The following is a 144,179-nucleotide window of genomic DNA, read 5'->3' as shown; positions in this document are numbered from 1 at the left end:
CTCCCGGTGACAGAGCTAAGAGGGACACATGCGACAGAGTGACAATGTTTGACAGGCAGTTCGTGAAACACCGAAGGGGACGCACATTAACCACTTAACTCGGGGAAAAAGAGAAAAGGGGACTTCCATGTCGCCTTGCTCGTGTGAGCCTCCTTCACGGCACATTAGTAATGGGGGACAAAGAAGAGAACAAAAAAAAAGACAGAAAAGAGAGAGGAAAAAAAGCCTTGAAAAGGTCAAAATCTAGAATTACAGCAAGCAGGTACCTGAGGAAAACAGGGTGGGAGGGGGGACGAGGCACACCACTTGCTTAATGCATTACATTCACTCAAAAGGCAGATCCAGCCCCCTCCCCACCTCCACTCATCTATAAATAAGAATTGGGAGCTCCCTGTGAACTGTGCTGCTGTGGAGAGGCTGTCCCGGGGGCTCATTACCCCTGTGCAGGCTACCGGCGCCCTCTGTCATTCCGGGGGTGCAGTGAGGCGGAAGGGCAGCAGGCAGCAGAGCTTGGGGACAGAGAGGTCCAATGGAGGGGGGGGGGTTGGTGCGAGGAGGAGGGGGGGTTAGAGTAGGGGGCTTCCTATCAAGCTGTGGCGAGAGGAGACAGATAGCAGACGGTGCGAATGAGGCTGCTGGTTTAATTAACTAGTGTGGACTTGAGCGTCTCGTGGAAGTCACTGTGCGTCTCTCTCTCTCTCACACACACACACGCGCACGCACACACACATTCTCATGCCAAATAATCGTTTTACATTTGCTTCAAAACCATTCATTCAGTTTTTGGATCTATCTTATGTGATCCTCTTCCACACAATAAAACAAATGTTTGGCCTGATATGAGCAACAGCTGTTTACAGTAGCAGGATTTGAGACGCTCTTCTCACAGCAGAGTTCAAAGTGAACACACATTTAACCAGTCCTCTCAGGAGTAGAAATATGTTGTTTGTGTTCGGCTGAAACAGATGATTTATGCAAATAACAGCGTGAGTCAAAAGTCAATCCTCCTTGTCAGAAAAGCTAGAAAATGATAAGTTTTCAACTAGATATCAGAGAGCTTGGAAGAGTAATTGTATGGATTTGGTTGAAATAAAAGCAAGGGACTTTTTCCAGCGCTGAAACAGCTGGAAATGAGGAAAACAGGATGACAGGAAAAAAAGGCTAGATACATTTTTCCCCATGATACGGATGGGTAACATTTATCACAATGAAATTAAATAAACTCTCTAGAAGTCTGGCATTCTTTTGTGAAAAAAATGTGTGATTTTGTGATGAGCTGTCTGATTTACGGCTTTGTGTTTCTGCTCGTAGGAATTTCCGCAGAGAAAAGTCCTTTGGAAACTTACTGGGCTACACAGCACATATTCTTGTGCTTTCAACGCCTTCCACCACTCAAGTTTCCATATTTTCCTTCCATTGCCACATGAGGACAAACTCTAACGCTTTTCTTGCAGGGACAGCAATTTATTCCCATCTTCAAATAACACGCTCCTGCAGAGGTCATTCTGGAGTCATGAACCAATTGCTGAGCAGCATGAACAAAGCCTTATGGGAAATGGAGTCAGAAGCAACAAAGGAGGTCATTTGTCATCACAAGTGATCCTTTCCCTTGACTGCTCCTAATGCAATGCTTTTGAAGGAACTTCAAGTGACCCAGGACAAAAACAAATACTATCTTTCAGGCATGAACTGTCATCTTAGCAACGTGAAATATTTAAAGTTGCTACACCTAATCATATTAAAAAATTAAAGAACATTTAATCAAGCTCTGAAGAATGAAACGCTTGACGGGACTGTGAAAGGCACCGCTTCTTTTAGCAGAGCTCCCTGCTTCACATACCTGCAACCTGAGAGAATTCAAGAACTCTCTGCTGGATGAATTCCACATGGAACAACATTCCTCCCCAAATGGGATTTGGCCTAAACTAACCGCTTTTTGATTGATTTTCAGAACAGGGGGTTAAAATGGCTCGAAATGAAGAGGGAGACTGTACTTAAAGACACACACAAGCCCTTGCTCCCCGGCCAGCTCTCGCAGAGGCAGCAAGTATCCGTCTGAATCCGGCGTCAGTAAGTCAGTCAAGCCCACTTTCCTCTTACCAGAGTGCAGGGAATGAATGCAGAAATAAAGCCCATATTAGGAGGGGGGTTCAAAGGCCGGCCACTCAGCGATACAGGAGAGCCATTCAAGACCACTTCAGAAGGGCTTTTTACATTCCTATATGTCACTGAGGAAAATAAAGACACTTTAAAAAACCTTGAGAAGGGAAAAAAAGCAAAGACTGAGGTCTGGGGAATTGACCTCTCTCTGTGAACAAAGCTGCAGCATTAAAAAAAATGAAGGGAGTGATTTAAAATATGTCCAGCAACAGCACTGCTGCTTGACCTCCGATCCCAAACTACAAAAGAAGCTCTCACCGCAATGGAGGACGTCCTGCTGCTGTGACCTTCTGACCCCCCGGGGTCACCCGCTCTTCACTCCAACCCCACTGTAATTCTGAAGTGCGATCCACACGACTCGTTTTTGATCGAAAACCCCAAAAGCGTATCACTGGCTCAAGGTCCAGACAACGGCGATGACTCTCGCCCCGCTGTGTCCTTTGGCGGGACGCGCGAGATGGGGAACTGGAACGGGAACAGGCCAGGCCTCTCTATCGGCCCTGGCAGCACCGAGCAATCCGAAACACAAACCCCACCGGCCACTTCTGACTCGCTCTGGGCGGCGATCCAGGCCTAACCCTAAGTCAATAAACACAGGTCTGCGAGAGAAACAATAAAAATCCTGCCTTTATTTAAGTTGGATTTAAGCTCATGAAGCTGCGCTGGTTATAGGAACAGTTAGAAATATTTGTTTTTAATTAGGGACAGTCAAACAAGGTCCAGATGGCATTTAAAACCCACAAGAATTACACATTCCTGCCGGCTGCCTTTTCCCCTCCGCGTTTTACTCGCGCCCCAACACGCCCCCCCCCTCCCAACACCCTACACTTCGCTGGCCCCGGCTTTCCTTATCTTCTCGAAGGCCAGAGTTTAAGAATAAAGCTCTCCACATTTTAATTGTGCTGGAATGCTATGCAGAACCAGCACCCTCTTCACAGCTGCACGCTCTCTCTAATCTCAAGCCCAGCAGCCGAGTCAGCTTCACTCCCTCACTGCGGAGCAATGGCTGTTTATAGAAAATACTCCATGTGTGAATATGCACAAAAATATTTGTTTTTCTCAAGTGCGCGTACATGGTTATCGCACACATACATGGGCAAACGTTTCCACTGACATTCCCAAAAATAATACAAAAATACGCATGTATTCTACGTATGTCTATATACATATATAAGACAAGTAAACAGACAGACAGAGAGATGTACATTCCTATCTACATTCATACATAAATACAGATGGAGATATTTAAATGTGAATTCTGACCAATCAAATGCCAACGGCTCAAGACGACAGCTCTTGTAACCACACAAGGCATTAAAAGGAAAAGATGTTTTCAAGACGAACTCACCAGTAAGAAACGTCCAGTGGCTGGAAGAATTTCCTGGCGATGAGACCAGCGAAGAACTCTTCCGTTTCTCGGCACGCTGTCCCATTACCAATCGCAATCTTCTGACAGCTTCACGTGCCGTAGGGAAAAAAAAAAAGACCAGAAATTATTAATGATGAATCTTTCAACCAGATACTATGATATACTCATAAATATTCATAAAATATTTATTTAAAAGTTCATAAAAGACATTATCTTAATACAAAGGTCCCCATTTCCTGATTTTTCTTACCATAATACATCATTTGAATATTTGTTCATATATTTCTGTTAAATTCAATATATAACCATGCCAAACTACTGCCACTGATCTGACTGATTACAAAAGTGCTGTGACTGGTAAGGAAGGCAGATTAAGTATAGTACGAAATTCTATTTCCTGGCCTTCTCTGGTATTTTTCTGAATTTGTCAATCAAAAGTGGAGGTAGCAGTCCATACACAGGAGAAACAATGAATCGCATCTCCCTGTAATAACCTACTGAAAAACTAACATTCAAAGGTCCAACTGAATTACTGCTAACCAGTCCCATGAGTCCCAAAAATGAGATTTAAAAAAATTACAAACATTTACTGCATTGCCTGTCCTTGATAAAACACAAAACATGCTTTACAAATGACAGATACTACAAAACAAGTCAGCTAACGCTTTATAGAGGTAATTGATTTTCAGTGAGCCTTAAGAATGATTTAAAACCAGGTTTGGGAGGATTCTATTTTTATATTTTCAAATTTTACATTTTATATCAGTACTTGTTTTCCTTCAAAATCCAACAATTACGAACATTTATTTACATGATGTTACACAGCCACATATCATTGATCTGGGGAAAAAGGCATATAAGACCCAGCTTTGGAGACCAACCAGAAAAGGACAATTATAACAAACAGCAGGCTTTTCTTGAATGAAAACTGTAAGTGGCAGCCCCATCAAAAAAATTAGTGTTAATAACATAAAGAATGTATTAAGATCCATTAAGAACACAAAGTATTCCCATACGTTATTTTAGTTAAAGCCGCATCATTTTATTGTAAATCTATCCTCATTTCTCAATGTGTAGATGTTGTGTTAATGCACAGTGCAAACCCCACATTAGCGGTCAGCCTGTACTACCTGTACTTAATCATAAGATGGTGCAGTTTGTCGGCCTCCCTGGCCCCGCCCCCCTGGTGCAGGTACACTACGTCTGTGTGCAGGATCTGACCTAAGGAACACAGGAGAACGCCCATCAAAGGAAGGGAGAGGGGGAGAGAGAAAGAGAGAGAGGGGCACTCTTCAGCCCCTCTTTCACACCTCCGCATGTCAGCAGGAGGGCCCACCGGCCGCGCCACTTCCTCTCCAGCTGAGGGATCGGGGAAACCGGATTGGACAGTTCCGGCAGGAGGTCATGTGGTCTGAGGTCTGCAAACCTGTCACCGCCACGGAGTGCCCGTCTTGCGCACGGCACGAGGCACGGGAGGGGTGTTCGACGTGCTGCCTGACGAGGGGCGCGGTGAGGGGACGGCGCTCGCCGCGGCCCGGCGGGTGTCCCTGCGTGTACCGCAGCTGGCCGATCAGCTGCCCGCGAGGGGACCAGTCCCGCACAGAGAGGCCATGCTGGGAACAGGCATCCGTCATTGCTGGGCGTGACGGGGGCAGCGGGGAGGAGGGCCGGCCTTCGTGGCCCTGTCCCCCCTGCCGAGTTTTACAGCTGGGGATTTCAACTCAAATCTATCTATCTATTTGTCAAAACCCACCACTGCTGTGCACCACTTTCATTTCTACACGCAATCAGCTTTTCTCCAAGTACAGAAAAGGAGACAGACATCATATGTTCATCCAGGTTCTTGGTAAAAATGTTAGAATGCAGTAAAACATACCGCAGTCTGACATGATATACTGTAACTGTGAGCAACAGTTACCATGTTGTAACTGTAACATGCTTCGCTGAACCATGTGCAACTTCCCCACTGACATATCAGATGCCGTAGGTTACTCTTCCTAGAACAGAATGAGGTTTGTGGTTAGTGCTTGTGTGAGGCGTGGCTCTCAGGACTGCAGTGACCAGGAGGGGGGGGCGGTGTGGGCTCCTACCGGTGGGTGAGAGGATGGCAAGCTTGCAGCCGTGCCGGTAGCCCGGGTCCACGCCCATGATGGTGCAGCCACGAACCGGGCACACGAGCAGGCGCTGTCGCAGGTTCCTCACGAACATGGCGATCGACTCCTTCTCCGCACTGGCTGTCAGAGAGGTCCTGGGACATATGAGGGGGGGTCAGGGACCAAATGCAAAGGCAGAGACAGGGGGATGAAGACAGAAGAGAGAGTGTGCGCGCGCGCACATACACACACACACACACACACATGAACACACACTCGCACACACACACACACAGAGCACACACACACACACATACTCACACACACACACAAACACTGAATTCCATGGGTACACACCTGTACGCTCTGCACAGCAGGGGAAGAATGAGCCTTTTGTAAGAATCCTCCACAGCGTCGCGCAGTATCTTCATAAACTCCTCTCGCGCGTAGCCCTTCGGCCTCCACCTGCACCCGACACAGCCAACCACACAGAAGAATTAGATTAGCACCACAATGACATGTGTTACATCAGGAAATTCTTCTAAATCAGAACACCGTGATACCAAATCTTTGCACTCATTTTTGAAGCAGAGGTGAAATTTTTACTTAACCAAGTTAAGGGTGAAAAAGGGGAAAATATGCTCGGACAATGTGCTGTCCTGCTCCAGGGTGAGTTTATGTCCACCTCAGAGGAGACAGCGGCTCATGTTTCGCATTCCTCAGCACGCAGCCAGAAAGCACTGATTCGTGCGGCTGCCATTTAAAACCATGTGCAAGGTTCTGCATTTTCATGGAAGAGAACTGATTCAGAACGTTTCTGAACATGTCAATATGGATACCCAGAATTATGCCAGGAAACAAAATATCAAATTCAAAATTTTTTGGTGTTTGGATTACACTTTTGGCTTTTTCTCTCACTATTAAATGGGTGTTGTGGAAACCTCATTCCCAAAAAAAAACATTTTTATGGGTTACTCTGCAACCAAAATTGTCAACTGGTTCACAGATGATAGAACCATCATGTAGATTTATGTTTTTAAGACAACTGCAAATATATTTAGAGTTTTGTGAGTATCTGGGGAAAGTCAGATACAGTACACTTTTGCTTCGTAAAAAACGCATACCAGACATTAACAAATTTCACAACAAACATTAATACAGGACAAAATATTACGCTAAAATTGAGAATCGCCAGACTAAAAATATTTCCAGAACAAATACAACCTCAAATGCGTTGCACATGGGCCTAATCGTGCAAGATGAAAGGTTTCTATAAAAACTTTATATGAAAAAGAAAAAACTTGTCTCTGGGTTATCAAAAAGCGGTTTGTTTGCCTGATTTCTTTTGAAGTAGGGAGACATGGAAGAGGCTGACTTATTTTTGTGTACATGACTGGTTTTAAATTATTTTGATGCAAAACTATTGGACAAACTTACTGATAATCATTCAGCCGATGCGGTATACTTCAGCAGCACTGTGTACAACAGTTTACCCCATAAATGCATAGAAGTGGTCGCAAAAGGAAAAACATACTTTTTTGTTGACAGCTAAAGCTGTTTCCATAGAGATTACCTCAGTGTGAGACGGGCACGGAGGTACTGACAGAGAAAGAGAGGGGGTGGAAAGAGGACTACGGGTGACGGTCAGCGGCCGCTTCAGCGAGAGGATGACAGAGAGACGGACACAGAGCGAAAGAGAGAGAGAGGGGCTATTTGGGTGGCCGGCGCGGGAGCGGGGACGCAAAGTGACAGGAGGAGAAGCGGAGTTTGGGTTTGCGGGTGGCGGGGGAGGACACGAGGAGCGAGGGAGCCCGACGTGTCATCAGCTCAGTGCCGACCCCCCGCCGCCCCGGCTGTCCGTCACTCTCCGGACACCCGCGCCGACGGAGCGCGTGGGTGGACCCGGGTCTGAAAGCGCCACAAACAGGTCCTCAGACAAACAAACGGCGGGCACACCACGGCCACACTCAAAATGATAACCGCAAATAAAAAAAATTCAAGATCTGCTCATATGTATGGAGATGATCATATCACTAACATAGCTCAAAAAAATTATCTCAAATGCTAACAACAGACATTGCTGGGATGACTTTTAGCACTTTTATAGTGTTTTAATGATAAAACTGCAACATAATCAGTTCCATTTTGACTAATGAAGCAAAGGCCATGATAGAGAGATGATAGAGTGCTTGAACAGAACTGACCGATAGGTGTGTTGAACGGAAAAACATTTGCACCTTACAGGTTCAGGGATTTGACAATATCACAGACAAATCCTTCCGGATACCTTGATATGATTTTGAAGGCTTCAATGCTTGTTGTGGTGTGTTAAGGTGTGAGTTCAAGTGAATATAGGCACACGCTTGAGTCTGTGAGTTCTGTGAGTCTGAGTTGCATTCTATAGAGCACTTATATCCTAACACTTAAATAAGGAATCAATTGCATGGACTCGTCCAAATGTAGGGTCATATTTCTCTCAGATGCACTGATATGACCCAACTGCACAAGTCGTCTTTGTCATACAGTAATATATCCACAGCACAGAGAGGTCCTTACAGGAACACAGTGCAGGGACCACATTACATACAGGTCCTTACAGGTGCAGCTGACGTGAGTCTCTTACACATCCTTACTGAGGGCTGACCTGCTAAATTTCTGTATAAAATAATGTCATCAAAAGGAATGCATCCAGATGAAATTTAAAACCATTATTATTTGGAAGAAATGAAAAGGATTTGCTGAAATATAAATGATAAATGTGTTTCATTTAATACAGCTGAGTTTTCTGCATTTACTCTCTCCCAGTGTACCTGCTAACACGGATACGTAAGCTTTATTAACTGATTTGATTTATTCGTATGAATTTATGAACTTTTATTTACAAAATCTGTATTCAATTTATTACAGCCAAATATGATATTAAATCAATTTTGAATATTGTCATACTTACAATATACAAAATAAATACACAGATGTTCAAACGTAACTAAACAAATTAACATTAATTTTAACATTAATTAGTTAAAAATGTTCCATTTGGTTTAATTTTATCTAAAGAACCTAACAAAAAATACATTTCTAATGATTCATTTCTAATGAAAAAAATCCAATACATGAACAACATGAAGTCTTGAGAGCCATTATTTTTGTAGAATTATTAAACATTTTACAATAAAATACATATCTTATTATATTAAAATTATCCTATTCATTAAATGTGACATGAAAACTGAAAATGTAGAATTGGTCACGTGGTTTAAATATACATACTACTAAACATTTTTGTATCTCATCATCACTCTTTCTTTATATATTATTCATTTACAGTATAAATGTGTATATGTGTATGTATAAAAAGAAACCACAGAATTATAAAGTAAACCTAAAAAAAATAAAAGCACGAATTTGAAAATATTTTTTATAATGGTAATGCATTTTATTTCTCTATTCTTGAATGTCAACATGAATTCCCTTTTGTACTTGCAGTTTCATGTGGGTACATAGGAGTTTGTATTGAACGGTATCTAAGAGGTGGGGAACATATCCAAAAATAATTGAAAGAAATCAGGAGTGTATGAAATCTCTTAATATGGCAATAACAGCTTTGTGCAGGTGTTTTCTTGTAAATACTCAAAAACACACATTTATAGTTACACTCCTGTCTAATGTTGATTTAGATCTTTTTTTTGCAAACCCAAGAACAAACACATTTTTTACAGATCCTAAAATAAATATATTTTAATATATACTCAATGATCTCTAAAAAATTTGAAAGAAAAATGAGCCTGTAAAAAAACTTAGACAACAAAATGAATAATTTTGTTACAGACATGTAGCCACAAATGGGTCTTTATTTCACAAGTTTTACATTCTACATTCAGGCTTACTTGCCCATTTTACTGAATTAAATTTTATTTGAGTGTTTCATGGATAATTGTTCTCAAAAAAAGCCTCAAGTTTGTGGATCTGGTTTTACAAACCATTAAGTGCTATTGACGGCAGACTCTTTGTACAGCTGCCTAATGAATTCCTAATGTAAAAGGGCGATGCACCAGAGCAGCACTACAGGCTGGACAGTTATGCGGAGCAGTGTACAGACTCCTCCTGATACACCTGTCGACATGGTCCACATGGAAAAATATCAGGTAAGTACCTCATAATAAGGGTGTCTATGAATAAAAGTCTGCACATATTTAAGATGGCAACATGCAAGCTGAGAAATGCTGGCCTCGGTTTCACTTGCACTTGGCCCTCGTATCCCGGGATCGCACCTAAGAGTGTGACAGCTTGCAGTCTGGCTGGCACAGAGATGAGGTGGAGAGACGGAGACAGAGACAGAGATAGAGGAGGAGGTGGAGGAGGAGGAGGAGGGGGGTCATACGGACCTGACGTTGACACACCACCTACAAAACTCGCTCTTCACCCTGTCGGGGACGTTGACCTTCACTGTCAGAATCTTCAGATTTTCCCCTCGGTTAATGGCCAGGATCTGAAAGGCAAACATAACCTGCTGAGACAGATGACACACGGCAAGGCGCGGCAAGCGTACCAGCCCCCCCTTTCCAAAAGCGTGGCCTTCCCCTCCCTCCCCCCCCGCCCCGCGTCCTGTGGAAAAGCTCCCTGCTCCGTTCTCTCTCCTCTCGTTCTTCCTCTAAGGAAAAGTGACGTGCTGCTAAGCAAATACTGCTAAGTGTCTGACCTTTTCTGAAAGAACCTTTTGAGAGGAAAAGAAGGGGTCGGGGGGTTGGGGGGGGCAGCCAAGAAAAGATGACGACATGTCAATCTGGACTCGAAGCGGAAGAGCGGAGATGACAAATGTCATCCCACTCCGTCCCGCTCGGCATCTAAACGTAGCTAATTTGTTGAGTTTTATTTAAATTAATGCGGGAAGAATTATGATGAAAATTATATTTCATTCTTTTGGCATCTCCCACCCTCTCCCCTGGGTTAGTGTTTGCATGCGTTTTCACACTCGATATTCATCAAATCTGAAGTTTTCATGCCACCAACAAGCCTAACTTTTTCCCCATTTCATCCTCAACCTCACCGTCGCAACAAAGTCACCGAGCAGATCTTTGAAGGCAAAATGTGTAAAAAAGTGCCTCAAATATTGTTCACTGTTCATGAACGTATTGAAGTCGGCTCACTTTTTGGCTACCCTTTCAACATACTGGACTGGTATAGTGAGTGTTCACGGCGATCTTCATGCTTGTGAGTCACTTTCCCCATCCAAAGCGTCTGTATACACAAATAAAGTCTCCCGAGAGACAAGTGACAGCCACCTGAACGGGAGCCAAGCATGGGCGCATAGCATCTCCCCCTCTGCTCGAGGGACGCGGTATACCTTTCCCTCCCAGCGCGCGATACTATCAGCACCAACATGGGAATGCACGCGTAGCAGGTACTTACTCAGAGACACGCGAGAGATACCACTGCCAGAACATCACACAGGCAGTGGCACATACACACACACACACACACCGGTGACAAGCTCAGGCCGAATTACCCCTCAGGACAGCCCACCCGCCGCAGTGGGCCGCCGGCCCAGAGGTGTCCCATTGATGGATATTGATAGAGAGGGAAGGAGGGGGTGTGGTGTTGTGTGTGGGGGGGGGGGGGGGGGGAGACGCAGTCTGACACGGACGTGTTCGTTTGCCAGAAACGATCAGCGTTAATGAGCCCGCGGCCGACACGCAGGTACGACGCGCCCCTTTCCCCACGCTCTCAGCGCCTCGCCCGCCAACTCCACAGCAGCGGGAGACAAGGCCCCTGTCACTGACTGAGAGGCTTTTAACGTTGTTCCACAAGTTAATACGCAGTAGAGTGGCCCACATTGATTACATCTGATTCCATCTGACAGCCCCGCCATACACAGCACACGCTGTATTTTTACACAGATGCATTGAAATGTATTTGGCAGGTATGTTGCACTTCTGACAAACATAATCGCTCCATCTTTTCCTCTTTTCGGACATGGAATTCAAATATTTGTTGTATTAATTCATTACAAAATGAAAAAACTCAACAGATCATGTTCTCCATAAACAATGAAATCATAATTATAAAAATATGAGGAATGTAAGCTACATTAATGGCTATTATTGTAAAGATCTGCAATTCCTTTTTAATATTTGCTTTCCAAACAAGCCTTAGACATAACTTCAGCAAGAAACATTGAACGATATGATATGCTGGCAGTAATACAAGCAAGATAACAGGCTGAACTTCTATCTTTATTTTCATACACATTTAAGCAAATAAACAGAGGGGCCTGGAAATACTGAACCCAAAGAGGACCAATAAAAAATTCCTGTTTTACAGAAAAAAAAACATAGAATTCAAATGCTTCTTACATCTTTAAATAAATGCACTAGTAATTTGATTTAGAAATACTGTTTGATATTTTTGTTGTGTGTCACATTTTGTTTCATTTTTTAATCAATAACAAATACAATCATAAAAGCATCACGAAATTATTAGAGTCAAAACCGTTCCACTACAGAAGACATATACAGAATTACACCCATACTTGTTTATATGCATAAAAAAAATCATAAGAAACTGAAAGGAAAAAAAAAAAAACTTTTTTTCAATAAGATATTTTCTAGTTTACATTTTCTATTTTTAATAAAAAGATTGAAGTCTGATTAAACCAATATGTGGAAACTCAATCAACGTCCACAAGCATTACAGAGGCACTGACACACACTTTACTGCCAAAGATGCAGAGGTCCTTATTGAATGGAATTAATTCAATTAAAAAAAACTGACAAATCAGTGCTGAGAGGGGGAGGAAAAGGTTTCAGACACAAATTAAATTACAGCTCCTAATTTGACGTTAGGAACATTTGAAAAGGCACACTCCAACATAAGCAGGAGGTTCATGGTGAAACCTGCAGGTGTTTCCGTTCTGATCTGATTCTTGTTATTGTTCGACCCGAATTCAAATTAAGTCTGTAGTGATGTCACGTCCTTTATGATGAACATTTGACTGCAGTGCACAAATAATCAAAATGTAATCTTCAAGGAACTAAAAGCAATGGATATCGATAAAAAAATTTATGGCTCTATGGTAGCAAAAAAAGCAATAGCAATTAATTAGTATAGTATTTGTGCATTACGGTAACATAATTACAACAAGGTAAATAAATCTAACACATTCGCAGTAACTCACATATAAATACTACTTTCCCTCTGCCTACCACGTCATTCTCTGATTCTCAATTTAACTGAACAACTGTGTAATGGAGTTGACAAAAAGAACACTTCGCGTTTCCATATGGACTGACTCCAAATTGACCATGAACGCCCTTCCTCTAATGAAAACCACAACACCCCGGCCGTGCGGCCCTGACCGTCTAAAGATCACGGCTGAGGGAGAGCTCTCGGAGGCGGAAACAGGTAAACAATCAATCAGGGGCGCGGGTCACCTGACACTGGCTCTGTCGCAACGCATCCGTCACCCCTGGCGCTAGTGCGAGACCGCGCCCACCCAGAGAGCACGCTCGCGCGTCAGCTTTCAACTGTCACACCTGTCACTCTGTCCATCTATATTACCTCCACACATACAGTGTATATCCATGTATCCTAACCCCTGTATATGTTCAAAATGTGTTTGTATATGAAGTAACTACACAAAGGTTGCTCCTGTTGAATTATTAACCACTGCAAAAAATAGATTCCCTGTTCTGACCCTCCTAAGCCTCAGTAATCAATGTGTCCCGTCATGGTTTAATTTTGTTGGCTGTGTGGCTGTCTGGAAGAAAAAGAAAAAAAAATACACTGGATGGAGAAAAATACTGGAGGGCAGGGTCACAGAGCAGAGGCTTTAATTAAAAGAAATCCAGATGCTGCACTGGACAAGCACCAGGTCACTACTATCGACTGCCAGATCCACTTCAGGCGTCATTGAAATACATCACATTCGCGATACCTCCCGTGCAAATTAAGCACGCTTACGCTGCTGAAAATCGAATCGCCAGTGACTCCGCTGCCCTGAACAGAGGGGGGTCAGCGGCAGGCATCACAGCGCTGTTCCAGAATGTGCGGACTGGCGAAGGCCAACAGGCAGCAGAAAGCGGAGCTGTTCGCTTTCACTTTATTTCGTGTGAGCTGGAGTAATGCGATGCCTTCCACTTTCTGAACGAAGACGTTCCTATGCCGCATTCTGAGAACGGCTTATTCCCTTTGCTGCTCGAATGACTTCTCCTGTAAACACGGGAAATTTGTTTACAGTCTTGCTTCAATGCACAATTGTCTTGTGGAAGAGCAAGTTTTTCTTCAATCCTCATTTGTTTAGAGTAGGCCCGGGCTGAAGTCGGAAACTGTGAGTAAGCTGTATAAATCTGATTGACAAGGCATGACTAAACGTATTATTTGTAATGAAAAGTATGAGCGTTGCCTACTTTGCATTTTGTATCATTGCCGGAAAAATAAACACTTTCGTCAACCAATAAACTAAATTTAAGTTTAAAAGTTCCTAAAAGCAACAATTTGTGCTCACCAACTTCCCTTTCCATTAAATCAAATGTGTGTCACCTTAGGAAATATCTGCCACTTTTCAAATTTTCTCCATAATAAACTTTCAAAAATCGGTCAGGTTGCCTAAAACACAATGGGCTGTCCCTAGTCAAGGCTTTCTGAGTCTAAAAATCAGACTACATTATTATAAAAGAAAGAGATTGGCATTGTCCTCTACTCTCCTGGTGTGAAATATCTACTCGTTGGCACAGGTGCCATTGTCCCGTCATTGTTCATTGTTCGTTGCAGAAAAGATTGCTTCAAGAAGTGTTTTATTTCAGCTGTTATAATCCTCCTGAATAAAGTATCACCTGGCTTCCATGCCATTTGTTCTGTACATTTCTATACTTCTTTTTCTGTGTAGCAGGCGTATAACAAGCTCAGTTTTTTTTTTTTTTCCTCTCTCAAAAAACATTTTACACCCACAAGTGTGTATTGATGCTGTGCCTTCGCCAAAGTGACATTATGATGTCTAATTTTATACTCAGTCAATGAATCATTTGGCATGCAGAGCCAGAAACAAGCGGAGCCCTAGCTGGTTTTGTACAGTAAGGGAAAAAAGGAGCCTTAGAACAGAGAAGAACAGAAGACAACATGAAATACAGTATAATGCAGAAGTTAACATTCAGTTTCTTTCATGAATATTAAGTGTAGTATTATTTACATATGTACTGTGTAGAGCTGGTGTAAGTAACTGACCACACTGTAAATCAATGGTGTCTTCCTTTTCATTTGTGCAGTCATTCACACAGTTTAACCAGAGACACTAATGCATAATGATAAATCAGTATTCTAGTTGCTACAACATATTTGTCCCTTCATTACAATATATTTCACAGTGAAGTCTGTAGACATTAAATAATAATCAAACGATTATTCACACAGACTTCCCAGAGGCCTGGCTTCATTCCTTGCTTGACTAATAACCTTAATTATTTACACTGTTGGTTTCTGTAATTTCCTGCAATAACAGAAACTAAGATATTACTAAAATGTAATTAACCGACCCACCCACCCACAAAAAACCACTTCCTGAAATATGCTAATCAAAGAAAACTGTAAAGGGAGCACTTTGGATAATCCTCTAAAGTTTCTGATTATAATAATAATAATAATAACAGCAATAATAATAATAGTAACAATATTGCCTATACCAATACTAAACTATATTATAAACGTAATTCAACGATAATAGAGGTATATAATGTTTAATATAATAAGAACAGTTACGAGGTAAAAATAAATAATCTAATGTGCTTAAACATGTTTCATTCTCTGTTGATTCTCTAGTTATTTTTCAATGCCGTTCTCACCTGAGGTTCTAACCCCGAAACCCTCAGGTCCAAAGAGGAGTGCCCTCACCACTACTCCACACTGCTGCCCTTTAGAAACTGGCTGAAGTAACGTGTTAAATTAAACATGTGTGTTTTTGCTTGCACACATGCCTTCTGTCAAAACACATACACCACTTCCCCCCTTGTTTGCGTGACGGGAACAAAAGGTTCATTTTTGCCCAAGTCCGACAGCCAGCAGGTCACGGCAAAATTAACTCCCAGTGACAATCCGCGTAACGAAAATTAACGACATTGCGGGCCTTCCTGACGGACGCTCCAGCGAGCTCCGAAAGGGAGGCAGCGGCCGCAACTCGCCCGGGCCTGTCTGCAGCCGCCACGAGCAGCTGTCACCGCGGAGAAACGCCTGTCAATCTCAGCGCTTAATCCAATCACGGCGCGGCGGGGACATGTCACATATGTTAAGAGGAGCGGCTGGGGAATGACTCGGGGACACGTCCCTGACGAGTGCTCGGTGGCGCCACGCGAGGCTGACAGACCCGCTGTGACATGTGGCCCTGCACCAACTCTGAGTAACCAAGCTGCCGCGCGGCCGGGGTGAGGGGGCAGGGGGCAGGTACCAGCAGCCCCCGACAGCCCCCTGCCCACCGGACAGGGCACCACTAACCCTGCCTGACAGGACCGCTTACAGGAGCTCGCAGAAATGCCACGCGGGGCTCTGTGTGTGTGTGTGTGTGTGTGTGTGCGTGTGTGTTCATCCTCTGTCTTCAGCGCTTTTTGCGTTATGAAGCAGGGGACTCGACACTGCAAACAGCCATCTGACACCATGAGTCTGCTCTTGGACACCCAGACGACAGTGGAACAGAACCGACCTATGACCCCCCCCCCCCCCCCCCCCCGCAAGACTCATGCACCACAGCGCAGCTGCTCAAAGCTGAGTTACACAGCACATGTACCTGGCTCCAAAATGGGAGGCAGCATGGGGGGGCATTTTACACTAACCAAAACAGGAGGACCGCAGAGGAGGACTGAGCAACCTTTGAACAGCAAAGAGTGAACATCTGTCGATTTTAAATTGCCGCACAACTGACAATTACTTAAATGATATCAGCATACAGAACAATGACTTGGCTTGTACCTGCACTCAGGTGTGTGCAATACATTTTGACCTCAGTCCAGACCCCCTTAAAAAATGCTGAGGTCTAAACCTGCAAACATCTGAGTTCAGTTACATGGCCAGTCACAGCTAAGAAATCGTTAGCTTTGCAACAATCATAAAATCAATAAGCATTCACTATTTGCAATTTTATTGGTAGTATTTGAGGTGCAAAATGTTGTTCCTTTCTATTTTTGATACTTATTTTGAGAACACTTTGTGTTTTCCAGCACCTGTTAGTTTTCTTTTTGTGTTAAAAAAAAAGAAGCATTCAGGTGGATTTCATTAAGGAAAATAATACAAGCTAACTTTATCTGGTTCTGTTTCGCAGCATAGCGCCAATAAGCCAAACACGGTCTGAGCACAAAACGGGACACTTTACGTTGGCAAGGTATGCCTGGCATTACGGCGGAATTCTTCTCCCGTGACATCATTCCTTCGGGGAGATGCGGGGTGCAGGCGTACAGTGCCATGTCACAGCTGGTCACACGGTCGCAAGGGACTAATGGACATGAGGCTTATTTGCTGGTCAGGTTCAGGTCTTTGAACGAGATCACAAGACACCCACTGCACTAGGCTGGCTGCCTTCGGCTTACACTGCAGACTTGCTTGCCCGCTTGTAGGGTGAGGGTGCTGTGAGAGGACCAGACCTCACTGACAGGCAGAGTATATAAAAACATTCCGACTGTTGTTATGACACTTATCTCAGGAAGGTTACCTGGGGCTGTCCACACAGAAAATAGAGAAACGACCAGTTATAGATGTGAAGTGGTGAAGTTTCTACCAGTAGATCTCTGTGACTGGAACTGGACCCAGGGGAAGGTGATGAGAGGGTTAAACTCACCTGGTGGTGCTGAATGCGCTGGATGTTACAGGTGAAGTCGCTGTACAGTCGGAACTTGTCGATGTCTTTGGGCTTTGCCGACTTGTCCGCCTTCTGCTGCTGCTGGGCCTGCTCCTTCAAGGCCGCCTTGGACACGGCGGAGTGCAGCGTCACGCCGCTCCGATCACACCTGGCGCACAGAGCCAGAACGACACAGACAGACGGACTCAGGAGCCGGAACAGGGACACTAAACCTGACCTGCTGGGAACACACACACACACACACACACACACACAAACACACACACACACACGCGCGCACACACACACGCGCGCGCACACACGCGCGCACACACACACACGCACACAAACACACACACACACACACACGCACACGCACACGCACACGCACACGCACACAAACACACACACACGCACACAAACACACACAAACACACACACACTCAAACTCAAACAAGGAAACGACTTCTGGCCTCAGTACTACTGCTGGGCCCAAAACACACACACATACGCACACAGTGCAATTCTACTCATGACTCTGTAGCATGCAGCCTCTAAAACAGCTGTCAGGCAATCCTGATACAATCAGGGAGAGACGGCCCGTCCGAGCAGAAAACGCACGGTGGTGAAAGGAGGAGAAGGAGGAGTGACACAGGAGCTCGGCAGTAGCAGGAAGAGACTCACAACGACCGCACAAACGTCAGGGTCTCCTTGTCCTTGGCAATCGTGTCAGCCAGAATTTGCTCCACACCTGTGGCCACTTCTTCTAGTGTTGACACACCTACAGAAATGCAAAGATTGACTTTCATGACACGAATGTGAGAGGCAATTTATTCTTTTCATTTATGATCCAACCATTTAAATGGGTATTGATTTGTATGTTCCCCTGTTAGTGAGAGTACTTCAGGAGAGCACCCTCTGGTGAAACATTTAGTCCCCGCACCATCTCTTTGTGTTATTACAGTAACTGACTGACCCAATTACAAATCAAACCATTTTCATCTGAAATATCTGAGGGGTGGGGGAAGGGAGGTTCTACAGACACACTTAATGGCTACAATCTAGTCATCGCCAAGGCATGCCATTCAAGGTACTCTGCTGCCCTCTAGTGTTCCTTATTTTAAATATGCCCAAACTGACACTCGCGCACACTCACAGGAGACAGCTCTTTATGCACACAGACATACTGGGTCTAGGAGACAGCTGGTGGAATGCAAAGTAGTATGAACAGAAATGTGGATATGGATGAATGGATGACCTAACACCAGCCTGACAAAGAGCATTTGAAAACAGAAGAGGCAGCTGTGTAGCACACAAAGCGGTGAAGCAGAGCACAGTTTCGCTACGACTAGTTTAAGTGCTGGGCTTTTGGAGGAGGGGCACATACCTTCAGTGCTCGGGCTGACCCAGGACCGCAGGTCCAGGGCTTGGGGATCCTGCAGCAGGCCGAGGGCGGCGGGCTCCAAACCCAGCTGCTTGGCTCGCCGCGCCTTGGACAGCTTGCTTCCCTTCTTGTAGGGGGCATACTGAGTGAACACACAGGCAAATGTTATATTACATAAGACATCAAAAATCAACACTGAAGCAATTCAGATCCGGGTAAAAAAAATTCTTACGTCACATGTGGTGACCACAACTACTACTTATAACAGCAAGAGCCCTCCATTAATTTTAGAAACCCTGTCAGTGCTTGGAAATAACAGAAATAACAGTTAATATCATTAATCATTAATCAAAACCTTGTCTTGATGAACAAGCTTTCATTCTTTGGCTGGGTGGGCCACAGTATTTTAGGGTAAGTATTTCTACACATATGTGCAAATGTCAGACAAGCAAATGACTAGCTGTTTTCCTCCCTAGAAGCTGTTCCTGCTGCAGTTTAAAAAATCCTGAGGGGGGGGGGGGTGTCTGTTACTCTCTGACTAAATGGAAACAAACAAAATAATAAGAAAACTTTCACTGGGAGAATCTGAGGTATGAAAAAACGTTGATCTGGTGGTTTCCAGGAACGAAACAAGTAATTACGGATTTATAGTCTCCGGAGCAAAATGTGCAAAATGCTCATTTACGCCAGCAGGAAGACTGGGAATTCTTCTGTACAACACAATGCAAACCATTTAAGCCTTAGCCTGTATCGCTCGCTTTCATACTCAAAATGTCACTTTGTATCTGACAGCTTAAAATGGACAGTCAGGAGGCTCCTGTGTGGCTTGGTTGTTTAAGGCATTTGTTCTGCGTGTGGGCTGAGACCTACAGCCCAGACCTGTGCTTGGGTCTGAGCTGTGTCATTGCTAACACTGATTCCCCTGGTAGGGCACAACTGGCTTTATTCCACCGGAGTAGGGAGGGGTTCAACCGCCAGGGTCTCCTCACCCCTTGCTCTGGGTAGTGAGGTCACTTGAATGATGTAAATGGAGATGTGCCGACCTCTCCAGTCAGGGTTTTCTCTGCTGTGGTGCACTGTGGGACTGCTGTGGGAAGAAAAAGCCACTGGTTGCACGCGAATGTGTATTGCACTGGCCTCGTTACAGTGCTCCTGCATGAGCATAGAGGGTCTTGTGGAGAACTGAGCTTAATGTAGTACAGATAGTAATCCAAAAAGGAGCAAAAAAAGAGTCCGTGGACTGCCACAGAAAAGCACAATGGCTCCATCTACTGGCAAAACAATAGATAGCAACAGGAGCAGAAAAAAATCATTCTGTACTTGAAGACAATAACACTAATACGACTCTGTGTTCTTGTCAATGTCAACAGCGACAAAGCCCTGGGCTTGCCATCAGTGCCACTCCAGAGGCATTTTAGCAAGGAACAGCAGTGTAGTGTGGGGCAAGGCCTACTGCTGGCTGGAGAGAAAATTTTCACTCAGCAGCCTTCAGGCATTCATGCATTATCCAGCTTTCTCACACACAAAGCACTGTTTATGAGCCAACTACCAAATCACCCCCAAACACGTCTATTTAAAAAGATCCAGTCCAGTGACCTTCAAGAGGAAGGTCTTCAAGAGGAGACCCAACATGTCCTGATTTCTGACATGATTTAATGGATTCCAACGCAAAAAGGTTCCAAGAGCAGAGCATTTAAAACACTAATAATGTATGCTTTACTGCCTTTCTACCCTGGCTTTGGAATCATCTTACATTAGGCCTGCCTCAGGACAACATCCACTGCACTCACTCGCTCACACAGGAGCCCTGGAGCACAACAAACACTTGGAACAAGCGCCTTAACTGGCAGCCACTAGGGACACAGAGGACACTTGTAACACAGCAGGGATGCAAAGCTAACCCATTTTTAAAGTGTGCCAAAGAGGAATCCAAGATCCCTGACAGAGACAAGTCAGAATGAATGCTAAGTGTCGGTACAGAGGCTGAGTGTAACGTGCGGATTGAGTACGGTTCCGGTCGGGGTCCAGAGCCGTCTCACCACATCCTCCAGCTCGTCTGTGTTTCTGCAGTTCTTCAGGGCTCCCTCCAGCTCGGCTGTCAGAACCCCCTCCTTCTTCAGCGTCTGGCGAATGGACTGGCTTTTCTTTGATACCGTGCTGCGCAGACCCACACACACACACACACACCACACACACACACACACACAAAAACAAACAAACACATCATCAAGGGCATTACTCTCCCCTGTCAGTAGGCGTCAGACCGAAACAGAGTGTGTTTGAACACTGAGACACAGTTTTTTCAGCTGTTACTCCTCAGCAGTGCTGACACCGCCATTCCTGTTGGTTCTGCTGGCTGCCAAGAGCTCTATCATTTATCTGATTAACAGACCGTTGGCTCATTACTGACACGTTGACCTCCTCTGTGTTTAGGTAGAGACAGTTCTCAAGTGTGGTAGGAATGTCTTGGTATTTGGTTTGCCATTCATGTTAATGCTTAACAGCTTAAGTTGCAACGGACATTTTAAAAAGACAAATGTACACTCGATGACAGGAGATCTCACCAGAGCTCCTCTAGAGCCAGCTGGACCTCCCTCACTGCATCTGCATCCATGTGGTTGATGAGCTCCTTTCTGTAGCGGACTATGAAAGGGATCGTGTTCTCCTCCTGGAAGAGCTGCACAATATTCGCACATACCCAGTGCTCCACTTGTGTCATCTCAGAGAGAACCTGCAGGGGGAGCCAAAGAGCAGGGTCAGGGATTCCACCCACCTCAAAGTCAGACTCTGGCACAATTAGGAGGAGTCAAAGTTCTGCATAGCCTCTGCATGGCCCAACCAGAGGAGACCAGAGGATAATCTCATTGGATATCAGAAGAGTGGCTTTACTATCTTCATGGTTTAGAAATCTCCCACAGTACTAAGCTCAACAGCAAGACCTGACAAAATCCAGACTCCCAAGTACTGTAGTGCAGGCCCATTTTCTGCAGTAGTTCACGTAATTCCATCTATAAGGCATACTGTAAAACTGTGGTCAGTATCACTATAATTCAGACTGCCACAAGGGAGGACCACATTCCCATAGTTAACTTTCATTTCCTTCTATAATTTAATGAATGCTGTAATACCACAATAGCTACTTATGCTTCAGAAACAGGAAGGGACACACATTTCTACTGAATAACTATCAACGTCAGTGCTTAAATTTCACAAAACAATATACATCAGCTATATTTAGAATCACTCCGTTGCACCCTTGCACAGATCTGACATCAGAACAATGATCTGCAAGTGAGCGCTCAGTAAGGCCTGCAGAGTACTAATTGGAGATCAGCCGAAATCTAAAGAGTAGGCGCAGGATGGATGGTTCGGGCCAGTTCTGGACGAGACCCCAGTTCATCGCAACATTGTACCTGGACTAATGCACCATTTCGCTACCTCTATTGGATTCCAGTTCATCTGCAGGTCGTAGTGCAGGTCCCTCCCTGCCTTCGGCTGCCTCACAGCTTTCCCCTGCGGGGCGTCGCTGGTCTTCAGCTTCTTGGTGACTGGCTCATCAAAGGTGAAGTCATCTTCAGGCTCCTCCTTCTTGACCAGCTTTGGCTGCTGAGCAGAGAAAGGATTCTGGGACGGCCCACCTCCTGTCTCACCAACGTCATTGTGGTTTCCACCGAACGGCACGCCGAAGGACAGCCTCTGAAACAGAGAAAACTGCGGTGAGAGCTGGACAGTGCGGCATTGGATACTGTATTCTGACAAAAGAGGGATCTCCATTCAAAAAATGGCCACTCTTTTGCCTCTACATAAAGAGCCTTTCATTGATGAATCTCAGAACACTTTGCATCAGATGTTCCACCTTACCTCATCCGCCACCACTGTAAAGCAACCATCAGGATTATGCTCAGACGACCTTTTACTTCAGAACTCTTACAACATTTTAGTTGTGGTGGAGAGACACAGACCTCATTTGGCAGTGCCGATTCCACTGAAGGACAAGAGAGTGAAAAATAACCTGCATAATTTAAAGATATATGTATCAATCATTCATCGTGATCAAAAATATTGGAACAGAATGATTCCTGTATCAACCCTGTTCACATACTCCTGCTGCAACATAATAAGAATCACGCTGGGAACGCTCACATATAAAGACATACTCAATTAAAGTGCAATGCTGCATAACAATCACTGCACCATCAACCTGCGCCCTCTACATAGGAAACTCTATGTAAAACCCCACGATAACGGACAATATCAGGCAATGTGAGCCACACAGTCCCGCAAACACAGGAGTATTGTATATTTGGCTCGTCCCACCATAACAACCTCTGCACTCACATAACAGCGCTGGGGGTAGAAAATGCAATCCTGTGAAATACTCACACACCTGTAGCTACTCACATTACAGTTCCACAGTGCACCATGATAAAGCAAACTGGGGGACATTCTCCTCATCTGCTGTTATCTGAGCAGCTCATAAGCAATAAGAGTCACAGGTTGCCAGTTCTTGTTGCCTGATGTCACAGCTGGGTTCTGGGCTGCAGGGCTCAACCTACACTATGCCACAGCCATTTTGTGTCATCTGTAACAAACCTCAGTTATCTACCCTCTACCACTGCATGGTGTATCCATTCTACTGTGTGCAAGTGGTGTAGTGACCCTCTTCGGTCGTATGATATAGTGCATGGCAGCTATACTGCATGCTTTTTGTAAGTCTCACCTCCTCCTTGACCTTCAGTGCCATCTCTGTGGCTGCTGTGTCAGTAGCACACCCCTCTCTTTCCTCTGTTCCTTCGGTGACCTTCGCTGGCACAGACGGCTCCTTCTTCTTAGCTCTGGGAGCCCTGGGCTTCTTCTCCGTCGGCTTTCGGGGGGCTCTGGGCTTTGGCTCCTTCAGCTGTTTTGCATCAGTTGTAACAAACCTCAGTTATCTACAATGTCAGTTATAATGTCTCATTTACCCTCTACCACCGTACAGTGTATTCATTGTATTGTGTGCAGGTCCTGCAGGACCCTACCTCAGTCATAGTAAGTCATACAGTATAGTGGATGGCAGCTATATTGCGTGCCAGTTTGTAAGTCTTACCACCTCCTTGACCTTCGGTGCCACCTCTGTGGCCGCTGTGTCAGCAGTGCAGCCTCCTCCTTCCTCTGCTCCTCCAATGATCTCTGCTGGGACAGACGGCTCCATCTTCTTACTTCTGGGAGCCCTGGGCTTCTTCTCCGTCGGCTTTTGGGTGGCCTTGGGCTTTGGCTCCTTCGGTTTGGCGGGCTTCTTCACTGTTGTTTTCTTCTCAGCCGGTTCCTTTGCTGTGCCACTGGCTTTCCGCTGCCTCTTTGGGGCTGCGGGCTTGGGCTCCCATTCCTCCTCCTCCTCCTTGCTCTCTTGCTCTTGTGACCTAATGAAAACACAAAGACTTCTGGGAGGAAGATCTCTATCTCTGCTAAATCTCAGAGTGAAAAACTGAGTGAGAGATTTTCTAAAACTAAACATTTCGTACTATGTAGCTAGCACAAGCATCACTCATGTAATGTGTACTTACTGCTCATCAGAGTCTTCATCATCTGTTGTCTTCTCTTTGTAACACGTTTTGGTTCGGGCTCGTCTTATCATCTGAAGGCAGCAGACACAGCCTCATTACAGCCTAATTATCGAAATTATTTTGTGACCCGACTAATACGCATTGAAAAACCACGAGAAGTTCTACGTTATTTCTTTGATTTGACAACCCTCATACTAATTTTTCTGTTTTGTTTTGGTTTTTTCCGTTATGGAGGGCGCAAAAGTCTGTCTTATTTTAGCACCGAAACGTCATTGTTTTGGCGGTTTTAACTGACAGATGACATCACGAAGGCGGGTATTTTGGATTCAACACGGCAATCGTGGTAGTGGGTAGCATGTAATACCATTGAACAGTAGCTCTTTCTAACCTTATGTATGGAATAACAGCTGCTAGCTAGTTTTGCGGTAGTAGCTTTTAAAAGTAGTATGAAACAGAACTAGAATAACATAATGTTAGCTAAATAATTATAGCCGGCTGGCTAACTTTGTGCATGCTTGCTTACATTGAATTAAAGATCTCTTGACTCGCTACCCAGTATTAATCTCTGGCTAACGATATGTAAATTTTGTAGAAGACGACCATTTTCATGGTATGAAAGATGTCCCGAAGCTACAGACACCTAACTATAGAACAGTCTGCCTACGTCGTAATATCGCAATGGCATTAGCTTGTCATCCTAGCCACTATCGTTACTATATTCCTATAGTTAGCTGGAAAGAGATAATTTTACCGATAATAACGTTAGGTGGGATGCGGCTGGGATGGTATGTTGCAGGATGGGTTGGTAGGGTAGGGTGTGAGATGCGTTACCTGAAAATTTGTATTGACTCATATGGAATGCCACCTACTTTAGCTACTTATGGTTACTGCATATGGTGTAGCAAGTTACTACAAGGCTGATGTGCTGCCTTTTTCGATAGTAAGATGAGTTGTGTGAGCTACTTCATTTAAATTTAGCGCGTTTTATCTGGTCAGTATCGAAAAAACTGCTAGGCTAGTTAGCTAGCCACCCGCGCATATACGTGCCTAACCTAAGCGAACTGTTTTCATATTTAGATGCACACATGTCCACACAATGTACTGGTACTGCTACTTACTCCACTTGTTTGCTGCACTGTAGGAAGATGCAAAGATGTTCATTGACTACTCAGCTAGCTGGTGCTCGTTGCAACGTGCAAGCACATTCAATAGCAGCGAAGCCAGATTAATTTCCGCAAACGAAACACTGTTGCCAGGTTGGTAAAATATCCCCATTCATGTTTAATTTTGAAGTCTGCTTGAGGTAGGGTGCTTTAGAGGCTTATGAGTGTACATAATTACGAAGTAGGATATTCACCTCATAAATGAGTGAAAGTGGAGTGATTTTAAAACAGACAATGTGGTCACCTAAATAAATTCTGATAGGCTACATCCTTCTCCAAGAGGCAATTGCGAAGGCTGTGTATTTTATGTATGCTCATATGATTCAGAAATATGCATATTTTCTTTAATAAACCAAAAGGTGTGGCATTTACAAATCATATTTAGAGAAGTTTTCTTTCTTCCAAACACTGACGTTTGTGGTAAGACTTGCGAGTAATATTTAGAGTATCTCGCTCTATTAACACTTCTGACTGGATGCCAGCTAAAGAGGAAACCCTGGAAAGCCATCACAACATCAAAGCTGAAAACGCACTCATAATTACTGTTCTATTAAGATATAAGGTGTTATTTTGTAGAAAATGCAGAACGCTGTTTTGTCGTTTGGAACTCTTATTGATTAGGTAGTAGATATGTATTCAGTGGAAGATAAAATAATTTACATTTAATTTCAATGCAGCAATAAATTCTAAGTTACTCTGGGGTCGGGGAGGGCGGCTTTGGAAGAAATCTCAAACAGCTTCAATTGATGTTTCTCCTCGAGAATCCAAGCAGTAACTGTATCTGGCAACCCTAAAATGAAAATGGGTTTTACCAAAAAGGCGTTATATCCTGTCTTTGAAGTCATCCACCTTTGTTCTAAATCCAGTGTAAATCTTACCTGAATTCGTATAGTTTTATTAAGACGAAATAAATTAGTGCTGAAAGTATTCCGTTTCACTTAGAACTAAGAAATGTATATAAACACAAAACTTTCGAGTGGTACATTCCAAAGCTGGCGCCAATTTAAAGGGCTACTTCTTCTGAAATTGTTCGTTTTTTGTTGTTCTTCTTAACGAGGATGGATTGTGTATATTCTTTAGTCACCTTTACCCCGTCAGTCCGCATAGTTTATATTTTTATTTACGCATAATTCATTCATTCATCTGGATATTTGCTGAAGCAATTCAGATGACAAAGTTGCTCGAAGTTTATGTGACCTTCAGCAGGATTTCCAATGGCTTTCCCTCAACCAAGAGTGAGACGATCAAAATTGGCTTGCTACAGGTGTTTACATATGTCATATTACGTCATTTTTCCATATCGTCCTCCCGGAGAAGGATAAGAGATTACTGCATTTGTTTTTCTTTTTTTTTAATGTAGGGCTAATCGTTTTTGTTATCAATTGTTTCTTATCTTTGGGACGATCAGAACCCTCATGGTTCGTTTCAGACACATGTGACGTAAGTAAATAGGACTGCTTTAGCCAAGAGACCACAATGGGAATTTCCCTTGACGGCAGCTCCCAAGGGTAGGAAATGAATTATAGTAAGATCCAAATTGTATTATTTATTTATTTACTTAATTTATTTACATTCTTTATTTAAAAAATAAATACAAATATGATGTAAACTGTGAATTGGAATTTGTACATGATTTCAAATAAATGTTAATTTTATGTTGTTAATTTTATTTTTTTTCATTTATTATACATTGATTTCCTTTACTATGTTCACTTTTAAACAAAAAGAGTGAATTAAAATTGGCTTATTTTATAGCTCTTACATTTTATGCTCGTCCAGTACTTGTACTGTAAAAAATACTGAATGGTAAAGGCTTGTAAAGAAATCATGGTGAAAAAGTAAAGATAATCAGATAATAGCAAAAATTAGGGTTGTAGGGCCAGACAGGCAAACATACAATAATAGTAATGTTATAACAAATGAATACATTTCCATTAAAACACAATTACAACATCACAGGGTTATGTAACAGCTTTAATTAGTCCGGTGGGGTAGGGGTAGTACAATGTAGATTTATTTATTGAGCCAACATGAGTTTAGTCTGTGAGATGCAGTCTGAAGCAATGCAGTGCCCATCTCCTCCTGAAGGACTGATCCACTACTGTCTACAGGTAGCAAACCAAAGGAGCTCCCTCCTGAAGAGGATGAATCTTCTGAAGAACTCTTCCTACGCCAGCCAGCAGCTGCTCCAGAGTCCAGGGCTTTTCCATGTTTCACAGTTACACCAGGCCACATGTTTCTGAGCGTGCAGAGGGCAGCTGCCATTAATCCTTCCCCTGAAACAGGCAGTAAGCTGGGGGTGCAGACTATGTTGTATTGTGTGGGTGGGGTTTGTGTTCTCTCAGCTCTCTGTCATGCAGGTGTATGTAGGGTCTTTTTCATTCCAGCATGCAGTTCAGTAAACCAGCATCTATCCAGCAGTATCAACATGACTGTCTTGCACTGACCCTTTTAGTAGGCTGGATTCCATACAGGAAAAAGTTTTTTCAAGCTTGTTAAAAAAAAAAAAAATGCAATTCCACGGAACATGTGTGAGACAGCAGGTAAGTGGATTAAAAAAAACAGGCCATTAGTGATTGGCAAATTGCTGTATCATGAGTTGGAGTCCCAAAGGCATGTGAATGATATAGTAGCATATGATTTTTTTTTGCTGTTGACAGGTAAATATCAATAAGCAACTACTGTATGACTGCAGCCAATTGTCCACACCAACCACACCGACCATTCCAGTGAATTGTCATGTAAGGTACCCATGTTTCCCTTCCCATTCCAAAATGCACACAGTATCTGTGTGACCATGACCTCGTGGGCAATGCATTTCATTTGGAAGTGTAATGTTCATTAACCAGTTTGAATAAAACCCTCTCTCTCAGATCACATGTGGTTACCTGTGTAATTAATATAGAGTCTCTGCATGTTCTCAGTGTTTCACATGTGTATATATGTGTGTGTAGTGAATCCTTACACTAGTGTCATAAATGTAAAGTACTGTCATATCATATGTATTATGAGCCAATGTACCTTTGTGAAGGAGAAAGTCCAGTCAGTGGAAATAAAGTTCTGTTAAGTATTATTCTGCACAAAATCAAAATAAAGTTTATTCAGATTCAATTTTGTATTGTGAACACAGCAAAGATACAATCTGTCAATTTTTATACAATTATGTAATTATATAGCAGTTCTTATTTTAGTTTATTTTTGCTTTGTTAAATACAGTTAAAATTGTTTGTTTTTCAAATTATATGCTCGATGGAGACCATGTAAGTCGAGCACTAGCGGACATCTTTCATGTCCAATAAAATACATGAGAACAGAGTGCTTCTGTAGGGTCAATTAGCATGACTTCCGTGGAGCGAACAGCTCGGCGTGTGATGGGGTTGTGCAATTCCTTACGGAAGAGGAATTCCACCCACACGATGGCGCTCTACCACAATAAAAATCTTCTTTCTCTCATAGCACCGCAGGGGTGAAAGTGGTGCACCGTGCAAAGCAAACCAGCAAGCGTATGAGATAGGGTATTTCCCTCTAAACCGCGACGTTGGTTTTAACCGTTGCAGGCAATGCAAGAGAAAAACACAGCCCATCTCAGAGAAGAATGTCAATGCGCCTTTATCTTCTGTAGCTTCTTGCATCAATTGCAGATGAGTACATTCCGTCAAGTTGATAGTTTATCGTTTTTATCTCAATGAACCTAGCAAAGTGTCTCATTACATTTCCACTCTCCTTATAGGTTTATACGATTCTGCCAGTTTAAAAGGTTGCACCAATATTACTTGCGTAGTGTTTCTTATTAACATAAATTATCCTTAGAGAATATATCTGGCAACTGTTCATCACTGAGGCAACAATAAATCCACTGCAGGACTCTTAAAAGTTGCGATCAGCGGTTAAGAATAGTACGTGATCATGTCGTGCCTGACGTCATTTCCGTTGCTCATTATTATCATTATTAGGCTATTATTATTGATAATGATAATAACTTTGACTAGTGCTGGCTTTGAGAATACAACCAGGGAGAGTGCAGCTAGAATACACGAAGACAAGTCTCACGTTAGTCGTTTTTTCCCCACCACGAGGTACATTTGTGACAGTAAATCTTACATGCAAATATTTCGTGAATTTTGTCTCAATATGACCGTTTATTTTCTTATGTATTGATTTCTTGAAAATCAACAGACCCATGACGTTTCACTTAAGAAAACATTTAATAAAGTGCGATTTACTGTAAGGAGTGAGTTACAATGGGAGTTTCCTATGAGGAAAAACAATGAAAATGAACTAAAAAAAAATCTTGCAGTGCAGCTTAAAATTTATAGGCTACGGGAATAAGTGACGAATGTTATTGTGGGCTTCTAGCAATCAGGCTACATAGGATTGTTTGTGTAGCGCTATAATGAAATTATTGCCTACACACTAAGTCTGCAAATAATAATTTCCTACAGCTACCACAGAGGGCTGTGTGGAGCTTCACTCTAAGGTAAATGATGCTAATTGTTGAGTGGAAATCGAAAGGTTTGTTGTAGCCTGCGTGCTCCGCCTGAGTATACCATGCACTGCAGCAGTCTTATATAACTATTTACAATTTTTGTATAATGCAGGCAACTTAGTAACATTTGGTCTCCAGTACTTTGTGACGAGTTATTCTCCAGATTAGACTGACTGCAGCGGAGTATGAAGCCAAATACTTTTCACCGCTTCATCTCAAAACCTGTTCTAGCAACTCCGGTGGACAGTGGAATTCTCGTATGTTGACACACTGTATTGCGCTTCACTTGTGCCTACCTTCATTTCAGTACGGACCCCTGCCCGGAGCTAAACAGTGTTTTGTCTGTTACTTCCGAGGGATACAACAGAGAAAATACCTCGTGGGCTGATTATTTCTATTTCCGGCAATGTATTGTTTTTAATGTATCAGACATGTTGTTTCATCTGCTATCCATCCCAAAACACAATTTCTTTATCACTGCAACGCGTCAGTTGTACTAGTTAAGGTTGTTTAAAAGGCGTTATGGGAAAACAAAACAATTGGAGTTGACATGTTTGGGTACGAAGACAGTCAATAATCAATATACAGGAGAACTAACAGAGAAACCAAGGAAAATAGAATCGGGGCTGCAGTTTTAACCAAAACGTGTCTTCATCACCATGGTCATCTTCATAATAGTAGCAGGCTAGTAGCAATAGATACGAAAACATCGACGAAACAGTTTTCTCATCTCACAGAATACTTGATAGGCTAAAAGATGCGCCACAGACGAAATTAAAGGAAATGTGTCCCATGATAGATTTGGAAAGTAATAGCACCATGAGACACAGTCTATTTACTTGCACTACAGCGCACAGCAGAGAGCGTCACCGCTCCCCCCTGTCTGAGAGATGAAAGCGGATAATATGTGTACTTCGCTACACCACATCCCGGATCTATCAGGAAGCTCTTGGGGATGCGCCTCTGTCCTCACAGCCTCGCTCGCTAGCACTGCCCTGTTCGCTTGCTCCGCGCTCCCCCATCTGGTACAGAAGAGACGCGGCGCGGCTCAGAGAAACTGACGTATTTTGCGCATTTCCTGCGCTAGCGTTACACGGAGAGGGAGGAAAAAAAGAGGTAGGCTGCAGGAAACCGAGAGGAGCAACAGCGAGAGGGCAGCTTGGAAGCTGCAGGAACGAAAACCACAGCCCAGACCTACAACAATCCATATTTTTATGCAAGTCTCCGTCCGTGTAAAAGAGAAGTGTCCCAAATGAACGGTGGGCAGGCTGGAATCGCTCCCTCTTCTTGCGACCCGAGGAAGAAGAGTACTTTAGAAGCCGAGCGGTGTTAAGGAGTACAGCTTTGGTTTATTTTCCTTTAACGGGCGGTGGAAGAGGACTGGGTGGTGTTTTTGCTGCATGGTAATATTTTCTGTTGCGTGTTTACCCTCTACACTTACACAAACAGTTCTTCTTTTGAGAGGAGAGGAATCGTGAGCCTAATTACCAAATGTGTGTTTTCATCACGAAACCAAAACGGACAGTAAACAAAAGCAAGACCATTTACTCTCCCAGGACCGTTTTGGAAAGGCTGTTTTGCATCCGATTTGTATGTGTGTGACAGAGTCAAACGGGACTGCTATTTTTCCGTTATATGCAAGGGAGGAATCATACATATTCACTGGGTGTCGCAAGAGCGAAGGGAAAAAGCCCCTGCATTCAATTTTTTTGTCTTCTGTGGAGGAAACTAACACTAGAATATTCAGCGTGATTTACTACTCATTGGATTGGTTGAGATTGAGGATTGTTGTATCAACAACATTTTAATTCTACATACATAGGCGGACGATTACATCACCATCATGGTGGTTTTTAATGGGGTATTGAAAATAAAGATTTGCGAAGCGTTGGACCTGAAGCCCACTGCTTGGTCTCTGAGGCACGCGGTTGGACCCAAGACCCAAACCTTCCTGTTGGACACCTACATCGCTCTGAACGTGGACGACTCTCGCGTGGGCCAGACCTCCACAAAGCAGAAAACCAACAGCCCTGCTTGGAACGATGAGTTTGTCACAGAGGTGCACGACGGAAGGAAAATCGAACTGTCGGTGTTTCATGACGCCCCGATTGGATACGATGATTTCGTGGCCAACTGCATCATTCAGTTTGAGGACCTTCTGCAGAATGGCAGCAGACACTTCGAGGACTGGGTATGTCCCTCTCTCTCATTTAATTGAGATACTTGTCGTAAAATTATATTTATGCTGTGGTATCCGACAGCCTTACACATATGCCTCGTGAGTTTCCACGAGTTCTCACAAGGTGATGACCGAAGAATGGGCTTTTCGAAAATATGTTAAATCACACTAATAGTATTCACGTCTCTGTCAATAGAGCTCCATATTGGAAGACTGGGAAGCACTTTTATATGAACGATCAGGGTTAGGATGATAGTGATGATCATATCTTCCCTTCGTTTTGGAGTAGTTATGGTTTCTTTGATCTCACACTTTAGGCCACCTGTATCATTCAGTATCATGTGTGATGATAGCGGTCAGACAGTCGATGCTCTGCTTATCACCTAGGCCGACATCTGTTCTCCCCTCATACTGATGCTGCCCTTGAGGTGGATGTTCGGCCACTACCTGCATTTGTCATGTGACCAGAGTCAGACGGTGACCGTTTCAGCGACCAGCTGCCAGTAGATCCTAACTACACACTGCTAGGAACGTGCGCCCCGCGTTTTTCCCCTAAGCGCTCTATGAAAAGCCCCCCCCCCCCCCCCCCCCCCCAATAACGACACTCGGTGCATGCCCGCACAATTTTACTAATACAAAGAATAATATAAATAATGTATTTTCTATTTTATGCAAGGTCCATATACACTCATTCATTCATCGATGAGAAATAATCAGTGTCTTTTCTCTAAATAAGAGATTTGACGATTAATAGGCGTTCAGTTGCAGAACGAGATAATCAATTAGTGATCTGTTGGTTAATTATTGGATATCCACCCATCGTAGTGTGCTTACGTCCTTTACTGTCATAGCTGACTTAAGGTCAAATGAGTTGAAAACAACTGCAAATACTCAATTTCTGTTGAGCAAGTACAACGGTACTGATCGGATCAGTGAGTATGCGCAAGCCATGTTTGCTCAAATATTTGTGGCATGGTGGTAAGGAGCAGTGCTTATAGCCAGAAGGGTGCTAGTTCCATTCCCACCTGGGACACTGCTTTTGTGTGCTTGGGTAAAGTACTGTAGCAGTATAAACATCATAAGTGATGCAACTTGCTCTAGATAAGAGTTCTGCTAAGCAAACATGATGTAATATGTGTGGATTGTGTTTTTTGAAAATGTAGCTTTAGCCTATAGGTGCAGATGTTTAGATTTCATTCAGGCCTATTTTTTCATCAACCTTCCTGTTACTATATGACAAAAACAACAAATTCAAGGTATGCTCAAGGGGGCCGTGCTAGTGCAATCTGCATTCAAAAAGAAATACGAATCTTACTGGGTTTTAACTGTGCACATTCACAACTGGCACGGCTGTATGATACACAGAAGTCACGCTGATGAGGTGCAAAAAATTATTTCTTTATGACTTTATTACCCGTTGCAAAGCCTGTAACAATATTACTCACTTGATTCTGGGTTTGAAACATTTAATAAATTCATAAGAAAACCTTTTTACATTCATGTCTGTGTGTTTTTTGTATACAAAACAGATAACATACAGGCACGCAGAGCACAGTGCAATACCAAGGACTTTGATATTCGATTTAAGGTGGATTCTTATAAAATCCATTGGCATTTGGCCCCAAGCTTTTTCGTAGAGTATCTGTAAAGTCATAAACTAAGGTTGTTTGATACAGGAGACTACACAATCTGCACTCCTGACTGGTTTAGCTAGGGAGTTCCAGCTGCTGTTTCTATCACTAAGGAGTTCCATTTTAAAGAATTGTGGTCATGGAATATTCACTAATGGCAGGGACAGAGTTTACACAAAATCTTATATCTTGTTTTTATAGAACGTCTTTGATTTAGTGTTAAATATTACAGCATGTTACTATTGTTTCTGCTGCTTTCAACCACCTTGACATTTCATTTAGTCTAGATTTGATATGAGACAAATGATTTCTTGAAATACATGTAGCTATGGAATGGACTCAGACCGGCAGGAGTGGTATTTATATGTATGCTGTATTAAGCCTTTAGTCTATTTCAACTTAAAGATTACAGATTTTCAGTACTAAAATGAGGTCAGAATTATTTTCTTATTATTGATATCAGGAAATAACATTACTCAGGAAGAATAAAGGTCCAAGACCAACTTAAGACACAGATTTAAGAAATTTTGATAAAAAAGTAAAACGTTTCCTATCAAAATTGCCTTAGCACCATGGCTGAACTCTGCAGTTGTAATTTGTAACTGATAACATATACCCGGGGACGCAGTATCAAGTAGAATGTAATATGAACCCGGTTCATTTAACACAGAAATGTGGGAGAAGTGGTTAAGGTACCATGGTGTTGAATCAAAATCGAATACATTACAGGGGAATCTATTCGTAGTGCTTCCTCAGACCTGAGCTGAGAAGAAATACCATGAAGCAGTACCATGCAGTGTATACTGAAAACCTGATGAGGAATGAAAATGTCTGCAGTCCAACTTGGTGAAGAGCCAGGCAGATGTAGGTTTTTCCATTCTCCAGAGGGAAGGGTTTCAATGTAACACTGTGCCAGACAGAAAGTGTGGTGCTCCATCGAAGCAATATTGGCTTTGTTTACACAAATCACGAGCTGCATCTCGATGGCACTCACCTCCCTTTGAAACGCAGATATGGTGATGGGAGATGGATCTGAGAGAAACAAGGTGTGAAAGTTCACAATGTAATTGGATTTCACCAAGCACATGTCGATACATTTCCATGGCGGAATATTGACAGCCAGCTTCGAAAAATGTGTCAGGCAGGAAACAAGGCGAGAGCCAATCTCAGTTCCCTGTGCCCGTCTATCAGTCATATAGACCCATCCACAGAATGACATAACTGACAGCCATTTCATGGTCTAAGTTTCCTCTGCATGTGTCTCCATTGGTTTTGCCAAACTTACAGCCACAGTGCAAGCTTCAGAAATGTTTCACATGCTGTAACCAGGATATTACGATAAACCCTTTTTCCACTCCTGGACTGTGAAACACTGGGGTTTTCTTGAGGTCAGCAGAGTGGAAGCATGGCTGTGTGTGTGTGAGAGAGAGAGTGTATGTGTGTGTGTGCGTGCGTGCATGTGTGAGAGAGAGAGTGTATGTGTGTGTGTGCGCATGGGCCTACCAGACAGAATGAGAGTGTGTCTGTGTGTGTCTGTGTGTGTGCATGCGTGCATGTGTGAGAGAGAGAGTGTATGTGTGAGTGTGCATGGGCCTACCAGACGGAATGAGAGTGTGTGGCCCTGAGTGTGTTCTGGCTGTGCCTGTGCCAGGGGATGGGGCCTGGCCTGAGTGTGGTGTGCAGAATGTGGCGGCAGAGTTGCTTAGCAGAGAGCTCAGCCATGTGGTGGTGTTTCAGACAGTCTGCTGTGTTATGGTGGAGTCCTGGGGCTTTACCCCTCCTGTGTATGAAAAGCCCAGTACCCACACATTGAGCCTAGAGAACCAGGGTGCAGAAAGAGCCTTGCCTTGTCTGTCCCAACACATGAAAATCCCCAACCTTTTCCTGTCTCCTCCTCAGCCTTATCTTAGAACAGAGATTCACGTGTTCAACTGCAACTCAGAAACAACCCTCTTATGAATTTTTCTCACTTCATATTAATTATAACTAGGGCCTGGACTTAAAACAACCTGGCTTCATTTAATTGTTTGGGTTTTGTATCTGTAATCAATAACTATCCAGGTTAGATAAACATGCACTACAGATTTCAGTTCCAAAATACACATCAAGTCACATATTCATTTGGAAAGCTTCTGGTTTCACTTTTGTTTGCATGTGCAAACATCTACTGTGCAGATGGATGTAGTCGACAGTATGTGTAAAAACCCTCTTCACTACCACGTCTTGACTCAACTCAAAGGGGTCAAAGTTCAGGGCTGCCCAATGATGTGGCTGCCTGCCTTGGGGTGGCCCCGCCCACCATGGTTGGAGCCCAGCTCCTGTCAGGCAGTGTAGTGCTAGAGGTGGAGGAGACAGATGTTCAGCTGGAGCTTCTACCTCACACAGATCCTGGATAAATTGGATTTCCCCTTACCTTGTTGTTAACAATGACTGCGTATGACAACTGTGATCTTGTTTGTAGTTGCGTTTTTATTGTGACGGTTCTCCACGTCGTAAGTAGTAATTAGTGTTTTGCCAGTCCAGTTAGCATTGCTACGCAACACATGTGAAACCATACAAATTGTGCGTGCACAAGACTTGGCTAGCAAGGTTGAACAAAATGCCAAACTCAACAGACTTTGTGTCTTGTTTTGTGTTCATTCAGTTTGTATAGTTCATGCCAAAGTTAGAATGTTAAATTTGAATGACATTTGTCACACACAGTGCATTTGTTTTTATTGTTAAACCAAAAATAGACATTTTGTAGTCACTGTAAATTTCTTGGAAATATATTTGGATTCTATTCACTTTGGATTCACTCTGTAATGCTGAATGTAGTAATCTTTAATAATCACAAAAGATACAACCCTTAGAAACCACAAAACTGCAGACTAAGCCCTAGTTATAACATTGTCACCACACCATAATGGTGTCTCTCTAAAACTTCTCATTCTGCAACAGATAAATGCTCTAATTACCCGTTGTTATTACCTCAGCCAGGAAACTCATTATGCAACACATAGGGTCATTTTCTGAATATGTTAACCTCTAAGAAAGCTTGCCAAACTCATCAGGCTGGCTCATAGAACGAAGGTTGGTTTAATATCATCACCCTGGCTGATCATGATTTTCCTTCGCTCCCGAACAAAAGGGTTCGCGTGCTGGGACGGTGACCCCAGTGTGGTGATATCAGACATGCACCAGACTTGGGGGCTGTGGAGGCAGCCTTTTTCTTTGTTGTCGGAGGCATAGGGGGTTGAATAATTGATGCGCATCCATCAGGTGCATTATGGAGCCGTGAATGCTGTGTGCGGTCAGTGGGAACGGCCCCGGCTCTCGCTGCCGGGCTCTCATTACCATCAGAAAGCTGTTTGAAGACCGAGCCCCATTATCATTTGAAAGCAGCCCGAGAGGGACCGAGCGTTCGTCCGCACGTGCCTCTCGTCCAGTAAGCGTGTGCGCGGCGGGGAGGAGAGGGGCGCAGCCGTGGGTGTGGCCGTCCTGGCACTGTCTCTCAGTGCACGTGCCCCATTTTCTTTTTTTCCTCGTTTGTTCTGTTTTCCTTTAGTCATCTTCCTCTTTCCAGTTGATTTCTGTGTGTTTTCTTTTGATCTGCGCTTTCCGTTCACTGTTCCCGAGCTCCGTTTGCACCAGTTATCCTCTCTCTCACCCACCAAGGGGATGAGAATATGCTCACTTGGCTCGTGACTTTGGAAGGTTTAGAGTTTTGCCGACCTGTAGTGGATATTTCTTCGGATTCACATTTTGCGGAAAAATGCAAAAGGTTTCTGTTTTTTCTTGAAGCAGCAGGGGTTGATAGCTTGGTCCATTTGGAGGAGTCTTCAGGACATGGTGCAGGTTCAAAGCGAGGACAGGGCCCAGGTTTAAACTCCTTCAGCTAGAAACTTCAGGAAAAGCTTAATAAACAGGCTTCATGAACAGGCTGTGGACACAATAACAAGTGGTGTAACTGTTCAATCATCCTAAGAAGAGGTGTCCGCAGCGGAAGGATGCGGTGACAAATCATAACTGCCATATGTTACTGTGATTTGTTCGTTTCCCTTCCCTGGGCAGTGACATTATTGCAGTTCTCATGAACCCGGGTGTACCTTGGGCCGGCCTAGGTTTTCGCGCTGGACGTGCTCTTTGTTTATGTCCTGTCACAATGCCTGCTACATACAGGACACCCTCTCTCCCTCACCTGGAAGAAGAACCTCGCCAAAAAGAAAGTAGCCCCTCCTCCCCAAAACCATCATTAAGTCTGATAACTCCTTGAAGTGGAAAAAAACTCTGCAAGGCTATGTGTAATTTGCATTTCTGTAGTGTAGACAACAGATAACAGATAAATATAACAACAGTGTCAGCCATGAGTAAGCAACACGCAGGCAAGACAAGACAAGCTGAAGATCAAAATCAAAGGCTTGATTATATTTCCTGAAGCAAACTGAACAAAGTACGCTCGCCGCTGACTGTGGACTGAGCTGCCAGCAGTGTTCACTGTGGAGTTGTGGCCAAGGCAACTGGACCCAGCACCACAGGATGGGTTCAGATTCCAGATGGGACATTGCTGTCTTAGCATTTAGCAAGGTAATGCATTTTAAAAGGCGACTACATTTGGATGGTCCTTTGAACAAAAGCGCACCCCCCAGGGAAGGTGTTTGCTTGGACATACCCAGCGTTTTCACAGTCTAAGGGCCATAGGCTTGATCTCTGCTTTGAATGTTGAAGTCAGCACTAACTTTCCAAATACGTACTGTTTCCTTACCCAGAAAATGTCAGACAGGTTCTAAGTTCTAATTTGATATATGTGTTTAATGAAAATTTTATAGTAAACCAGCTCAAATGCCCTTGCTGCCTTTTGAAGTGTGTGAGGTGTGTAACATAAGCACTACGCTGGATTGGTCCTGGGAATAGGTCTTGTGAAATGGGCTGAGCCGGGCATGCTCAGTAGGTCACTAACACTGTCTCTGTGTGAGAGACAAGCAAGGCGTGTACGTGGGAACTAGCGTGACTCAGGAAAGGTTTGTCTGGGCTTGTACATTGGTCTGGCATGTATAAGCATTCTAAACAAGCATGCACGTGCACACACACACACACACACACACACACACACACACACACACACACACACACACACACACACACACACATGCACGTACACACTTGCAGGAACATACATGTACATGCACGTGAACATGCGCCTCAGATGCACAGTTCAGATGTAAACATTCACACACACCCGCCAGCCCTCTGTTCTCCGAGAGGAGTCCTTTCAGGAATGTTCCCTGGTGACACGCCCCTCTGACACGCCCACTTGAGAGGGCTCTGTGCATTTTTTCCACAGGGAGGATTTCCCAACTTTCCTTCCTGGGAATTACACTCTGTGGTTTGGGTATGGGCAGATTGGACTGTGAGATCAAGCTCAGTGTGAGAGAAGATAATCCCAAACACTTACAGATGGTACATCCTGCCTGCCGTATCCTTAAACCGGCAGCAACTTTATGAGGAGGTCTCTGAGATGTGTGTGCGTGTGTGTATGTGTGTGTGTGTGTGTGTGTGTGTGTGTGTGTCTGTGTGCTGTGCATCAGATTTGCAAAGCAGTCAACTTTGATCACGGAGAGAGTCGATATCGGCTCGCTCTCTAAATCTGTGTGTGAGAAAATGTGTTTTCAGTGTGAGAGATCTCTCAGCGGGCGGCGCACGCTATACTATGTGCATTTGCATTTGCTTTCAATTAAAAAAACAACAGTTGACTGTAGGAAACAGAGAGCGTGAGATCGCCCGGCTGTGTAAACTTCGGAGGGATCGCAGGCTGGGTGTACGGCAGGGGGGCAGGGAGGGGAGGAGCTGGGAGAGTGCTGAGTTGAGAGGGTGGGACAGGGCCAGGCCTCCCACCCTGCCTGTGCTGAGAGAAGCCCCACTGCTGCAGCTTCTCTCCCCTCCTGTTTCTACTCTACCCCCAGGCTTCGCAGCCCCCCCTCCTCACAGGCCTCGGTTTCTCTGAAGCCAGCACGGTCTGTCTGATTGTTGCAGCAGGTGCCTGTAAGTCTGGGGGGGGAACTGGTTAAGGCGTGGAGGCTCTGTGTCATGGTTTCAGTTTTAAAAGACATTGATTCATAACGGAAGTATGTGATTATGGAGGAATTGTCATGTCTGCTCCACCCGTTTTTTCTGAGGAAGGTGTTCCCCCCCACTCTCTCTCCCTCTCTCTCCCTCTCTCGCTCGCTCTCTGCCCCTTTCTCATTGATGTTGTGATGGCCTGACCTCAGCAAAAAAAACCAATTAGTGGAGGGTCTCCCTGAGCCATACAGAAGCTTCAGACTGCTTCTCAATGACAGAAGTGCTGTGGCAGGCGCTGTTCTGTTTCTGTGCCTTCATTCAGGCATGCCTTCTCCTCAACAATCTGCCCAGCGATGCTATCTCAGGGGAGCTAACTAGCCAAACGCCCTCTCCCTGGCATGTCTGGAGCCATGATGTCATCCTGACTGAGGAAGAAAAAGAAAATATGAAGTAAAATGTTCAAGCCACACTTCAATCTACCTCACAAGTGATGTCCATAAGACAGACCCACAGACTCATCTTAACAGAGACTCCTTGGGTCCTCAAGCTTTCAGTAAGTTCGCAAAATGAAGAAGGAAACATGTGGCACCTGGTCCAGGCCTGAGAACAAGAGCTTCATTGTGAGAGCACAGCTCTTCATTTTATCTCCACTGTATGGTAGTGTTCACTGTACTCAGCGCAGTTCAAAGCCATGTGCCCTTCCCAGGTCATGTGGGGTTTAATGTGACCTCAGCCACTCTAGCCCTCACAGTCTCCTCAGTTTCAGAACCAAAGCTGTGTAGCGCATGTGTGTGTGGCTATGTATGTGTATATGTGTATGTATATGTATTTATATGTGTATGTATATGTGTATATAAAGACAGATATCTGTGTGTGTGTGTGTGTGTGTGTGCTTGAATGTTTATCTGTGTATGTGCCTTTGTCTTTAAGCAAGTTTCTGCATGTGTATATGCACTCGTACTGTCTTTTTATGTGTGCTTGTGTATGTGTGTGCATGTGCACCCGTATCTTTGCATATGCAATTCTATTTGTGTGCAGGTACAAATGTGTCTGTTTGACTGTCTATCTATGTACATGTTCTTGTCTTTGTGAAAATGTCTGTATGTATGTGTGAACTTGTACATCTCTGTTTATATGTGCTTATATATGTATGTTTGTGTACAAGTGTGTGTTTGTGTGTGTGCATACATGCTCTGCTCTGTGTGTTTGCAGAACTCTGTGTAAAGGAGCCTCTGCACCCCACCTCTCCTCTGCTGCAGTGGTCTGGGTCGTGTGGGTGGGAGACAGAAACCATCTCTAACCGCCAGATCACTGTCGGCGTGGAAGAGCGCAGACGCGCTAACCGCAGCGCCATCCACTGCGTCATGGCGTCTGCGCTCTGCTCGGCTGGACGCAGGGGCCTCACGCTCACCGCTGCGGTTTTCCTTGCGAGACTTTCACGTTCACGTCTGCAGACGTTTCCCAAGACCTGATCAAGTTTTACCAACGTGTGAAATGTGTTGCTTAACTTGAGTTCCTGCTTATGCGTGTCTGTCCCCTGTTTGTCTGATACATGAAGACTGCAAAAGAATGTGGCGTATTTGGTGAATGGCACAGCAGAGGGTCATGGGAAATTTTGATCTGCTGTGCCAAAGCCCGTCAGGAGATGCAAAAATTGTCTGGTGTTGACCTAATAGTGTCCATTACTCTGGTGATGTTATTGAATTAGAGTCCCTCAGAGTTTGTGGACTAACTTAACTTACATAAGAAATTATCTGCAGGTTGTGAGGCAGTTACCATGTTATGTAGTATACATGTTTACATGATTAATTAAATTACCCATAAACTATTCCTCCTTCTTAGTTTGTGTGCTACTAGTGTATTATGATACTGATACTCTTCAACTCAGTCTAACCACAGTGCTTTGTCTTAGACTTTGAATAACAAATTTAAACAAGTGTCAGTTATTTCTACATTATACACAACAATGTCGGGTCAGCTTTCACTGAAAATGAAGAAAAATTTTGTGGAAGACACAAAAAAATGTTACACCTACTTAAATTCGTTAGCAGAAATTAAGCTTGAAGCACAACGACGTTTGATGGAATAGATGACTCTTAACAGAGTCAACTTTAGGACCCTGAAGGGCTTTTGTGGCTTTGCGTTTTTCTGTCTGTGTTATAAAGCTTTTTTGGCATTACATCTGTCTCTCAGTGTGCCAGACCTTGTTTGGCATTGTGTCTCTTGTTGCTCTGAGTCATGAGGCTAGCTTGGCATTGTGTTCCTGTATCTTTGTGCCACTGTGTGCAGGGGGAAGCTTTAGACATGTGCACAGAGGGTGTATGTGTGGACTAGTAGGCAATGTAGACATTCTCACAGTGCTGTTATGTGGAGGGTGGTAGGGAAGGTTTAGATATGAGCACAGAGGCACTGTGTCCAGCGTAGCGGGGAAGGTTTGGACCAGTGCACAGAGTCAGAGGGGCTTGTTTAGTGTAGCGTAGCTCTCTCTGCGTCTCGGGCCTGTTTGACTGGAGCCTGTCTCCCCATGAACCTCCAAGCTTTTCATTTGCTCATTGATGTAGAGAAAAGAAATCTGTTTGAGCGTTTCAAGCTGTGGCGCTTATTTCACTTTACATGTAAGTTACAGTATCTCTCAGTGAAAGACAGGCTGAAATAAACCTACTGTCTTCCATTTGTTTGCCTACAACAAGAAGACAAAAAGTGCACTCTGCTCATAAGAAATACTGATTATAATGGTCAACTTCATATAGTGATCAAAAACACTTGGATTGTATTGTTCCTATACTAACGCTACTAAATTTGTATTTAGTTGCTTGGCAGGTGCTCTTAGCCAGACTGACTTATACAGGTACAAATTCTTACATGTTATCCTTTCATATAGCTGGCTATTAATTGAGGAAATTCTGGGATAACTGCCTTGCCAAGGGTGCAACAGCAGTCCCCCAGAGGGGAATCAAAGCGGCAATCTTTGGGTCATGAGCCCTGCTCCTTACCACTACACCACACTGCTGCCTGTGTTATGAACTTTGTAAGAAACAATTTGTGCTTACGTGCGACATGCAGTGCGGTTCGGTTCAGTGGTTTTTAATTAAAACAAATTAGAACCTAAATACTGCATCTTGTGTCTTGTGCTACGTATCGAAGCATCTAACACAAAAAGTATTTTCAGAAAAAAGTTCAAGAAACTGGGCATTCCATAGGCTGCACTAAGAAATGCACTAAGAGCTGCATCTAAGAATCAGCGGAGAAATAAGGAGTTGAAAATGAAATCAAACAGAAAAGGCGACAGGCCCAATGATCATAGAGACGCTCAAAAGCAATTAAGGTGAGTCAAGTGATTACTCTGTGTTTTCAGTAAGGAACGGAGATTGACTGCACGATGGCATTGTGGCTGCAACAGTGAGCACAGCTATTGACATGGTGATGTGGGATTAAGTAGTCTGAGTTGTTTTTATTTTATTTAGTGAAGCACTGTATAAAAATCCTCATTGCTTGAAATTTTGTTCCATGTTTAAAGAACTTTGCTAAGCACATTTCTCAATGAGTAAAGAGAAATATAGCTTTCCATTCACCCCTTCGCTTGAAACTCTGCTGTTAATAATCAACCACGTACAAGAATCATACGTGTAATGGGAACTTCTGTAGGAAAAAGTACATTTCATTAAGGAAGGATCAGCAAAGAACCTAAACTAGCAAGACAACTGGAGGCCTTCTTTAGGTGGTTTGTGGTAACCATCCTATTATCACTAGATGCAGCAGTCAAAAGTCGTTTGGGTTGGGTTAACCTTGAGAAAGACAATGGTCTAGCGGGGAAACCAGTCGAATGATATCTTTGTTTTTCTCAGAGCGGGTTGTCTGAGATTAATGTCATTTGCATGGGTTTGTTGAGTTGCGCTGTTGCCGCCGGAGATAAGGGGTTGCCGGGGGAGACACGGGTGATGTCAGCGCCGAGCAGGCTCGTGTTTGATGTGCGCTGCCTTGTCAGGCTCCTGTACGCAGAACGATAGCGTTGACAGTCTGAATGAAAGGAGAGCTGAGATCTTCCCTAGAGCTGAGTATCAGAAAATTGTTTTCAGAGGAATGTGGATACTTAGAACAGGTACGGACTTGCTGTCACATTAGGGATGGTTAATGGCACGACCAGCATTGTTGTACGAGTAATACAGGTGTGCGCGACCAATGTGGGTGTTGAAGCAGTCACAGGAGATCTAACAGTCATTTGACGGTGAGAACACATCATCGTTAGACGGGTAATAACACGTCTTAAGTAAACACAGGGAGCAGAAGATAATGTGAGGACAGGGGGATCAGAGGAGACCCTCAGGCAAGTGTTAGATGGAACTGTGGTGGAGATAGCTCACAGTATTAAAGGGGCGGTAGAGACAGGCGTAGTGGAGGCAGAATTACGCACAAATAACAATAATGCCCCATAATGCCCCTGAAGTTACATTAGTGCACTGGGGGCTTTCCCACACAGAATCACCCTTAGGCACAACAGCTCACCTGTATACAAAGGTGGGGACTCTGAACACATGTATCCAGACTACAGTCCTGTACCTAAGTAAGAGAGTAAGTGCTCACCTGTACCAGTATCAGAAGAACTTAATAGCGGCACCCTGGTGTGGATGCTATGTTTGTTTTCTCAGGGAGAGAAATTGCATACCTGCTCTCATATATAGAGAAAGTGCACATTTCTGATCAGGTAGGGAAAAAACAAAAGTACACTTGTAGCCAGATTGTGATATATCTGTTTTTGTCATTGGTATAAAACGAGAATGTTGAATCCCACGCCCATAGTGAAAGAACAGGCTTAGCAAATAAATGGGCAGTCTCTTTTAGTGAATTTTCTTCTCTCTCTCTCTCTCTCTCTCTCTCTCTCTCTCCCTCCCTCCCTCCCTCCCTCTCTCTCTCTCTCTCTCTCTCTCCCTCCCTCCCTCCCTCTCTCTCTCTCTCTCTCTCTCTCTCTCTCTCTCTCTCTCTCTCTCTCTCTCTCTCTCTCTCTCTCCCCCACAGTTAAGTGCACAGCCAGGCCAGAGCTGTCTCAAGTGCAGACAAAATGAGTTCCTCTAATTGTTTCTGATTTGTGCTGTCTGTTGTACCTGCTGTGTGTGTAGTTTTACAGCATTGTGATGACAGTAAAACAGCTCTTGTTTTGATCTGAATTAATCCCTGAAATATGTCAAAGCTCCACTCCTCTCTGAGCCACTGTGTGCAGCGTAGTGGGGAAGGTTTAGACATGCGCACAGAAAGGCTGTGTGCAGTGTAGTGGGGAAGGTTTAGACATGCGCACAGAAAGGCTGTGTGCAGTGTAGTGGGGAAGGTTTAGACATGCGCACAGAAAGGCTGTGTGCAGTGTAGTGGGGAAGGCTTAGACATGCGCACAGAGAGACTAGGTGCAACATAGAGGGGAAGATTTAAACATGCACGCAGAGGGGATGAGTTTTACACAGAGGGGAAGGTTTAGACATGCGCACAGAAGGGCTGTGCGTAGTGGGGAAGATTTAGACATGCACACAGAGGGAAGGGGTTTTACACAGAGGTGAAGGTTTAGACGTGTGCAGAGAGGTGCTGTGTGCAGTGTAGCGAGAAGGTGGACCCGGTTAATAATTGACAGTACCTGGTAAACTGTTACTCTTAAAAAATAAGTGTCTCAAGACACAGCCATTCTGAGTCAAACTTTGAGCCAATTACACTTGTGTGATTTGTAATTACAGCGATCAGCAGAACAACGTCCGGTCGCATGTTCGGAATCTTACCGGAACAGCATACATTTCACGGATTAACGGTTTTGATTAACAATGATTCCCACTGCAGTGTTCAAATTACTGCAGAGAGTTATGCTAAATGCTGTTATATGTAATTAAATTCCACACACCTGCTGCTGCAACTCCCTGGGCTTTGGGAGAATTTTAGGGGGGGAACTCTGACACCAGCCTGACAGCCCTGGGGTAGTTCTGCAGGGATAAAAGACTGGATGAAAGGACTCCATTTATGCGTCCGCTTTCGTCTGCCGCTGTTCTCCTCTCTCCCTCTCTTTGCCCCTCACTCTCTCTGTCTGTCTCTCTCCCTCACATGAAACCCTCATTTTCTCTTGTTTTCCATTATGAAACAAGTGCTTTAGTGCCGCTGTAGATGTACTCACTGGTTCCCTTTGTGGACAGTAAGGTCTGTAAGGTGCAAATTAGAATTTTGTTGTCAGAGGTAACAAAATTCAGGCACGTGCATGTGCACATGCCATACTGGGAAACAGCAACTAAATATTGCTTTTTTTAGTCATATTATCTGTATGTATTATGTGTATGATCTGTCTGTAACAGATCACTGAGGCAATGGATGGTATAGAAGACCTCAGCTGTGCTAACTCCATCCCCGTGAGTCCCATTGGGACTCAGTCCACAGCACCCTCAGCTAATATGGGGTTCAGTTCTCAGCACGCTTGGTGACATTAGAGTGTGTTATTGGAGTGGAGTGGAACTCGAAAATCATTGTTCTGATTTGTGTCACGATTTGGAAATGCTTTGGAGACAAAATGGTGGAACTGTTGTAATTTAGGACACAACTAGATGAGGTAAATAATACTGTCCATTTGCAGAACGTGAAACCAGGTATGTGTAGGCTGTACCCCTTTCCAACAGCAGTTAAATACTCTTCATGCCACCGCCAACATGGAATGGGCAGTGCCCGTGCACACTGCGCTGTGCTGCACACATCATACAGCGGTTCTGTGCAGGTCACAGGCTTTGTTGCTAATTGTGCAGAGATTGATGAATTGTGATGCTGCCGCAGGTGAAGGATCCCAGTGTTCAGATGGTGTGAAAAGGGCCTTTGTGCAGTGTGTATTGGGGAACCTGCGGCCTTGGGCTCATCTAAATGAGCGCGCCTTTCTCCGCTGCGGTGTTCTCTCCCGCAGAGACAGCAGAACCCCCCACTGATCTGACCGCCCACTCCTCCCACACCGCCACTCTCCTAATCTCCCCTAATCTCTCTCCCTCTCACTGTCCCTTGTCTCACCACTTCTCCTATTGTCTCTCTCTCTCTCTCTGTTCTCCGCCCTCTTTGTCTCTTTCTCTCTGTCCCTCTGTTCCACTGTTCCGTCCCTCCCGTCCCTGATGCTCACCCCCCAGGTTTAGGTAAATTGATGCAGTGGTGTATTAGTGGAAACCCTGATGTCAGCAGGCGGTGGATTATATTAACATACACAATAGAAGCTCTGTGAGCACTGACCAATCAGAGAGTCTTGGTGAGTGGGCTCTCAGTGGTGTGGGTCCATCCATCCCATCATGTTCTCTAAAGTAGGGTGCTTCTTGTTTGTGTGTGCATCTGTGTGTGTGCGTGTGTGTGCAGGAGTTAAAGCAGGTGATAAGGAAATGGGCACACACATGCGCACACACACGTGCACACACACACACACTTGCAATAATTGACAGATCTGTGAAAGTACTTGTGTACCAATGTAGCCACAAGTCCATCCATACAGGACATGCGCCCCCCCCAAACTCAGTTTGGGTAATGGTTCAGTGCATGTTGCCAGGTCGGTGTATTCAGATACATACTCTGTACTTTACTCTGTAACTTTCGAATCAATCAGAGCTAGGCCATATACCTCGGTTTAGACAATTTAAATGCTGCTTGTCATGTGGCTCTGCCTTTTCACTGTGACTGCAGCCATGTCAGAGAGAGTTCTAATGCTCACAGGGAGATGAGTCTGGATTTCAGATGTGCTTTTTTTTGTGCTTCATTTCTCTAAAATGTTTGGTTTTGTTGTCTGATTCCAAGTACCCATGAGACAGACTCTAACAACCCAGCTTTGAATGACTTTTTGTTCATCATTGTAGATTGTTGGTCTATTTTTTCAAGCTTTTAAGAGAGTCATTTCAGGGGTATATGTATGGCATGTTATGTGTTTGTATGCATGCTCTGTGTGTGAGAGCATGTCAGCTTTTGAGTGTGGTTTTAGGGAGGTCCATTTGTCTGCCCTTGTGTAAGTGTGATCATGTGTATCCGTGCGCGACCGGTCGCTTTTGGGCCACGGTGCTGGCTGATCTGGGTCAGGCACCTTAATCTGCAGCTGAAAGGCGTGGGGCGGGTGGGCGGCCGATGCTCGGGGTATTCGGGGCAGCGGCGAGCGCGGCGTATCGCTTTCCACCGCGGCGTATCAAACGCTTCACCTGGAGGTTCTGACGTACATTCCCAGCGAAAGTGAACAATGAGGCCGACATCTGAGAGCCTGGCTGGCGTTCCGTGAACCATGTGACGAGAGTGAGGGGGAGAGAGGGAGAGGAGAAAGAGAAAGGGAGGAAAGGGGAAGTGGAAGGGAAGGAGGGGGGAGAGGGAGACAGATGGATAGATGAGGTTAGAGGAGGAGTGAGAGGGGGAGAGATAAAGAAAAGGAAAGAGAAGAGAGAAGGAAAGAAAGCGTGGGCTGCAGAGAGAGAGAGAGAGAGGGATAAGTGAAAGAGAGGGAGAGGGATAGAGAGTGCAGATGGAGATATAGAGTGTGGAGAAACGATGGTGTTATAGTCTTCTAATGCTGACCCACTTAGAGAAATGCACTGGCCTCCTGTGGAGATTGGCGAGGGTCTTTAAATAGCCCCGCGTTCCACACCACCGTGGCTGACTCTGATAGTCAGGAAAAACAATGGAACGCAGAGCAAGTCTGTTATCTTCTCAGTTTCAGACATCACAAGCCAGCGCGACACACTGAACAGAGGCTGACCTTGTGTTTGTTTACTCAGGCGGCTTTAGCAACGCAAAACAACAGGACGCATTTAGCTTTGTGCACTGTGCAATAAATATTTCTCCAGCGTAAAAAGGGCAAAGAATCTGGCCACCCCCTCGCCACCTGAAAGAGCGGGAGAAGGCTGCAGTTTTCCCGCTGCCGTGGTCGCTCCAGCGGGCGGGATGGGCTGGAGTGACAGGACCCTTTCTCAGCCTGACCTGGTTTCCCGGTGGGGCGATGGAGCGGGCGGACCGCACTATCCTTAGAGGAAACCAGCCACGGGCCATCTAAAAATACCAGCGGTGTGTTTGAGCGAAAAGGGGCAGTCACACGGTGGGCTCCGCTTCCTGTTTTCACTGGCCGAGTTTATCTTCCAGTGAGGGGGAGAGAGAGTGAAACCCCCACTCAGCCCGTCCACCTCTCTCCCTGTCCTCCCCCTGTCTATGGTCACTCCTTGCTCTTCCCCATCCGACCCTGTGCCCTTTGCCCAGTTCCACCACAGAACCAATACTGGGCCATTCTGGCTGGAGACACAGCTAGCTGAACTGCCACAGCCCATTTCCATAGCATTACTCCTAACAGCACATGGCATCTCCCTGAATGTTGCCATAGACTCCATATTAGTAATATGTTACACATTGATGTTTTGTGAAGGGTAATGAGTAATCCAGCACAGACTCCATGTTACTCCATCTGCCTTTTGTTTGTTTGCTGTGGCTCTTTCTTTTTTTGTTCATCTGAGGAGGCTGGTGGGCATCCACACTCCGCCTGCAGCTTGCTTGTGAGGAGGCCAGCACCAGTAAAGCTAGCAGACTGAGTTGATGCTTGTCAGCCTGCCAAAAAAAAAAAACAGCAGTGTGACGTCTGTGCTCTGAGCACTTTCACACACCTGTGGCCACCACGTCTGGTGGCCTGGCTGTGCCTGTGCGCAGCTCTTTCAGTGTATGACAGGTAGCGGGGCGATGAGGGCCATACCACCAGCCGACAAGGTGTATCCCTTTGTCCTCTTTTTTCTGTAATCAGAATTAAGTCAGCAAGTCAGGTTTAAGAGTAGACAGAATGAAACGAAACAGAACTCAGTTTTACTTCCCCGTACTTACTACATTTGGGAAGCAGAATCATTTTTTTAATTGCATTCTGCGTTATGACATCATTTATGACTGGACATTCCTTAGAGGATCATGTGGAAAACGCTGACCCGGTTAAGAGCGGCATGAGTAACTGCTGTTGATCAGGGCCGTGTGTTTTCTCACTGAAACACTGAAAATAAAAACCCTTGGAGCCATTACTGGGTGTGGAGGGAGAATTGCCTCCCTCGAGCACGCTAGTCCGAGAGAACAAGAGAATGGAAGGCCTTGTGTGTGGGTGTTTGTGTGTGTGTGTGTGTGTGTGTGTGTGGAATGGAATGTAGAGTGGAATACTGTATGTCAGCTGTAAGTGGTCGCGCCCACTTCAACACCCTGCGCAACAGAAGGAATCAGTCTGGTTTGGAGCTGCCAGATTTCCCGTGAGACCCTCCGTCGGAGCCGCTCTGTTTGAGAATGTGGAGTGACTTAAGATGCTGTTGGCCCAACATTAAACGGCAAGGACTGAGAATCTGACCCCAGGAGTCAGCGTTCGACCTTTGCCCTTTGGCATCTGACCCCACAGTAGCCCTGTCTTTTGATGTGGGGTGGGTTTTCAACGCTCGTCCAAAACGTGTCGGGGTCATGGCTGAACAGGCGCATCTGTGAATCCCAGGGTGCTCGGCCCGGCTCTGAGCTATTCCAGTCTGTGCTGCAGGCACGGCCGGTGTCCGGTTGCTTCTCATGCACACAGCTCTATGAAGACGCTGAATCCCCTTTCATCTGGGGTCTCACTTCTCTGCAGAACCCCTTACGGTGCACATCCTCCAGGCACGTCATCATATTTACACCCCCAGGTTCTGGAAAACAAAGTGCCGTGCGCTACACACCTTCGCAAACAGGAAGTTGTGGAAAACATTCTATGGCTTCCTTTGCAGGAAGTTGGGGGGGGGGAAACGCTCTACATCTTCACTGACAGGAGGCTGAGGAAAACATTCTACACCTTCACAAACAGGAAGTTATGGAAAACATGGTCTCTGTGGAGGAGGGTCAGCTTGTCCTGTCCTGATAGAGACATTAGCCAGTCTGCCCTGACTGGCCTGTCAGTAGGCATGATGTCAGCGGTGATGTGGACAAGGGCGGTGCTTGAGTCTACAGTGGCCTGTGAATGGCAGATGGAGCAGAATGATTTTGGAGGAGGATGGTTGAACGGAGGGGTGGGCGGTGTTGGCTGCAGAACTTTGAGTAGGAGAAGCAGTTGTCTCTTGGAGCATATGACTCCAGTTTGCGCCTGGCTCATGTGATCGCTGGTCCAAAAAGCCCCTTGAAATGCCAGTTGTTTAAAAAAAAAAAATACGCAATGCTCTTTTCTCTCTCTGCCCCTCTCACTCACACTCATGCACAAACACACAAACTCAGACATGAAACACTCCACTCCATTGAGAAATAATTAGTTGCATGAGAAAAATTATCCACCCCCTCCTAGAGAGGGAGAGGGAGAGGGAGAGAAAGAGCTTTTTGTGTATGTGTGTGTGTGCCTAAGTGTGTATGTGTGTGTAACTAGATGCGGGAATATTTTTCATTGTTAAGCCCATATGAAGACTAATTGTTCTAGTACTGCGTTTACAGTTTCTATTGCAGAGAATCATTCAAGGAAAGTGCAGAAGAAGAAGAATATTCACATGAGATATATACAAATCAAACACATATACAAACACACTATCTCCCACAGATATATTTCTCACACACACACTCTCTCTTTCTATTTCACACACACACACACACACACACACACACACGCACGCACACACACACACACACACACACACACACCACACACACACACACACACACACACACACACTCACACACTCACACACACACACACACAAAGCACTTCAGAAAGATTACCTGTATTTCAGTCCTTCAGTGATGACAGAAGTTGCCCTGCTCTGACACACTGAAACCAAACAGAATGGACTCCTAATTGAATTTTCCTGGAATGCAGGAGTGAAAGCTTTGGGTTTTTCAGTTCTTGTTCCCTTGGGCATTTTTGCTTATTACATTTTTAGAAAAAGGAACTGATGGTGTAAGACTGTATATGTATATATGTGTATATATATATATATATATATATATATATATATATATATATATATATATATATATATATATATGTACATATGTCATTGTTTCCTTGTGCCTTTAATGAACTCTCTTGATTTTAAATTTAACTGCCAGTGAAGCTATATCTATTCAGTGAGCCTATTACATAGTCAGCCTTTGTGTGTCAGCCAGCTGTGTGTATATAAAGAGATTCAGTACCTCTGTCTGACATGACTATGTCTGCCTGTCTGTCTGTCTGTGTGGAATTTGTAATGGGTGGAAGCTGGCCAAGGTGTTCCTGTGTTACATTCCAAGGGTGATGTCACCAGGTAAAACAAAAAAATGCATTGGATGACCTCATGTGAGGTTTATAAGTACTGTGGGGAAGTAGGCCAATCCCTGTTTAACATCCTGTTAGGCAATAAAGCATTGAACGGTTAAGGTAACTTTAATTACAGAATTCATTGCAAGCAAAATGGTGCTGCATTAAAAATGTTTGTCAAATGGCTGTCCTTTACCTTTATTAAATTATGGAACAGCGGATTGTCTCCACCAGCTGTCATTTGAAAGGTGTCATTCAGCGCTTTGGTCTGTTTTTCAGGGCTCTTGGTTTTTTTACATTCACACTGCGTTTCTTTTTTTTTTGTCAGGTTAGGTTCTGTTGTTTGCCAACCTAAACTCTCAAAGCTCCACAGGGACGGGTATTTATTCAAAAGGAATTCCAATCGGACTTCAAAGGAGCCCTTGTTAGTTGTTTATGTTAAATTATGCGCAATTAGCTCCCGTGTACTGTTTTATTTATTAATTTATTTTGCAGGGAAAGACACGCTCATGGTGACAGAAATGAAAGGAGAAAAAAAGGCGTTAAGGCTGACAGATCTCGCCCTTAGCCCCCTGCCAACGTCAGCCTCTCCCTCAGCTCCCCGCAGACAGGCTAGGAGAGTGAGGCATGCTGGGAACCACGCAGGGAATGCTGGGAGTTTACATCTGTGTGCTCCAGTTTGCATCCTTGCTGTGATGGGAGAGTGGAAAAGCAGGGGTGGACGAGCACAGGATCCAACTAGGAGGGGCGGGGAGGTGGTTTGGATAAGGCCCCAGGCATGTGATGGTGTCTTGGATGTGCGGAGAGTAGGGGAGTGTGGGCGTCGCCCTCGGGATAAGAGTCCTGACGACTGAGGGGAGAAATTGGAGTTGAACCCCCTTGCTGTAACCCTCTGAAGGAGTGATTTTTCTCTTACTCATGACATTAGCAATGGCTGGAACTAAGTGTGCTTCCTGTGCAGTATTTGAACATACCACTCGATTTTTCATAATGAAAGGCAAGATTTTAAACATGAGATTTGGCCACGGTTGCATGACTTTCAGGGCTTTTTCACACTTTCTTAGATTCACAGGAATTCGTCTCAGAGGCACAGACCATTTGTTGGGATCAAATGTGATTGGAACGAATGGCCCCCAATGCCCAGCTCAATCTGTGTGGTTTAGCACACACCTGCAATGAGGACCAGAGCTCAGAGTAATGAACAGAGATGTGTGTGTGTGTGTGCGCGCATGCACGGTATGCGCGTGTCTGTGTGCCTGGGCGGGATGCGCGCGCATGTGTGTCTACCAAGGATAGAGAAAGTGTGTGCATGTACAGGCATGTGTACAAGAGAGTTTGTTTGACTGTTCTTGTATATGTGAGCATGCTTGAGTATGGTATGTGTTAGAGAGAGAGGAAGAGAGTGTGTGTGTGTGTGTATGTGTGTGTGTGTGTGTGTAGGAGTGAGCGCGTGTGTGTATTGGGGAACGGGCAGGCTGTTCTGCAGGCAGATGGACGTGGGAGGCGTGTTGATAAGCTCAGACAACTTTCACAGTAAGAGAGCGAGCGGGCGAGGGAGGGAAGGAAAGAGACAGAGAGCCAGCCTTGCGTGGGTTTTTTTTTTTTTTTCCTTAAAACAGAAAGAATATTGAGAGACAGGACAGGACTATCCTTGTGCTTTAAAAAGATGTGTGTGGGAATGGGCAGGTTAGATCAGATTTAGAAATCAGACATTTGCTTTCACCGTCTGTGTGTTTTTTATTTCCAGAATGCCTCCAGTGACAGCACAGAGGGTTTATATATAAACTGCTCTGCTCTGCTGAGTCTCTCACACACTGTTCAGGTTCGTTCTGCTCTCTGCAGATATCGCTGTCCAAATTCACCAGAAGCCCGCTGCCACACAAGACACCCTGCACTCACCGGGCAGCGCTTAATGAGCAGAACTTCTAATATAAAGGCTGCCTGTTCAATTCCCAGGATGGCCTTTGCTGTTGTGCCCTTGGGCAAAGGTACTTAACCTGAATTGCCTTAGCAGATATCCAGCTGTGTTAAAATGTAAAAATTGTAAACTATGCAGTTCACTTTGGATTAGAGTGTCTGCTAAGCAAATGTAATGGAATTTAATGACACTCCCACGCAAGTCGTGTTCTCACTGGCCAACCTTCCACACCAAGGGGTGGGTTTTTACCGGCTTTTAAAACAATTCTCACTGGAACACACTCAGTAGTGACCTGGAAGTAAAAGAAAAGACAAGAGTCAGCCCACTTGTCAACAAGGTTAGAGGCAAAGTGAATAACCACTTCAACTCCAAATCAATGCAGCGCCAACATTACCTACAAATGTAATCTAAATTGTGAACATTTGCTATGTTGCCCTCTAATAAGGAAGTGAAGAAATACTGTTGTCGCTGCCAGAGGAAGCACTCCGCTGCTGGGTACACAGGTCTTGCCGTGTTAGAGGTCACTTGGAGGCCACAGGAGTTAACCTGTTCGTGCTGACCTTGCGGGGGCTGCAACAGACATAGGCGAGACATATGCTAATTGCCTGTTCTCCATCTCGTAGTGCATCTTTGCCGATTAATTAGTCAGTGATATTGGGTTCACGCACACGTTCTTGAAGAAGGGTTCTTAGGGTCGTCTTCTTACCATCCCTCCTCCTCCTCCTCCACCTCCCCCCCCCTGTCTTGGGACCTCTTTTCTATCTGTGAGAATTAATGTTTTTTTTGTGTTGTTTTGGCTGAATGATACAATCTTGATGCGTGTGACCGGCTTTATGCTTGTCCGTGTTGTTGCGTGTGTTCCTGTGCACTCGTGCATGCGTTTGTGTTTACGTGCAGACCGTAGCCTGTAGTGAGCTTACTTGTCTGTGAATGGTTTTAGTGTCTCTCTGTCTCACTCTCTCTGCCCCCCCCTCTCTAGGAGACATCTAGATACTCTCCCCGCTGACAAATCAGCAGCCTAATTGGACTAACAACTTAATGGAGAGAACTAGTTTATTTCTGCCCCTCCCCCCTTTCAAATAAAGCTGCTGCTGCTTTGAGAGACCCAGTGTGGTCATGACGGGCCCTCCCTGCAGATACAGGGTAACTATAAAAGCTTACAGGCTGTCCTGTCATTTTATAATGCATTAGCATATGTACAGGCTCATTTCACATTTTGCGTTCTTTGATACCACTGTGATACCACTTTTTCAGCACTTAGACATGAGATATAGTACCTTATTTTTTCCTTTGCTGTTCCTTACACAATTATACAATTACAAATACAGATGCAATTTCTTCTGAAGAGCATTATGTACAAATTCCACAGTCTTCTACACATGCCAGGGCCTACCGCACGGGTCACATTTGATTGAGAATATTTTCCTAGAAAGTGGCTGCCATGGGAACTTTCATGTTCTCACACTTTTACCTTCCTCTTTGAAACAAGAAGTGAATCCTTTCTTTGTAGCTTTTTCAGCAAATGACATCTCAGGATGTATTTTTTTTTTTGAGAGTCTTCATGACTTCAAGCTGTAACTGTCACAGTCATCTGCATATAACCTTCGCTTGGTTAGATACCTATGGCATTGCCACTCATCTGTCTCTCTTAGAGGGTAAATGTTTCTGTTGGGGTTGGGAGGATGCTGCAGGCACGTCAGGTGTCAAGAGTCTTACTAGCCTAGATCAAAGTAACTACACAAACTGTTTGTAAGCTTTTGTTATTTTACTGTATACTTAAGCGTTTCATGTGATGGCGTGTGCCTTATGTGTTGCACGCAGTTTGTTTGTTGTGTGTCCCTGTGCGTGGGAGATGCTTATGTGTGTAGCCAGATGTGCCTTTGGTTGTTGGTCGCGGGGGGGGGGGGGGGGGGGGGGGGTTGTTCGGCCTGGTGATCACCGGAACCGAAGCACTCACTGTTAAAAGCGTTCCAGGAACAGATCATGCGGTCTGGAGGTAGAGGCTCTCTTTGTTTGTTGAGCTTCACTAAGCCGGGTCAAAAACAGCGCAGAGTCGCGGTCCGAGTCCAGCGGAGCCCACGGTCTCTTCTGCGGGATTTAATTCCACGTGATTATTTCTGAGAGATCCATTTCTCTGGGATTTGCTTTTGTGTGGTGGATATGTGTTCGTATGGTGTGTGTGTGTGTATGTGTGTGTGTATGTGGGTATGTGTGTATGTGGAAGGGGGGGGTTGCTGTGATCAAGTCTGGCCTGTTGAGTGGGATGGGTCAGGATGGTGTCAGTACAGGGTGGGCTGCGGTGATGGTGGGAGGCAGGGATGAACGGGGGGGGGGGGGGGGGGGGGGGCTCGTGAAGCAGCACGGCGAGCGAGCGGCGCATTGTGGCCTAAGAGGATCTGCTGTCGTTCTGCAGCTTATCCCGGGATTTAAGTCCCTCTCCCTCTCTCTTTCTCTCTCTCTCCCTCTGAGGCTCATTATGTAACCGCGTGTGATTTAAAGGACGAGGGCCATACTGGTCCTCACAAAGTCTCCCTTCCTCTCCCCGAACACCTCTCCAGTTGAGTGGCTGCTGCCCAATCATTAATCCTTACTCTGACCTCTGTCACTGAATTGTGTCCTGCTGAACCATTGTTAAAATCAGCATCACTCCCGGGAATTAACACATGGCGTGGATTTCTGCTCTCTCATGGAGGGAAAGAGGCTCAGGAAAAACTGTTTGGTGTAAGCACCATAATTTGGATATTCATGTTGACTGACCAATGAAGCTGTAGGCCTTAGAGTGAGTAATTAGGTGTGGTCATTATCCTCTTTCTTAGAATGGACTGGGTCTTTTAACGATGTAGGCTTTGCCTTTTGGAGAGTATGTTCAGGTTTGTGTCCCAGTAGCCTTTGACTGTGTTTCCTGTCCAAAGAGCTAGGATGGTGTACCTGATAGGAAGAAGTCAAAAGGAGCCTCACTTTGAAGGAAACTGTTAAACACTGTGTTCCTGCTTGACAGCCTTATCTTTTTATATCTGAATGAAGATTCCATTAGTTCAGGTATACCCCCACTTGAGTTAATGCACTATCTACCTCTACCTTTACTGGTCTCTCCTCCTATCTTTTGTCCATCATACAGACCAGATAACAATAGTTTAGCCTTTTAACTACATGGGTCCACCTGGATGTGTGAATATCCTTTTCTTGTGGGTTGTAGTGTTTTAATGTGACAGCTGATGATTAAGCCTCCATACTGTAGTAAAGTGAACCATACAGTTCACAGGCTCTGTCTGTTACCCGAGCTGCTCCTGTTAAAGTTTCACCCTTCAGTATTTAGCAGAGACAAATTACCATGGGATCCACATGGCTGGCATTCAGACAGTCCCACAGGAGAGCTGTGCTGACAGTTCAGCCAATCAGATGAACCTGTGACCTTAAACTGAGAACATCTGATCCCTTGCAACTGCGTTTTTTAAAGCCTTTGCACTGAGTCACTGAGATAGCAAAAAAAACAAAAAATCAACCTCTCTAAACACTCAGACACAAAATAAATCCAAACAGGCGAGTCTCGGCAGTGTAAATTGTGGTGTAATTAGCCTGATTGTGCTGGTTCTGCCAGTGAGAAGAGGAGGTCTATAATTGTCACCCGGCAGCATCTATGGTAACTAACTCCCCAGTCTGTTCTCTGAGTGAGTGCTGTTCATCTGCTGGGAATAAAGGAGCAGATGAAAGGACTCCATTATGTGTCCACTTGTGTCTGAGAGGACATCCCAGAGTCTCGCCTCAGTTCTCCTCTCTGCCTCCTTCTTCCCCCCGTGCTCTCTCTCGCTCTCTCTCTCTCTCTCTTGCTCTCTCTCACCCTCTCGTTCTCCATCCCTTTCTGCTGCTCTCTTTTTGCCCCATCCCTCTCTCGCTGTCTCTGTCTGTTTCTCCTTCTCTCTCTAAATCAGATGCATTTTATGAGAAGCACCGTGAAAAATACAGCATCAGCAAAAGCAATGGATTTAAAATTCATACAAGCACCACCAACAGCTATATAGAACAATACACATTTTAAGATAAAAAAGAACAATGAACAATAAAGAGAAACCTTCTGTCACTGTCTGTATACAGGAGCCGCGTTGAGGCAGACTGTCTGCCCGCTACCCCTAAGATCGTGGCTGGCAGACTGATACCTGGTTGCTGTGCTTGTGGTCTGTTCCTGTTCTTCTGGTAGGCTTTTCTGCCAGGCTGGGAGGACAGTCATATGGTGTTCTTTCTCTATCTCTGAAAATGGGAGTACAAATTGACATAATCCTTTTGGCCTGTCCTTTGTAGGTCACATATGGGTCATTTTTATAAGGGGCTTCTGTCGTCCTCAGTTAATGCTCAGCTGTCCTTCGGGCCCGTTGCTAGACAGGTACTGCGTGCCCACCGCTGCCCTGGCTATTTTAAGGCACTGCTGTCAGATAATTCTCTCAGGGTTGCGTGGGCTCGGCATTGCCTTGGTGTGATCTTAGACCCGCTGTCACCATGACACCCAGTTTGAAAATGCAGTTCCATCGGCTCACACTAAGAATTCATGGTCTGAGGCAAGGCCACGGTAAGCATTTGTCAGCGAATCGGGAAGGGACCCTGCTGGGTGACATCATATCACCAGGCCGAGATGAAGGTGTTGTCGGAGCTCCTGAGACAGAATTCTGTAAGGTCCCTTCGATAGGAATGATTAATTTATATTGAGATTTGGGCTATGCTGTCTGATTCACATTTCCTGGGAAAAGGCAGTTTGTACTTGTCAGGATGGTGCCGTCTCTGTACATCTGGTCAGAGTCGTCCGTACAAGGCTGTGAGATCAGGCCTCTGAGATGCCTGTGAAATGGTGAAAACATTTTGTTTTTCCCCTCCTCCTCCCTTCTCCTCTCCTCGTAGAGAAAGCACCATGCGTTTCCCCTCCTCTGTTTCGGGCTGGAGGGGAGAGGGCAGATTAGAATCACATTCCTGAATTTCCCAGGGTGTGGGAATTCCCAGAGCCAGGGGTGGAGCAGTCGGTGTAGCCTGGCTGCCTCCCTCACTCCCTCCCCTGGCTCAAATCTCCTTAGCCACACTGCTTAGTTGTGATATGAGGACTGCGAGGGCTTCAGAGCAGGAGTTGATGCTCAGAGCAGGACCTGGAGCTCAGAGCAAGACCTGGAGTTCAGAGCAGGACCTGGAGCTCAGGACCTTGACCTTAGAACACATCAAGATCAGCTATTACAGCTGACCACAGACACCATCATATGACCTGGACCTCCTCATGCTGGTACTGGGAGTGTGGCCATTCCATCTTTCTGTCTGTGTCCTACAGTACATCCTTTCCCCCAATGAAGACTAGGTCTTACAGGCCCATGGCTCGGCTTAGCGTGGAGCTGGCTTGCCGCATCCCAGACTTGTGTGGCAGAAACCCTCTAAAAATCTTTTCTCTCTCTCGCTCCCTCTCCTCCTCTTTCACTCTCTTTTCCCTCCTCCCTGCCTCCTTCATTAATCGCGGAGAAGCCATTTCATTAATTAGTCATGTTGTTTTCTGCTTGTGCGCGTGGGGCCTGCATTCTGCGGCCCCCATCAGCGCCGGTGCACGTCTCGGCGCCTCATGCTGGTGTTCGGGTCTGTCCGGCCACGCGGCGCGGCCACAGCGGCAGGCCCCGGGACAGCCTGGTCAGTGTCACTCCTGTGGAACACACGGCCGGCGGGCGTTTCACATTGCCACGGCTGCCGGTGATAAAACACCATGCGCTCTGTGTTCTCCCGGTGCGGTTCTAACCTCTCTGTCTTTCTATCGCTCGCTCCCTCTCTCTCTCTCTCTCTCTCTCTCTGTATACGACAGAGATAAACATTCGCTCCCTGTGCTGGGAGCAAAGGGGAGGGAGAGGGACGTTCAGGCAAACACGCTGCTTTCAAGGACCCTTCGGATTGTCCCAGTGTTTCTGTATGAACTGGTGACTGATGGGTAGGGCTGCGTTTGGGGTGGTCATGTCTGCACGCTCGCCTTCTCTTTCCCTCCGCTCGTTCCTGGTGCTTTCCTTAGGCCCAGCTTCTCTGCCTGCCTGAGTTGTTTGCTGGGCCACCGTCTCTGCATCCCTCCAACAGGCTATAGAAATAAGGGGAGGGGTCTCCTCACTGCAGATAAATGAAAGTAGTGTTCTGATCACTGCTGCGGTCACCTCTCTTTCCCTGCATCTGCTCTCTCCCTTCTCTCCTGACTGTCCAGGCTGGGCAGATCACCCTGGGCCTGGCGTGTGTGACAGGCCTCGAACAGGCCAGGCGGCATGCTGGGCGCCTGCGTCGCGCTGATGGCGTTGACTAGCTGCCAGAGATCCGAGGGAAGCGGCTTTCCTGTGCAAAGCACAGGAGCACAGGACACAAACAGCGTCCCTCCGGCGGGCTGGCTTCGTCATGTGCTTTCAGTTTAGCAGCAATGAAAGAAGCCACACCGGCGAGACTCGTAAATGACATCAGACAAACTCGATTACAGGATGCACTGAGAGCGCAAGCGGTTCTTTGCCCTCTTCAAACGCATGCATTTCGAAGGAGCCTTTGGATGTGATATGCAGATATAGTCATAAACCTTTTTAATTCTTCACCTAATTTAGATAAAAGGTACAGTTAACAGGCGGGGCTATGGGGCGGGGGGGGGGGGAATTGTGAGGTCACTGGAGGCTTGTCTCTCAGCAGGGGTGCAGAGGTGCACTGGGGGGAGGACGCCTCATCATCAGAGTGATGGGAATTATCATCCTCACCTGAACGGCGACGCCGGCCGGGACGGATGAGGCAGAGGTGATGGAATTGAATTAAACGAATCAATTTAATTTCCCTCCTGTGTTTGCACGTGGAAAGTGGGGGGTGGTGTAAGGGGGCAGGGAGGAATGTGTATGTGTTGACAGCGCAGTGACCATCTTCAGCAGAGCATTACAGCATGGCCTTCACGCATATGACCTGACCTCACAGCCTGAGGGTGCATGTGGATTGACTCTGGCGGCATGCCCCGGCAGAGACTCTCCCCACCATCTGCTGGGTAACAGCGATGGGTTTTTAGCGCCTCGCATCCAGCCTGCTGATCACGCCGCAGCGAAGGAAGAGACCAGCTTGCCCTCGGGGGGGGGAGGGGCAGTTAAGAGGGGTTTCTGGGAATCTGATGGGAGTGTTATGTAACTGTACACTCTGTGTTTTTGATATCTGGCACACTTGACCTAAAGTAGCACCTTGGTTTTAGAAGAAGCTACAGAATGAGGATGTTTTCAGCTATGATGCTGTAACATGTGGATGGCAACTGCTACTGAGGTTTAAATGGCAATACAGGTGTGCACACCACTCTGTAGCGCTAACCCACCCAAACCCCCATGCAGCATCTAGTTTACATTGCATTACTGCCATTTAGCAAGATGCTTTTATCCAGAGCAACTTACATAGGTTACCATTTTACATGTTATGCATTTCTACAGCTGGATATTTTCTGAGGCAGTTGTGGGATAAGTACCGTGCGCAAGGGTACAGCAGAAGTGTCCCAGCGGGGAATCAAACCGGCAACCTTTCGGTTACGGGCGCTGCTCCTTAACCACTGTCCTAAATGGCCGTCTCTGTTAAGTATAACAGGATAATTGTGCTGTAATATTTGATCTCCCACCCATACACACACTCTCATTGTCACACACATTCAGTCACATGTACAAAGCGCGCATAAAGATGAGGACAGCCGGCCTCGGCCTCCCAGGTCCTCACAGCTTCTCCTCGGCTATCACTGTGCTGCCACTGTTTGGCTGAATTTATCGAGATTTTTTGTGTTGTGAAGACTTTTTGGACTGCACACAAAAGGTATTCTGTCATCGCAGGGAGCAAGAGAAGGAGAGGGAACAGAGAGTTCTCTGAAATGTGTGCTGTATTTAATCTGTCAGTATGTATAAATCACGACAGGGAGAGAAGGAGAGCGAGGGGTCTGTGGCAGGTTGATAAACAGCCCCTTGCTGTAAGTGGACCCAGCTCTTGGTTTGCCTCTGCAGGCTGTCAGAGCAGTCAGCCAGACCTCTCCTTACTAATGGAGTGCTGGGGTGGGGGTACGGGGGGCGCGTGGTGGTCTGCAGAACATCAGACACCAGGAAGAGAGACCATCCCCCCCACCCCCAGAAGCTCCAACACAGGCGCGAACTGAGCGATCGGTTGCGATCGTTGCCGCGTCCCCTCCCCTGTCAATGTCCCCTGCATCGTGGGGTCCATCCCATAATTTCACCCCGGTAGCTGCTGCTCCTGCCGTTGGCCATGCCTGCCTGTCCCTCTGTCTGTTTCAGGCGGTCCCAGTGTACACCGACCACTCTCACCCTGTTGAGTTACACTTTGAATAGCTGTCGTTCTTCTGCCTAGATTGTTTATACACACATTGCATTGTCTGTACATTTATTCAACTGTAAGTTTGGCTGCTTGTATAATACCTGCATATACCTTTGATGTTGTTTTTTTCTAGGACAAATGTTAACTGAAAATGTTTTGGTATTAAAGTATACAAAAGAGTGAGTACTTCACTCAGCTGAGGCAGACAGTAGTTTATACATGGTTATACAGTGTAAGGACACAGTTTACAGCATTCTGAGTCAGTAAAGACTGTCTGGCTGTTATACGTTCAGGCAACCACTTTGAAAAAGGAACAGCTCAGAGTCTTGTGGGTATACTGTGTGCAGGGAGTGTGCAGTGTTTTGGTGATTTCCTGTCTAATATTTAAACACATATAACACTCACATTCATCTGTCAGTCTATATATCTGTCTATTCATCTGTTGCTCTAATGGGACTATAATATACACACTCTGCATGTGTCAGTCTCTCACAATAACTCCCTAACTTATAGGGATGTAGAGTTGTCAGGTCACTCCCCCAGAAGTGGGCTGTTGTTCCGTGTCGCAGGTTGGGGGAGTGGGGGCGTTCTGAAACGCACCACATCCTCACGTATCAGCGGAGAAACAGCAAAGAGCTTCCATCAGCACTGTTTACACTGCACGGGTGTATCGTACACACTGCCTCTCTCGCTCATGCTCACAGATACATGTGCTGGCTCTCGCACGCAAACGCGCCCCACGCTGCACGCGCTCGCTCCCACTCTGATGTATGCAGATGCACGCACAAACACCCTCGCGCGCACACACACACACACACACACACACACATACTGACGCAACCTTGTTCACGTATGCGCATGCGCACTCTCACATGTGTGTGCACACGCCGTGAAATTCCCACGGGCGTGCAAGTGTGAGGATGTATATGTGCATATGAGAGTGTGTTAGTATGTGTGGAAAGTGTATGTGCACACTCTCATTGTCGTATCCACACAAATACACTCTCACACATGCATGCACACAGTCTCACACTCCCACAGGCGCACACACACACACACACGCACACAGAAGCCTTTCCTTCCTTCAGCTGTGTGCTATATTTAGTGACCACGGCACCTGCAAGACTGAGTTTGTAGCGCTTGAATGGGACCTTGTGACATGGCAGGAAAGACAGGCCGGGGGGTGCAGGGGGGGTGGGGGCTAGGGTCATGCGGTAGGATAACAAATATATCACCACTCAGTCAGCCTTCCAGATGACATCATCACCCAAGGTTGTTGGGGTGTGTGGGGATTGGGGGGATGGGTCAGAGGACAGCCTTCCTGCAACGGGGCCAAGAGCTGTGGCCAGTCGGGACTCTTCATTTCGGAGGCTTCTGATTCATGGTGCGCACCCCCCGCCTCCCACGAGATTAAGTGTGCACGCTCTGATTTACACCTCAGCCACAGATCCACAGATCCTGACGTATCTACTGAGGTGAACACCTCTCATTTTCCCCACTTTATCACCTTGCATCTACTCTATAATCCATTATTACAGCTGCTTTTATAAACAGCTACAAACTTCAACACCTCTCTCAAGAGTACTGTGATGCTGAGCTGCGGGTAGGGAAATGAACTAGCCAGCTGTTGGTCTAAACCAGCCTCAGCTGCAACACTGTTGTCGCGGTTTTAAGCAAGTTACTTTAACTTGAAGCGCCTGAATTGGCTCTATGTGTATTTTTTTGGTACAAGTAATGTTATGACCCATAGCTTTCAGGGTCACACTAAATAAGGTGGACTGCTTAACAAATAAATTACATATGCAACACACAGCAGCCTAATGCAGATATATTTGAGCCCTTGACCTCTGGGCCTGACTAACATCTTCACTGTCTCTCATTACACGCGGGCTCTCCCTGGGTTCCCCTGAATTTTGCTTCCGTGACTTTCAAACCATGAGAACTTGCAGCGTGTCTGAGCGTTTTTTTTTTTTTGCCTAAACCGGAGCTTGCTGAAACTCTCGAGCTGTGGGGTGGACAGTTTGCCTCAGCAGACAGATTCTCATCGCGCTCCGCAGGAAATGGCGATGTGACTCACAGATACTCCTCAGTGCCGCGGAGAGCAGTTAATGCTCGCGCTCCCACAGCCGCGACAAGGGCGGCCTCCGTGTTAATGACAATGAATCATTGTTCAGAGGGCACAGACTCATTTTGGAAATGGCGTGCGCTGATTAGGAGCGGTTTGCCTTTGACAAAATCTGGTAAATGCGATTAATCCTCGCCGCTGTCACCTTTGGGGTGAGGCACACAGGTGAGCCCAGGACAGGACACTCCCCTGCACTTTCTCTGTTCCTGCCACGACCCCTCACCTCATGTTAGCCCCTCCCCTTTCACACCTCCACCTCCCCTGACCACATCCCTCTGTATGAACCTTCTCCTTCACATTGGGTGTTTGTGATAATTCTGCTAAAGGTCAATGCCTGTAACAAATGAGTAATGGGTTATCCCTTTCCGAATAGACTGTGGCTATTTTCCAGGTTAGTATACTTGTTTTCTTGTTTCATGTGCCGCGGATATCTTTTTCATTTGGTACGGTTTCAGACCGTAGCCAAAAACACCTTTACTTGGCCATGAGGGGAAGCAAGTACACATGAGAATCTTCCAGCCCGGTAGACGCTCTGGTGGGAGAACCTGCTGATGGGACAGGGTGTGACATATGGGACAAAGGACACACCTGAGAAGGTTCTGGCGGGACTCCGTTAGTCTCTCCCTCACTCCGCTCTGCCAGTCCTTCCTTCCTGCCCCGCTCATGCCAACCCTCCACTCCAGAACATTCGCCCACCTTCCCTCTCCTGCTGGTCCCCTGTTCCTGTGCCAGCCTCCCTCGCTGGGCTCGGGTTGTCATTCCTTCCCTGGCAGGAAGAGTCCCTCTGCCAGAGGGAGAAGGGGCTGCCGCGGACCCTGGGGGGAGGGGGGGGCAAACGGAGATGCCATATTGGCAGCCAGATCCTGCCTAGCAACAAGGCTGAAGTACGATACCAGTAGATCTGGTCATTCCCCCTCTGCTGCTGCTGCCGGGGGAGGTTTATAATGGGGGAAAATGTGCCGAGCGACAGAGGAATATACAACCTGCACGAGGATGAGCTTGACTGTTGTTCAAGTCGTCTGGCACGGCGAGGGTTCTGAGAAAGCCTCCCTCTCTTACCCCCCCTGCCCCACAGCCTCTGTTCTCTTGTGTGTTTACTCTTGAAGTCTTCCAGCTGACTACACTGGCACTCTCAACTTTTCCACTGGTTGCCAGGGAGGTAGGGAAGGAGGTTGTTGAGCAACAGACACCTCACATGTGCTCTCCATCTTTGCACAGGTTTTTTTTTTCCTCCCCCCGAACACCACCCCCCCCCGCCCCGTTCAGTGTCCACGTCCTCCTGTGACAAGCTGTTGGCCAGCAGGGATGGTCTCACATGATCAGAGCAGGCTTTTAGAGTAAGTGATGTGATAAACGAAGGTTAGGTGGAAGTCGAGGCCCAGTGCCTTTATTGCTGAGAAGCTCTCGGTGGATGTCAGGCTGACAATGACCACGCACCGGGGGAACAGTAAACAGCACCGCAAAGCCTATCACTCTGATCGCAGGTACACTCGGAGGTGAACAGCTGAATCCACTGCCATAGATGTTGGCAGGTTGGGGAACGTGGTGCCTTTTTGTTTAATGTTTAATGTGAATTTCATTGTGCCCTTTTCTGACTGTCAATTAATGGGATGTAAAGTTATGCTGTTAGCACTTCACTGTTCTTGATGTGTCTGCAAACCAGCTTAGACATCAGCAGTGGATAAAGAGCCCTTTGCTACTGTGCTTTACTGACAATTTGTTTATTTGGTTTTAAAGGTTATGACTCAGAGCCACTTACAGCTTCTCCCAATGGTACCTGCCTTTGAATTTCAGCACACTCATATTGTCTCAGTATGTTGTTGGTGGAGAGCTGTGTGCATTTGCTTGCCCTGACTGTAATACTCAAAGCGGGGCGTGAGTCTGCCAGGCCAGTGGGGGGCGACGGTGTTAGAAACTGGCACAGACTGTCTGACAGCAGGCCTTCTCTAATAAAGATACAAGCACTTGAGCGCCAGGTCCACAACTCTGCTGACACCAGGAGGAACCATGCCGTCTTCACTGCTGGAGCCAAATTCACAAATTCAGTTTGATTATTGTCACTGTCGCTGTCTCTGTAAGATAGCATCTGATATTGGGAAGGGCAGTCCTAGCGTTAAAGGAGCCCTCTCAACTACACTGCAGCCTACATAGGCAGACTACTTCTACAGCCTCCACACCTTCCACAGTTCAGGGAACCTTAGGGTAGAATTGAATGGAGGGAAGCAGCAAGGAGGTACAGGTTAGGCTCTGGACCACAGGGTTGTTGGATCAAAGCCCAGATGGTTACTGCTGTACCCTTGAACAAGATACATCTGGTGGATTACTCCAGAAAAAAAGCCCAGATGACAACAGGGTCTGGATTTTGTCAAATATTAGAGCTGCTAGTCGTATTGTGTAAGGGTGTCCCTTGAGCCTTATTGACCACAAATGACTTGGGATTTACAACATCTGTGGTGCTCATGCCTCCAGAGGGTCGTGGCCAGATGTGGGTGTGTTGTTTTTCCTTGACCTGTTTCAGTTTACCAAGGAGAGTGCTTGTGCAGGGTTGCCACTGGGCTTCAGTGTGGCTCCCCACTCCCTCCCCTCCCTCCCTCTCTCACTCTCCCTCTCCCCCACTCCTTCCCCCTCCCCATCCACTCTCTGGCCCTTCATGGTGTGACTCGTGTTTGTGTAAATCGCCTCTCTCCCTGACGACGGCCAGCGGAGCCACGCAAGGAGCGGAGGCTGTGCTCGGCTCTCCGTCCCTGCAGCCGAGCGCTGGAAACCCCAGGGCCTGACTCACAGCGTCAGCCGCCACTGTTGGATGAGGAGGCCTGACACAGGGCCCTCCCAGGCCCGGCCATGCCCCCAGCCCCCCCTCCCCACCTGCGTCTCCTAATGCAAGGAGCGCATTGATCAACCCCGAGTGCCTGAGGACCTCATCTGCCATTTCCTGTTTAATAATGCATGCAGAAATGTGCAGAAAATCATCGCCAACCCCCTCTTCGACATTTTGTTTCAGGAGCTTTTTCAAGCCCACCCCCTCCCCCCAAGTTTCTAATGTGATTACCCAGCTCCCTGAAGTGCCGCAGTGAGGACGAAGGGGTACCCAGCCAAACGCCGTATTGTTCCACGGCCCAGATGCACTCTGGGATCAGCGTAGCCTCAGTGGGTGGCCGCTCCTATCGGGAGTTCCATGGGCTTCCGTGGACGTGCCTACCCACTCTCTACGAGTGGATGGGGGTGGGCATCCAATTGTGTGCTATCAGCCCCCCCAGGGACGGCTCTAACAGCCGGTCCCTCTGGCAGGGGATCAATCAGCACGGGCCCTGGCAGAGCGCGGAGCAAGCCCACGATCGCCCGCCTGCCCGTTTTTTGGGAAGTGTGAAGGAGCGAGAGCGCCGCACCCGTGGGGTCTTTGGCTGCTGCTGCTTCACACCGGTGGAGCTCCTGCCCTTAAACTCCGCCACGTGCGGAGACCCTGATAGGCCCCGGCTCCTCAGACCCGGGGGGCTCACCAAATGCCCTCTGTCTGTGTCAAAAGCGTGGCTGCCTTCCTCAGCAGACGCATCTCCTAGCCATTTCCTCCTGTAATCTATTTTTAATAGACCAGCCATTAAGTTTTCATTAACTTCTGAAAGCAGCACTGAATGCCATCCATTACTTCAGCATCAGCCCTCTCTGCTGCCGAAATCAATACCTCTAAGAGAGAACTGATACTGCGTTTGTTGCGTGTAATTTGTTTGGGAAAGTGTACAGGTTACTGCTGACATGGTGCGAGTGTTTGGCATGTGCTTAACATGCGGAAAGAAACACTACAGAGTTAATTTTCAACTGGATCTTTTAGGCATTTCCAGCTTCATATAAGTGAAATCTGCCAAACTCAGGCTATGTTGAGCTATTCCATTCTGCAATATCTGCAACGACTCTACAGGACTGAACACGGTAAATCTGAAGCACATGAAGGAGACTCTTTAATTGTCTCTCTCTGTTGCACCCACAGATCGACCTCGAGCCGGAGGGGAAGGTGTACGTCATCATTGATCTGTCGGGGTCATCCAGTGAAGGTAAGATCAGGTGTGCAGGTCTGCCGGGGCATCTGCAGAACGCGAATGCGCATCACTGCTGAGTTCTCACCTGCCGTTGGGGCGTCCTGTGTCATCAGCGTTGCGATGGGGTCTGCCAGTGCAGTCTTGAGGTGGTCAAGTGTGTTTGTGTTAAAGTGTTTTACTTGTGCATTTGGGCATTTATTTGCAAATCACACTCATGACCCTTTCACACAGTGACAGTCTGGGCAACGCACTGTGATCGGTGCTCTGGTGAACCACTTCCTTCTGTGTTTTTGTGATGACACAGGCATAAGAGTTTCTGAAAGTGCAGTACGTGGGCTCCAATAAATCACTGTCAACCATCGTGTTCAGTCATGGTCAATGGTTTGTAAGTCTTCTTTTCAAGCTCCCGGTTGAATGAATAAATTCAGCACTACTGGGCTGTAGATCAAATATATTTCATGACCAGAACATTTCCATTCTTTGTGGTCGTGAATTTAAAGTAAGGAATACTGTTATGCAGTTCTGTGCATGATGTCACTTTATGGTGTTGCCTCAATTTGGAAAACCCCAGTAAAGTGGTGAGTTCGATTAAGTCTTGTGCGAACTGTGACTTTAGGTTGCATTTTCACGTTTGATTGTAGGCATTGTGTTAGTTTGGCTTGCAATCTTGAACAACGAGGCAGTGTTGTTTCCAGGACTAGAAGGCGCCATATTTAAGGCTTGGTACAAAATGGTTGGTAGTTTGCTTTGACCCTGAAAATGAAATCTGAACCAAAGACCTAAATACCAAACATAAGGAAAGCATGTGATTGCTCATGTCTAGTTAGGTAAGGCGAATGAAGAAAGCAGAAATAAAAAGAAATTGTTGGATTAGAAAAGTAATAAATTTTTCTAACATTCTGATGCGTCTGCTTGGTCCACCATGGTCCCAGGCTCTGAACACCTTATCACCAGCTGCCTCTGCCATGGCTCCTAATTTAGCTCAAGGTAAAAATGGGTCACATTGCCCTACTTACAGTACGCCCCAGATTTCTCCGTCACCCGTAATAGTGAGAGCCAATCAGGATGGAGTTGGTGAGGGGCATGAATTCATGGTCTCCATGTAATGCCCCAGTAGCTTCCCGGTTGGTGAGACCCCTTGTCTCTGCATCCCCGCCCTGGATCTCCCATTGGCCTGATGCACTCCTTCCTCAGCCTCCATTGGCCTAAACATTAATTATGGCACATATAAAAGAACTGGCTGTGGCCACTGGTGGGATGAAGAGTGTGGGTCAGAGAGGTTTCTTCCTATGTCAGTTTGTTCTCAGTGGGACTGGGATGTCACCTCTGCTTCTCATATTGTTTTCCTCAGAGAGTTTCCATCCACCCCACCTCCTCCAACCTGGCCCCTCTTTCACCCTCTCACTCACTTCCATTCTTTCCCTCTTTCTCTCTTTTGTTCTTCCTGTCTTTTACTCGCAAGTAGTGTTTTCCTGTCACTCGTTCTTTCACTCATTCAGTCTTTCTCATTCCCTTTCATGCTCCCATTCCTTCTCCTGTTGACTTACTTATTCTTTAATTCTTTCTCTCCCTTTTCGTCTTCTTCCTCTTTCTCTCTCTCTCTTTTTTGCATTAATAGAGGAAAAAACGGTCTGGCACATTTACTGTTTTTTTTGCTGTCTACAACGGGAAATGGACTTTTAGCTTTTCCTGTGACTGAGAGTTGGATGACTCATTGAAAATTGATTGAGAAAGAGAAAGTGCCCAGCAAACAGTGAAGGAATCCCGGCAATATGCTCCCGATTTAGCTGTATTCATAGGACATACCTCCCTCTTTCTCTTGTTAAAAATCGCCTGCCCCTCAATTAAGGCTACACACTTTCCATATGTGTTTCTGTCAGGCAGTCAGCCTGTCTATCTGGATTTTGGGGGCCTGGGGGAGTATTTGGGGGCTACAGGAAATTTTGGGGAACGGGTGGGTGTCTGGCTGGGACACTAAAGCTTTCAAAAGCCCCCCCCCTTCGTGACACATGTGCCGGGACCTTGGCACAGTCAGCAGCGGAGCACTGGCAGGCAGTAACCAACTCTAAATATTAGTGCTTCACCGTCCTCTGTTTACAGAGAGCGGGAGATTTCCTCCCTCTCTCTCCAGAGAGAGAGAGAGAGATGTACTGTGCTGTACGGGAAGATGGACGACTTATTTTTGAAAGTCAGATCAATTGAAGATCAGAGAAAAGGAGGTTCTGTGATGATTCTTTTGAGCCCTGCAGTCATATCTTAGGCTGTTCAGTAGCACGTATGGAACATGGTGAGGAACGGCACTAGTCACAACCTAATTTTCCATTTGTTCCAGATTGAGACAACTCTGTGGAATACACACCCTAGCTGCTAGAATCTAGGTTTCACACCTCGGTACCTACATACGGGGGACTGAAGCAATTATTTTGTTCACTTTTTGTTTTGTGGAAAAAGCATTCATAATACTCCATTGATCTGTAAAACAGCTCTCAAAAAAGGAGGGGAACAGTGGGGGCATCTAGTTGTCAGCTTGTGGTGATCAACAGCACAGATGACGTCTATTACAGTTCTAGAAGCTCCCGGTGAAGAAGAACAAGGGTTTCCTGATTAGACCAGGGCATTCTCAGCAACAGAGAAAATTAACAATTGCTGACACAACCAGCAAAAGAAGCACGTCTTTGTGGCTGACTCAAGTCCCATTAGATCTCTCCAGAGTTCACAAGCGGGCTGCAAGAGACATCCTGCTTTTGCCATGCTGAAAGACACTACAGGAGGCATGGATGAGCTGTACGCTAATTGCTTTTGCTTTCGCAGCTGTCCTCTGTCTGAGGGCGAACCATTCACCACTCAATTTGTAAATGCGAAAGGGGAACAGACTGGGCATGAAAAAGGAGAGAGGGCCCGGGGTGAGAGGAAAGGGGTGAAGGAGAGGGCGTCGGGTGCAATCGGAGGGGAGTGGCCGTGCGAGCAGAGAGCCATGTGCCCGTCTGTGTGCGTGAGGAGAACGGAGCTTCTCTCTCTGCGTGTGTCACAGGCGTGAGGTGGTTCATGTGATCACACATCACCCCGGCGCGTCAAACCGGGAGCCGCCATCGCACCGCGGGACTCCTCCTCACCCCTCCTGCAGATGCTAATTAATTTGTGGAGCTCTGCTTCACTGAGGCCCCAAAGACCATGAAACCGCTCCTGGCACAGAGCATTACCATGTCTGAACAGCCTCTGTGTGTACACAGTCTGATTGTGATCATACGCCATGCGACATGATGCAGTTTGTATTTCAGAAATTGGGGTTGGTCCTGTTAGGTTACCCTGAAATTTACGCTTACTGTATCTTACTATCTTACTATCTATCTTACTATATAAAGTAAAAAATGTAAAGCCTGCGGTTTTTTTCCCAGAATTCCCATATGAGGCAGGCCATGTGACCTGGTTGCATGGCATTCTTTAGGGTTTTGCCCCATTGTTTGCAAACTTTTCACTGTTTTTGTTCACAAACACTTTACACGGTCCCAGAGGGGCAGGCGTCTGCCTCCATTGGAGAAATCTTTTTCACCACTGTTATTGTTGCATTGATGACCTGTTTACAAGCCTGCATTTGGTAGTTGTCCAAAAGAGGGGAGGGGGGGGGGTTCTGTGTGTGAAGTGAGAAAGAGCAGGTGCAAGAGAAAGAGAAAAGTAGAGACTCAGCAGCGGAGACACATGGTCTGTCAGACGTCTGGAGCGTGTGCACAGCGAAAGGCCTGGGGGGAAAAACAAAGACCCGAAGCAGATCTCCAAGGGAGGAGCGGGAGCCGGGTCTTTTGAGTCTGTGGGAATCTGCACCCGCTGCTTGTCCCACGTCAGTCCTGTTCAACATCACCAGGCCTCTCGGACCGAGGGGGAGACGTACAAGAGGGGAAAACCCGTTAGGCGGGGGCCGTGTGACACAGGAGACACAGGCTGGCGACGAGGTGCAGAGGAAAGAAGCAAGTAGTGAGGCAGGTGGGAGAGAGCACTTGCTGCAGGACACTGCAGAGACGGTCAGTTTGCGCAAAAGGGCTCCCGTTGTCCTGGTGTGCCTCCGCTCTGTGTACAGTGGAGAGGGATACCAGAACGCTCACTGGGTCTGGAGTGCTGTTGGCTCCTCATTCTCTGAGAGGTAACCAGCGGGTGATGTGAGGGGGCGGCAGGAACACCCCGCACATGCTCGCATGCAACACGTCCTGCCGCGGCCTGTTTGATGGCGAAACGGCGCCGCCCACCACCACAGGGAGAGGAAGGCATGCCACCTGTTGGATCATCCTCCTGGGACCTCTCGCATAATTGTGTTTACTATGTCTTCTCATTAATCATTCCAATTCAGTTTTCCTAGGGTGAAAAATCTGTTTTCATTCACTATAAGAAAAAAAAAACATGAATACAATCATTATCATGTTTTTGTATTATTGTTTTCCACAGTGGGGAATATAGTTAATTCCCCGTATTGCTCCACTGCTGTGGAAACGTTCTTCCCATTCCAAATGGTGTGTGACTTTAAATAAAGTTAGTTGCAGTTATACAGAGTTCGTTAAGTATTAACGCCTGCTTTGGTCTCAGAGGTCTGAGAGATGAATTTTCCAGTGTGGAAACACTGCTTGAATTGTCTTTTAAATTGGCACCAGGCTGCAGGGAGACATTATAGGACAATCGCCCACAAAGTGCTGCAGTCGGGGACTGTTAACTGAATGTGTGATGTGGAGGGATAGAGTGAGTTTGCTCATTACCATACATGGAGCGAAGCCAAGCTCTGGCTAATGCACTGTGTCCAGAACAGAGCCAACTCACAGAACTCCAACTCCCAGCATGCTCCTGGTCACTTATGCCCATTACTCCTCTGAAGTGCACAGTAAGCAAAAGACTCCACAGTAGTGCATGGGGTGAAACTGGACCCATGCTTTAGACAGTGTCAGCTGGAATCAAAAGGCTAGACGTGCAGCTCCTTAAAAGCCTGTCAATTGAGTTTAGAGAGTTTAGACTATGTTGTAATGGTGGGTCAAGTTGTATCAAATGGCCAGTCAGGCGCCGGATAGCTGCCTGTCTTTGTGCTGGTCATTCTCTGGAAAGCAGTGAGCCGGAGATTGTGTCCGGAGCTCTGCGAAAGCGCAAGAGTGGAGATAAATGGATTAGGAAAGTGGATATGTGAAAAGTGAGCTGTTACACCATTACAAGATACAGAGAGAGAGAGAGAGAGGAAGGAAGGAGGCAGGGGGCAGGAGGAGAGAGTGAGAGAGAAATCCTCATCCTCCGCAAGGAAGAGAAAACGGAATGGGTACCAGTAGCAGTTTACAGTACTGCCTGTCACAACTGGAAGGACAGTAGGGGACACATACACCAAGCAAAACCATTATTTTGGGGTTTTATGAGGTGATTCTTTTTAATAGTTTTTTTTTTATTCACTATCATTTCTTATGTTTTTATGTGTTCATTTTCAGATATTTTAATGTTGTAATTTACTAATTTTTTTATTTAGCAACACAAATATTTCATTCCAATAACGCCGCTTGAATTTAAGGTGAAATAATGACACAGCGAGAATGAAAGAAGAGGAGGGAGGAGAGAGAATGAGGAATATCGGAGGGCAGAGGAAGAGAGAGAAGGGAAAAGGAGAAAATAACAGAAAAGGAAGGAAAGAGACAGAGGGAGAGAAAGAGGGAGGGAGGAGTAGAGACAAAAGAAGCGGAGACAAAGAGTATTGCCTAGGCAGACAGGAAGGGCTTTGCAGTGTGGCGACGACTGTCTGTCTGGTGCAGTTAGGTCTGTCTGTCTTTCTGAATGGACAAAGGACATTAGAGGGACAGCCCCCCCCCCCCCCCCAGAATGGAGGAGCTGGAAATGATTCGGCATGTTTTAGTGATTCAGGACAAGGTCACAGTGGCATTGTTGTAACAGTGCATTTGGATTTGTTTTGGATCTAACTGACTCAATCACTCACGCCTCTCACCACTGTAAAAGCCACCTCGGGTCAGAGGGAAATGCCCTCCACCAGCTTCCAGTGGTTGACCATATCCCAGAATCACCTCAGTGCCAGCAAAAGAGGCTTAAACCTGCACACCCCGACCCCGAATAAAACTCTGTCCAAATGTAACCCCGAGCAGGAGGGGGTTTTGGCAGATCAAAACAAACTGTTCTTCATGGAAACCCTGAATAAGACATTTCTGTGTGGTTAATGTTCTGCGTAAGAGCTGGACAGTGCTGTTCCCTTGCATGCATGGGCAGTTCATGTGCTCTGTTTCTAAAGGAAAGGGTACGTCTTGCTGTGTTATTTTACACGGCAGTTCGCTGACTCGTTCTCCTTCAGAGGTGTCCGTGCAGTGCCGGAGTAACACGGGGTGTGTTTGTGGGCCGGGGTATACCCGCCAGCTGGACAGTTTCTTTTTTCATTAATGAATGCGTCGGTAGCCGCCCCTCTGTGAGTCCTGCAGCAGTTGTTTTGAGTTGATTTTCCACCGTGGCGTGCCAGATGTGTAGAGCTGTGTGTGTGTGTGTCTGTCTGTCTGTCTGTCATGTGTGTGTGTCTGTATGTAACTGTCAGTCTGTTTGTGTGTGTGTTTAATGGAGTGTGTTTGTATGTCCTTGTGTGTGTTTCTTTGCAGAGATTATGGAAAAAACGACAGAGAAATATCCATGTTGTTCGTGTCACAGGGTGCCCTTTAGTTCTGTCAAAGTTAACTAAAAGTGGCACCCATGAGAGAATGGTGTCTGAGCCATACCATATATCACAGATGGCCAGACCTCATAAAGAATTATGTTCACTCACAACAAAGTTTTGATACAGGCAAATATTTCAGCTTCTGCACATATCAGTTTAGCATTTTATTTCAATTAATTCTGAACAGAAAGTGGAGCCAGTGTGGCTGTTGTTGCGTTGGAAAGGCTTGGCACCATTCACCAATGATGATCTTTTCTTCTGAGGGTATCACAATTGGGCGTTTTAGTCAACCCGTACAAATGGGGAATTGCATGACAATCACAAGGACACAGCTGTCCTTGGCTACCCTGGAACATCTTCAGGATGGTCACAGGGACTGTTAATGACATCTTGTTGTGGCTGACACTGTAAGCACAATGCATCCCCCCACGTGGGTTGTATCCCCTGTCAGCGTAGATCCCATGTTTTCTGCAGGCTGTCTCTCTGTGCCGGAGTCCTGGTGTTTTTCCATAGTATTCTCTGTCAAGGCGAGTGAGCACTAACCGTGTCAGCTCCCTGTTACACGTACTTGCATGTTGGCTCCTGTGTAGTGCTGTCCTTGTAGCAACTGGGTAAGGGGGCAGTGAAACCCTTCCTTTTTTCAAGGGTTTGTTGTTGTCCTTTCTGGCAAACAGGCAGTTGATACCTGAACCTGTAGATGACTGTGCTAACTTTACATTTGTCATAGTAAGCATTAACCTGCACAACTCTAACAAGGATTAATAGAACTCACTTTTATGTTTGTTGTTGAGATGAAAGCTGCGCACCTCTGCAAACGATTGAGCATGTCTGTCACTCTGTTCAAATCTGTGTTACATATTGAATTTTTTGCCCTGATTTATGTCCCATCTTTGGAATTGCCAGTTGCACACATTAAGCTCACCTTACAATGTGACATCTTCTGCACTTGTGCAGGAGTGCCAAACAGCAATGAAACAAAACTTCCACCACACTCACTTATAGCCAGTGGTTATTTTTCACACTACACGTCCCAGAGCGCACCACAGGAGGGCAAACACCTGGCAGAGCTCACACTGACTTCATTAGAGAAACTCACAGGCCCCTGACAGGGAGCTAGAGAGTGCTGTTGCACTGTGGGACAAGGGGACCCTGGTCAATGTAACCCACCCTACACTGCCAGAGCAGAGCCAATTACATTCTGCTGCTATGGACTTTCCATCATTGTCAGCTAATGACACAACGTGGATTTGAACTTGCAGTGTCTTTGGCTGTAGGATTCAGCCTCTGCTGAGGTCAAGTATCATTATGGACATAGTGGCTCCGCAGTGGAAGACCAGCCAAGCCTTAGTTCCTGCATAGCTTGGCCCAGCGCTGATCCTTTGGTAGGAAAGGGGTGCAGTAAAAATCCCCTGGCTAACCACCCTCTCTCTCTCTGTCTGCTCCCTAAACTCTCCTCATGGTGTATCGTCTCTATTTCTCCTCTCCAGGTGTATCCCCAGTGCCCCATATCCCAGTTGAACTTTGCCCCCGCCCCCTTTTGTGTTGCCTCTTGTCACTGGTGCTGGTGGCTCCTTGTCCCCACCACGCTGTCCCGGTCGCATACTGTCCCCGGTGCTCTATAAATAGACTTCCCTCTGCGCAGTCGTCCGGTGTGTCTGCCTGTGGGGATTGTGAGAGCAGACAGGACCTTGAGCAGCGCTGCGTTTAAACAGGAAGGGAGGGTTAAAGGCCTTTTGTCATGATGAGGCCAAAATAGCCCATTGTTGTGTAAAATAGACAACAACACAGAGATAGACAGAGAAGGAGAGAGAGCAAGAGGGAGAGAGCGAGAGAGAGAGAGAGAGAGTGAGAAAGAGAGAGAGAGAGAGAGAACGCCCAACCTGCCAGGAGGGGCATCGATGCTCGCTGCAGGGATTGGCTGGGCAGTCGGACAGAGTAGGGCGGATGGAGGGCCGTGTCGTGTCCACATCGCATTGTGCACACAGTGTCTGGTACTGGACATCCTCTGAGAGGAGAGCAAGGCTCAAACATACCTTCACATATCGAGCAAACACAGGTTGCTCCGCTTTGAAAGTGCAGGGCAACTTCTACAAAAGCTGGAAAAGCTGAGGCTCTGCCAACCACACGCATTCAGTCAGGTCTCTGTACCTCTTTGTTGCCCCGCTTTAAATGGTTTGTCACTTAGCTAAGCTAACAACTTGGCCGCGTCCAAGCTCTCCGCCATGTATTTGGTGGCTGATTCTGTGTTTGTAAGGGAACGGGCACTGAAGTGTTTCAGGGGGTGCAGGGCACCGATGTGGCTATTAAGGGTTTTCCACTCGCTCTGGGCTCTGGATGCCAAAGCAATGCTTGGCCCACCTCCAGCGCTTTGCATTCACACCCCGGCGTTGAAACGCCGGCCCAGACAGTGGGGCAATTATCGAATCGGCTCCACAAACAGACAGCGCGAGTGGCTGGAGGGCGGCTGCAAAACAGCCCCCCGAAACAACAGAGCGCAATTGTTGTCTGGTGACCGTCGCCGTGGTAATGAGGAGGATGCGGCCCTCGAAACCCCCCGCCGTGTCCCGTCAGCGGCTCTGCCGTCTGCCTCGCTCCAGAGCTAATTTCTGTTGTCTCCTCATCTGTACAAACAGCCAATTACTGGATGCGTGCGGGCCTTGTGTCTCCCAGCATGCAACCCTGTGCTTGTGTGTCAACTGTGTGCCCCCTACAGATGGAGAAAGGGAATCACCCCCCCTACTTCTGTCCAAGCGACAAGCACAAACTGGACAAATGAACTGTTGACAGGGGAGCTGGCCCTTGAAGACAGATAAAGTACTGAAAAGGAAAGAGGCAAAATGCTTAGAAACTCAGAGATTAGATTGGTTGTTACGTTTAGAATGAGCTAATTGAAGCAACCTGATTGTGAGCTGTCAGAGGAAGGGCGCCCTTGCCGTGCGCTCTCAGAGATTGAGTTAATCAAGGCACTCCAGTTGGATGTTGTCTGGAATGATGAGTGAATCTGAGCAGTCTGATTGGATGCTTCATGAGCGCTTGGCAAATCAGGCACTCTGAATGGCTGATACCGGTGGCAGTGATTGAGCAGGGAGCACTGGTTGCCTGTTGCCAGGAGCATCGTGCATCTGCTGGCCCTGTGGTCAGATTTGACTCTCGCTTGTCGGAGTGAAAGTTTAGCACGAAAAAGAGTGCATCTGCGTGTTTGTGTGTGAGAGCTGTAGCGGTCCCTCACTCAGGTCTGTGGCCACAGGAGCAGGAGGCTTAGCGTTATCATAATGCATTTTACTCATCAGAAAGGGCCGTTAGTCTGTGACAGTGACAGCCCTGGATCCCCCAGCAAATCCAATCCTTAATCTGGGATAATTCCCAGAGTGCTTTGCTGATTACAATGCACTTTTAATATCAGACTCTTTATCTTATGTAGGCTGCGTGCGTGTGTCTGTGTGTGTGTGTGTGTGTGTGTGTGTGTGTGTGAACATGTGGCAGCATTTGTTAACCCACCTCGAGTGTTTATTCAAGTGCATTCTTTCTCTCTTTCTTTCCCTCCCTCTCTCTGTCTTTTGTCTCCCTCCCCTTTTCTTTATTTCTCTACATCTCTCTCCCTCCCTTTTTCTTTCTCCCTTTGTTCTTCCTCTCTGTCACACACACACACAAACACTGTATACAAATGCCCACATTTTCTACATGGGTAAGTGTATGCCAGGCGTGTGTGATTGGAGGTGTCTGTGCTTGCGATCTGTGAGCGCTGCTCTTCAGAGAGTGGGAAGGGCCTGCCAAAAGCGCGCATACACTCAGGCTGCTGCAGGAAGTCATCCCAAAAAAGACAGTGGAAAAGATGGCTTCTGGAATGCGAAGCAGCTTGCTTTAACCCTCTCATGCCCACGTTATTAAAGAAGGCCCGAAAAGTCAATCTCTCGTTGATGAGGCTAAAAGAAGGCTAAGGCCAGCCTGTCCACACACAAATGTGGGCACAACTCGCAAGAGGGATAAAATGCGGTATTACAGCATCCTTGGATTATTATATTTCACTCCCAAACAGTGGGAACCTAAAGGCAAAACAGCGGCACAGGAAGTGCCTCTTCTGGCCACAGGGCGGGAGGACTGCCCCCCAGCCTGGCCTGAGGGGTCACATGACCAGCAAAAGCTTTGTCTTCCGCTGGATGCTGCTTCCTGCCTCCTGCTGCTGGCTGACGGTCAAACCAGCTGCGGCTGAGAAGACACTCACACCACGGGGTCAGCTGCGCGTCCAGCAGACAGTCTCCATGTTTTTCTTACTGTTTTATTTTCTGAGAGACTGTGCAACCCAGGGAAAGTGTTTAGTTGTACGTCACCACATACAGGCTGTTGGCTGAATATGTAGTTGGTCCAAATATGTGTCCAAATATGTCCAAATAAATATTTTCCCTTTTGCAAAAAGCAAATTCTTTTTGGTTTTCGAAATATTCACCGAACTATGAATTATTTCACGCTCCAAATAGAAAAGCATGGTAAAAATAATAATAAATGTGCTCCTCATTATACTCCTGGTAAGAGTTCTAGGTGCCTTTTTAGGGGGGTTTTTGATAGCATAACCGTACTGGTAGCGCTAAACCTAGTGTAACCATTTACAAAATAGCCCTTCCTCAGGTCCAGTGCTAACCGCTAAACGGAAGGAAGGCTCAGCCCCAAAGATGTTTTCATCCTGTACGAAGCAGTTGCCCTGGACAGACTGCCAAATAACTCAGTGAGGGAATAAGGGATCTGCTGTGGTATTTATCTGTGAAATCTCTCAATTATAGGTCAATTGTACTGTTATCCAGGTGTTAATCTCCTAGTTGCTCTAAACTCCAAACCCCTCGTGGATGTAAAGATCCCTTATGGGAAACGTAATAGCGTTTAATGCAATCCTTTAACAGTAATTAGTCTGGTGCTTATTTGAAATGCAAATTTATGCAATAGTGTGAAACAATGCTTACAAATGCTGGGTATGGCTGTATGTTTAGTATGTAAAGTATCCAATGATAAAAGTATTTAGTAAATACTAAATATTCAACTAACATCGTAGAAATTGAAAGAAATACTGCAGTGTGTGTAAAAAAGGATAATTGCGTACAAGACAGTGGTAAGACATACAGTGTGAAATTCAGTTCCTTTTACAGTAGAACACATGCGGCTGACTTTTCAACCCTCTCCCTCTCTCATCCCTTCTCACTCCAGCTAGCTCCTCCTCCACCCTCATCGGTCACTGGAGCTCTCTCCTTCCCCTCTCAGCAATCTCTGCTGTCCCCCAGCTACAACCTCTCTGCTTTCTTATCACTACAAAATTCTCTACTGCAACTTTGATTGTGTACATGTAAATAATAATAATATATTTAAACAATAATAATAATAGTTGTAATTTGTTTCTACATGAGTTAATGAGTGTGTGAAAGTATTACACAGTGAGGCCATGAGGAACTGTCTCACTGTGAAGAACTGTTAGGAACTGACAGTGTGAGGGACTGTTAACAACTGACACTGAGGAAGTGTTAGAAACTGACACTGTGAGGGACTGTTACATATTGAGGCTATGAGAGACTGTTACATAGTGAGGCTATCAGGGACTGTTACACACTGACACTGTGAGAGACTTTTACAGAGTGATGCTGTGAGTTTGTATGCTGTGACTGTTGAAGTGGGGGAATGAGCAGCTCTCCACAGGCCTTGTCACCACTCTGTCAGTGCCCAGCTGAGAGGAACAGGAGTGGAACCTGGACAGGGCTTGAGTCCTAAAGCAAGTGCTGGGAGTAGTGAATCTCCTGGGTCAAAGGGCTTTCTAGCAGGGATGTTATATTCTACACCTTTCTACAAATCTTTAGCTTAGTACAGGACGACAGCTTGCTTTAAAAGCCCTCATGATGTGTTTTTTTGGTCTGGACTCAACCGAATGCTTAGATTCAACCAAAAGTGTTTCCCAATAGATATCAAACTCACCATGAACACTAAATCCTTTCTAAGATTTATTCATTGCATTTTTGTAAAATGTTGGCATCCATATTTGGCCAAAGTCATGACTGTTCCATTTAGCTGTAATCACTCTTCTGAGTAAGTTATTATCACTCCACCTAACATCTTGATTGCACAACTGAATCAAAGTACAGGTTTGGGTATGTTTTGATGCAGCCTGGTACAGTGTTGAATTTTTGGAAAGTAGTAGCAGAGCAGTACTCATTTCAAGGTGGATGTTCTATATTCTAGGAATGAATGCATTAGCTGCTTCCAAGTTAACGAAGCCTGTGATGGTGTTCACCAAACTGTGAAAACAGAGCCACAGTAATTTATAAATAGTTTTTTTAAAGAAACGTATCTTCAATCTATTCACGTAGCTCAAGACACTTAATTTATGGTGGCACCGATTGGTTTAGCATTTGAGGCCTGGTCCCAAAAAAATCTTCTGTTGCAATTTTTTTCACTTCTGGTTTGATGGAAAATGCCAAATCACCACTCGGCCTGACATAAGCATTGTTCCTGTGATTCTGTGAAGCATTTGTTTAAACAGTAAAATTCAATGACTGGTTTGGGCTTTTGTGTTTAACAGCAGGGAGTGCTGCTCTTTCTCTGTACCAATGGTGGTTTTGAAGAGCTCTGTTTTAGAATTAGCTAAATTCAAACAGAGTTGTCTCATGCACCATTTTACCCTCCCTTTTTGCCCTACCACTGGTCCTATGGAAATGGTCAGGTGTTCTTAACAGTCAGGGTCATTCCTGTAGCTGTGAATGAGACTGTCCTGTGGTTGTAGTGAGGATATTAATAAATTTTATATCCGTCTATAAATGTACTGCTTTTTATAAAGTCTGTACAGTGCTTTATAAAGTCAATACAATGAGTGTCCTGGCAACCTCTTTATTAAGTGTCGAGCCCCTGCTGTTATAATCTTTTGAGTCTACAGCTTTGTACACATGAGCTTGGTGCTGGTTTTTCAGTATGAAATTTTCCATACAGGCCCAAGCCTAATGTTATCGACCCCTGCCTGTTGCCCTCGGGGTGGGCATGCTCCTCGTTTATGCTTTTTGACTTGGGTTCACGTGGGTCCCACCAGCAGTCCAACCCCATTAGTTATTGAGCGAGAGGCCAACATGACACCCATGAAAAAGGGGAGACACTGTTGCACTGTGATGGCTTTTATCTCACTCCAAACATGACACATCGTCACGCTCACAACACCCTCAGAGCTCCGAAACTCTGAGCACAAGAAGCCAACATGGAAAGGCATCCTTACCATCTGAACCCTGAAACCATGGCAACACCCTGATGAGTTAGAGAGATCTGCCGGCACACCCCGAATCGTGAAACCATGGCAACACACCCAGCCTATGATAAATGTACATTCATACCCCTGACCCCTAAACCATAGTAACACACCCTGAGCAGTGAGAAATGTCGTCAAAAACCCCCAACTCAGGAACTGTGGCAACACACCCAGGCCAATTATAAATGCACCATATCAACTCCAACCCTGAAACTGTGGCAACACACCCTGACCAAGATAAACCCGTCATCATACCCCTGTCGCTGAAGCCATGGCAACGTGTGCACCGCAGCCCGAGAATGCTGAAGGTGTGGAGCGTGAGGGGAGGAGGATGAAGCCTGCCCCTGTTTCCACAGAGAGGGGTGATCAATCTCCCAGTGTCTGCGGCGTGGCCCGAAATAGGCGGAGGCGGAGAGAGAGCGGGGAGAGAGGAGCTCCTGTGCTTGGAGAGAGCAAGGCTATTTTCAGCGCCGCCTCTGGCTGCTAGCTCTGGAACAGAGCACGGACTGCAGAGCGCACCCCGCTCCGGCCTGCTCCATCCCGGCCGCTCTGCTGGTGGGGCTGCAGGCTCTGAACCAGAGGAGGACACCGGCGGGTGGCTGGGTGTCCACTAGCCGACATGTCACCGCAGGTGTCCTTTCTTGCACAAGGTTCTGTCTGTCTCCATTAGGATTTACCCTACCTCACCTCCCAAAAACCTCCTGGCGAGCCTCCTGTTTGTCCTGCAGGTCCCATTGTCGTATTGCCTGCCATATGGGCTAGGTGTTGTGCTGGGCAATACAACAACAGCCACAATGTTTGTGTGATCAGTCATACTGTGTGCACCCAGGACGAAGACCATGTTCAGATAAAAAGTGTAGCATCTCTGAATTTAACATGAAAGTCGTGTCTCTTTTGTCCATTAAAATATATACATCACATCGCTGTCTGGACATGCCGCTCCTCTGACGTTCTGATAACCCCTCCCTCTAACACCCCTTGGTTATGGTTGTGCTCTTCCAATGTAGTTGATCGCGGTCATAGTCATTCTGGTGAGGTTACTGTGGGTCGTTAGGCTGCAAAAGAGAACTTGGGGATAGTGGTGGCGAGGCAAATTTTATTCACCTAATTCATTAAGATCTACATGTCAATTTTTTATCATATTATACATCCCAAATTCCAGAACCAGTCCCTACTTCCCTCAGCAAGTTTTGAATTTACCGATAAGAGGAAACCTATATTTGATGCATGAATTTAATGCCTTTCGATGCTGTGACTGTAGCATTTGGCCTCAGTGTGTTTGTTTCCTCCATTCTTGTCACTGAGGTACTTCCGTCGGTTTCAGAAAAATGTATGTTGGTATATTATATGACTAAGGGCACATGGTAAAATAAGTCTGGGCTCCGCTGTTTTTGGAAATAGGAGAGCATGTTGTTGCTGTCAGACTGAATGGGCCTGAAATTATACCTACCAGGTGGGTGGGAGCGTTACATTTGCCACAGTGCCAGAGTCACGTTGATGCCAGACAGGAGTGTGCGAGTTGACATTCATTTCCAAATGGTTGTAAATATAATCATTTGTCATGCCTCAAAAGGTGCTGTTAACATCTTCCTGAAGCTGCCAATGCAAAGCCTGACATTAAAATAACATGCCAGTTCCAAACACAGTTCTCTGTCGGCCATTTTCCTTCTTTTATTTGTTCATTGGTGTGCAGTGCAGCTATAATGCATAGGGGTGGGGCTGAGATTTTCGCCTCTCAGTCTGCTCTGAGACATTGATCCCAGTGTGTAAAAGTGCCCTTATTGTTTGGAAGCAATGGCTGGCGTCTGTGGCTGGGAGAGAACGGCTGGGAGAAGTTTCCCAGCTCACGGCAGACATGAAGGCAGCCAGGCGTGATGATGGACACCAGATCTGTCCAATCGGGGCCGTGCGTGAGGCGCTGTGTCCAGTGGGAGCCGCCAGTGCAGAGCTGGGGGCGTGCCCGGGAGCGCTCCGTCCGGTAGGAGCGGAGGGGAGTGGCGAAGCTGGGTGAAAGCGGAGAGGCCCCTCGCCTGAGGCCTGGAAAGCCAGGGCCGGTGATGTTATGGTGATGTCAGCGGCATGTTCGTAAAGCGCTGCTTCGTCTGCCTGTCCCCCGGCTTAGCATGCTGCCAGCTGGGTCACGTCATCGCCGCTGCCCCACAGGTCGTCTGCTCGAGTTTTCGGGTGCCTTCCTACCCTGCTTTCCCGGTGCTGCTGGGAGGGAGTTTCCTCACGCAAAGTGAAACTGATGTAAGCACCCCAGAGAGCCCTATTGTAATTTTGGCTCATTTGGTTTTGGAACAAGAGCGCCTTCTGAGAGGGTACAGGGCAGGTGTGCAGGTCTGCATGCGTGCGTGAGTGAGTGCATGCATGGTCATAGGTCATATTCTCTCCAGCTGTAGTGTGTTCTTTTATTAATGATGTAATTTTATTGTGTATTAATATGGTGAGAGCTGTCTGCCCCACAGGTTTGTCTCAGGTGGGTCGGGATTGGCGTTTTAGGGGTGCGCCGTGGCTTCACGCCACCCGTCCCCGTTCCTGTCAGAGGCCAAAAATAGCAGGTGGATCAGGGGTGGATTACCCTGCCCTCGCTGCGGCGCACTCAGGCATGGGCGCACCAGCTGACTCACACAGGACCAATCACAGGCCCCCCAGAGTGACACATACGCCTCACACAGAGCAGCACTCCTCCTCCGCCACAGCTAGTTACATCTGCGGCAGCCCCTCTGTGGCTCTCTGGTGAGGGGCTGGTCTATCCTGACACTCAGCCTCTATGGCTTAGGTCCCTCACTCATTCAGACATACCAGTTCTTTTTTTACCCTCCTCACTGCTCCTCTTCTCCTGCTCATCAGTCAGCCTTTAACCCCCTGACAAGGGACTGGCCTCTGGTTGAGGGGGCCGTCGTTGACGGCCACAGATCTGGGGATAAGCTCCAGCCCTGTGAGCCATGAAGCTCAGCAATGAAGTACACCGCGTCTGCAGTTCAGCTCTGTTTATTCAAACGAGCATTTGTGCATTCAGGTGTACTCCTCCCACCTGCCTTTCGTACAGACGACACGGCTCCGTGTCCCTCTGGAAAATACTTGATCATCGGAAAAAGGGCGCTCTCTCAGTAATTGGTCATTCGTTTTTGTTGGGTAACGGCTTGACGCATCAGGTGAGGCGTTTTGAACTAAGCACACCCCATAATGCTGCTGTGTCAACGGTCTTTTTCAAACACACGTTCTCTCTCTCTCTCTCTCTCGCTCTCTCTCTCTCTCTCTCTCTCTCTCTCTCTCTCTGCGCACTCTGGTTTCCCCCCACCGCTCGCCCTCCCCCCTGAACCCTCTCACAAGTTCATCTCCCGCCAGAGAGCTGAGGAAACCGCAGTGCATTCGGACTTGCTATGCAAATGTATTCATGTGAGTGAATGAGTGGCGTAGTGGCAGTGGAGGAAGGTGGTATTTTTAGGTTTTCTGCTTTTTCCTCCCCGATTTGCAGAATGCCATCTGTTCTCTGCCTGTGCCCCTCCATCCCTCCATCCAGCTGCCCCCCTCCCTCAGTGCTGTTCACTGTATACCCTACTTACAGCGCCCACTCTCAGTGCTCATCCCTGACTCTCCCTGCTCTCCCTCCTCTCCCTCTTCTCCCTCGCTCCCTTTGCTTCTCTCCTCCTCTCCCTCCAGCTCCCACTCTCCGCAGAGGGTGTTGGCCAGCATGCTCCGGCAGACACCCCCCTTCGCCCCCTCTCCGGAATCCCTCCCTACACCGTCAGCCCCTCCAACTGCACCCAGCGCCCCCCATGTATAGACTTTATAGGAACATTTTGTCCATAGGAAGCGATGCTGGATCAGAATCAAGTTTTTTACATTAAACGGTCAGTCTGAGGATTGGTGGGGGTGGGCGGGCTGATCTCACATCTGTCGTCAAGGGCAGCGCGTACCCGGGGCTGCCAGTGTGCCGCTTGCAGGGCCGGCCTGCCCTTTCCAACGCCTCCCCTCTCCCCTCCCCGGACTCTTGTGTCACAGACGCACACTTTCACTTCCAGCTGCTTCATCATCTCGCAGAGACGAAAAAAAAAAACTCACCACAGTGTTATTCTACATGGCCGGGTTGCCATGGTGACCGGCCGGCGACCGGTGACCTCACGTCTTCCGCGGGATGTCGGTCCGAGGAGGAGAGAGGGATGAGAGGGAGAGGCGTTGCCAGAGGGAGAGAAGGAGAGAGAGGGGTTGAAGGAGGAAGGGCGGAGGGAGGGGGGACGGCCGTCCTGGGCCAGACTTGTGAGTTTAGTGGTAGGTGGGTGCGAGTGCTGTCGTCTCGTGAAAGCGCGCAGCAGGAAGGGGTCTCCCCCTCGTAATCAGCCTGTGTTCTCCCTTATTGATGTTGTGTTCTGCAAATTCCGAGACAAGCCTCTCCTTTGTAAGGGAGAAGAGAGAGCGGAGAGACGCGCCAACAGATGGACTGCGAATAAAAGAAAGAAACTGAGAGAGGGAAGTAAAGGGGAGGCCAAGCGGTCAAACGGACTGAAAGAGAAAGAACGGGAAGCAGACGGATGAAGTTCTGTTCATTCACCGAGCCATTTGGCTGCGGATTTTACCGAACAGACTGCCGTCCTTTAACCTTAAAACAGGATATTTTAATACAGTCTTTGTAAGGCCTTGACAGACTGAAAACACAACGTTTGTTTTGCAGGAACAGAATGTGTTGTTGGCATCAGTTGTATTAAAGCCATCTCTCTTTTCCTCTTTCCTTCTCTCTCTCCCTCCCCCTCTGTCACCGCTTTACTCTTTCCAGAGACAACAGCACCCTGCGCTAATAGCTCTGTACCAGATGGCTAGTTAGATAACTCAGCCTGCCTGCTGTTTCCCCAGAATACGATCCTCATGATATCGCTCCCCTACGTGACGGCCAAGCTCGCTGCGAACGGCTACACTCACGGGCTCCGTCTGAAACAGGAAGCCAATGATCTCGCACAGACGTGACGTGGCGACGGAGTCGTTTTTCTACCGAGTACGCCGGGGGGATTTTTCTTGTGGAGCGGGAGTAGCTTGTGAATAGGAGGGCTAAATCAGGGGGCGCTACACCCACACATGTGCGGCATCTTTCAGCCCTAGCTTTGGGGGGGGGGGGGGGGGGGTGTAGAGCGGTGACCAGGGCCAACGGCAGCTCCTTCCTATCCATGAAGGATCTGTGTGTCCCCTGTAGTTACACAGACTCGTGATTTAAGTATCATCCTGTTAGCTCTGTGCAGCGGGTCATCGATCATCTGGTGATTAGGGCAGCAGTGAAACCAGACATGCATACACCCATGCATACACACACACACACACAAGCACACACATACACACATACTCCTTTTGTCCCCTTAGCCGTCATCTTCCTCAGCTGAAAGGTTTCCCCTCCAGGCAGGCACTAGTGACTGAGCTGCCTGGATGAATTCACAGAGCAGAAGGAGTCTGCCCCACATTCTCTCCAGCACAGCCCCTTATGAGCTGGATAGTTCCCTTTTGTTGCTGGCGCTATGGAGCATAGCTCTCCCTACCCATCATCCTCCTCTCTCTTTTTGCACATCTCAGCAGCCCCTCCTCCCAGTCTTGTTGCTCTCTGCTCTGTGTTTGGCTTTGCTTAACCCCCACAGGCGGACTCTGAGGCTTGCTACCCTTTAACTCCGTATTTGGCCCCCTCGCGGGTCGGCAGTCAATGATTTGTTAAAGCAGGAACGGGCGCAAAAGGCGCTCCAAGGTTCGCTTCCTGCCTGCTTCCACTCTGAGGGGTCGTGGAGTCGATCCTTGATGGCGGGGGTTGCTGCGTGCCTGGTCAGAAGGGTCAGCGCATAAGTCTGCGGCCATGGGGAGTGGTTCCCGTTTGCTCAGAGCAGGGAACCTTGCGGGTCAGGCTCACGGTCACACCCTCAGGGTCACCGCGGCGTATTGTTTGGTGTCCCGTCAACACTTTCCTGATACAGAGCCGTCAGGAAGCAAACCTGAGCTGGTGCAGAGGGTTGGATGACAACTAATACACGGCGCTCTAGCGCTGTGAGAGAGACATCGCCGTGGTCGATCAGGTTCGATCTGTGTTTGATCAGGTTGTTCTCTGCCAAGATTTAGCGGGAGCTGGATCACAGAGCTTTGGTTATTGTCGGCTCATGTCATGAAATAGGGCGAAGGCTGAATTTGAAAATGAACAGAATGAATGATTACAAAAAATGCTGCACAACCAAGAGGATAATCTTGGCAAGGCTGGAAGATGTCGTTGTTAAGTGTAGTGGTTGTTGTGGAGTTGGGGGGGGGCTTCATGAGTGTTAAGGGCGAGATGGAGATTGGAGTGTTTGAGCGGGGGATGTGTAGCCATGGAAGCCCCCCCCCCCTTTACAATCCTATGATAGGGGAGCCGTGACTTCCGTGACGAGCGCTGTTGTCTGCAGGCTGGGTCAGGCCTCCGTGAGCCTTATAATTGCACGGCGCGGTTAATGCTCTTTTAATTGGGCTCTGCCTCTCATGTCTGTTCTGGCCGGTCTGAAGAGCGCCGCTCGATGGCTCTTCACGGCCTGCCGGCCAATCCGTCGTGGAGTGGCGCGGAGCGTGGGCGCTGAAGTGCCCCGCCAGCCGCCACAGGCTTCCGCTGGGTGCCTCTCGCCGTCCTCCCCCCCTCCCCCTGACCCCGGCGCTCGTCTCCCTGTCGGGCTGTGGGCGGCGGCGGGCGAGAGGGTCCCCCCACTCGTTACCCGATCCCCGCGTTAGTCATTGTCTGCCGCGTTCAAGTGGATCCTATCATCGTCGCTGCTGGCTGGGGAGAGAGACTGAACCGCCGGAGTGGCGGTCTCCGATAGCTAGCGTGCTCTTGCTCGCTCCTGCACGTGGCACTGTGGCACAGGTGTGTGTGTGTGTGTGTGTGTGAGTGCGCACGTCTGTGTGCGTGCTTACGTGTAATGTGGGGGCAGAATGTATTGTCCCCCGGAAGAGAGGATTCTTTGGCGCTGTGGGAACCACAGGGGGAGCAGCCGTGGAGCCTTCCTCTGAGCTTAACAATGACAGAGCGCACGCTGTTAGTCAGTGTTTGGAGCTTGCTCCTGTGTGATTATCTCATTACGGTGATGTCACCTCCTACGGTCGGCGGGAGTTGTCGCTGGCTCTCACGCTGGGTCTTCTGAGCGAGACGGTGTGCTTTCCTGCAGCACTGGCGGCTTTCAGATCTGTGTCCCAGCAGGGATAGACTACGCTGGCTGGCTGCACCCACTTTCACTTAAATGGAGGGGTGAAAGGTCAGAGGTCAGGGTGGGGTGAGCATGACACCTCTCAGAGTGGCGTTAGAGGCTACAGCACGGATATCCTTCTTCCGCTCCCCGGTGTAGCCGCAGTCAGAGGGCGGCTGGTGATGATGTCACCGATGTTACCGTTTTTTCCCCTCAGCAGAGCAGGCCGAGCCACCTGACTGATGATGTCACCCTGTGTGATGTCACTCTCTGCGATCCTGCAGGGCGAGGTGGCTCTCATTGACTGGAGTGAATTTGCCTCCTCCAGAGGTGCGGGTTACGGCTGTTGCTAGGCAGCGGCAGCCGGTTGCCTGGAGATTGCGGTGGCGTATCGCCGGAGGGGTAAGAGTGAGGACACGGGCTGCGTCAGCGAGGAAGCACCTGCGTGTTGCAGGCCCCTCCGGGTCCCGCGGTGGGGGACATCGATCTGCTTGCTGTTCCATCGGTCGGGTTTATTGACCGGTTGATTTATCGATGGGCCCAATTCCCTCATTCCTGAGCTTGTTTCGGTGTTCGCTCGGCTCTCTGGGGTTTTATCTTTCGTCTCCTTGCATCGCGGGGCCGTGTCGTTCCCTTGCACCTCTCTTAGCCCCAAACAAGAGATTTGTAAGGCTCTGTGTGCACCCTGTCCCCCTCCACAAGTCGGAGCTTCCACTGTCCCCTCACCCCTGACTGGGACATGAATTGCACCTAAATGCAAATCAAAGAGTATCAGTGATAAATGAGAGGGAACATTAGTGTAACCATAGTTTCTCCATCCTGCATTCTCCTGTCCTACAGCTGTAGGTATCTCACAATGCAGTGGTCCACTTGTCTGCAGAGGACTGCTTGGATTCACATTTGTTACTTTGTTGACCTCTCTACCCCTCACGTTAGAGAATATTTGTGTTGACTCAGAGCTTGTAGATGACACCAGCAATTTTCATTGCTGGGGTGGTAGAGGAATGAGTTTCAATCCTGCAAAAGATGGCGGCAGCGTTCAGCCCAGCAGGGATGTACGTTAATGAGTTTTCTCCCCTTTCTCCCCCTCATTACCCAGGATGCACAGCTTTTTGGAATGTGGAAGCTAACGGTCCTTACTCATCTGTGAGTGGGGACATCCAAGTCACGGTCCTTTGTTGAGCAACGGGGTATCGTCTCCGTGTGCTTCTTATTGTGTCAGTTATATACAGCACAGGAAGATAGAGCCTGCAGCCGGGGCTCCTGAATCCTGCTTGTAGACCTGGAGTGAACAAGGGATGATGACCTTTTGGGGTTTGGGCAGGGTCAGGCGGATTGATTGACAGTCCAACAGCCAACAACCTTTCACCGTATCGAGGATCCTCAGGCTTGCTGCTCAATCCTGTACTTGTCTACTCCTGCCCTTTTTTCTCTGCCCCTTCATCTCCGCTCCGTCCCTCTCTTTCGTTCCCTCGCCCTGCCTCTCCTCCCTCTGTCCCTCTCTGCCCTCCCGTCCGCTGTGGCTTGCAACGTGGCCCCCGCTCTCTCCGCCTGTCAGCTGGCGGAGGGGACTGGAACAGACATGTGCCCGATTATCGCAGAGGTCATGTTTAATAAAATCAAATTACACGCCGTCACTACGGTTTCATCAGCACGCAGCCCGAGCCGATCCTCCCCCCGGTCATGTGCTCGGAGGCAGGCCGCAGATGGAGCCTTAAACAGAATAAGGTGGCATTGCCCCAGTGGCTCTACCTGGTGGCTCGAGAGAGGCATTGCACCCAGGAACGATGGAAAAGGATTAGTGCCACAGACCAGAAGACTTGAGTGCACAGCAGCTGTTGCTCCCAGCAACATGTCATTTCAACCACTCAGCGGACCTCAGCCGTAAGGTAGCGGGCAGAGTGGGGGGGTTGTGCTGTTAGTAAGTAAAGGATTTGGTGGGGACAGGTTATTCGGTCAGCTAGTTAGTGCATCCATTAGACATTATGCAAACACAAATGTCCCAGCGAGGGCACTTTTGGTGCACTCTCTCCGTATCTGCCTGTTATGGGGAAATTAATCATGCTTAATGCGAAGCAGACAATATGTGAATTATGCATAAATCCTCAGCACCGGAGAGAACATGACTTTGACATGTGCAGAGAGATTTAGGAGCGTTCCTGTGTGCCGCAGACAGCCCTCGGTGCAGGGAGGTGAAAGGGGGGGCATGTGTTCCCCGTTTTCTGCGCCGCACCTCGGCGTGTCGTTTAAAGGCTTCCTGTGCTGAGAGAGAGAGCCTCCATCTTGGACAGCTGTGCGTGTTGAGACGCCTGTGCTGCCTGATGTGTGTCTTTGTATGCGTTGGTATGCATTTGTGGGTATGCGTGCACACATGTATTTGTGTGTGTGTGTGTGTGTGTGTGTGTTTGTGTTTGAAATCAGGTGCACTCAAAGCCCAGTATATATAGGTATTTGCCCCCAGTTCCAACCTCTCAAGAGGGGACCTTGGTACCCTTTGACATATCAGAAAATAACCACAATGGCCATATTTATAACAGTATGTAGCAGGTGTGCGCGCGAGTATGTGTGTGTGTGTTTGTGTATGTCTGTGTGTGTGTGTGTGTGTGTGTGTTTGTGTGTGTGTGTGTCTTTGTCTGTCAGTGCATTTCTGTGTGAGGAGGGCTCATAGCAGTGGTAGTTGTCATCAGTGTACAGCTTCAAACATTTCTCTCCCTCCTTCCATCTCTCTCTCTCTCTCTCTCTACCTCCCACTTTCCCTTGTTCCTCTCAAATTCATACATGCTTCATTTGCTTGACAAGAGAACTATCCGTTCATGACAGAATAATACAACCAGAACATACAAACTCAATGATAACTGCCCCCCCCTTCCCCCTGAAAAACAGGATCAATATGGCAAGCCTCAGTCCCAGAATGAATAGAGAGCCCTGCTGTCAGACGTCTGCTTCAGGCATACCCTGTGTTGAACTATGGAAGAAGAGACTCTTCTGTCTGTCTGTCTCCTCCCCTTCTTCGCGCCTTTCTCTCCATCTCTTTCCGTTTGTTCTCCCCGTTCGCCTCTTTCTCTCCCCGGCTCTCCTCTCCTGGGCTGGAAAGCTTTCTAATTAAGCCGAGCCGAGGCGCGGTGTAATCTGTGCTCGGATACTCAGCCTCCGCCACGGGGAACATGCAGCGGTAATCACTCCTCGGCTCCCCTGAGGGAGGGGCCTGCGAGAGCTCCCTCCCCGCCGCGGCAGAGGGAGGAGGAGGAGGAGGAGGAGGAGGAGGGGGGAGATGAGCTCTGCCCTCCCACCGGCACGCAGGCAGGGCCCGGGGCACCTCTCTGAAATGCATTGTGGGAGCGCCTGGCTGGTGACAGCGTGATCGGGGCCCTGTGCAGACTCATGCTCTGGGGCCTGCACCACCTGACCACCTTGAGCATGTGACTGTGGAGAGCCTCCCCCTCCCTCCTTTTGTACCTAGGGTTATGCACATTAGCCGTCTCGTGTCTGTGTCTGTATGTGCGTGGTTGTTTGCGTGTTTGTGTGTGTGCGCGCCCACCCCTGCGACCTTGTTTTCGACCTTTGCCGTTGCTGACAGCTTTTCAATATGGTTCCTTTGTCACATCTGTGCTCAGTCAATCCATTGATTCTGGCCTCTGTACTGCTGTTGAATTAAAAAAAGTCCACAGCAATGGGGGGGTTGTGGTTGTATAGTCAGGATGGCATTTGGGGGTGGGGGCTGAAGAACAGGAGAACACTACCCTGCATTACCCTTCTGCTGCTTGTGCTGAAGGTACAGTTGGGTCACCATTAAGTATCTGGCTCTGCTACAGCGCCATCTAGTGGTGATGATGCAGAGGTGCGTTTTTTGCTGGAAGAGCCCTCGGCCACTCCCACCTGTTAGGAAAGTATCTGTCAGGATTTTGTGCATCAGAGTGTCCTGAAACACGGTAAAACGTACCATCATGGTATTTACCACTTTAATTTAATGAGACGGGCCTGCAGCAGTTCAGCGTTTGATGCATCTTTAATAAAATGTGTGATAAGATGACATTAACCTCACTTGTGGAGCATTAATCCAGAGGCAAATCCGCCTAAAAGCAGCCAAACTTAGCTTTCTGTCCTGTTTGGCCATCTGCGGGTGCCACGTTCTGACGCTGTTCTGACCCGACTCTGTCTGTTTGTCCGTCTGTCTGTCCCTGCAGCCGCGGCGTCCAGCGAGAATGAGGAGCGCGTGTTCCGGGAGCGCATGCGCCCGCGGAAGAGGCAGGGCGCCGTCCGCAGGCGGGTGCACCAGGTCAACGGGCACAAGTTCATGGCCACGTACCTGCGGCAGCCCACCTACTGCTCCCACTGTCGCGACTTCATCTGGTTAGTGTCCGCCGCCGTCCGCCGTCTGCCCCGTGCCTCCTTCCTCTTCATCCTCACATGCGCATCTGACAGCTGTTTATTTGGGCATGGGGTTCCATTGACCTGCCAGACTCCATCTGCTCCCCTTTGCTCCCTCAAATCCATAAGGCACCTACTGTTCTAGGTATAAATTGACCACCTGGAAGTGGTTTAAAACTTAGTTTTAGCCTGAAGCTTCCTGTTCCTACAGTTAGCGGTAATTAAATTTAGTATAAAATGACTGGATAAAGGAAAGGATTTCTCCTCTGATCAGTTTCAGTGCCCAAGACGAAAGTGGCGTCACTATGAGAGAACCAGAATGTTGTAGGCTTGAATCCTAGCTGGAGTACTGCTATTGGGTACAGTACTTCACATGAATTGGCTGAGTGAGTGAATATCCTGCTAAAGATACTGTAAGCTGTGTGAGTAACCCTGGATGGTGGCATCTGCCAAACAATTTCATAAATAAGTAAGCAAATGATATATACAGTATATATATATATATATATATATATATATATATATGAAAAATGGGAATTCTTCTCTCTCAATTTGATGAATGAAGTCACTTGTGTAACTGTGTAGGTGTTCCTGTTTTTCACAGGCAGTGCAGAGAGGTGTAACTTTGCCTATAGTGGTGAAACACTCTGTAGACAGTGAAGCCGCCAGTGTGGTAAAGCCAGCGGAGTGCATGTTATACCCTGCTGTCCCACAGCTGAGCTGGGCTTGTCCTCAGCTGACTGGGCGGCTCAGGATCGTGTAGGAAGCCAATGGCAGGAGGGTGGTGTAGGAGATAGAGGAAGCTGAGTGGCTGGGTGGGGAGGGGTGCCTTGGCGGATGGCTCTTTGTGTTGCCGTGGTGACACAGGGAAAAGCCCGGAGGCTGAGAATGACAGGACAACAATGGCCGCTTATTGAATGTGTTCAGCTGATTGTCCACAGTGCGTGTGAGCCGCGCTGCGTGCGTAAGCACAGCGCCCGCGGGACACGTGGGGTAGGCGGCTCGATGGGAGGACCGGGGGGAGGGGTGGGGGGGACAGAGGGTCGCCCACACCGGACTGCCGTCCCACACTGGACTGCCTAACTCCTTTTGCCCTTCCGACCTGTTCCTCATTGTCGACCTGTCTCTGCCTTGTGTGTGTGTGTGTGTGCGTGTGTGTGCGTGTGTGTGTGCGCGTGTGCACGCTTCATATGTAACATCTCTGTTATTAAAGTCCCTTGTGCAGGGATTAGTGTTATATCACTACGAACTACAGCAACACACCACCTGGTAAGCCTTTAGCACTAAGGTCGTAAGCTAAAAGCATAAAGGGTATCTTCACAATGTGACCTGCCATTATCTGAGCACACAGGCTTGAAGTGGGAGCTGGGATACCTCACATGCTGAATCATTTTCAGTCGCCTGGTGGGCAGCGCAAAGGCAGGTCTGATATACTGGTGTGTTCCCTGGTGTGTTCCCTGGTGTTATGATTCACTACGGCGGACGCTGTGGATCATTGTCAGACGATCCCTAACTGACAGAGAGAGAGGGTTAGGGCGAACGAGATGGAGGGAGTTCTGCCCTCCTTCCCACCCTCACTATACCCCTCCCACCGGTCACCCATGGCCCTGATCTCTTCACCTCTTTTATGTTGATGACAGCACCTTTGATGTGCGATTTCAGATTTGACCACCCCCAGGTGTTGTGATATTTAATATGCAATTTTTTAATGACTCAGTATCTGAAGGTACATTTGTCCTTTTATTAGCGAGAACAAAAATGGATTTGTCACACTGGGTTCCAATTAATTGTCCCCCCGTGATGCAATTAACGTGGAAACATTGAAACTATTAATTTTTTTTCTGTAAAGCCTTCAACATGCAACATTCTAAGCTGATTGGCCTGTTCTTTGAGACGTACGAAGAGCATGTGCTAAATTAAAACGTTTCAAACAGAGATATTAGGAGAGGGTTAAGAAATGGGCCAAGTTGTTTGATTTTGAACAGAGCACTTCCTTTTTAAATATTTTCAGTAGATGTACTATTGTGTAGCATTTAGCTCCCTCTGCTGGCGAAACGTAATATTGCCAACTGTATGCCGGTATGGTTCAAATACTGTTTTTCCATTGTCGGAAAAGAGTTGTTTCTGATGACAGACCGAGACGAAGAGTGTCTGACCCAGTCTGTCTGTCTGTCTGTCTCCCCACAGGGGCGTGATAGGAAAACAGGGGTACCAATGTCAAGGTAAGCGCTTTGTTGTCTGTGTCTTTCTCTTCAGCTGGCCTTTTTAGAGATTCTCCCCTTGTGTGAAAACCAGACTTAGCTTCCTTTGTGCAGCATGTTCCTGAAGTCTGATCTTCTGCTCTTATGTCTGTCTTAAAAAGTGTTACATCATTCATGTCTGAAGTAAAGCTAGAGAGTTTGTGGAGAGATTCTGTCCTGTAGATCCTTTGGTTTTGTCTGCACATAAATCTCTTTATTTCAGCCTACTTTACTGGGTAGTGCAATAAGCATGGATGTGGGTTTTTATATCCGGTGTGTATGTATATTCATACTTAACATACCCTACTCATACAGAAATATGCACATACGCCTCTGAAGAGAAATAATAAAACTTAATTATACTTCAAACCAGCACACAGCTGTCATCATAAACATGAAGTAGGACAACAATCATTCAAACAAAGCAAACAAAAATTGTACTACAAATTTCTCCCATGGCTTCAACACAGTCGTTTGTTTGGGAAATTCTAGAATGTGTTGTAAGATTTTACCTAATTTGCAAAAGTTGTACCCAAAGTTTAAAAAGATGCAGTAAAATGGGACATCCAGCTAAAGACATGAGAGAACAGGATCAAATATTCTTACATGGAGTCAGGAGGTCTGGATGAAGCTCTCACTATAAAGAGCTGACCCTTGCCATTCACAAGATCTCTGAGAATGGTAACATCCTCAGATACTGTACTGTACTGATAAAAGACTTGAGTGCAAAGGGGGTCTTTTTCCAACACAAACCACCACACTTTCAGCATAAAAAATAACAATGCAATAAGCAGAGATTAATATATAAAGTCATATAATAATGCTATAAGCAGATATAGCATATGTATAACAGTGTGAGGAAAGGTGGGTTACCTCTGCTGTTGGGGAACAGGGAGGTAGCCCAGCAACAGGAATTGCTGCCTGGTGTGGTTATTCACACCTGTAAATTGCAGATATATGAATGGTGAGGGTCTTCTGTTATGTTTTTATTTTCATAAGTAATGCTAATGTAGGATGAAGTTTACTTAAATGTTGACAAAGTATTGACCAAGCATTCTCTTTTTTTACCCAGTGTGCACCTGTGTGGTCCACAAACGATGCCATGAACTCATAATCACAAAATGTGCAGGTTTGAAGAAACAGGAGGACACTCCAGAAGAGGTAAACTAATAGTAGTATTGACATCTCCAATAATACATATAAGAATATGGGGTATGTACAGTAATTGTTATTGACCCTGTATCTTTAAAAGTAATTGTCGAAGTAAATCATTTATCAGGATGTAGACACTTTTGAATAAACAGTAAGTGGTCTGTTTATGTATAGTTTGTCATGGTCACTTTTTCATTGGTGCAGAATAGTCAAATTCTCTTGCATACTTGCAGTTAATAAATCAAACTGTGTCTCTGTCACCCTCCACAGGTGGGATCTCAACGCTTCAGTGTCAACATGCCACATAAGTTCAGTATTCATAGCTACAAAGTCCCCACTTTTTGTGACCACTGTGGCTCCCTGCTATGGGGCCTTCTCAGGCAAGGACTGCAGTGCAAAGGTGAGCAGGGTGTTCTGGGTAATGGAGTCCTGAACGGGGACGCCTCTTGTATAAGTTACCTGCTTCCAAGTTTCCATTTATATTCAATTTGTTTAGATCATCAGTGCTGAGCTTAACAAGTCTTTTTCTCATTCTTAAATCAGTTGAGCAACCTCCTGATTGATAGTCTTGCAGATCTAATCCTCCTCATGTTTGTATAAAGTACATTGTACAATTTCAAGTATTCTATGTAATTCTATCTGCCCAGTGCCAGCCAGAAGCAGACGGGCTCCCCCTCTGAGCCGGGTTCTGCTCAAGGTTTCTTCCTGTAAATTAGGGAGTTTTTCCTTGCCACTGTTGCCTTAGGCTTGCTCTCAGGGGCTCTCAGGCCTGGGAAAAATGTAAAGCTGCTTTGTGACAACTTGTGTTGTAAAAAGCACTATAGAAATAAAACTGAATAGAATTGATTGAATGTTTGAGGAGCACTTGAAAATGGGGTTCCACGTTGATGTCCCTGTTTTTTCTTCCCCTCATTCGTTAGTGTCTATGTGGTTGCGCTAGTGGTCAGGTCTAGCCTTTCTGAGGGTCATTGCTTTAACGTCTCGGGGATGTGTAGTGGTTAGGCCCATCCCAAGATTAGAACAGAAGGCATCTTGGGAGAGCCAGTGCTGACGATTTCCCATATTTCAGATGTTCATAGGCTGCAGCGGTGACTCTGTGATTCCTCTCTTAGTTTGCAAGATGAATGTACACAGACGCTGCGAGAGCAACGTAGCCCCGAACTGCGGGGTGGACGCCCGGGGAATCGCCAAAGTGCTGTCCGACCTGGGGGTCACCCCTGACAAGATCTCCAGCACCGCCCAGAGGAGAAAAAAGGCAAGTGGGCAGATATACCGTTTAATATTGCTATTAATATTTAATGATTATTAGGATGATTTCCAATCACTGTACAAAAGGAATGACTTTTTATATGCTAAGCTAAGAGCACAGCCATGATTGGTTCTGAACCTGCAAGCTTCTGGTTACAAGACAGTGTACCTTACTGTTGTGCTATATACTGTCACCGCTAGTGATTGCTTTGTTAAGGCTTTACAAAAGATGTTGTGACTTGTTCTGGGTATCTCTCTCAGCATTGTATGTACAGGTATGGGTCACACAAAGCGTGATAACTGGCTATTCCGGGTTCATAATCTCTCAGCGGTGATACCGGTGCCGGTGTTGTGTTGAGAGTTGGGTGGCATATTCAGCTTGTGGCAGGAAAGGAGGGAGTAAGGCTTTTTCGTCAAGTATGACTCAGAGCTCGTCTTGGTGTGTCACCGTCAGCTGTGTGGCACAGGGCTCAATGCCTCCTGAATGCACTAACATCAGAGAGGTGTTGGGTCTCCAAATTGTGGCCCCCCGGCACGCACTCAACACACAGCTTCCCTCCTGGGAAATGAAGTCTTGTGTCTCCCCCTTCAAAGAGGAGCTTTCTCAGAGAGCTGCACCATGTTGGACCTAAGAACATACATGTCTTCGATTCCCGCTTACAATGCGTCAGACCCTCTGTTTAGAAGTGCTTGTATTCTTGTATGGTGTTTGATATATTATATTATATTATATTATTGTCATTTATCAGATGGTCTTATGCAGAGGGACTTTCATAGGTTACAATTTTTTCATGTTATCCATTTATACAGCTGGATATTTACTGTGGCAATTCTAGGTGAAGTACCTTTCCCAAGGGTACAGCATCAGTGCCCCTACGAGGAATCGAACCAGCAACCTTTCAGTTACGAGTCCTGCTCCTTCCCACTGTGCTACACCGCTGCCATGTTTGTTGTGGTACAGATGCGTTGACTTTTGGGGAGATGGTAGTTGGTTGGTTGGTTGGTAGTTAGGCTGGCTGGTGTTGTTTCTGTGTAGCAGCAGGGGCAGCTCCATACAACAGATAGATCATGTGATTTAGGAACTACAGCTGTGCTTTGGGAAGCTCGTAATTTGGCCCTGACTCCATATCAACACACGGTACTTATTGGATTCATGTTATTTAAGCTGTGTTCTCTGCAGTTGTATTTAATACATATGACTCATTCTAATGTGTAATTACATACCTGAAAACAAAATGAGTTAGAAGCCATTTTTATATGAAATCCAACTGACATGCTCCGTGCGTCTTTTATTCTTTGGAGAGGCACTCTCGTGGTGATCTTATTGTTGGTCTTGGGATGGTTTCGTGTTGGCATTGTTGATAATGAGGATGAAGGTATTGGGATAGTGATTGTGATGCTGATGATGATGGTGATGATCTCTCTTTCTACAGTTAAATCAAGGGCAGGAACCCCAACAGCCCATCCCGGGCACACCACAAACTGAGGAGGACCGATCCAAATCTGCACCCACATCCCCCTGTGACCAAGGTATGTCCACACACACACACACACACACAGCCATGTTAGTTTCAGTATGGCAATGCACTCGGTCCTGTTGTTCTTGCAGATATTAAAGAACTTGAAAACATCCGGAAGGCTCTGTCGTTCGACCACCGCGGGGAGGAGCACAAGTCGGCCTCCTCCTCGTCCTCGTCGGGGTGCGGGGGCCCAGGGCCTGGGAGCGACAGCCGGGAGAACGGAGAGGTCAAGACCTTCCAGACCAAGAGGATGAACCTGGACGACTTTGTCTTCATCAAAGTTCTGGGGAAGGGCAGCTTCGGAAAGGTGGGCACGTCTACAAGACAGTTACCTCTCCGATTGGTCAGCCTGCTCTTGTGGGAGCTCCTCTGATTGACTGCTCTCAGATTTCATTGATCAGTCTGCGCTGTAACGATGTCCTTGTTTGCCTTTTACACTGTGGTTGTGCACTTTTGTGCTCACCCTGGTGATGTGGCAGCCATGCTGTCAGTAGAGCATGCGGTGCTTTGTAACCACATACAGCATCCTCTCCATTTGCAGGAGTAGCTCACTCTTGCACACTGTTTTAGAGACCTTCTGTTTCACTGAAGGTTGAAGCTTTAGATTTTTAGACGTGATAGTGTAGTCCACATTGCTGGAGCTCTGACTTAATGTTAATGTCAGACGATAATTGCAAGGAATTTTTTTTCAGAGCCATTTTAAGAGCCATAACGTGCCCCATAAGACCTGCTTTCTCACCCCACCCCCTCCCCCAGGTGATGCTGGCAGAATTGAAAGGTACAGACGAGGTGTACGCTGTGAAGGTTCTCAAGAAGGACGTGATCCTCCAGGACGACGACGTGGACTGCACCCTCACAGAGAAGAGGATCCTGGCCCTGGCGAGGAAACACCCCTACCTGACACAGCTCTTCTGCTGCTTCCAGACCAAGGTATCCTTCCCTCTCTCTCTGCCCTGACCACCTCTTCCCTCCTTACATCCCCGTTATCATTATTTTACTCCCAAATATCACTTGACCTCACACAGGCACTCTTCCCAGTAGCAGATCTCTCCCTTTTAAAGTGCACAAGGAAATATAGCGGCGAGGGGCACACTGAAGTGCAGTTACACAAGAGCACCAGCAGGTGGAGACACAGCACATGGCACACGCAAAGTTTGTCTTTTCTCTGTGCTGTTGAATCCAGTTCACACAGGGACATTATGCGAACATCTCCATGAACCATGGCTCCCTGTATCTCTCTCAGGGTGGCTCTTACAACGTATGTCATAGCTGATGCACAATAGTGTTTTTGGTAACATTTGTTCGCAGGGGGACCCCTCTCTGTGTCACCCATAGCACTGGCTGCCATAGGGATTTAACTCAGGCGTCACTTTGCCCCTTTTGACATGGGATTTTTGCCCTTAAGTTTCATCCCCAGGACAGGAGGCTCTTGAGAGAGGGTGACTGTTTCAAAATGTCACATGTGTCAGGCTCATTTCAAACCCTGTCCCAAGATAACGTCCCTTTTTCACTCTTAGTGTTTGTCGTGGGTGCACTGATGACATTATCACAGGTCTCCCACAAAAAAGAATGTTGCTCACGCCTGAACTTGAGTAGACGAGTCAGCCTTGAGTGAACAAGATGGATGTTACGTTTGGCCCCTAGTAAAATGGACACTTGAGGGCAAGTCATCTGTCCTGTGAGAACGGTGCGTGAATGTGTGTGTACGTGTGCGTGAGTGTCTCATCACTCCCTCCAGAACCCTCTACAGGTTAATGTATCAGTCTGGCCCTCATGGATGGCTAGGGTTAGCGATAGCGTTGACAGACGGGGTGCAGTCACGCTGTGACGCGGTGCCATGCAGAGGCAGGGGCGGGGCTCCTGGAGTTAGGTAACCCTGTGTTTTTTTTTTTTTTTTCTATGTTCTTTGTCTCGGGTTGTGTAACTGTTCCTCTAGGAAGAATGGAGGGAGGGAGCGACGGATTGAGGGAGGAAGGGAGGGAGACATGGCGGACTGTCTCTTCGATAAGTCCGTGTGCGAGATGAGGGAGAGGAGAGGTGTGAGTGGCGTCGCTGTCGTGAAAAGTGGGTGGGGTGGGGGTGTTCGGTGTGTGTGTGTGTCGGGGGGGGTGCGCTTCGGCTCCGCCTTTGATTGGCAGCAGGGCATGAAGCAGCTGTGTAGTGCTACAGGTGATGCCTCACCACCCACGCTTAAAAGGGCACAAGTCGTACACACACACACACACACACACACGCACTGGCCCACCGTATCACATGTACCGTTCCTGTGCGTTCCATATTGCTCTCTCTCCACTCTCCAGCTTTCATAACTCCATTAAGAACTCCACTCATGAAATAGTCATGTTAGATACCATTGTAAATACATGACTGCATAATGGCTCTCCATCTCTGTGTCTGCATTTGTATATTTCTGACAGAACTCTTGCCATTCTTACAATAAAATCCTCTAAAGGTATGGGTAGCTGAGTGTGAATACCATGTCATCAGTGATGCACCCACGGAAACCTCTGATTTAGTGTGAATACAAGTCATGTTTGTTTATGTATTTTTATATTTATAGGCACGCTTACCCAGAGTGCCTTACATATAGTATCCTAAATTATTACATGTCCTCCATTTATGCCGCTGAACTATTGCAAAATTCAGTTCAGGTACCCCCCTCATGAATATGTACCCTGCTAGGGGTTGAGCCTGCAACCCCTGGTCAGATGGTGTCAGTTACTTCACCGCTACGAAATAACAGCCGGCCTTTTTTACATGTTCTATTCCCAAAAGCGAATGCACCCCTGGGGTTTGACTGTTTTGTCATTTTGGGTACAAAACAGTTTGTCCTTTCTGCCTGTACGGACTGATGAGTGTCAGGGACAGAACATTGGCGAGCGGTTGGCATGAATTCAGGTTAAAAGACATTTAAGATGGTTACGTGCGGAGGGAGATGTCCAGTTCGGACTTCGTTTTTTTTTTCCGTAGGATGGGGGGCGCCTGAGGTTGGGCGACCTTGCGCCGGGGGGGCAGGGGTGCGAGAGGGGGAGCGAGAGAGGGGGAGGCTGGGAGAAGCGAGAACCACTTAGAGGCGGCCTTGTTTATTTTCGCAGGCCGGTCTGGAAGCGGCTGTAATGATGGCGTCTTGTGCTCCTAATTTATTTATTTATTTCTGCCGTTTCCCCAAACAACGCTTGAGAACATTGTGTTCTGGCAGCTGAAGAGAGGGAGTGGGGGAAGAGAGGAGAGAGAGGGGGCGGGAGAGGAGGGCGGGTGACGGAGGGCTGTGCTCGAGGGGCGGGGGGGGGGGGGGGGGGGGGGGCGGGGGGCGTTTCGAGGCAGCTCCTGGTGATGGCACCGCGCTGCCGAATCCGCTGATCATTAAAACATGGCAGAGGACCAGGCCACGGCGAGATGAGGTTTCTCCAGCTGTTGCAGATCCCTGAAGTTCCAACCTGCTTCCTGCGTCAGGGACAGGAACATGTCCCCACTCCAGCGGGAGTCAGTCACTCATTATCAGTCATCACAGCTGGTCACCCGCTTTAACTGTCACTCAGGGGAACTCGCTGCATGCGGTCATTCACAGTAGACAGTCACTCACCGTGACTCACTGTGACTGGTTACTGACTTCAGTTGTCACTCAAAGCCACTCGCCATAACCAGTCGGTCACTCTGACAGGTCACTTGCAGCTGCTCTCTGTAACAGGTGACCAACTTTAACTGTCACCTGGAGTCATCTCATGAAGGGTTTCTGCAGATTCTTTACTCAGTGACACTCTCATGTGTGACATGCTCTGCACCTCACTCAAACAAAATCTCAAAACACAGACCTGAGGTGACTTAAAATCAGGTAAATATGATATGGTAAAGAGGAAAGTGGAAGCTAAATTCTCAGATGTGGTGTCTTATATGTCTTAATGTATTATGGTTCGTTTGGTTTCCATGAGAGGTGTTGAAATGATGTGCTTATATCTAAATATGTTGTTCCAGTTTGCGTGGGAGGGTGGCACTGTCAGAGTCCCATTACAAAACTGAATTCCATTTTCCATATTGAGTGTGAGCTGCACCGGTACAGTTCTCGAGTAAAGGGATGGGACTAGAGGTGGAGGAGAAACACAACAGAGAGCCATGCCTTGTGTTTCCCCACAGTGTGCTTCATATTTTGAAAATAAACAAGTCAAACCGCAGGCGCTAGTGACAAGGTGTGAATGGAGAAGTCATGATGGCCCTGATAGCTCTGACTGCCTCCATTACATTCACCCAGACCGCCTAAGGAAAGTGTGTGTGTGTGTGTGTGTGTGCATACCTGTGAGTGCTTGTTTGTTGGTATACCTGTGACTGAGGTGTGATCCTCTGCAGATTTGGAACAATGGCACATTGCATATGCCTCAGGGAGGCAGGGGCCACTCACACAGTCCTGCCTGTCATTTTACCCAATTGGTCACTGTCAGCTGTCACCCACCCCAGGGCCCAAATGAACAAATTATCTGAATTAACCTGTCCACCCCCACCCCCGCCTCGCACACGTGCACTGTCACCCCTGCCTGGGGGGGGGGGGGTCGGGGGGGGGGGGGGGGGGGGGGGGGGGGGGGGGGGGGGTGGCGGAGGTGTCGCACGCTATTCTTCACACCTGTACCTGTAAACACTATTGTTTAGGGTCATATCTTGAGTGCAGACAGCAGTTGACCCACACCAGGTAGGCTGTGGGTTAAATATCCAGTTCAGTCACACCAGAAACTGACTGGGGTAATGTATCTGTGATGGACTGCCATTGTATTTGGGGATCATGTGCAAATTTCCTTGTGTTATTGTAGGACCCAGTGGGGAGAGGGGGGAAATCAGTTCTTCAGTGAGTGGACTTGATTTCCATAACCATTTTGTATGTTTGATTGGTTGGTGTGGTGATGAAATAGCAGTGGGGCTGAATGATTTGATGCGCATCCACACCAATGAGACGGCAGATTGTTCGGATGTCATGAACTCCACTGATTTTGAAAGGTGTGGAAGTCGACACAAAGGTCACATCCACCATGCAGCTTCCCTCTCAGTCCCTCTCTTTCCCTCTCTCCTTTTCTCTGTCTTGCTCTCTGTCTTTCACTCCACCTCTCCCAATGGAAAGCTGCTGCTTGTCAATCTGTGTCCTGTGGCCCGTGTCTGCCAAAACAACTCAATTGTTACAGTCCTTGCGTAACAAGTCCCCGATTCTTATCAGCAGCGATGCATATACCATATGCTGTTTATTTTCTCTTTTCACCAGTCTCTGCAGCTGAAGGAGGGAAGGCTTAGTGAACCACAGGATCTCATGTGCTTCAGGCCATACCCCCCATACCCCACCATCATTATGTAACTTACGTAGCTCCGCTCTTTATATGCTATTTAAATACCAGTGTGATCAATGAACTGCACCCATGTCTACCACAAGCTGTATTAGTGCATTGTCACTGGTTTTCGGTGCTCTAGAAGACATTTTCATTAGTTGAAGTGCATTCTTTACAGGGACTGACCCATAAGCCTACTCTGCAATCTACACCCTTCCATTTACTTGGCATTGGGAGCTCAAGCACCTTTCCTTTGAAACTCGGGCTGTGTGGCTCTGATTAAATATCAGGATAGAGCAACTCCGTCAGCAGGTCTGAATCCCTGGAAACCTTGTGATTCAATGAGTGAATACCTCATCTGCAAACGTCTTAGAGGTTCTTAGAAACCATTGTTGCATTGAAAAAATGAGTCTGACAGAAAAATGAATAAAAAAAGAAAGAAAAAAAAAAGAGTGCATTGATGGTTCTGTGAAAGACCTCCGCGGGCACCTTGAGAGAACTGCATCTGTTTGTCGCACATGGATGTTCTGTTTTCTTTCTTTTTTTTTTTCCTCCGGCGGAGCAGATTCGCGCAGCACCGGGGAGACGGAGCGCTCTGATCTAACAGTGAATGAATCCAGGTGAAAAGTTGAGCATGTTCTTTTTCGCTGCTCTCAGGAGCCCCACACACGTAGCGCACCCGCGCCCTCGGCTGAACCCCCCCGGGCGACAACGCCCTCCCTCTCTCTCTCTCTCTCGCTCCATTTCAAGTCTCCTCAATGGTTAATTTACCAGCAGACGTTAGATCTCATTTCGGTGTCCTGGCTAGCTTCCTGCAGTAGTAGCACTGCCTCCTGTGCCCCCCATCATGCACCTCAATCTATACCATAAGCTTAGAAGTCAAAAGTGAACAGGCGGGGAAGGAGAGTTTGAGTCAGAGGGGGGGTGTTGAGGGGGAAGGTCAAACAACAAAGTAAAAACCTGATGTCATAGGTTGTAAATGGTGGATAAAAAAGAGCCAAGGCTCACTGAGACCTGCACTCTTAATGAACCGAAGTTTCATCACAGTGTTCTGTCCTTAATCAGCTTTAGGATCGTTGCCCATACTCTTATCGCCCTAATTGCTGCTAAGAAATGTAAATAACATTATACAACTGTGTCGGGGGCTTGTTCGGACCGCATATAGACACGCTTATACAGCGAGGAAGAAAAACAGGGCGGGAAAAGGGGCCAGAGAATCCGGCGCAGGGACGTGGAAGAGGATTACCAAACACGCAAAGCACAAGCAGGGGCGGGAAGAGGACCAAGTTTTGGGAAGGAAAGAGGGAATGGGATGAGGGGGGGAGAGGGAGCGAGAGAGAGGGAGAGGAGTTTTAATGGGATTTAATTGACCTTACAAGGGGAGGGGAAAATGAAAGCTTAGCCAGGTAGCTGAAGAAGTCTTTGATCTGTGGGGGATGGCAGACCTGGTGATCTGGCTGGGTCACGCAGAGGGGAGTGTGCCTTCACAGGGAAACAAGATTAGAAAACTAGGCCCTGGACAAGCATCCGGGTGTGTGCAGCAGGGGAGTACTGCTTAGATGGTAATGTTGAAAGGTTTTAAAGAGGGGTTAGAGGCATAGCTGGGAGCCAGTTTTGGGGTGCCGTGTGTTTCAAGTAAGATGTGAGACCACGACTTTCCTGTCGTTCTTGTCCCAGTTATCTCTTTATTAGCAACTCGTATATACCTGTTGTGAGGTATAGACAAGTGAGGCCAGAGGAAAGGATGGGGGTATGGTGTTTTGGAGGGGTGGGGGGAAGAGGAGGGCAAGAGAAAGGGGTAAGGGGGGAGAGGGGGCCACCTCACAGGAACTCCACAGGAACTCAGCTGTGAGCGAGTCAGACTGTGTGGAGGACTGCTACCCACCGACCCTCTCTGCATCCCAGGGAGAGAAAAACAAAGGGAGGGGACTCGCAGTACCTCGGGCCGAGGCCCGTCTGTGGCTTGAAAATGTTTTTTTGCTCCCTCTCTTCCTGGACAAGAATGGCTAGGAGAATGTCTCATTGTTGCGCATTTTTTTTTGTAGCGCGGGCGTGGGAGGTGTTTGTGTTGGCTGCTAACGGGGTCGGGGGTGCACCTGAGTACAGAAGGAGACCTAGGGGGCGGGGAGTGGTAGCAGTTTGGCGGAGGGTGAGGTCTGGATGGTAGGGGTCGTAACCCGACAGCTCGACCTTTCGCCCTCTGCCATTTATCCTCAGAATTCCCTGCTTGTTCTTGAACCAGAAAGGCACGCCCTCGCTCTGCAAAAAGCAGCAAACCCGTTCCGCTGCCTGCCGCTTTACAACCTACCGTTACCCGCCTGGTCTCATCCACAGTTTGGAGAGAGGTGTCAGCAACGTTTATCCTCTCACCTGATACACGCTCACATTAAATCATGCCAATGAGAGTGGTTATCTTGCAGTTAATAGCAATGCATGACAAGCACGTTAGCCTGACTGCCTTTGTGCTGTTGGGACCATGGGCATCTACAAGATGGAGTGTGAGTGTGCGAAATACTCGCAGAGGAAGACTGGAGGAAGAGAGAGACAGGGAGACCGAGAGTCTGCGCGCACATTAGGTCAGCTCCCGTGTAGCGTGGCCTTATCGGCACATCGCAGCAGATCTGCTCCGCACGCTCCACTTCCAAAGGTTAGCGGCGCAGCTTTCTGCGGTCGGAGCCGGGGCTTTGGACCCTGACGATAGATTGGAGAATTGCCGGGCCTCCTGGCGTCCCTCCTGCGTGTTTATTTTCTTTTTGTTCTTATTCTATTAATTGCGGGGTTTGATTGTGTTTACCTTCCCCATGCCAGTAATGCGCACGGCGGTTCGGCCTCAAATAGCAGCAGACTGGTAACCAAAACACACCCGCATGCTGGCGCCCCTCCAGGCAAAGCAAGGTCCAATTTACTATTCTTTTTTTTCCCCCCCAGCAGAAATGATTAATGAACTGTATTAAGGGATCAAATGTATGGTGTACTTACACTGGAATGGGTCGTTCTGGTAAGACAAACTTGATGACTCAGAAGAAAATATTCCCTTTGATGGAGTATCTCAGTTTTCGGCCTATTTTAGTAGGATTCTCCCTGGGCCCTCTCATGCTCGCTTCTCAGAAGCTGTTGACTGACAAAATCCAAACTGAATGGGACTAGTATAGGAACCAAACAATAACGCAGGGAAGGCTGGCATTAAGATCGGGCCCTGAGTTTGTTTATTCTTCATTTTGATCTTGTGTTGATTGTATGAGTCCTTCGTGTGTGTGTGTGTGTGTGTGTGTGTGTGTGTGTGTGTATGCATGTGCGTATGTGTAGGTGCACGTGTGCTCTGTCCCTGTGGAAAGCAATAGGGAGGCCTCCATTCTGTGGTTCAGGGGACCCAGCACTGGGTCAGTGGCTGTTCTGGTTTTGGTGCCCTGCACTGCCCCCATTGGCCACCTCACAGCACTGTTGTGGCTGGCTGACCCCACTGCTGGGGAACGTGGGAATATTCTGCCGAGCAGCTCGGCACGTTTGGGGAGAGCTGCACGCTGGAGCAAGAGGACAAGCCCATCCTCTTCTTCATTCAGTTTCTAATCTTTCCTTCTCTCTCTCTGTCTCTTCTCTTTTCTCTGTTCCATGTTAATTCATCCCCCTCTCACGTGTTGTTGAGCGGCAGTAGGGCTGAATTAACGTGGCGTGTTGCTGTGCACTGGAACAGTGTTGTGTGCGTTATATGTGTGTAAAATAAGAGTCCTCCCTGTAAAGTGTCCTGCATGGTTTGCGTGTACGTATGTGCAAAGTGTGTTGATGTAGTCGTCTCTGGTGTAATTGTGTGATTGTGATATAAATCAGTTGCACAGTTACACAGTACCTGGTGAATCTGTGCTGTGCACTTCCCCTTTCTAAGAATAAATGATTCGTTGTAGTTGATACTTGGTGCTGTGCGGCTTTCACTGGAACCAGCCCCCCCCCCCAATCTGTCTGAGCACCACACTCTAGCCCAGCACCCAGCAGCCCAAAATCCCCCAGCCGAACCCCCCACCCCCCCACACCCCCGGGACCCAACCCTGCCTTTCCCCTGAGGCCCATTGTGCTGAGAACAGCGGAAAAAACAACCACCTCCCCCTTTCACATCAGACAAAAGAAAAAAAAGCGCAACCACAACATGCCTTTAGCAATTCCTAATGTGAAAATACCTGTATTTTCGGCGTTTTGTTTGTTGGGTGGAGATGGTGGAAGCGGCTCTAGGCTCTCATCATACTGATGGTGCACCACCTTGAATACCCGCTACTCCGCCCCGTGACTCCGACCCTTATCCAGGGCAGCCGGCACAGCTTACAGTTGACACATCACAGATTTAAAAGTATACAATACGTATTTACCTGTTTGAACTTGCAGCCTGCTGGCTAGAGACAGGGGAATGCCCCTGAGAGGTTCCGCAGCCGAGAGCTGCACTGAGCTCTGCTGATCCAGGATCAGTTTCGTTTTAGAGGTCATAATTAAAGGATTCTCATAGGGAAAACCTGGGCCAGCACTCGGGCATCTTACTCTGAAGGAAACGGCACAATCTGTACGTGAATGCGCAGCAAGCATTAGCACTGTTTATCAGAAAGACTAGAGATATTCTCTGGCATTAGCTAATGGCATGCTTTCAGTTCTGCTGGCAGGGGGGGTGGGGGGTTGGTTGGCCAGTTATGTTCTGAGTTTGTTCCGTACTGTACTAATAATGTTCTGTACCTGTCCTCTATTCTCTGAAATAATGGGATGCAATTTTGTATCCGCCATTTCATTTATATTCATTATCAGCAGGGGAAAAAAAACTCTGGTTGCCTGGGTGAGCATGCTGGCGCACCCCTCTCGTCCTTGTCGTGCAGCCCGATGTACAGTAACATTCGTAGACGTCCATTAGAAGGGCGGTTGTTATAAGGGCTGGCACGGTGGCATCGCTGATTCACTCTCCGCGTGGAAAATTCCTGATTCCCTCTTCCAGGCGGTCACTTAACTGGAAAAAATATCAGTGAGAGAATGGTTAGCACAAAAGCTACACAGCCAAACTGTCAAACAGAATGGATTCATTCAATAAAATAAATAAATAAATAAAACAAGAATGCTTTTGAAAAAGGTCTGAATCGTACAGTCTACCCATTATGGCCCTGGGACTGTAATTGGTTGGTCCTGTGTGGGAGGGATGCGATTGGACGGTTGGACGGGCTCCCAGATCCCACAAACGTCCCTTGTATCGGTGACCTAGGTTTATACATAAAGGCAGATGGAGATTGGTATCAGCTCCACCTGGGAATTGTTACACCATCCCTGACAGGTATAATAGTCTAGAGAACAGGGTGGACCTGAGAGGTCAGCTGTGTGCTAGGTAAGACCCTTCTCCTCTCCTTTGTTAATCAAAGACTTCCTGACATTTGTCAGTCAGTTACTGCAGGCTACTTGTACTTATTCAGCCTTAACCTGTATGAGTGGATTCAGTTCAGTGTTACAGTTTTTCAACCAGGAGCAAAAATTGTTGCTGAATTGACTAAAAAGGGAACCCTGCGAACCCTGCGAACCCTGCCCTGCCACAGAGATCTCATGTTGAGATTTTTCCCCTCCAGCAAAGTTTCCAGAACAAAGTGGACACACACGTCGACGTTTTCAGGTGAAATCTGGCGCCGAGGCGGGGGTGAGGGGGTGAGAGGGTGTGGGAGATGACCCCTTTGGCCCGGGTCTGGACCCGGTCTGAGACCGCGCTCCCGTTCCGGTGGTCATAACTGGGGGAACGCTGGACGCCTGATTGCAGTTGATTAACGGGGCCGTGTCCCATGCACTTTTTTTTTAATGAGCCCTCAGCCGGGCTTTGTCAGATGAGGGCTGAAGGCCCGAGAGGAGATGAAAGGAGCATTCGTGAGGCCGGGCCTTGAGCAGGGGCCAGGTAGGGACTCAGCCGCTGCACGAGTGCTGCTCCAGGACCAGATGCTCACGGAGAGAGCGGAGATCAATTAAGTATCATGCCGGATGAAAAGCGATGCCGGGCGTGCGATGCAAAACGAGGATAATGTGCAGCCATGGCAACAGCCGGCCCTTTTTTTAAAAATCTAAACGTTGGCTTCTTCCTCCATCTCAACATGAGTGGTCCTGATTCCCCAGTAACCCTGGCAGATACTAACGCTGTAAAAACATATTCGTTGCTAGAGTGGAAGGCAAACAACACTGTTACTAAAATGGGAGGCTTCAGTGTCATGGTAACATGTTAATTAAAAGTGAATAGACTCCTGCTACATGAATATCTGTCTGTATTGGTGCACAAGGACAGTGATGATGACAACAGCTCGCTATTATGACATATAGACAGTGAGACATTCAGATGGTCTCTGATTTGTGGCTGTCAAATGTCATGGTAACACATTATTTATGGGCTGAATACCTATTACCTAATACCTGCACCAATGTGCAGAAGCACATTGATGACAAAAGAGAACAGCTTGCTTTGGTGTTGTATGTACAGTACTGATCTTCTGGAGCTGTTGAACACACATGTATATGCGCGCACACACACACACACACACAAACATATACACACAGATACAAGTAGCTTTTGAGATACCAGTTTTTGAGCAACCCAGCATCCTGGATGTTTTGACTCAGATTTAGTTATCTCTGTTTTATGACCTGTTGATTGCTTTAGCATATGTATATGTATTTCCTATTTCTGTCTATCCTGTGTGTATGTTTGCGTTTTTCCCTGAAGTTGTGCCTTAATCACCTTTAATCTGTTTTACTCACATTTATTAGAGTGTCATTGTTTAATTGATTTTTCCTCTTGACCATTTCAAACCATTTACAGCTCTGTTGCTCTCTATTTTTCTAATTATTTCAAAGCCTGTCCCATGTTTATAGTTAAGCCAATGAGCAGTGCCATTGTGACTCAGTCAGCTCTCCTCTGAGTGTGATATATTTGCGAAGCGTGTGTGTGTTTGAGATAAGTGCGCGGTATGTGTCCAAGTTATGGACACCCCCGGCAATGTTGCCTGCACCTGCAGCACCCCCCCACCCGAAAAACGGAGCTATTTATGTCCTTTGCATAACACGTTATATAAGTTACCCTGAGACTAAACAAATGTTTCCTCTGCGACGCCCGTTTCATCTGGTAGAGTGACAGAGAGGGACACTGGACGCTCATTGGCCCTTGCAGCAGTCCAGCGCTGCTTCACTTCCGCACAGTGTCTGCCGCAAGGCATCTAAACACTTGAGTGTCCAAAACAGGCGAGTCCTCAGGACTTTGAGGAATACCACCTTTTTATGTCTCCATTGCAAATTTACCAATTTGAAAATGTCTAGGTATTTGTTTCGCTTGTGTTTGGACATATTCCAGCCATCTGCGCAAATTACTAAACATCTTGCTTCCCACACTGAGCACAATGATGTTATGGGTGAATAGGGAGCTTTTTCTGTGTAAACATTCAAAAAGAGCACAGTGCATTCGGCAAACAAAGCCCTTTTAGATGAATTACAGCAGTAGCCTGCTTTGCGTCAGACCCGAGGAGTAGCTGAGCTGTACCGAGAGCTTTGATTAGATGAATCAATGGTCATCTGTGAATCATCTGCAGTTCCTGAGATGTTCCTCGTATATTGGAGAGAGAACTCCATTAGGGTGACCTTTGTTCCCCCCCCTTTCTCCCTCTCTCATCCTTCCTTTCTCTCTCTCTCTCTCTCTCTCCTTTTCTCTTTCTTTGTTTCTCAAGAGCCAGAAGTATTATCAGTGTCCCTCTTTTCTGACAGCGTCAGAAAAACAAGGCCCTTGATGCTGATGGATAGGGCTGTGTGCCACAGATTGAGACGCACCCGTACCTGTGCGTTCACTCGACCAGCACCAGGGCTGGAACAGAGGGCACCAAGTTCAAAAGCACCGAAAGAGTGCTGGGCACTCTACCACTGACATTATTTTTCGCCTTGTCATATTAGAAGATAAAAACTTTGTATTGGTATTTTTCATTGGCACTAACTTTAAACCTTACATTTCTACAGTTGAACAATTCTGAAGGTATTGGTTTTATGTAGGAAGAGCAACAGATTTAATGAAAGAAACCCTTCACTAAGCATGAAAATTATGGACCTTCTGCAAGTAACTGCAGTTTCATCAAATATGTGCACATTTCTGTGTGTATTTCCATGTGTGTGTCTATGCGTGTGTGTGTGTGTGTGTGTGTGTGTGTGTGTGTGTGTGTGTGTGTGTGTCGTTGTGTGTCTGTGTGTATCTGTGTGTGTGTGTTGGAGCAAAGGGTTCTGGATAAGGGTATATAGGATGAGGTGAGGTCACTACATGATGTACGTGCATGTGTCTGTTCTTACAGATGCACACAGACGACTACATGCCTTTGTGTCAGTGTTTTTGTGTGTATGTTCCGGACCTTAATTGCAGGGGCGATGGACTGTGCGCATGTATGTGGGTGTGTCTCTAAACCCTATAGTGACCTACTAGTGGCCTATAGTGGTCCACTTTGTGGTCAGCGGTCAACTAGGAACTGAGAATATGTGGTACAACGAGAGGTCAGCCTGCTGTTCTGGGCTTAAGGATAAACATTCTTGACCGTCGTCCAGGGCCACACACAATACACTCTGTACCGAAATTATAATTATTTCCTGCTGCTATCAACATCACAAAGCAGGCCATTTTTTAAGGGAGAGCAGAGTGTGGTAATCTCAGAGTTAAGAGAGTGGTAATTACCTTAACTCTGGTATAAAATGGGCCTCAAACAGCGCTCGGTTCACATGTGTGAAAGTGAAAAAAGGGAGTTTCAGATGAATATATTTATTAAATTCCACTTCATGCATATTGTAATCCTCTGAATCCTCTTTTTCAAAATCAGAACTGGAATATTTTTTTTTATTAAGTTATTTAAGAAGAACTTCTATTACAGCTGTTGCCTTTGGAGCAATAAGCATTTTTATAAATTAACAAAACGTAATTCTGTGGAGAATAATTGGTGGTGGCAGCCCGAGTGGTTCTTGGCATGCTGTTTTAACTTGAACTGAACCACGTCAGGCTCCCCCAAAATCTAAGCTGCCACACAAAAAAGCCTAAATTGTTGGGTCTTTGGCGTTATCTGCTCATCTGAGCCTTTCTTTTAGCAACTTCGCAGCTCTGGGCTGGGAAACGAGTATTTGTACATTTCTAATTAGAAGCAGGAAATGTTTATTCACATTTTATTGGGTGGGACTCCCTGTAATTCTGGGCACATTTAAACAAACTATTTAAGCATCCTGTTTAAATTCGCCTTCAGGAAAAAAAAGGCCAGAGTACAAGTAGAGGTACACTCTTGGACACTTATGTAAGAGATGATCCTTTTATAGAAAAAAAAAAGAATGAGCAAGCCCTGAAATGAAGAGATACTGTGTCAGATGTGATAGACATCTCCTGCTGACACTTCTCTTTCTCCTCCTTTCCTTCTGAAGCCACTTGCAGGAAGTTTGACATGGATTTCTTGGTACCAAATTAGTGCAAGTGTGAAGGGGGTCTAATTTTGATACATTGTGGGTCATTTGCAAACACAAAGGGAAGACGGATCTTGTTGTGTGATTGCGGGCCACCTCCTTTGCCGGCCTGGTGATTGAGGCCATGAGAGATTTTTGACATTCTTTCCCAGCCCCTGTCAAACCCAGGGAAAAAGTATGAAAAAAATGAAGGTCAGCACAAAAGGTCGTATTTATCACAGGTCATTCCATGATACACTATCAATACCTGTTGCTGCTACTGACTTCATGCACATTTTAAGCTGAACATTTCTCCCCAGTTCAGGGAAAGCATTTGTTTGAACAAAAGATTTGACACCTAGATGTCAGTTGTCTGCGGAGAACTAACTGAGCAGTGATAGGAAGTGTGCAGTCCTTATGACCACAGGTTGTACAACCATAGTAATAAACAAGCATGTTTTATTTTTTTAATTTTGCTTTTTTTATTGTTTCATCCCTATTCTTTGTGTAGTGAAAGAAAAATCATGTTCTTTTAGTTGTAAAGGTCTGTTTTGAATTCAGAGAAAGATGTCTGTCGACACCTGAGCAAAAAGGATATTTAATCACTTCGCTTGTTTCGACAGTCCGTCCGGTAACATCCTGCAAAGCCCACCCAACAGCATGTCCAGTGACGCCACATGGTTGTCTTCTGTGTCTGCTAACGTCATTAGCATCATGCGAATTACAGTCCTGATGGCAAGAGATATGGGGGATCTCATTATGTCCTTTCTTTGAGAGTGGCTCAACCATAAAGTCCACACAAGTTCATTTAACACCCCACTGGACTGTGTATCATGTGAGCCAGTGTTCAGGAGTTCATTTTGACATTAAAAACAACTGCACCTATATCCTCTTGTTGTTGAAAGCAACCACATTATGTGTTTTTTTTTTTCTCTCTGTTTCGTTTTGTAGGGGTTTTTTTTTCCTGTGTGGTGTTAAGATTAGAGACTCTCTCTAAGAACAACCCTGATGTTGTTTGCCCAGAGATGAATTGCTGTTCTTCTCTGAAGACTTTCAGCAATGGTGCATTGTTATGCAGCACAAAAAAATGTGTGTCAAAGCTCCTTATCACATATGGACTGCGGGAGTTAAACAATGGTACCATTGCAGCAAATTTACATTTCCATTATAGAGTAGGGCTTTCATGACCCTCCGCCCTCTCCGCTTCTCCGTTCTGATTTCCCTTATATGAGAGCAGAGACATGGGAAGTGATCCTTTTCCCAGGAACCTGGGTTTATTTTCTTGGAAAGTGGGGGGTGTGGTGGGAGTGGGGGGTGGTAGGGGTTTTGGTGAAGAGACCCCAGCTGGGTATGTATGTGTGTGCGTGTTTGGGGGGGGGGGGGGTGTTGTCATGTTATGTAATGTAATGTTTTCAGATTTCTTGCAAAAACACTTAGAAGCTTATATACGCTTATGCTCACTTATGTAATGCCTTTTAAGGCGATAGAAAATGCTCTATGACATTGCCCGCAACGTTCCTCATTCCTCAATACCTCCTCCCCAGGACCGGCTCTTTTTCGTGATGGAGTACGTGAACGGGGGAGACCTCATGTTCCAGATCCAGCGCTCCCGCAAGTTCGACGAGGCCCGCTCCCGCTTCTACGCGGCTGAGGTCACCTCTGCCCTCATGTTCCTGCACCAGCACGGAGTCATTTACAGGTAGGCCTCGCTGCAGGGGGTGCCGGTGCTTTTTGGGTGGCCACAGTGTCCTCTTATAACATCGAAGGTTACAGTGCAGTGAAATAGGGGGGTGCTCTGCTGCACGTAGAACCTAGCACGTACGTGAGGATTACTTGAATAGTGGTGCGGTTTTGGGGTGGGGTGCCTGACATTTATGGTGTGGGACGGAGAGTGTGAGACATGGTTATTCTGGTTCGACATATTTGGACACAAAATGCCAGTTATGACTCCCCCCCACACACAAACACACCCCACATACCCCTCCCAAACCACTTTTGTTAGACGCAGACAAAACATTACCATCAACTATGACCTAACAGACAAAAGCCTTGACCGAATCTTTTTTCTTTGTACCAAAACACCATTGTAGCCGACAATGGATATTGGCCAGATATAGTAGATTTTCTCTAAAAATACCCTGCTCAAGAGCCAAAATACCTCATCCTCCATAAAATATTTTACTTGCAGAATTGGAAAGCCTGGGAGCAGCTGTGAAACAAATGACGGATCAGCTCCAGAACGTCATTTCAGATGTCGAAGTGGGGCACATTTTCTGCCTGTTTTTCAGCAGACCATATTTTCCCCCTAAACTGACCTCTTGTATTCTGTTTATCCCAGCTTGTTTACTCAGATTTTTTTGTGATTAATCTTTGTTTTGGCAGGGGTGGGGGATTCTGTTTGACAGTTAGCTTATCTGCAAGTCATTTATCATTTGCCACACAACTGTATGACAGGTCCGTGGAGAGATGGGCTTTTTTCGTGCCCCTGTGGACTGGCCCAATGTTTTTAGCTCGCTGCTAATTTTAATTTGGTCCGAACTCCCGTCTTTCCTGTTGGCTGCGGAGTGTTGGCCCAGTTAGGGACGTCCAATCAGGTGCTCCTTCCTGTCTGTTTGTCTGTCCATCTGTCTGTTTGGGGCTGCATCTCAGCACAAAGTATGGGCCTCTTAGGCCCCTGCCTCCTACCCCCCTTCTCCGTCCCTCCTGACTCTCTGACCCCTTGACAGGAAGTAGCTCGTTAGAAGATTGATGTTGAATTGCTGACATCCCCCCCCACGCCTTTCGTAAAAACAGCCCGATGAGTGAACAGGGGTCTCAGTTGAATGTGTATGGAATGTGTATGGAGATTGGGAATAATGAACTTCCTCTTTCTGGAGCTTTATGTCTTCAGCAGGATCTCTTAAGCCCCCCTGGCAGACCCAGTGCCATCAGGGGCAAGCTGTGCCATCTACACTGACAGCCCTGGACACCCAGTGCTCCAGCTGTGTTCCCCTGCCTCCACGCCAGTATTGCACCATGCAACCAAGAAACAGGCCCGTCTGGAGGCTGTTGTACGATGTACATAACACAAAGCTTGTTAAAATGAACTTATGTATGGATGAAGTTCAAAACAGTCAGGTGTAAGATTTGTTATTTCTGAGGCGCCTTTAGAAATGCCCTTTTGAAGGGCTGCAATGTAGCGTAGTGGTAAGGAGCAGGATTTGTAACCAAAAGGTTGTTGGTTCTATTCCCCACTGGGGTGCTGCTGTTATACCCTTGAGAAAGGTTCTTAACCCACAATAGCCTCAGTAAATATCCAGGTATATGAATGGATAAAACTATGACCTACATGGATATAAGGCGCTCTGAATAAGATTGTCTGCTAAATGACAATAATGTAATGTAAATGTCTTGCATTGGTGGAGAGGCTGATGGTAACAAAATCTACAGTTCGGTTTTGCATGCAAGTCTGTTTTGCACGTGTCACCATCTCTGTGTTTTCACCTGTCATCTCACAGCCCCCTCAAAGAGAACTGCTACTCTGGTCGTACCATTTACTTGCATTAAGCAGGGTATGGGTTCAGATGGGTTCAGCAGAACTACATTCACCCTGCAGAGGCCCAACACAGGTTTAAAAGGTTCTTGATGGACATCAAAGTGCAAAGAATAGGATGTGTGTTTGGATGATATGTCCTCGGGGGCTCCATTATGCATATATGACAAGCAAGTCTGTAATCAGCTCATGTTGCTCCAAAGCTAATCTTCGACTCATTCACAAGTGCGTTGCCATGGCATCTCCATGAAAAGCCCAAAAGATCTTATCACAGTGGAGTGTAACCAGAAGAGCTTTTCCACTTTGTTTATCTGCTTTGACACACACGGTCCACAATCAGGAGGGGAGGGTGGCAAAAGAGAGGGATGGGTGGGTTGCCGCTGCAGAAAACCTGCCTGGAAAATTCCCCCTCCCTGCCGAACAACGGTCGAACGTGAGACACCTAATCATTGACAGATTTTTGTAAAAACAGAGCTACTCTGATGTAGTTTGATGTTGTAGTGGCACTCAAAATGTCAGAGGTACACCTGTGTGTTCATTTGACTTTGCTTTTCGTTGGTTGTATGGAAATAATACAGAGTGATTGAGTAGAATGTACCATACCTAATTTTATATTGTGCTCAGTCTTTTAATTGTCTTTCTTCTTATTGTCAAACAACAAATTCTGGAAAAGACCCGTTGGTCCAGTTATTCATGCATGAGATTATAGGTCTAGACTGGCCAAGTCAAAATAGGTCGCATTCTCAAGTCACATTCAAAACCCGTACCAATATCAGATATAAACCACCTTTCGCTGGGTTTTATTCAATGTTGTGGTGATAGTGAGCCAGAGGTGCAAAGTAGAGATGCAAGTTCACGGTGGGAAACTGCTTTTGTAGTGTTGAGTAAGAATTTCACCTGAATTGTGCCAGTAGCTATGCAGATGTAGCCTTATGTGCTCAGTAAGTCAGTTGTAATCAACCTAGAATAAAGTGTGTCTGCTGATCAATTAAATAATGTCATGTAATGTAATATGTAGCATGTGTTTATGCTGTCTCTCTCTTTCCATTGAAATATAGTTAGCTGGAAAAAGTGAATAATTCAGTGTAATTCGGTGTTTGCTGGAAGTAATTGTGTCTGTTGTTTTGGCTACAGCATCTGGGATTTCAATCATGTATTGCGTTTATACAATGAATCACATCCCAGTAGTGGCAATCCAATGAATAAATAAGTCTCCAGTTAACCCCCCCCCCATCTTGCTGTGTCACTGTGCTGTGAAGAGTGCCTTCAGATGGAGAACGGTGGGGCCGCACCCATTGTCCGTTCTAAGAAGTGCCCCCTCCCCCCAGTTCCTGGGCCTTTTGTTTGGCCGTTTCACTTTCATGATGTCACCTACTGGTCCCACACTCACTGGGATGTGATTACCAGTACACCGTGCTGGGCAGGAAACGCTGTCAACAAGGTGAATTGTGTGTAATATGAAAAGAACATAATAGTTCATCAGGCTGCCCTTCCCAGAGCTCCCTTTTTGATTCGGGCGCCCGTCCGTTGAGAAGGGGAAGAGCGACCCTGGTGGCGGCTCCTGGCTGAGCTCGCGGGCTGTGGGAACGTGGCTCCTTGGGCGCCGTGCCGCCCACCGCGGGGAGCAGTGCATTCTGGGAAGCTGCCGCCCGTTTAGTCGTGCCGCTGGGCTCGCTGCTCAAACCTCGCCTTTCCCCTGTGCGCTGGGGCTGTCTGTGTTTGTTTGTTGCTCTGTCTCCACCTAGAACCTTTGTGGAAGCGGGAAAAAAATGTGGAAAAGCGCTGAAACAATCAGGGATCGCGGAGGCTGGGGAGTCTAAAGGACGCCGGGGGTGGAGGGGGGGGGCGAGCTACGTGAGCCGACATCCCCTCTCTGAGTTCACGCTGAGCGTGGACTCCGGTAGAGACAGCGGGACAGGGAGGAAACTGGGTCGGACGTGAGGCCCGGCGCCAGGACCGGAGCCCGCTCTGTGTGGAAGTCTCCTTGTATTGGAGCGGGCGGTTCTGAATCAGAGAGCGCTGCCAGTAGTCCACAGAGTGTACACGTCTGCACACACACTGAAACTGCCTTATCAATGAACATAGTAGGGTGGAAATAGAGACCCATCTTGTAGTTTTCCTTTTCCTAATTATTACACCTGGCAGTTTCAAATTGGAGGAAAATGGAAAAGATAAATATAGAGGAAAAAGATGTAGGGAAGCCTCAGATGAACGATTCATTGCTCCTCATTTGAGGTGGTGGATTTTCAGGACCCCAGAAGATGATGGCTAGAAAGAGGAGGGAGGGGTACAGAAGGCAGCGGAGGTTTGGCTTGTCTCCACTCTGTTTCTCTCTGTTTCTCTCTTGCTTTGTCTTTCCCGTTCTTCTTCTTTCCTTCTCTCCCTCTCCCTCTCTATCTCTCTCTCCCTCTCCTTCTCTCAGCTTTAAAGACCCTATCAGGGGCCTTCAGGCGGAGGGGTTCTGCATGACGAGACCATGGGCTGATGCTTCACTGACACCAACACCGTGCTGTACTTTCAGCATGGGCATACCTCCTGTCTTTCCACCCGCTGTGTTTCCACTCTGACGCACCTCACGGTGCTCCGACAGATAAGATCAGTACAGTAGTCATTCTCTTTTACAGCCGCAATCTCAGTCTGAAGACTTTCAGCTGCTGGCTGGCACAGACGCATTGCCCACAGTGATATGGAATTGATTACAGTTATGAAACATGACTCGACAGTATATTAGTGTTAATCTTGTGATCCGGTACATTTCTTGCATAGAGGAGGATTCAGTTCCTGGATTCAGCAAAGCCCCGGTAGAGTATATGTGAGATCAGTGGATTTTATGTCATTCATTTCCATTCCACTTGGCACAGGAATGTGTTTTTGTATTTTACATCAATGCAATACATGCCTCAAAATGTTCAATTCGGACTGAAAACTTAACTGTATGATGCAAAGATCACTGTAATATTTGCCAGCTATTTTGTATTAGGCTAATTGTTTTAATCTCTGAGACAAGGTTAGCAGGGATGCCTTCGACTGCATATGAATTTTACCCCATGCAAGCACGGCAACCTATCTTAGCATGTTTGCCCTGATAGTGCTCAGTCGACCTTTCTGTGACCTGAGATCTTACATACCAACTTCAAAAACAACTTCTAGAACACTCTGTGTAGTCTCACCACTACCACCTACCTTAAAAAAAAAGAAAGCGTTTTTGTAAAGAAAGTAGCAGTTTGATCTGGTCTAGCGTGTCTCGGCTCGTCACACTGTAGATCTGAGCTGGCCCATATGCCAGCGCAGACACTTCAGATGTTCTGTGTATTCAGAACGGGACATCTGGGGGAAAGGGGAGCACTCAGTCCTGTCCTGCAGTACTGCCTCGCCCCGTGGCCCCAACACCTGCCCCATAAGTCATATGTTACTCATCCAAGACCTCCACCTCTCAGCTCACACACTCACATTTGTTAACGAAACGGCAGGACCATGACTCTCGCTGAAGTCTAGCCATGCCTACAAGTTAACATCTTTGGAACAGGGCACAGGGAGACAAGAGCATGGAAAAAAAGAGGAAATGATGTTTTGATTACCTCGTTTCACCCCTGCTTTGTCAGAATGTACCTGATGGCCTATTCATGCCAGGCCGCGTTCTTATTTTTATCTGAGAACAGACTCACCCTCTCTCTCTCTGTCTCTCTCTCTCTCCTCTCTCTCCCTCCCTCCCTATCTTTCTCCTTGGTCTCTTTCTCGGAGTTTCTGTCTCTGGCCCTCTCTGCTTCTCACTCACATCATTTTCCCTCACTCCTTCTCTCTGTCTTTTCTTGCTGTCTCTTGTTCTTAGGCTCTGTGTCTATCTGTCTCTCTGTCTCGTCTGTTCCCCCCTGTCTCGCTTTCTCGTTTCTCAAGCGGTCTCTGAAAGCTAGGGCTGGTGGCAGTCATCTCGAAGGAGCTGAACCCATTAATTTGGTTGCCACGACACAGATTGAGTTTTAAATCTGACAGATACTGTGGCTCAAGCCAGGTCGACTTGTCTGTCTGTGTGTGTGTGTGTGTGTGTGTAAAGCCCAATCTTGAGCACATTTTGTCTGAATACTGAATGAGCGGTCTAGGTGATCACCCAGTAGAGCACACAAGGAGATTGTATTTACCTGCCTCAGAAGAGCAGCATACAAAGTAGTGCTCTGGTCTGCTGCAATAAGGCTGGAAACATTTTGAAAACTGTGTGCATTAACTGTATGTATGTAAGTGTGTGTATTACAAAACGTGGTTTTCTGCAGTACTTTGGGTTGCACTCTCTTTCACAGCCAAGGATAAAGGGGTAGTAATGTGGTTAAAAAAAACGTGGAAGTATTAAGCTGCAATTACCTGAACCTCCCCTAGAGAGCTGTACTATTTTCACAGAAACAGAACAAAGTAGCAAGTATGTTGAAATGAAGTGATCTCAGAGCAGAAATAAAGCGCTACGTTGTTCAAAAAATAGTAATTGTGGTGTGTTAATTGCCTGGTACTTCCAACCAGATACAGTTTATTTTTCACTGATTTTTTTTTTTTATACATCTTTTCACCCAGTTTGGAATCTCCAGTTGTACTAAAGTAGGCGGCCCTCTTTGCACACCAGCTACACTCATGCCCTGTGGTGCTGCACTGAGACAAAAGCAGGCCTCCAACACACTCGCATGCAGCCAACAGCGATTTGTCACGCTACGGGTCCCACAGTGCGCCACAGTAAAGCAAAGTGCAGGATGGGTAGAAGTCCGCTAACTCGCAGACACCTTAAGAGCCTCTCAAGGGTACCACTGTTGCAGAGCCCCACCCTCACCCAGCGGAAGGATGCTAATTGCGTTCCGCTGCTGCAAACTCTGTGTCACTGTCCGCGAATGATGCAGTTCAGTCTCAGACCAGGGTCAGAGCTGTTGGACTGAAGCAGGAAGAGCAGTGTAAACCGGCTGAGCCACTCAGGAGCCTCCCGGTATGTTTTTTGAGGGCCCAGCCTAGAACGGGTTTTAGGAAAGCGATCCATGTTCTTATCGCCTTGTGGGCTGTATGCTTGTTCTGAGAAAGAGAAAGGGGAGCATGAGAAGTGACAGCTGTGTATATAATTGTCCCAAATTTGTTATTTATTTTTTTATTCCAAAGCCTGCCAGTTTCAGGATTCTGCAATCGTGTTTATTGTGATAGCATTTCCTTTGTGCACGTTAAATTATTTTAATTATAACATGAGGTTTAGTTTACACAGAATCAATTTAGTTTTAACAAAGAGATCAGAGATCGGAGATCAGTTCAGCTGTAACTTAAAGCCATTTTTCGGGGGTTAATTATGTAATAAAACTTGCGTATAAAAAGTACACAAGTGTAATGTTATCATAATAGGCATTAGTTTGGAACATTATACTCTCGAACATAAGCCCTCCTCTTCTGGTTGTTGATCGTGGGTCTGCATCTGGCTCTAGAGGAGGCTGAGCTGTCGAAGTGTCCAGCTTGTCAGTGGTCAGTGTGTTGTGCAGGTGAGACACAGAGATTGCCAGGTGCATGTTTTCAGCGAGTGAGAAAGAACTGTCTGTACATAGGGGGTGGGGTGGGGGGGTGCAGCTGTCTAGGGGAGGGGGGCGGGGTTATTGGGGGATGGGGGGCAATGGGGGGCAGGCCAGGAAGCCAGAGAACAGAGTGCTGAGTACGTAATGGAAAAAAATCACTCAAGATTAACATGAAACACAGGAAATGCTTTCAATTGGGTCTGATTACTGTGGCCTTTTCTCTCTCTCTGTGTGTGTGTGTGTGTGTGTGTGTGTGTGTGTGTGTGTGTGTGTGTGTGTGTGTGTGTGTGCGCGTGTGTGCGCGTGTGTGTGCGCGTATGTGTGCGCGTGTGTGTGCGTGTGTGTGCGTGTGTGTGCGCGCGCTTTAATGCATTTTCATATGCTTGCCAAAGTCCTCATTAAATGTCCTGACAGCAGAGGTTGTTTATAGATGTGCTGCAAGTCAGATGTTTTTTTATACACATATTGAAAAATGAAGCATGTTCCCTTCTATAGACGTCAGCCATTCACATGTTGTGTCAGCCCTGTAAATCAGCGTTTCCCAACCCTGCTCCTGAAGGCACACCGTCCTGCATATCTTCTATCTATCCCTGCTCTACCTACCTGACTGAACTCATCAGTGGCACTTTTGATTAGCTGAGCACACCTGATTTAGTCAAGCAGGAAGGATACATAGAAGATATGCAGGACAGTGTGCCTCCAGGAGCAGGGTTGGGAAACACGGCTGTAAATGGCTGTTGTTAGGTTTGCATTTGTCCAATGATGGCCCATTTCCTGTTCAGTCTTCCTGTTAAATTAACCACTTCTTTTAAATTTCTTTTAATTATTTTTCTCAAAAGAGATATTTGGGTAAAAATAATTTTATTGGAACAATTTTCCTGGTTTTTGTTTTCTCACTGATAATCCCTAGGTGTCTTTCAAATCAGCATCCTGAGAATGTGATGTTGCTTCTGTGAGGTTCGAGACCTGTTGGGAAGAACAGAAGAAGGGCATGCATACTCATTTAGATAACCTTGTGCTTTTGATAACTTCCACTTTCTCTTGAGGAAAAGGGCATGTAGTTCATTCTCTTAGTTTGGTGCGTAACTGGACTGTTGGTTTGGTCATATTGATGTGTTGTGTTTCTCCATTATTGTTTTGGTGCTTCAAGAGCCTTTATACAGTTGCACATGCTCTTTAAATTAATTGTTTAAATGGGCCCTCCTGAGCATTTGTGGAATAAGGCATAATTTGTCCTCTGTACAACTGGATACCAGAGAGGGAGAGAGGGAGAGAGAGAGAGAGAGAGAGAGAGAGAGAGAGGGAGAGAGAGAAAGAGAGAGACCCGTTCACATGCCTGTACTGCTGAGAGATCAGAACTTCCAAATATCACATAATCCAAATCAACAAATAAAAGGAAGTACATGACATTGAATATAATCTCTGTGAAGCAAGAGACTTGTCCAGGAAAGGAGGAGGGGAGAAGCGAGGAAAAGAGAAGTGAGATATATGGAGACGCAGAGAGGGGGAAAAACAGGGAACTTTAAAAAGAGAGAGTAAAACAGAGAGAGAGCAAGAGAGATGAGACAAAGATGTGAGAGGAAGATGTTCAGAAAAAGAGAGAGAGGAGAGATAGAGGGAGATGTACAGATGGGAGAGGAATGGAACATCATGAGCAGTTTGCAAACTGCATTGTGGGTGGAACACGGGCACTGAGAAACACAGGAGCAGGGTGTCACGTCTCCAGCAAAGTATGCTGGGCGAACGTGTGTGTGCTAACACACGTGTAAAGAAAACTGCACCGATGCTGTGGACCACAGCTCACAGCCAAGGTAATCAAACTGCCTGTACATCAGTTTGTCATTGTAGTTTCACAGTGAAGATATCAATGTTCCCTCTCATGAAATCAAACTTGTACAGAACTCTCAAAATTTCCTGAGCTGCAGTTTGGCATAGGGCTTCATATGTTCTCAAAGACAAACATGCAGCAGGCAAAGCCGCAGATGTCTCCTTGCCATAGGGTAAATTCACTGAAGGTCTTCCTTATTGTGTCATCTAGCAAACCTCCTGCCTGAAACTGGGAGAGGAAAAGGTTCATTGCTGAGGGATTCAAGCAGTGCATCATGGAGGGTTTTCCTATGACAGTGAGCAGTGTGGAAAACGGGAGGACAGCAGTGGACATTGCCCAGAGCAGTGCATTATGGGATGGAAACACCACCATGGCACCAACCAAACGTAGCATTAAAGTCTTTTTGAATGCACTGAAACGTGCAGCTTGCAGCCTCCTTCTCTGGCCTCTGCGAAACAGAACAGTTACATAAATGCGCACCCCCCGCCTCCTCCAGCCTCCCTCGCCGGGGCAGTTGTTTCACAAAAACACCTTAGACTGAATGACATTTGTGAAGTGATGTTGACATATTTTCAGCAATCAACCATCAAACCCTGACCTGCCTGGTTTCATACCTCCCCCTGCCATCTTTCATCGCTGAGCTCTTATCTATCTTTTCTCCTCTCTGCCCCCCCTCACCCCCCCCCCCCAACACATACACAAACACACACACACTCCTCTTCAGACATACACACAGCTTCAGAACCCATGTGCCTAGTTCTGAAGGCTCCTTCTTGCTCTTCTTTTTCTTTGGTTTCCAGTAGCCAGTTGATTATGATGTTAGCCTTGTGCGCTAGTGTGTCTTTGTGTCTGTTCTCTTGATATTCTCATGCTTTCTGTGTGTTTGTGTCTGTGTCTGTGTGTGTTTGTTTTGTGTATGCTTTGTTGGTTTGTGTGTGATGAGTATGTGTATGTCTGCGAATGTGTACTGTTGGTAAGTATATGCATGTGAATATGTGTGCATGAGTGCATTTGTAAATGTGTGTGTGTGTGTGTGTGTGTCTGTCATCTGATCTCAGTGTGGCACTGCAGAGGTCGTGGTGGTGTCAGGCGGGCAGGCGGCTCCCCAGGTATACGGGCGGCTCTTTTGGCAGAAGCTGGCGAGGCGACACGGCGCTTCCCTGCCAGTTAACAGCCTTCACCCCGTTGACCGCGGAAGTGCGATGGGCAATGGCTAGATGATTCAGTTCTTGTTTTGTTCTTGTTTAATCTGTGCTTGAATAAGGAAAAAGGGGGGGGGGAGGACACAAGTAGCTTGACATGTTTTTTCCTGTTTTAGCTTTAACCAAAACCAAATCATTATTACCGCTTACCGTGCTGCCAGTCATAACTTCCTGGCGCTGTCCTGTTAGGGTTATCTTGCGCAGTTTGTAGTTCTTGGGGCATGATGTGGTGACCTTTGAAATTGACGGTGCACAATTGAGTTGCCAAGTAACCCAGCGAGGGGACCAAACTTGCTTGTGCCAACTGTGTCCTCAGGGGTGTCCAGGCTAATTGCGGTGGAGCCATGCTTCCTTTGTGTACCAGTTCCCAAACCCACTAGAAAGTGCATTTCTACACTTGGAGCAGGAATTCTTTCCAAATGGCCAATTCCTGACTCCTGACAGTCTTGCTGGACTCAAGACCCCCAAGCAAAAATGACATATACAATATGGTTACCGAAGAGGATGTCAGGGAGAATGTGTAATTTTTTTATTTTGGGGGGGGGGCAGTCATGTGGTTGAGAATGAAATCTGTCTCTGTGAGTCTAGAAGGGATGGTTTTCATTTGTTTGGTGAGAGTGACAGAAGCACGGAGTCGTCTCTCACGGTTTGGAGTCAGCACGTGGGCAAATTCCATGACTGTGTCATGGTTCAAGCCATCCCGCCCCACAGTGCTGGAGTCGCACACATGTTACTGCGAGGAGAAATTCCTGCTCTCTCCATTGGGTGAGAGATGAGAGCTGGATGTTTTGGGAAGTGCCCTCGGCCTCCATCAGTAACGTATCGCTTCCTGTCGATGCCTCGAAATGCAAGATTCAGATTCCTGCTGTAACCTCTAATCTGCGTCATAAAAATCCATCTTGTCATGTTTCTGCCCCCTCTGTGACCTCGAGAACGCAATACTGAATGTGTGGCTAGGATTCCTATTGGTGTAGAAATGGGTGTATACACTACATTGGGATTTTGTAGAATTGTTTTCAGCCTATAGAGAGTAATTGTTTAGATGCGCTGTAGCTGGGGATTGCAGTCATTTTTTATATGTGATTGCATTTATTTTTAATATACTTTTATTTATTTATAAATATATTATATTACTTTTAGTTATTTTTCTGCTAACACCTTACCTGGGTGATTTACGTGGCTTACACCTTATATTCTGTATGCTTGCTTTTTCAGTTTTCATGATGTACCTTGTTCCAATTTAAATGGCAGTGTCCCTCCAGGACATTCTCCACACTGCTGCCCTGACCACTGCTCCATACAGTTGCTTACATGCTTTAGTGTGTGCTCTAACAGTAATTTAGATTCAAAAGTTCAGCTGTGGTAGTATTCTCCTAGTCTGCGCAGGTGGTGGGTAGCTGTCTCATTGTCTTCTTAATGGTGGGTATTGTGTTACAGATCTGTCGATAATTACTGACCGACAGAGTTTAGTTTCATCTTTGCTCTGTTCAGTCCAGTCTTGCTGAAGGGTAATTTTTACCTTTAACCTACTGTTAACATTTTTGTGTTTTCTCTCTGTAGGCGTACACTTGTGTCCGTGGAGATGTGTGTTTGTATGTGCGTGTTTGTATGTTAAGATATGTGTACATTATAAGTCAACACTTTTCTTTCTTTATTTCTTACTATTTTCCACATTTTTGAATAATAGTAAAGACATAAAGACAATGAAATAACACAAATGGAATTATGCAGTGCCCCAAAAACATACGTGTTATAAAACTCTAAGCTATCTTATATTTTAGATTCTTCAAAATAACCAAAAAATTTTTTTCTTAATTAAAATTTATTTTTGGAAAGAAATTCATACATTGGCAGCAACTTCACTTCACTTATGCTTAAATTCCAAGCATTTAAGCATAAGTCTTTAGATCAAAATGTCCTTGAGTGCATGTTTCCCATTATCTTAATCAGGTGTGTCCAAATGTTTGACTGATACTGTGTGTGTGTGTGTGTGTGTGTGTGTGTGTATGTGTGTGTGTGTATGAGAGAGGGGGGGGGAGAAAGAGAAAGAGAGAGAGAGAGAGAGTGTGTGTGTGTGTGTCTGTGTGTGTGTGTGTGTATGAGGGGGGGGGGGGGGGGGGGGTGTGTGTGTGTGCTATGTTCCCTCAGAGCAGAATGCACAGATCGCACAGATAAAGCGTCCTTCCTACAGAGAGCAGAGGGGAGCGTCGGCCAGCTCCCAATCCCCCCTGGTCATCTGGAGTGGCGTCTGCCGTCCCGGGCTGTGATAAGAGGGCTGTTATGGCTGAGCAGGGCCTTGGGCAGCAGTGGTACTGTGCTGCGACAGGGAGGGGGGGTGGATGGGATGAGAGAGGCAGCATGGGTGGTCTGCAGATAGGGAGAGCCTCAGCATCTCTTTCTCTGGAGTGGCAGGCAGCACTAAGCACTGTCAGAGCCACACAGAGTCAGGGTGTCCCTGTCAGTTCACCAGTAGGCAGAGCTTAGTCACCCCCACTGTGATCCATTACACAGGTGCAATGCGTGCACGTGCATGTGTGTGTGTGTGTCTTACAGTATTAACCCCACAGATCAGGTCAGGGCTCAAAGCTCATGTCAGGTGAAATGGTTAACTGGCAGTTTTCAGTGGGACGTGTGGCCAGCTCAAGGCACCTGTGAGGCGATTCCAATCCGTGTTTCAGGTCCCGCCTGAGTTAAGGGCAGGGCTCATGTGTCCCCATAGCCCCAGTGTCATTTCTGTTCTGTGGCCCCCATAGGAAATAATGACTACATGGAGTGTAAAGTATGGAGCGTGTCTTGCTTCTGTGCTGATTGACAAGCTGGAGTCACAAACTCAACGATTCAGTTGATTGATTTATGGGATTTTTATTTTTTTTGGTGTACTGATTTGCTCTCTGTGGCACACGCCCTGGTGATGGATTTACAGCTGCTCTGGGCTGAGCTGGAATTTGGTGGAACTAAACACGCGAGGTTCAGGTTGTACTCAGCTCCACCCCGTGAGAGGCAGGCCCTGGTACACCAGAGCTGGAACACAGAGGAGACTTAAATTACGAAACGTCAGATCTGCCCAGTGGCACTGTTAACCGTAAAATGCAGCTCCGTCTCGCACGCGAGGCGCGCGGCTCCAGCACAAACTCTCGGCTCCGGCGCTCTCTCTTCACGGTCTCGCGAGCATCTTCCGAGGGGGGGGGGGGGCCCACGTGACTCAGCAGGGTGGAGAAGACTATCACTGTGGCGCGGTGCGACGATCATCGTGTTCCCCCATGCACCCTCAAACTGCCGGGCGCCACGGCCTCCTGTTTTTGTGGGTTATTTTCTTCTTCCCTCGATCTGGCTGACCCTTCCTGCTCCTAGCAGACCCTGACATTCATCACTCTGTTTCGCCCCCCCCCCCTCTCTCTCCAGGGACCTGAAGTTGGACAACATCCTGCTGGATGCCGAGGGCCACTGCAAGCTGGCTGACTTCGGCATGTGCAAGGAGGGCATCCTGAACGGGGTGACAACCACCACCTTCTGCGGGACCCCCGACTACATCGCCCCGGAGGTACGCCACACCCAAACCTTTCCCAGCCCCTCAGGACCATCCTGAAAACACAGCAGCCCTGCAGAGTGGCCCTTATTCGCCCCATGAAATCCACTTGCTTTCTTTCATCCTGAACTTGAATCACTTAATTTTGTGATCAATGGCCTCCTCTATGCAGAACTAGGTTTCAGCTCTATAGACTATTGCTATGTGTTTGTCTGCAGTCTATAATTCTGCTAATTATAAAATTGCTGTCATGGTTCATCAATATGGGCCCTAGCAATTAACACATGGATAGATTGATGAATTGGCAGTGGAATGGATTATATACCCGTTCCCATGTGTTTCTGTTGGTGATGTAGCTGAAGGGATGTGCAGCAATGGGCCTCCATGTCAAGCACTATTTGTTTTTCAGTCAGAGCGTTACCTCTCAGACCCCGCGCCTCTCGCTCCTCTCTCAGATCCTGCAAGAGCTGGAGTACGGCCCCTCGGTGGACTGGTGGGCCCTGGGGGTCCTGATGTATGAGATGATGGCGGGGCAGCCGCCCTTCGAGGCGGACAACGAGGACGACCTGTTTGAATCCATCCTGCACGACGATGTGCTGTACCCCGTGTGGCTCAGCAAGGAGGCGGTCGGCATCCTCAAAGCGGTCAGTGGCGCTCGTTAATTGTCCCTTTCCTCCCCCATCCCTTTGTCTCTTTTCTGCTCCCCTCACGTTCCTCCCTTCACTCGGTCCCTCGTGTCCTTTTTGGCCGCCCCTGTCGCCCTCCCTCTCTGTGCCCATCAATCCTGACACCCACTCCTCTGTCCCGCCCCCCACTTCCCTCTCCCTCTTCCTCCACCTCCTCTTCCTCGTCCCTGTCGTCCTCCCCTCCTCGCTCATTTCCTCCACTCTTTCCTTCCCTGTGCTTTCTCTTACTCTCTCTCTGATTAATCTGCATCTGATTAGCTAAGTGTGGTCCGCTGGGGGAGTTCAGGGCGAGTTCACAGTGCCACTCTGGCTTCGCAGCGAGGGAGCAGGCCTGGGAGAAATTACACTTCTTGTGGGAAAAGAACAAGTTGTTTGTGTTCACTGGTGTTTTTTTTTGGATTGCATAATCCCGGGGACGAGATTCGGGGGGTGACCTGACGTACTGCATGTCCCTCCTCACTCCATTCCCTCCCAACCACAGGAAGCTCCACATAGGAACTGGGATTGCACGTGCCCCCTCTTTTCTTACATTTGTGTGTGTGTGTGTGTGTGTGTGTGTGTGTGTGTGTGTGTGTCTGTGTCTGTGTCTGTGTCTGTGTCTGTATGTGTGTGTGTGGCTGTGTGTGCACATCTCTCGGCTGTATTGGCTTTTTCCATAACATCTGCTGAGTTTACTTTGGCTATCCTCTGCCTTTCTGTAAAGCCTTGTGGGAAAGCAGCCGTGTTTGTCTTGGACTGCTCTATGTCCCAGCGCAATCCATCTTGTTCACATATTGATCACATGACTTGCCTTGTGGATCCTTGTGGTTAAGAAAGGTGAAGTCTACACAGAACCTTTATCATAGTCCAGGCAAGAATCTGTGAGATCCCCACCCTTTTTTGGCTGTCCAAATTCACCTATATTCTAGGAATGAAAATATATATATATATATACTGGTAAGTCAGTGTGAGCCTAGTCAAAGGCACCCCTGAGAGTGCTGTACAATGGAGTGCAGACTCCAGATCACATGACCAGGGCAAGATCACAAGGCTGAGCATGATGACCAGTAGAGGTCATGTGACTGGAGGTAATCGTGTATGAGTGGTCAATCATATTTGGAGGGTGGGACAACAAATATGTAGATCATATGAGAGGGGACTGTTGCACCACAATCAAAGATGGAGAGTTTGCATGAAGATCCAGCGGCATTCAGTAGGACAGACAAGGGGTTGAGGCAGTGTTGTTTTTTTGTGGGGGCTGCAGTAGGGTTTAAATAATCTGGCACAGAAAGGTGGTTGCAACACAAATGCAGGGGTAGTCTGGGGGGGTAATACCAGAACACAGGAACCTGACAGGGGGTGATTATGAGTCAAATAGTTATGGCTAGGGGAACATGTAGATACTGTTTAATATTTAATATACATACATGGTGCAAGGTAGAAGTAATGGTTCTTATGGACATGCCTCTAAAGTTAACACCACAATTTTGTTGTGAACAAAACAGCATCTAATAAATTCACAAAAACAAACTGAAGACAAAGTATTAGATGGGGAAAAAATAAGTTAATAGGTTTTATTGCCATCCGGTAAACCCTAAATGATAACATTGAACTTGTTTGTGTTCAGAAGTATGAGTAATGCACTCAGATCAGAGGCGTTTTTCTGTTGACATCCTTTATTTGCCATATTTAGAAAATGAGTCCACGGGTTTTTGTCGTCAATTATCTGGAATTGTATATGATGTTATGCTAATGTACAAACTTTCAAAGAGATTTGAATGCAGGATGAATTTTTGATTCGTGCGTATGAAGCGCACTACAGAGCAATGGGCATGAAAGCTACTGAAGACATTACGGAGTCAGTACTTGTCCAGAAACTCCTGCTTAGGCTGCCTTAAAAGAAACTTAAGTGAGAGAAATGCAAAAAATGCAAATACAGTAATAAAAATAAAGTAAACTAAAACTAAAATAAACTAATAAACCCTATTTATTGTCATTTCCATTTTAATGTTATTAAGTTGCTGGCTGTGGGTCCTCACAGCATGTTATGACCCCATGTTGAATTCAGTTTGTTCAATGTTTTCTCAGTTAAATGGGTGAAATAATTTGCCAAAATAGAGATAAATATTATTAACAGGGTTTATCAGGGAGAGGGGCAGGGGTGAGAGGACACTGGGTTTATTGCCTATGAACTTTTTTACTTGCTTTCTACTATTTTATTTTCCATTATCGAACATAAATATACAGTTCATTTTTAAAAGCTGTACCTTTGTATGTTTCAGTTTTGCTAACCTTTGTATTTTGATTGGTTTGCAGTTAATTTAAATTATTAATCTTTCCACACATTACACTATAACACAATAGGTGGGTGAACTCATATTCTATGACTGTGCCATGAAATGTGCCATGAAATGTGTAAATAATGATGTTCACTGGCGCTGGGTCAAAGTCTCTTTTAAAGGTAACATTGCAGATGTCCGACTTGGCAGGTGTGCACTCCACGCCACGTGCGACTGTGCTGTGAAAATAAGATGTTCTATTTGTACGTGACCGATGTTAGCAGCGCCTGGGATTCACGTCTGTGTCTGAGAGCTGTGCTGTCGCTGTTTGAACAGGGCCCTGAGTGTCCTACAGCAGAGAGTGACGAGTGTCTCAGAATGACGAGGCGCTTGCCGGAGGGTCAGACGGCCCGCCAGCTCTCCTCTTCCACCCTCTTTACTCTCCTTAACCGCTTATCTGTCTCACTCATCTCTCCTCTGCCCCACAGTTCATGACGAAGAGCCCCAACAAGCGTCTGGGCTGCGTTGTGGCGCAGGGCGGGGAGGAGGCCATCAAAGCCCACCCCTTCTTCAAGGAGATCGACTGGGTCATGCTGGAGCAGAGGAAGATCAAGCCCCCGTTTAAACCCCGCATCGTGAGTGTCCCATCCAGAGACGTACACACTCACGCACGCACGCACACACACATGTAAACATACTGCACTCACATGAGCGAGCGTGCACATGCATTCATATGCACATACGGGCATACGTGTGTGTGCCTAAGTATGCACGCATTAGAACATACACTTCCTGTCACCGGATTATATGCAGTCTTTGTCCATTCGTCACATCCCTGTTAAGTAGTCCTCTCAGGGTGTTGGTAAGGTCAAAGCAGCGTTATCTGGGATGACCATCACGCTGAATCAGATATAGCCTTGTCAGACAACCTGTCAAAATTACCCTGCTAGACATGGCTGTTCTTCGAGGTTCATGTGGTATAGTCTGCAGGCCGGCTCCAGAAAGTGAAACCTCTTCAACGGACAAATTTGTCTTCCACTTTATGGCACCATGTGGTGAGGAGAGGTGTGTGTGTGTGTGTGTGTGTGTGTGTGTGTGTGTGTGTGTGTTTGTGTGGTACTTCATGTGCCACCCCCACCTGCGTTGTGGTCAGAGAGAGGTGGAAGTGAAGCATCTGTGCTGTGATGAGACCACAGTTGCACTCTTCACCCCTGTGTCACCCTTGTAACCTTGGCAACTCCTCACCACACAACTCAAACAGAGCCTTCAGTGGGAGGGGCCATCTTGCAGAGGAATTTGCAGTTTTTTTGTTTTTCTTTGAAAAGTTTCAGCCATAAAACAACAAGAACTGAATGCGCACGACTGCACAAATTTCATCTGGGTTATGGTGGTAGTCTGGTGGCCCTGGCCAAGTTATGTGTCATGTTTGTCTGACGCACATCCATCTGTCAACATTTTGGTTTGTGTATCTGAGATGTTCAGCCTTCATGGCCCATGGCTGATGGTGGAATACTTCTGAGGGTGGGCTGGAATCGTTTTCTGATTCTGCACAGGGCAAGAGCATTGACGAGCACTGTAACGATTTTAAGAACGTGAAAATTACCTGCATACAGTGGAGGTTAGGCAAGGCAGGCCCCTGATACTGCACTCTCAGCGAAATTGCACAACACCAAAATGACAGGCTCTATACTCTATTGTTGAACAGAAAGTTATGTCACTGGAATCCTTTAGTGAATCTGTTTGAATAGAGAGGAACTCCTTGCCCAGATTAGGAAGGAAGTTTAGTCTTCCTCATAAACAGCCTGTGGTTTGGTTCTGACTGTTCTACCCTTTCTTCCTCTCTCCCTCCCTGTCTATCTTTCTCCTGTCCTCCTCAGAAAACCAAAAGGGATGTCAACAACTTCGACCAGGACTTCACACGAGAAGAACCAGTGCTAACACCAGTGGAAGATGCCATCATCAAACAGATCAACCAAGAAGAGTTCAGGGGCTTCTCCTACTTTGGGGAGGAGACGCTGTCCTAAACCACTATCTCCTTTTCCATTCCCTTCCTCCTGCCCACCCCCTCACACACACTCATACACACACACACCCTTGCATCCAATTCCTCTGACCCAAGCCCTAGAGTCAAAACTGCCTCCCTCCAGAGCCAACTCCAGAACCCACTTTCTGACTCATCGCCATGACTACAGTTCTCACCTCTCTCCTCTCTCCTACATCATTGTCCTCCATTCCTCTCCTGTGTCCAGTCTTCTTTTTTCTAAATATGTGTATTATTGTTGTGTAAAGGAACAGAAAAAGACAGAAGTGTTTTACCATCACTCTGCTCATTCTCTCTGTCTCAGTATCTCTGACTTGTGTCTGACTGTTATGCAGAACACATGTCACAGAGGAGTGGCTGTAGAGGAAGTCCCTTCTACCCTAGGTCCAGTAACGGCCACTAACCATAGGCCACCTCTATGCTAGCAGCCTGCTGTTCGTGGCCCATCCGCTGTAATACTGGATGCAGATTTAAGGTTGGACTTTGTAAAAGAAGGAAAAGGGTCCATTACAAAAACTTTGCATTCGACTACTGTAAGAATCCTGTACAATTTCATAGTGTGTGGGCCTGTGTCTTACACCACGCTGGCTTGTCATGGTGGATGTTTCTTTAGGACTGAAAATGATTAGAGAAAGAGGCGTCCAGAACATTCAGCAGCATTTAGATTAGCGAGAAGGGATCAACGTCCTTTTGAACTACTATTGGCTCAGGTCCACTGTAGCAGGCAATTGCCGTCCAATCAGAGAGGGCAGAGAGTGTCCTTTGTGGTGAGCTTTGCTCAGCTGCAGTGAGAACCAAAGTCTCAGTAAAACCAGTAAAGTACACAGTTCTCACTGACTAATAACTGTGGTTCCCAGAAACACATGAAACTGTTACAGTAGGACAGTAAAGTGTTTTATAATATATATTACATATAATAATAATAATATAAAATATATATGTAATATATTATATAAAAATATCTTTTGCTGCAAAGACATCATAAAGGAAACCGCTGACCAAAGTGAAAATGAAAGAGAAGGGTGCAACACAAACAGAAAGCTCTCTCTTGCTGTAACCCAGGACTTCCGTGACGTCACTTTTCTGTAGCTCAAAACGTATCAAATGTGTACGACCAGCCACCATTTTTGTCGTGCAAGTCCTGTCATGACTTGACATGCAAAGTGCATCATCCTCAAAGGAAGTGAAGAAATGTTCTCCATAAGAGTTCCCTGCAGCCACAGACCCAGTTCCTCACTACAGTAACCAAATTGCCAGTGCCGGTGATTGTACTAAAATATAAAATATATTGGCTCACTGTATCCTAAAAAAACATCCTTGTGACCATTTGAATTTGAAATTTCAAGAGAAAATTTTTTCTGAAGATCAAAATTTTGCAACACTGACAACAGTTAATGTACAGTAGAGTAAAAATGCCTTTTTGTGTGTCGGGGTAACTTTTGTGAACAATGTAACGATGTTAAAAACAAAACGGTTACCTACTGTAGATATGCTCATAGTGTTAATGTAGTTTATTTCTAAATATTCCTTGTATGGTTTGTGTGTATGTGTGTGCCAGAGAGAGAATGTCTGTATGTGTGTATGTGTGTGTGTGTGTGTGTGTGTGTGTGCGCACGCATGCATGCATATATATTTGTGTATGCATGTGTGTGTATGCATGAATGTTTGTGCGTGCATGCGTGCGTGCATGTGTGTTGTGCTGTGCATGAGGTAGCATGAATGTGAGTTTGTGCTCCTGTGTAGAAGAGCCCACTTGAAACCATTTTATTTTATTGTGTCTGTTCAATTTTTAATGATTTTACTGGATTGTCTTGTTGCTTAGCTTTTGAAATCCTCAAAAAGGTTTCCCGCTATGCAACAAGACTCACTATCGTGGGTGGCGAAGCCAGCACCTAAAACCAGGGTCTTGCCCTCTGTACAGACGAGACTTTGTATATAATCTTTGCTGAAAAGCCTGTGAAGTTCTTTGAAAATAGAGGTATCAACCGTTGCATGGTCAGGCATATTATATTATTGTGTAATACTAGTCTATGAAAAAAGATACAATGTCCATGTGCAATACTCTGTGTGTGTATTTGTTTGATTTTGTTTTTGTTTTGTTTTGTGTTGTTTTTTTCCTCTCCAGGGTTTTTTTAATGCATGGCTTTTGCCTGTTTGTTTCTGATGCTCGACTGGTTCCTCTCGGCCTGGTGGTTCATTAGTGTGGCCTCCGCGCACACACTCCCACCCCCTGGTCTGTCGGGGCCTGCAGGCCTGGACCTTCCCCAGACTTAGTCCCAACCATTCATGTATCAGTCACCCTGTAGAGGCACAAATCATCAACCAGTGGGATCAAGAACACATAAAGACACGAAATACACCCCTCGCAGATTTTATCTCCAAAAAAAAAAAGAAAAAAAGTACAGCAAATTGATTGTAAAATTTTTTATGAAATTCTGCTGCTGTTGCCTAATCCATTCACTCAACTCTATGTATCTCAGTAGCGCGCCAAAGAGCAGAGTGAATAGTGGGCATGAATGCGGTCCTTCCGTCAGTGCTTTCGCATGCATAAGGTGGGCTAATTCCTGGCCCGCATGCAGGAGGAAAGAGAGACAGAGGGAAGCCCTGTGGAAGTGAAGGGGTGCGAGGCTGGCTGGCTGTATGCTTTAAGTGGAAAGGAAACTGCGAATGTGCAGTCTCCTGTTCATGGTGGACCCCCGAGTCCTCCGCCAAAGGCCCACCACCTCGCTGACCCTGAAAAGCACGGCTGTCTGTGCAGCGCTGCATCACATCACGGCTTTCATGGGAACACAACTGTTATTACAGCCAGATTACTGCCAGTAATATTAATAGTACTGCAATTAGGAACAGTAATGGTGGTTGGCTGGCTTGCCAACGTGTCAGTCTCCTTGAAAACCTTTTTTTTTTAACCGTTTATTCCAAATGTAAATGCTACTTTAGAGTAGAGCACTACCACTACTACTACTTTAGAGTAGACCACTAGAGAGTATATGAATGGTAGTTTCATTTAATAATTATGATACCCAAAGTATTACCCAAAATATTACTACTGTAAGCAGGTGCATGTGGTTATGGAGGGGTCTTTTTGTATCTTAAAAGATGTTCCCTGTGGATCTGTGCGTTTTACAGCGATAGCAGTTCACCACGACCTTGGGACATATTTCACAGATGTGGCCAAAGGAATGCATGTACTCGGCTGAAGGTGCCATGTCCTGCTGGTGAAATAATGAGAAAATAATGAGAAGTTCACTATCCCCAGGATCAACATGTTGGTCAGAGTCCCTGAGAGTAGCCCCCCGCCCCTCTTTATATCCCTACATCTAAGAGTTGCACCAATCAGTTTCCACCACATTTGTCTGGCTGGTTCCTTTATGAATTCTCCCCAAAGTATACATACAGTAGATGCACATACACAAGGACATTTTAAAGAAGCAAAATAAAAGGAATAGACACATCTAACCCTAGAATCCAACGGATTTGAAAGTGGTGTCCCGATAGTGCTGCCGTAAACCGTTCGCCCCAAAAAGTCGTGAACCGTCATGCACCCCCGAGTTGCGTTGGACATTACCTGCCATCGAATTTCCATCTCACCTGCCTGTCACTCCACCGGTCCTTCCTGTCGCCCCGTTAGGGCTCTGTTTCCCCCTCTCTCGGCTCATGATTTCTCGGGTTCGTCTGTGTCTCTCGGTGTTGCGTCTCGTGTTTTTGTTTGATTTTGTTTTTTTCTCTGTGTGATATCGAACTCCCCCCCCCCCCCCCAACCTTTCCTCCTCAGCCTTCCTCCGCTGGGTCGCTCGCTCTCCGTCCTTCCTGTCAGCTGCCCTGCTCCATGCCAAATCCAATCTTTGTCTGTCTGCTCCTGTTTTTACTTTTGAAAGTTTGTAAAAGGAAAAAAATGGCTATATATAGGAAACACATTTTGGTCTGTTGTGGAGTCATCAAGGCGTAAAACTGAGTAAATATATAAACAGCTGAAGAATTACCTCTTAAATTAAGTGCAAAAATGTGTCTGGCTGAGTATGATACATTTGTGCATATAGTAGTATAATACATATAGCTATGTGTCATGTGTATTATAGTACTGTATGTATTATATATACATAATATATATAATATACATATAGTATTTGATTTTAGTTTCTGTATTGTGAAGCTTTGTATGTACAGTACGTTTCCTTATGGGTGTGTTTTGAATTTCTTTGCCATCCATTAGTGTTATCTCATCGTAAGCATTTTACTGTGTGCCAAATGTACTGTATTCAAAATGATGTGAATGTGTATTGTTTGTTTTGAATCCTATTAAATACTATGATGTCAAAATGAATCGGCGCAGGTATTTGATGTGTCTTTGTCAGCACTTCAGAGTGAAATTCTGGAAATGGGGAAGAATCTGACACGTGACAGCCTCTCCTCTCTCTCCCCCCTCTCCGCAGTGCATGTGTGCACTTGTGCAGGTGTGTGTGTGTGTGTGTGTGTGTGTGTTTATTTGTATACACCCTTATATGTTCATGTTGTCTGTAAGGTTTTGACTCCCAGTAACTCAATCTGGAGTTGCCAACACGGAGAGAAAACTGTTTTTGAGTATTGGTGTGTGGCAGTGTGGGTGTCACTGTGGCTGTGTGTGAGTGAGATGCCACAGTGACAGTGCTGCTTTGCACGTCTTTCCTCTCGTGTGTATATATGTGAGCCTGCATTTGTCTGCATGCTGCGTGTCAGTGGCTGTGGATGTATATGTATATACATGCCACCAATGCAGTATTTGTGTGTTTAGCTGAACTACAGCAGTTGAAGTGAGTGCTTGCACGTGTATATAGTCATTAGGGGGTGGTGTGTGTATGTCTTGTGTGGCTGTTTTAGTGTGTGTAAGTGTGTCTGCGTATGCCTGGGTGCTGTGTTTCGATGAGTTTATATGTATGTGTACACACAGAGTGTGTGGTAATGCTTGCATCCTGTTTGTATACATTTGTTTGGGGACGGCGTTTCTGTGTCTGCATGGCGGTATTTGTAAATATGTATGTCTTGGTGTGTGTGTGTGTGTGTGCGTGTGTGTGGTGTCCAACAAGGCAGCGGGCTTGGATGTTGACCACTGGTGACCACAACTTGAGAATTGCAGGGCTGCAGGCTTATGCAGGGTCTTTGGTTTATGGAAAAACATATTGACAGACACAAAGTGCTGCCCCAGGCTTTGACAACGACAAGCCCGGCCGCTGCGCATATCAGGCCTACAGACATGTCAGAGTTGATTCAAGGCCAAAATGGAGCGACCGTCAGCTGCCGTGTCCGTAAACTCAGATTATCCGGGAAAAATTATCTCTGATCTGCAACCAAGTCTTCTATATGGCCATGATGTCAGCACCAACAAATCAACAGGACACGGGACACGGTTTACTTGAACACATCAGAGGCTTCATCTGTAAACGGCTTAATTCAAACAGCACACGCGAGCGGAGAGACCGTCCTTGACTGAACTGATGGAACATCGAGATGTTTGTTACTCCTCCTCCGGGGGGATGTTTGCCTGTGCGATCGACCGCATTGATTTTGCACTTTCATAATTCCAGAATTCCTGACGTTTTCCGTCCACTCTGACGATGAGCCACAGTGGGAGCGCAATGTAGCATTAAAGCAGCACATTCTGAGAGACTCTTTGTTATCAAAACTAGATTTTGTTAGTCTTTTTTTTAGACAAACGGAACCTTGTTATTTATTATGAATGAAAGCAGAGCATGTTAATATGACATTTAAGTTAAGTTCATGCTTGTGCAACCCTGAGAGACTGTGAAAGGCTCTGAATTTGGGACATTCAACCACTCCACCATTTAACGATTTGAATGGTGCTACAAATGACATAAATGAACACCAGTGTCACTTCAGTCTGACAGAACAAAAGGCCGTAACCGTAAGTTGTTTCGACTTTGGTGAATTTAGACAGGAAATACACATTGGTTGTTCCACTTCAGCTCATACTTCAGTTATGAAAATGGGAAAAAAAAATACTTCACCAGGAATTTCACAGGAAACATGACGGTCTGTTTATTCTTGATTGGCGTGAGGGAGGTTACGCAGAGTACAGTACAGTAGCCCAGTGCAGGTAGAGGTTACTTGAGGTTGTGTGGAGGGGTGAGAAGTAGTACCACTGTAAATCAAATCTATTTGGGAGCCAGGAAACACACAATGTATCCGAGAGGGAACACATTGACCTAATTTTTCCGGGTAGCCTCTGCATCCTGTCTGTTCCAGAAAGGGCGGATCAGATCCCTTCTTGAAAGGAGTAAAAGGGGACTCACTGCTGGCCAACAGGACACTAACCCTGTTGTCATCATTTCTGTGGTTTTTTTACTGTGACTTTGCCGTTTCCATCAAATATATTAATTTTAAAAAACTTCCTGTTCAGTGTTTCGAGGGAAAATTTATGATTACATCCATCTGTTTGATCTATGTGAATTTTTTTGTATCGTTATTGTTGTTTATTTATAGCCCTGTGTGATAATTCTGTTCATACATGAAGAGATACTCATGGACACTTTCACTTTCACATAATGTGGGCCGGATGATTCATGGTGGAAGAAAATGAACAGAAAGGACTAGAGAGATACCTTCAGGTTTCAGTGACTACAGCTTGTGGTGAAGCCTTACGTTCTGACCACTGATGACGACCTTGGAAACCACGTAAAGGTCATACGAAATGACTAGGTTAGAAAACATTGTCAGTATGACGACGGCCCGTGTTTGCATTTTAATGAGCTCTGACATGCTAGCAGTGCACACCATGCTATGTTCTCTGTTGTAAAACATTACGGGCTTCATGAATAAACATGAATCCCATTACTGACTTCTATTCACTCACATAAATTAGCACATTTAATTTATTTACGCAGTATGGTTGTAACAACATGTTTGCAAATATAACAGAAAAAAAATTTCACATACTTATAATATGCCCATAATATACAATTCATATATTGAATCAATTACACAATGGACAACAAATTTTAGTTACTGGTAATTACAAAACACAAGCTCTTTAATGGGTCACAGAGTGATAAAACTGATACTTGCCCTTGTGTTTTTTGTGCTGACCTGTGATTCTGTGTGCTGGTCTGTGATTCTGTGTGCTGGTCTGTGATTCTGTGTGCTGGTCTGTGATTCTGTGTCCTGGTCTGTGATTCTGTGCGCTGGTCTGTGACTCTGTGTGCTGGTCTGTGACTCTGTGTGCTGGTCTGTGATTCTGTTCACAGGTCTGTGATTCTGTGTGCTGGTCTGTGATTCTGTGTGCTGACCTGTGATTCTGTGTCCTGGTCTGTGATTCTGTGCGCTGGTCTGTGACTCTGTGTGCTGGTCTGTGATTCTGTTCACAGGTCTGTGACTCTGTGTGCTGGTCTGTGATCCCAGTGCTCCTTTCTTTTACTCCAGATGTGTGCAATAACGTGACGCTCTGCCTCGAGGGCTTGTTCAGTGCAGTTTATGACTCTCCAGGCAATCCTCTCCCCAGATGTTATCATGGTATGTTCCATGGAGGGTACCAAGGCAAATGTCTCACTGAATCAGTGCTGGATCCCACTACGTTTTAAAACCTAATCAATCTACTTCAACTTTAAACCTATTCAGTATATCTGTTCTACCTGGTGAACTAAAGAACTAATTAGCACTCTGTGTAGTATTGATTAAAGCACTGCTGACCTCCAGGGCTCCTTCTCATACTGCAACATCTTGACACACCAACTGCCACAGTGTCATTTAATTCCATTATATTTCCTACCATTACATTTCAAGAAATTTGGATCTCCTCGCCCACGCAGCAGAACAGAGAGGGTAACTTTAGTTGCTGTTAGTAAGTTAAACAGGAATGCTTACATGAATCACCCTAATTCATTGCTGGCAACTCCTGGTCGAGGAGATGTACTAGTAGATGCAATTCCATGCCTGCAAGCTCTTAAAACGCTCTTCCAACAATTTGTTTCTTCAAAAAATTCCAGGTAACTGTTACATCAGAGTGTAGTCAGTGGCCAGTTAATATCTCAGTCAAATTCATTTGGAACCAATATCATCTTACACAGTGGGTCCCAGATTCGGGGTTGAGAAATGCAGCTTTCAGTGAACTGTGCCACAGGCATAGAAATGTGTGTCAAACTTGTCCTTCTAAATTTGCTATTCAGATGCTGGGACATCTCCGGCATATATGCAAACATTTATTTTATGATAACCTAACAGGTAAGTTTGCTTTAATAGTCATAGCATATGAAGCACGCTGTTTCTCAAAGAAACTTTTTAGATAGCCACTAATATGCTAAGTACAAACTGGATCCTCACAGTTGTACACAGAGACAAGGTGATTAAGGGGCTGAGTCTGTTATGCAAAGTATGCAGGCTGAATTCCCAGGTGACGCTGCTATACTCTTTTGCAAGGTACAAGATATTATCCAGCTGTATAAATGGATAATATGAAAAACTATATTTGAGATTTTCATATTATTTTCAAGTTATGTACATGCATGCTGCCCTGCATATGGATAAATAATATAAAATTATTTATATAACATATATAACAATCGTGCAACTAACATTGGAAATAACTACCCCAGTAGTCTAAGTAGCAACTGCCCGTTAAACTTGACTCTTAAGCTCACCTGTACATTATTGGGTTTCCCAGCTTTCACCTTCACTGGATTAGCGGCACTTAATTGCTTAAAAAGACATTTATCGACAAAGGGGCTAGTTTGTTGTTTCTTAAGTGTGGATGTTTTACTTTAGAGATAAAATG

At 46.5% G+C, this 144,179-nt stretch overlaps 2 protein-coding genes across 2 annotated transcripts in view; one reads left to right on the top strand and one right to left on the bottom strand.

Moving 5' to 3' along the window:
• Window positions 1-25,570, bottom strand: part of srbd1 (S1 RNA binding domain 1) — an 83,816-nt gene extending 58,246 nt beyond the window's left edge. The window contains exons 1-15 of the mRNA XM_036546736.1: window positions 25,480-25,570; window positions 24,362-24,432; window positions 23,905-24,217; window positions 23,539-23,715; window positions 22,257-22,514; window positions 21,383-21,549; window positions 20,858-20,975; window positions 18,822-18,960; window positions 18,119-18,215; window positions 17,435-17,603; window positions 10,008-10,111; window positions 5,980-6,087; window positions 5,620-5,777; window positions 4,660-4,750; window positions 3,509-3,616 (exon numbers count right to left, since the gene is read on the bottom strand). Of these exons, the coding sequence (XP_036402629.1) occupies window positions 3,509-3,616; window positions 4,660-4,750; window positions 5,620-5,777; window positions 5,980-6,087; window positions 10,008-10,111; window positions 17,435-17,603; window positions 18,119-18,215; window positions 18,822-18,960; window positions 20,858-20,975; window positions 21,383-21,549; window positions 22,257-22,514; window positions 23,539-23,715; window positions 23,905-24,217; window positions 24,362-24,432 (2,078 nt within the window). The 5' untranslated portion in view covers window positions 25,480-25,570. The remainder of the gene's footprint in view (window positions 1-3,508; window positions 3,617-4,659; window positions 4,751-5,619; window positions 5,778-5,979; window positions 6,088-10,007; window positions 10,112-17,434; window positions 17,604-18,118; window positions 18,216-18,821; window positions 18,961-20,857; window positions 20,976-21,382; window positions 21,550-22,256; window positions 22,515-23,538; window positions 23,716-23,904; window positions 24,218-24,361; window positions 24,433-25,479) is intronic.
• A 5,514-nt stretch (window positions 25,571-31,084) lies between these two features.
• LOC118789805 (protein kinase C epsilon type) lies at window positions 31,085-136,972 on the top strand. Its single transcript, XM_036546449.1, has 15 exons — window positions 31,085-32,201; window positions 68,409-68,472; window positions 93,745-93,910; window positions 96,116-96,150; window positions 97,241-97,329; window positions 97,591-97,720; window positions 98,433-98,575; window positions 100,002-100,098; window positions 100,178-100,395; window positions 100,845-101,018; window positions 116,368-116,522; window positions 130,310-130,448; window positions 130,889-131,077; window positions 133,866-134,012; window positions 135,255-136,972. Exons 1-15 carry the CDS (start codon window positions 31,854-31,856, stop codon window positions 135,399-135,401), a joined length of 2,241 nt encoding a protein of 746 aa, XP_036402342.1. The 5' UTR covers window positions 31,085-31,853; the 3' UTR covers window positions 135,402-136,972.
• The last annotated feature ends 7,207 nt before the right edge of the window (window positions 136,973-144,179 follow it).

This window comes from Megalops cyprinoides, chromosome 15 (genome assembly GCF_013368585.1).
Source record: "Megalops cyprinoides isolate fMegCyp1 chromosome 15, fMegCyp1.pri, whole genome shotgun sequence".
NCBI lineage: Eukaryota > Metazoa > Chordata > Actinopteri > Elopiformes > Megalopidae > Megalops > Megalops cyprinoides.
This window is presented reverse-complemented; position numbering and strand designations above follow the sequence as displayed.

Bases quoted from the DNA above. Each gene is read 5' to 3' on its own strand.
- LOC118789805 (XM_036546449.1), top strand. From the start codon at position 31,854: ATGGTGGTTTTTAATGGGGTATTGAAAATAAAGATTTGCGAAGCGTTG. The intron at 32,202-68,408 runs GTATGTCCCTCT...TTGCACCCACAG, and splicing joins GCAGACACTTCGAGGACTGG to ATCGACCTCGAGCCGGAGGG. The intron at 98,576-100,001 runs GCAAGTGGGCAG...CTCTTTCTACAG, and splicing joins CCGCCCAGAGGAGAAAAAAG to TTAAATCAAGGGCAGGAACC.